Source organism: Cupressus sempervirens, chromosome 7, assembly GCF_028749045.1.
Source record: "Cupressus sempervirens isolate cs-2001-9-10 chromosome 7, ASM2874904v1, whole genome shotgun sequence".
NCBI lineage: Eukaryota > Viridiplantae > Streptophyta > Pinopsida > Cupressales > Cupressaceae > Cupressus > Cupressus sempervirens.
This window is the reverse complement of record NC_143124.1, coordinates 914,144,080-914,288,258: the sequence shown is the minus strand read 5'-3', so window position 1 is coordinate 914,288,258 and position 144,179 is coordinate 914,144,080. Positions and strand designations below refer to the sequence as shown.

At 36.0% G+C, this 144,179-nt stretch overlaps 2 protein-coding genes across 3 annotated transcripts; one reads left to right on the top strand and one right to left on the bottom strand.

Moving 5' to 3' along the window:
- Positions 1-40,736: 40,736 nt before the first annotated feature.
- On the bottom strand, positions 40,737-87,693 carry LOC149550493 (putative phytol kinase 2, chloroplastic). The gene is made up of 6 exons (XM_089793496.1): positions 86,673-87,693; positions 42,085-42,152; positions 41,801-41,932; positions 41,473-41,588; positions 41,274-41,388; positions 40,737-41,182 (listed from the first exon to the last, which is right to left on the bottom strand). The coding sequence occupies exons 1-6, from the start codon at positions 87,105-87,107 to the stop codon at positions 41,005-41,007; spliced, it is 1,044 nt and encodes a 347-aa protein (XP_089649622.1). The 5' UTR covers positions 87,108-87,693; the 3' UTR covers positions 40,737-41,004.
- Positions 47,820-50,300, top strand: LOC149550494 (uncharacterized). 2 transcript variants are annotated; one of them, XM_089793497.1, is made up of 2 exons: positions 47,820-49,645; positions 49,757-50,300. In XM_089793497.1, the coding sequence occupies exons 1-2, from the start codon at positions 49,424-49,426 to the stop codon at positions 49,943-49,945; spliced, it is 411 nt and encodes a 136-aa protein (XP_089649623.1). In that variant the 5' UTR covers positions 47,820-49,423; the 3' UTR covers positions 49,946-50,300. Both variants share the same exon structure in this region; 1 of them encodes a protein (XP_089649623.1).
- Positions 87,694-144,179: the final 56,486 nt, after the last annotated feature.

Here is a 144,179-nt window from a genome sequence, read left to right as displayed (position 1 = left end):
GCTCTAGATGATGAAGGGGTGTGTTCAACTACCTCCTTCCCTTTATCACTCTTGTTCAAAATCTCTTACTATGAGGACTCTTCTTCTGTAGTCTCAGTCTGTGTAGATCCTATAGTTTGATCCTCAACATCCTGAGAAGGTTGTTGCACATATTCTACTATCAGTGCCTCTTTTGATGCCTCATCAGTAACCCTTGGTTCTAGTTGCTCTTGTAATGATGGTTCCTTTTGAACATGTTCCTCTTTTGAAATCAGAGGTGGAGGAGTGATTGAACCCTTATCTACCACCATAATTTGTGGTGGAGCTAGAGGAGTGAGATCAAGACCTTGTGTCTCTGGTGGCATCTACCTCTAGTCTTTTTGTTGGAGTTCACCTGTAGGGGTGTCCATAATCTTAGCTCCAACTAACTCTATACCCACGGGCATGAAATAAAAATTTGGGATGGAGAGAACATCTTCACTTTTCTCCCTTTGCTCATTCACCCACCACTACACTTCATCTTCTAAAGAAGAGAGTTCTATAGGTTCTACTTGGGTGCGTGGAAGGGTACTCATGACACTCTTTCTTCTTTCCAACTTTGTGGCTTTTTCTAACCGAGTTCTTCTTTGTAAAGGCACTTGTTCTTCCTCCTCATCTGATTCCATTTCTTCCTCATATGTTTGTTCCTCCGGAATGGTTTTGAGAACTGATAGATTAGGCACTAATCTCTTACTAAGTCTTTGCTTCTTGTTCATCCTAACCTTGATCCTCTTTTGTCTCTTCAAAATTGTGGGAGAATTAGGCTCTTCATGTACTGAAGGAACAGAGGTCTCTAGAATCTCACCCTCTTCTGGTTGGCTTGGCAAACTAGGAGACAACTGAAGTCCAACCTAGATTTGGGTAGCTCCACCATCTTAGCATTCTTATGGACTTGGCTCCTGTTGCTAGTAAGAGACCTATTCTACAACATGCTCTATCTAAATCCTTTGAGGAGAGGCTCTCTTCCTCTTTCTCTTTCTCTCTGAAGGGTGATAATATCCCACTGGGCGATCGAGCTAGTAGACTATTTCAGGCCTAATAGGAGATTTGAGTGCAAAGGTAGAAATAGTGACTTTCCTCCCTTTACCCTTTTCTAGGTGAGCATGTACATGGAAGATCACTATATCTAAAATTGGATCGAGTGGAAAAGGCTTCTTAAATCAACTCTTTGTCATTCAAATGACATGTCTTGCTCGATGATTGATATCATCTCCTTCCTCTCTATCAACTTCTGCATTCAAAATGGGTCTCTCACCAACTTTATCTACATTGAATAGGGGATCTAGAAGTTCCTTGGAGTCCTATAGCCTTATCTCATCAAGGATGGTCAAATGGAGAGCCTTTTCTGCTAGATACAAAGTCATCCTACAATAATCTCTTATATGAACATCGTATTTATTTGTAGAGTTCATCCAATGATCATCAATGGCATCCTCATGATAGAAATCCTTCCCTACTAGGTTTTCCACTTTGCCCACATTGTCAAAATATGGCCGAGGAGAGTTGTACTCTTTAAGAGGATAGTTCTCCCATTTCCACTCAAATGTTGAAATATTCTATTTTCTCTTCACTTGATATGTTCCTACGACCAATGGCCAATACCAACAAGGTCTCTGTTGATTTTTTATCCTCTCATAAGCTGAGTCAATCTACCAAGATATTTCCATTAGGACCAACTTGTCACTTGGGTACCTCAGGAGTTTCTTCGGATTGATAGATGCACCACCTACCTGAATATATGTAAATGTTCTAAACTGGATGAAATATGCTCTAAGAGCTATGATTTGTGCCTTGGCTTCCTCAGACAATCTCTTCCCAGAGTCCCCTTAGATGAATTGAATGATCGCAAAGATGAAAGCATCATTTACGATTCTATATTATTTTCTCTACGGTGAGAGCTTCTTCTTCACCAACTAAGGATAGACTATGTATGGCCAAGCATTGGGGTCCTGCATACTGCCTTTCTTGTATAACTTGAGATAATTTGTTTCCATTGCTACAAGTAGGCACACCACATAAGAAGTCATATAGAATTTCTTCTTGTCCTTTACCATTCTCAGCTACTCACACAAATTTTCACTAAGTGTGGTGGCCCAATCTAGTGGTATCTTTGCATGCCTAATGGTCTCAATGAAGTTGACCATGAATGGAATGAGATAACCTACTGCAGGTAAGCCCATGACTTTGCTCAAGAGAATGATAGAGTATCTAATGTCATCTTTCATGTATCCCCAAGTCATATCCACTTTGTTGATTGTCTTTCCCTGAGGTGGCTTCTTAATAAAGTACGAGGAATGTATAATATCAATGGCCTCTTGGTGATGATCTTTATACCATCTTTCAGTTTCTTCATAGGAGAGCCAGATGAACTGAATGACTCTAGGAAGATGGAAGACCCTCTTGATGTTATCAGGTCGTAGGTCTAAGACCACTTCTCTGGTGATGCTCTTAACCACCCTTTCATCAGGAATGAAGTGTCGAGACAAGGTCATGATCAATTTAGTTGACTATACAGTCCTTGGATGTGATGCTACATTCACTAATTTAGAATGAAATAGTGTGAACCTTAGGGTTGACCTTTCTATTAGACTGTTGCAAACTCTCGAGAATTCTCCCAATTCTATGTGCCTGATGTCAGTGTCTTTGATCTCAGCGTAATCATCATGTAACCTCGACTTTGGGGGTACACCTTGGAACTTGAAAATTACAAGTTTCACTACTGCTCCAATTGTGGATGCCATTTGATCATGTTACCTGCGCATCACGAGAAAGAAAACGTCATCAATCATTAGATAGCGAAAAAGAAAAAATGTAACAGGGGAAAAAAATGACCATCCCCCTTGGGGACTTGTTTATTTTTTGTGTTTTTTTTAAAATATATATATATTTAAAATTATTATTTAAAAAAAAAACATTATATATATTCAAAAAATTTAACAAATGAAAAAAAATTTAAAAATTAAGCTTTTTTTTTGAAAATGGGGGGTGGAGGCATCCCTGCGTTCATGCACCCGAGGGCGACGCAACACGGTGCACTCGCCCTAGGGTGGTGCTATGTACGCCCACCTAAGGGCAACATGGTTTGCTTGCCCACCTAGGGCAATGCGATGCGCCTGCCTGAGGGCGGCGTGGCACTGAATGACCAACACACGAGGGTGCGCAAAAAACTTACCCTCCCTCAAACACTTGCAAAAAAAAAAAAGGAGGAAGAGGGGGGGGGGGCAAGGGTTTTATAGCCCTCCCCCTCATTGCACATGAAACACAATGTGCATCCTACCTCGTTGCACGTGTGAGTAAGAGGAGGGGAGAGATTTTTTTAATTTTATTTTTATATGAAACTTGCATCTCAAATTTTATTTTATTTTGATATGAAACTTGCATCTCAATTTATTTATTTATTAGTATTACTATTATTTTAGACTTTTTCTATTTTTTGTGATTTTTTCAAATTTTCAATTTTTTTGTGTTTTTCAAATTTGACTCTATGACGCAAACTCCTAAACAAATTTTCTTCTCCCGACTCTCAAATTGTGAGTTCGGGAGTTGAAAAAAAGTAGGGGGTTCCCATTCCTAGCAAGGAATGGGGCGTGTGTTGTGGACACCACAAAAATATCCCTAATTCAAGAGGGAGTTTAACTTCATAGACATTGTTACAAAAGTTGTGTAGGATTTTCAGAGGTACTATCTTCTTCATTAGCAACTTGGTTGGATATCCCTTTGGTAGTCTCTCTTTTTTGAGATAAGTAAGAACCAAATCTCTCATTATGAACTACAAGTCTCTCATTGTTTTGTTTGCTCTTGTCTTGTAACTTTCCACTTGGTTTTGCAATGTCTTCCTAACTTGGTCATGAAACTCTTTCATCTATTCTGCAAATGACTCTCCTTGGGCACTCCTCTTGTCACATAGACTAAGATCCCTTATTTCCAAAATTCCCCTAGGGTGAGTCCCATACACAATTTCAAATGGGCTCTTTCTAGTGCTCCTGTTAATAGAGTCATTATAAGCATACTATGTCTACCCTATGATTTGATCCCATGATTGACCATGCTTCTTGGTCAAACATCTTAATAAATTGCCTAATGATCTATTCACTACCTCATTTTTCCCATCAGACTGAGGGTGATAAGATGAAGAAAAGGACATATTAGTTCCTAGCATCTTCCAAAGGGTCCTCCAAAAGTGCCCTATGAATTTAGTGTCCCTATCACTCATTATGTTGAGTGTAGAACCATGGATTCTCACTATATCTTTGAAGAACAGACCTACTATATGTGAAGCATCATTTTTTTTCTTGTATGGGATGAAGTGTGCCATCTTATCGAAATGTTTTACAACCACAAATGCACTATTATGCCCTCTAGGTGTCTTAGGAAGTCCTAAAAATATGTCCATACTCAAACACTCCCATGGCCTTTGTGGTATGGTGAGTGGTTGGTATAATCCAGCATTACTACTATGTTCTTAAGCCCTCTGACATACATGGCATTTCTCCACAAACTTTCTTACACCAATTTGCAATCTAGGCCAATGATAGTACCTAGAAATTTGTTCAAGTGTCTTGTCTACCCCAAAATGTACTCCCAAACTTACTTGATGCTTCTCTTTGATGATGTTCTCCCTCATGGAACATTGGGGAATGCACAATATGTGCTCTTTGAATAACTAGCCTTCCTACAAGATGTAATCAGTAAAGTCTACCTTAAAACCTTTCTAGAATTTTTCACATACCTCATAAGATTCTTTGAAGACCTTATCCTCATTGTAGAGGTCTCTTAGATCCTCCATTCCCACACTCCACAATTGGACTCTTGGATGGCTAAGACTCTCCTACTAAGAGCATCAACAACCTTTTTGCCCACACCTTTCTTGTGCTTGATCACAAAGGTGAATGCCTGAAAATACTCCACCCACTTGAAGTGTCTTTGACTCAATTTCTCTTGCTCATTCAAGAAGCTAAGTGCATGGTTGTCAGTATAAACCACAAATTATTTTGGAAGGAGCTAATGCCTCCACTTCTTCAAAGCTTGGACCATTGCATATAATTCAAGGTCATAGGTAGAGTACCTTTTTTTCTTCCTCATTTATCTTTTCAGAGAAAAATTCCATTGGCTTAACATTGCTCCAATGGCTAGCTTACTAGCATCACACTCTACCACAAAGAGTGGATCGAAGTCTATAAACCTTAGGGTAGGTAGGGCTTCAATCCTTCTTTTCAAAAGCTCAAACCCTTTGTTTGTTGCCTTCGTCCATTTGAATTGACATGTGATGCCTCATTTAATGGTGTTGATGATAGGTGCACATGCATGAGTGTGTCCTCTCACAAATTTCCTATAGTAAGATGCCAAACCATGAAAAATCCTAACATCTCCTATGCATTTAGGTGTTGGCTACTCCAATTTGGACTTGACCTTATTAGGAACCATTTTAATACACTCATTGGAAACAACAAACCTAAGGTATACTAAATTAGTTTTTAGAAACTCACACTTTTCTTGATTGATCATTAGCTTCCCCTGATGTAGCCTCCTCAAGACCATCTCCAAGTGCTTCATGTGCTCCTCTTTGGACCTGCTAAAGATTGTAAGTGTAGATGCTTAAAATCATCCCAAAAGACTATATTAATTTATTTAATATTGCCCGTGGCATTATAATTAATTATTAATTAATTAATTATATTTGGCATATTCTTCTACCTATTTAATTAAATTTATTTAATTATGTAGGTTCATTTTCTAACACAGGCAAAGGGGGTGAATAACTAGGGCCAAAGGCTCACCCAACTATCCAAACCACCTTGCAAGAGTTAACACAACGGAAGAAAATACAAATGGACAGCAACCAAAGGAGGAGAAGAGGGAAAATACTTCTATTGATTCATCAAAATATCTTCATACATGCCCAGCTGTGAGGCCTTCTAGGTTACGACCAATTACAATACATTCACATTCAAAGATCCAACAGCAAATTCACACTTTCCGTTCTGCTCCCTCAAAACTTTTCTTCTCTTCCAAAAACTTACCTATCTCTAAGCCTAAACTCTCTATTTATACTTGCCAAAATGGCTTACAGAACATTCTAGAACATTACATAAGAGGGGGGCCGACCCAACAATGGTCTGGACTCATCCCAAGAAAAGTTCTTAAATTAAATGCTGTAAATGAAATAATTCTCGCAAGTTGGCTCACAAAAATTACGTCCAAATACTGGCACTCAGCATACACTGGGTAACTCAGCACCTGAAGGAATGCTATAGTAACTCGGCACCTGAAGAGTGCTATAGTAACTCGGCACCTGAAGAGTGCGACAGGAACTCGGCACTTGAAGAGTGCGACAGGAGCTCGACACTTGAAGAGTGCGACAAGAACTCGACACCTGAAGGGTGTGACAAGAGCTCAGCACTTGAAGAGTGCAACAGGAACTCGGCACCTGAAGGGTGCGACAAGAACTTGGCACTTGAAGAGTGTGACAGGAACTCAGCACCTGAAGGGTGTGACAGGAGCTCGACACCTGAAGAGTGTGTTAGGAGCTAGACACTAACAACAAAAAGAACAAAAAAATGAGCAGGATAACAAGGCAACCCAGGATGCTCCTGCATCAGACAACTAGGGTTGGAAGAAATGATTCTCCTAAATCATTGAGATGTCCCAACCTAAGCTGAATCCAACTCAAATTGAGAAATCCATGAAGTATCTTCAATAGGTTTGTTCTTCCACTTCACCAAATATTCATAGTAATCTTTTCCTCTTGTACTCTTGCCAACTCTCTGATCCAATATCTGTTCAACTTCCTCAATCTATTTCTTAGGATAATCATCTGGTATAACAACTTCATCCTCTGACTCATGATACTTATACAAATCAGCAATGTTAAATATAGGAGATATATCCATGTCATCAGGTAACTCAACTTCATAAGCATTACCACTGTCAAACTTCTTCACGATCTTACAAGGTCCAAATTTCTTCATCTTTAGCTTGCTATATGTTCCAACTGGGAATATTCCTTTCTTTAGATGAACCGTCACCTCATCACCAACCTGGAAATCATGGTGTCTTCTAGACTGATCAGCATTCTCCTTATACTTCTAATTACTTTGTTCCAACCTCAAATTCACTTCTTTATGCAAGGACTCCATAAAATCAGCAAATTCTTCTCCTACAATGCTTTTCTTTTCTTCACCAACAACATCTCTCAAATCTGATATACCTCTAGGATGCATTCCAGTTTCAATCTCAAAAGGTGTCTTCCCTATACTCCTATTCACAAAATTATTATATGCAAATTCAGCTTGTGCCAATACCATCTCCCAATTACTTGGCTTATTCCCAACTAAACATCTCAACAAATTACCCAAGTTTCTATTCACAACCTCTGTCTGTCCATCTTTTTGTGGATGGAATGTAAAACTAAACTTCAATTCAGTACCCATCTTATTCCACAAAGTCTTCCAAAAATAACCAACGAACTTACTGGCTCTATCTGAAATAATGCTTCTTGGTAATTCATGCAATCTCACAATCTCTTTAAAAAAAAGTTCAGCAACATGCTCAGCATCTAATGTCTTCTTACATGGTATGAAATGAGCCATCTTCGAAAATTTATCCACTATAACAAATATGGAATCATACCCTTTCACTATTTTAGGCAATCCAAGAACAAAATCCATACTTATATCAATCCAAGGTTTCTCAAGAACAGTAATAGGTGTATACAAACCCATATTTTGACTCACTCCCTTTGCAACTTCACAAACTCCACAGCTCTTTACAAATTTTTGAACATCCTTATACATTTGTGGCCAATAATATTTCTCTTTTAGAAAACTCAATGTCTTATCAATTCCAAAATGTCCAGCTAATCCACCACTATGCTTTTCCTTAATCAAATTCAACCTCATAGGACTTCCAAGAATACACAACTGAATGCCTTTGAACAACATACCTTCTTGAATGAAATACTCATCATACTTACTTATGTGATCTATCAGATTTGGTGCTCTGCACTCTCTCCACGCCTCAGAAAAATTAGGATCAGCATCGTATAATTCTTTCATCTCATCAAAACCAAGAACTTCAACCTTCATTTCAGTCAACAAAGAATGTCTTCTACTCAATGCATCAACAACTTTGTTAGTAACTCCACTCTTATGCTTGATCACAAATGTAAAACTCTGCAAATACACAACCCACTTCATATGTCTTTGATTCAATTTATGTTGACTTCCCAAGTATTGTAAAACTTTATGATCAGTTTACAACACAAACTCCTTAGGCATCAAATAATGTCTCCATTTCTTCAATGCTTGAACAATGGCATAGAATTCTTGATCATACACAGAATATTTCCTTTTAGCATCATTTAAATTTTCACTAAAGAAAGCAATAGGCTTACCTTCTTGACTTTATACATCTCCCATTGCATTACCACTTGCATCACATTTAATTTGAAATACTTTGTTGAAATCAGGTAAAGCCAATACAGGTAATTCAACAACCTTTTGTTTCAAAGTCTCAAAACTCTTATCAGCTCCATGCGTCCACTTGAATTCCTTTTTATCTCCCCTCATTGTTTCAGTCATAGCATTACAAACAACACTAAAATTCTTTATAAACTTTCTATAAAAACTAACCAAACCATGAAATGATCTTACCTCACTCACATTCTCAGGTGTAGGCCATTCCAAAATTGCTTTAACCTTTTTAGGATCCATCTTCAAACCATCAACTGAAATCACAAATCCCAAATACACAATCTCTTCTTGCATAAAAGAACACTTTTTCAGATTAATCAATAACTTTTCCTCTTTCAACCTCTGCAATACTTGCCTAATATGCTCAAGATGTTCTTCCTTAGTCTTGTTGAATATCAAAATATCATCCAAATAAACAATCACAAACTTACCCAAGAATCTTTTCAGAGCTTCATTCATCAACCTCATGAAAGTACTAGGTGCATTAGTCAAACCAAAAGGCATAACCAACCATTCATACAAACCATCTTTTGTCTTGAAAGCAGTCTTCCATTCATCACCTTCTTTGATTCTGATCTGATGATAGCCACTCTTCAAATCAATCTTGGTAAAATACTTTGCTCCACTCAAAAAATCCATTATGTCATCCATTCTTGGCATAGCAAACCTATATTTTACTGTTATCTTATTAATGGCTCTAGAATTAGTACACATTCTCCATTCTCCATTCTTTTTAGGTGCTAATATAGTAGGTACAGCACATGGACTCAAGCTTTCTTTGATCAAACCTTTCTGCAACAGTTCATGCACTTGTCTGTTAAGTTCTTCATTCTCTGCAGGTGTCAATCTATATGGTGCTTTGTTTGGAAAACTAGCTCCAGGGATTAGGTCCATACAATGACTTATAATTCTTACTAGAGGTAAACCATTAGAAATATATTCAGCAATAATGCCTTTATACTCATTCAACAACTCTACAATTTCTCCTGGCACTTGGTCAATACTACCATCTATCACTCAGTCATCACTGATTGGCACTCGGTTAACATTATTTTCTGGCACTCGATCTCCATTGACAAAACTTGGTTTTCTTGGAATTATAGCAAAACAAACTTATTCTTTTTCACTTCTTTTTCAAATTGTTTCCTATTAACCATGCAAATTTTTATAGCAGTACAATTAACCTCATCTAGAACTTCAATCAAAGGCAACAATGTTTGTTTCTTTCCATTTACCCAAAGAGTATATTGATTCAATCTTCCATCATGTATAGCATATCTACCATATTGCCAAGGTCTACCCAACAAAATATGACAACAATCCATGGGCATAATATCACACAAAACTTCATCAACATAATGTCCAATTTTGAATTTTACAAGGCATTTCTCACTTACCAATATCTTATGCTCATCTTTGATCCATGAAACATGATAAGGTTTGGGACGTTTAAGCCTCTCCAACTGCAACTTTGTAACTAGCTCTTTTGATGCCAGATTTGTAGAACTTCCACTATCAATGATCACTTTACAGCATTTTCTAGCCATCTTACATCTTGTCTTGAAAAGACTTCTCCTTAGAACAGGTTCATCATTACCTCCCTTATTACATAAGGTTCTTCTCACCATCAAATTTTCTCCAGCCTTAGGTCCACTTGGTGAACCCTCATCATCTTCTTGAATCACAGCATTTCTATTATTCTTCCCACCTTCAAAAGATCTACATTCAAAGGATCTATGCCCTTCTTTGCCACATCTAAAACAATTACCATGAAATCCACCTCTAGAATAAGAATTACCTCTTCCACCGTAACAATTAGTGCCTCCTCGGTAAGAATTACCACTTTTCCATTCAATCTTGCCTTTGTCATCATTCTTCCATTCAAATCTACTTTTATCCTGCACAGAACTTTTAGATCTACCACTTTCTCCACAAGATCTACCTCTGCCTCTTTGGAATCTACCACCTCTACCTCTCTATCTTTGTTCATGCTTCTTTGTCAAGATCTCCTCAGCTTTCAAGGCATATTGATATGCTTCTTCTACACTTTCCAGCTTCACAAAACTTATTTCGTCTTGTATTCCAGATCTCAATCCATTAATGTACCTAGCAATTTTCTCAACATCATCATCCACATGTCCAGATCTGATGTCCAATCTATAGAATTCCTCAGTATACTCTTTCACAGTCATATCTTTTTGTTTCAAATTTTGCATCTTTCTCAACAAGCTAACTTGATAATCAGTAGGAAGGAATTTGTTCTTTACCTTATTTACCATCTTTGGCCAAGTTCTGATCTTCTCCTTTCCTCTCCTTTATCTATCAGTTTGTAAGTGTTCCCACCATAATGATGCATGACCTTTCAACCTAGTGACTACAATCTTCACCTTTTTATTATCAGGAGTGTTTTCATACTCAAAGAAGTTCTCCATATTAGAGATCCAATCCAGAACAGCATTGGTGTCCAATTTTCCATCATAAGGAACAACTTCTACAGTAGGCTTTGAATTCGCTCTAGATAATACTCTCAACAATCTTGCTTCATCTTGGTCTTCTTCAGGTTTTGGATTATGGTTTGGTGCTACTGCTTCATCATCACTTACATCATCAAGATGTGCTCCTCTCCTCTGGGTTGTCTCCACAACATCTAATCTGGCTGCAATTTGTCTCAATTGATCCAATATAGCATTATCAACATTATTTCCTCTACCACGAACCATCTTTACAAATCAGGTTCTTGCAAGATCGTAACCCTCTGCAAGTTATAGGTCAAATCCACAAATCTACCACCCTACAAGCAAATTCAAATCAGGGTTCTACACGATCCAATCTCCACAAGGATGAACCTCAAGCTCTGATACCAATTGACGCAAGCAAAGGGGGTGAATAACTAGGGCCAAAGGCTCACCCAACTATCCAAACCACCCTGCAAGAGTTAACACAATGGAAGCAAATACAAATGGACAGCAACCAAAGGAGGAGAAGAGGGAAAATACTTCTATTGATTCATCAAAATATCTTCATACATGCCCAGCTGTGAGGCCTTCTAGGTTACGGCCAATTACAATACATTCACATTCAAAGATCTAACAACAAATTCACACTTTCCATTCTGCTCCCTCAAAACTTTTCGTCTCTTCCAAAAACTTACCTAGGTCTAAGCCTAAACTCTCTATTTATACTTGCCAAAATAGCTTATAGAACATTCTAGAACATTACATAAGAGGGGGGCCGACCCAACAACGGTCTGGACTCATCCCAAGAAAAGATCTTAAATTAAATGTCGCAAATGAAATAATTCCCGCAAGTCAGCTCGCAAAAATCACATCCAAATACTACCACTCGGCATACACTGGGTAACTCGGCACCTGAAGGAATGCTACAGTAACTCGGCACCTGAAGAGTGCTACAGTAACTCGGCACCTGAAGAGTGCAACAAGAACTCGACACTTGAAGAGTGCGACAAGAGCTCGACACTTGAAGAGTGCAACAGGAACTCGGCACCTGAAGGGTGCCACAAGAGCTCGGTACTTGAAGAGTACGACAAGAACTCGGCACCTGAAGGGTGCGACAGGAGCTCGGCACTTGAAGAGTGCAATAGGAACTCAGCACCTGAAGGGTGTGACAGGAGCTCGACACTTGAAGAGTGCGACAAGAACTCGGCACCTGAAGGTTGCGATAGGAGCTCGACACCTGAAGAGTGTGACAGGAGCTCGACACTAACAACAAAAAGAACAAAAAAAAATGAGCAGGATAACAAGGCAACCCAGGATGCTCCTGCATCATTTTCTTAAAGTATTTAAATTTAATTTAAATACTTCTAGACTTAGTGTGTTAAATTTATTTAACACATGATTCTCCATAATCCCCTTTTTAAATAAATCTTATTTATTTAAACCTCCACAGCCCATTAATTCCTTTAAACCTATGATTAAATTAAATCCTATTTAATTTAATCTTAAGCCTAGCCTGCACCCATCATTTTCATCCTTCTAAGCCTATTCCTCATTTAATCCCACTTAATTACCTTAATCATCTTGCTAAACCCTTCTTAAGCCTAAGTGTGTGCTCACAAATGTGTGAGACAACTCCCTCTTGCAAGCTTTGTCCCCCACTCTTCTCTCTAAGTTTGCTCACACATGTGTGAGAAAACTTTGAAATGTTGACCACTTGCATGGCTTGCTTATGTGTCTCCTTGTGGCACTATATGATACCACATAGATACCACCTCACCCAGGGTCCCTCTCAAACCTATAAATAGGCCCCTTGTCTCAAGCATTTTCATCTCCCATAATTGCATTGTTATCATGTCATTTTGAGTTTTGAGTTTTCATGATAGAGCTTTCATAGTGATTTCTAGATTGCATACTTACTCGTGGTAGTTGGTTTTTAGATTGTAGTTGCATTATTAGTCTAGTTTTCTTATGCATTTGCATGTTAGTGTAGCTTGCATATTAGTGTAGTTTCTTTTGTTGCATTTCACATCTTTACCTTGAATGACTTTCAACATGGCTTTCTCCATAGCCATTGTTTGAGGTATTCTCCATTTCATATAGCTTAGGTTTCATAGTTTCATTATCACTCACATTTGCACTTCCACATTCAAGAGATTCAAACTTTAGTTTTGTTTGGGAGAGCACACCAAAAATACCTCCAATCTTAACACACCAATAAGGCCTCTCATTGGTGCCTTTGTTGAGCTATTTGAGGTTGCTTGAGGATTTGGTTTGTTGGCTACTATGAGTTGCAAAACTCAAGCAAGCATTGGTTAAGTTTCTTTCATTTTGATGAGTATTTGATACATATTTGATTTAAAAATAATGTTTGCTTGTTGATTCATGCTCCCTATAGGTTAATTCTTTTAGCATTCAATAAGTTCATCCAAATACACAATAACAAGCTTACCTATGAAATCTACTAGCACCTCATTTGTTAGTCTCATGAAGGTACTTGGGGCATTTTTCAAGCCAAGAGGCATTACTAGCCACCCATACAACCCTTCATTTGTCTTGAAGGTTTTCTTCCATTCATCACTAGGCCTCACTCTAATTTGATGGTACCCTAACTTCGAATCCAACTTGGAGAAGTAGTAAGAACCTTCCAAGTTGTCTAACAAATCCTCAATTCTTGGCATAGGGAACCTATATCTAACGGTGATCTTGTTGATTTCCTTGGAGTCAGTACACATCCTCCATTTTCCATATTTCTTAGGTGAGAGGATAGTTGGTATTTCACAAGGGCTCAAGCTCTTCCTTATTAGGCCTTTTTCCAACAAATCTTGTATTTTCTTGGTGATCTCAGCATTCTAATTTGGTGCAATCTTGTATTTTGCCTTGTTAGGTAGATTTTCCCCTCATATCAATTCTATTTTATGACTTACTTCCCTCATAGGTGGCAATGTATTTGGTAGCCCATTGTCCACTACTTCATGGTACCTTTCCAAGAACTATTGCACTTCTTGAGGCATTTCAACTTTCTCTTTGTTCTCTTCCCTAGGCCTTATCACTACTGCACAACATACTCCATTATTCTTCTTCATATCCTTTAGGAACTCCTTCCCACTCAATAAAATCACATTTTCTGCCACATGTTTCTCATCCTTAGGCTTAGTCAAAGGGTTCATCTAAAATTTCTTGCCTTGCTTGGTAACCACATAACTATTATGCTCCCCATCATGTATAGATTTCACATCATACTGCCATGGATACCCTAACAAGAGGTGATAAGAATCTGTGGGCATTATGTCACATAACACCTTGTCCTTGTATTCCCCTATCTCAAAGTTCACAAATGTATGCTCATCCAATGGTATTTGTTGGCCCTTGTTCAACCAAGACACCTGGTAGGAACTAGTGTGAGGTATTCTCTTAAGGTTTAACTTATCCACCATCTTAGTTGATACTATGTTCTCAATGGAGCTAGAGTCCACTATCATTCTAAAAATATTTCTATGTGACCTACAAGTTGTTTTGAATAGGCTTTTCCTCTGAGTTGGCTCTATCAGATTAGGTACTTTCAGCAAGGTCCTTCTTAACATCAAGTTTTCACCATCCAACACTAGTCCTTTTTTGGAATAGGTGATGTGACACTTTGAGTGTCATCTTCTTGCACTAATTGTGTTCTCCTTTCTCTCATGGATGATGAGCAAGCCTTCTTAAGACATCTACCCATAATATGGCCCACTTTGTTATAGTTGTAACATCTGCCTGTAAAAATAGTACTACCCCTACCTTGTGATTGGAACCCACCCCTAGGTGGTCCTCTTCCTCTATATCCCCCTCTTTGAAAAGTGTTCCTATTTTGGTTTCCTCCATAGCTATCATTGGCTAGGGTTTCTTCTGGCCTACTTGGTCCAGGTCCTCTACCCAAAGTTTGTAATAACCCCTCTTGGCTCAAGCTCAACAAATCTCCTTAAGAATTTACTTATTTGACATTTTGTCAAACAATTTGCAATCAAATTTAAGCAATACTGAAAATGGATCAAAAAAATTCTACCACCTAAGTTGATAGATAGAAAATACATATATTTCCCTCTTTTCTTGTACTAAATACTTGTGTTCAATTCCCTTGAATTATTTGGTAATAATGATTATTGGAAGAAGCAATGCATTGCTGAAGATTAAATTTTTTTATTGCTCAAATCTAAATTTGCACAAATGACAATACCAAATGCAATTTATATAAATTGAATAGAACCTTAATAGAGCATATCAAATGAACAATAGAATACCTAGTTGAACTACTAATAGAATATTGCAACTCCTTTCATCATCAGCGTTTAGTAGGTAGAATGCCACAATTAATGTTTGGACCAAATTGTAGCCACCAATCACTATTGTGTGAGCCTTATACAAAATTGTGGAGTTCTGAAATCAAATTGTAGGCCTCTAGAAATGATTTATAGGCCCTTGCTAAGAATTGCAGTTTGTAAATGATAACCAAACTCTATTGTAGATTGTCATCCCAGCATTCAAGAGGTTGCTGAAATAATTCTTCCAGCATAAATAGATACCAATGAAAGACTTCTCAATTCATAACTAAATTTCAAGTCACTCCCAACACAAATAGATTGAAACCCTATCAACTTCAAAATTCCAACCACCATAACAATGAACACCAACTTATCATATGCAGCATGCTAAAATAAAGAAGTAACAATCACAATACCTTAGCTACAATTGCATAGATAAGTCGAGGAGAATTAGTCTCAAGGCAAGATCACCAAACCCTTATACCACAACAAGGGAAAAGGAAAAACAAATCAAAATTTCTTCACATGCAACAAAAGCAAATAATTAATCAGATGCTTTACTCATCAAATAGGCTCATATTTGTAATCTCCAAATGGCACAAAGTTTCCCAAATGAACTTCCCTTAAGAAGCTTCCCACACACAACATTAAAATATAATAAAGTGACATTATTAACTAATTTATTAATTCCTTTTGGATCCAAAAATGACCTTTTCCATCATAACCTCAAATTTTGACATGTAAGGCCACTTTTTCTTATTCCCATGATTTGAAACTTTTCATCCTAGTTCCAATGAGCTATGATACTGAGGTGACCAACCAAAAACACCAACAAAAATAACAACCTTAGCATATTTAGATGAATAAAAATAATAATTCACCCATCTTGTGAAAACCACTGAAGAAGCATATGAATCAAAATCTGACAACACCAAAGTGATCCTGATGATGAAGGATGACGAATGAACCTAATGAGGTGACTTACTATAAATAGACATTCCCTCCAAGATTCTTGAAGCCCAAATTAGAAGCCTAAAATAAAAATAAAGAGCATCCTCCAACTCCTCTGACTCAACTGAGCTCATCGAAACCAATAGATTGACTTACTATAAATAGTAAGTCCCTCAAATGAAGCCAAAACACACCATGGGCTATTGGAAATCCTATAACCACACAACTAAGACCCTCAAATTCTATTGTTAGCTCACAAGGGTCACGATGGTGAACTAACTTGGCCAATTGTAGGAACCTGCTAAAAATTGGGACATTACAGTCTTCCCTCCCTAAGATCTCTTGTCCCCAAGTAATCCTCGAGCAAAATGGACATCACAATCTACCTGGATTCTAAAGATTGAACTATGTATTATCCCTGTTGTGTACAAGCAACTCGTGTAGCACCAACACCCAAATAATAGACATCAATATTAGAATCATCTAAAAACTTGTTTGAGGCAATGATGAAGGCAACAACTCATCAAAACTCAACCCAACTAAAATACCAACTCTGTCCACAGTTGAGTCCCATCAAATTGATACTCAATCCAACTGCATTATGGAGATGATAACAACCATAGTACCTGAAACACTACCACCAACTCCAACCTCATCCAAATTGTCCTAGGTGTGTAGATACCACAAGAGGTCTAATGTGTAGCTATCAATCCCATTTGCAAAAGATGGTGCTAACCCATCCCATAATGGATTGCATAAAATTGGAGACAACTAACATTGATGTGAAACCAAATTCTCTACTTGTGCGTCAAAATAAAAGTGTTGAGAACATAGAAACTGATCCTAGAACCCATCCAATACCTCCTCAGAGTCATCAATTAATACCTAGCATGGGATATCATACCTGGTGTATCTCATAGCATCATCAAATGGATAATCAGGTGTGTCTATACTATCTATATCCACATCTCCTAACTTCATTGTAATACCCATATCACCAACATCACAGTTGGGTGACTGCATACATGCATCGGTCCCATCTGAGGAAGCAGTTGCCTCCTACACCAGAGCAACACTATGAAAAATCACATATAAATGTCCAATAATAATCCCTTCCTCAAGGGAGTGTGAATTATCAGTAGTAACAACTGTATCAACTATCTATACACTAACTACAACAATAGCTCTAAGAGCCTTAACCTGTTGCAACCCAATGATGCTATCCTCTACTATTGACATAACCACATATCCCTGTGAAATAAGTCCATCATCGAAACTATTGATAGGACTAGTAGGTTTTGTACTAAATATAGGTCCATCTTCATCAAGGACACCTGTCAAGGAAAACTCAAGCCTTCTTCTTGTTGACCTTCTAAAGGTAGAAACCATGTATCTTGCAACTCTCTCAACCATCTCAAGATTTGAAAAGCTCTCTACCAACCTCTACTAATGAAGCTTAAGTTTCTCCATACTCTCCTTCAAGGCATTTAATATCTTGCTATCTTCCTCACTACTCTGCCAACTCCTAGAACTACTAGGCCACTGGTATCTATCCATAGCTGGAAAAGCTAGAGTGTTGGTCACTCTGCAAGCAACAATAGATCTCAAAATGAAATAACTTTCCTACCTACAACATGGTAGGAAACTACTATGATACCACTATAATAACCCTCTTGGCTCAAGCTTGACAAAGATACTAATCTCCTTAAGCATTTAGTTATTTAACATTTTGTCAAACAATTTGCAATCAAATTTAAGCAACACTGAAAATGGATCAAAAAAATTCTACCGCCTAAGTTGATAGATAGAAAATACATATATTTCCCTCTTTTCTTGTACTAAATACTTGTGTTCAATTCCCTTGAATTATTTGGTAATAATGATTATTGGAAGAAGCAATGCATTGCTGAAGATTAAATATTTTATTGCTTAAATCTAAATTTGCACAAATGACAATACCAAATGCAATTTATATAAATTGAAAAGAACCTTAATAGAGCATATCAAATGAACAATAGAATACCTAGTTGAGCTGCTAATAGAAGATTGCAACTCCTTTCATCATCACTTCAACCTTCCATTCCACTTGTACACTCAAGGTAGCTTACTAGGGCTTCGAGGAACACCACTTGTTAGCCCTAGCTTGATCATGGGTATGCTTTGTACCAATTTCCACAACCTATCTAGGCTCACATACTCCTAATAGTTAGCCTAGGGCATCACTCCAAGGCTTGGAAACCAATCATAATTTATTTATTTTTAAACAAAATACTATGTACACTATCTAACCTATCACCCCACCAGGTTTCATGTAATTTCCACTGTGGATGATTGGGTTAGAACCATTTTTGTGCAAACATCCCTGTGAAGGTAATATTCAGGCCAGTCGGCAAGAAAATGTTGTAACTTGCAAACCTAATGGCTTCAAGACAAGTATGAATATGAAAAAGAACTAAGAAATACTAAACTACAATATTCATAAACTTGACCTCCTGTGCCAATCCATACACAATTGTACTACACCATTAAGTAATGAGAAATCTTAGAAAATTGTCTGTATAGTAGTCCCACACATGCATAATTTGATGGGAAACCTTCCAACCTTCAAAATATGATCTTCCATTCTCATAGACTTGATCATGGGTAGGTACAACCTCCAAAATTGTCATTTTTAATTTCTTGCAAAAATTGCAAAAGTTGCTTTGAGAAATTTATGCTCCTTAGGACTTTTTGGCCAAATGGATCAACCTAGGACCATTCTATGACCCTACATAGCATACCTAGGGCCTATTTAGGTAATAAAATACCTTAATTGCCATCCCTAATTATATCTATCTTATTGAGCAACTTTTGGCTCAATGAGCAACTTCTTAGCAACCTAAGACCTAGTGAGCAACTTTGCTCTTACATTTGGATTAGTTGCATCCCAAGGACTCTTGGAAGTTATTAAACACACACACACACACACACACACACACACCTAAATAACCTCTAATCACTCCAAAAATAAAAATTAGGGATGTGCCCTGCACCATGACTACTACACCAGCTTCTTGCTAATGAGAGGATAAGACATAAGCTAAATGTAGCCCTTGAAATGATGAATCAAGTTGTAGAGGGTACAACTGTGGAACAACTTTGGGATAGAGATAATTTAAGTTATCTTAGGGTGATGGCGCACTGCCAATTTTACAAACTTCAGTAGCAACAAGCAGTAGTAACATATTCTCAACAGTAAGCCTCAGCTTCCATGGGTAGTGGGATTCACCTAAATAATTCTATGGGTGCACCTCAGTTGAGTTTGAAGGAAGTAATTAAAACATATGCACAAGAACATGACATCCAATTTTTCACTAAAGTGGGACACACACATGATGCTCTTTAGGTTTATTGTTTTGGAACTCTCAATATCTATCTAGATTCTATAAAATTACAAGTGCTTGTAAAATTTGGAGATAGATGGGTGATTGCATCATTGGAGCAGCTAGTTGAGATGCACCATATTCAAACTAGAGGAAATCATTGATAAACCAAACATATAATGAAGTGGAAACTTGAAAAGATGAAAGTTGAAATGCTAAAATGAAAGCTATCGAGGATCAAACACCTATGTTAGAGTTACAACGCAATGTGAATTTGATCTTAGATATGGTAGAGGCAGATATTCAGAAGTTTGATCAAAAGTTAAGGCATGGGAGAGAGTTTGTGGAAATATACCAAAAGGAGAAGGAGCGACTTTAGAAAGAGACCACACGATAGAACAAATAGCTAGACAACATAGAGGATATTATGGGAGCACTAGATAGAATCTAGGAATGTGTTGTGGTAGGTACTATGACATTGGAATCACTTGCAAGTTTGCAATTTGTCATGTATTACATCTATATTTTCTTTGCTATTGCTTATAAGAGTGTTTCAAGGTTGGAAACCACTTCAACATCCTTTGTGATGAGAGCCAATTATAGCCTATTTAATTCCATATTTTAATCTGTTTCATGTATTGTCCTACTCACTTTCCTATTCCCTTTATACTCCATTCCATCTCATTATTACCATTTTTACGTTGCATATGGTTTAAAATATATAAGTAGTATTTAATGAGGTTTTGGGATTAAAATATGGAAAATGCATTATTGATTTCTTTTACTAACTATTATAATTGCAGCATGTTCACTAATGGGTGCAGATGTTCCTATCACCTATTTCATACTTACTTCCTGTTGCCTGTCAGTTGGGATTGCATCTTCCTGTCACCCGCATATCTTCCTATTTCCTTCTATGCTAACTGGTGGTGATTAGAACATTATTGAAGAACGTTGAATGGAGGTTGGCTATTACAAAAGTTGCTTAATTTAAATGCCAAGTTAAAAGAAGATTTGTGGGCAAAGGAAATTGGTGATTAAATGCCACGTCATTGCTTGATCATCTTCAAGGAGATCCTGGATTTGAGGTGGAGGTTCACGTGCTGATCAATTTGCATAAAACGAAATTAGTTTTGACTGAACATACCATAGCTTGAAATAGTGGTGGTTTCAGTTTGCACACGATGACCTCCAGCCATGCAAGGGAAACAATAGCAAACACCAAGGTAGAAATTAACGATGTATGTACATCCATATTTCTTTGTTCTCAGCACAACAAATTCATTCTATTTTATACTATCTTTGTATTCGGTACATCAGAGGTGGTTTATATTAAAATAAGTGATTTTGTTGTAGCTATAAAGCAATACAATAATGTCCAACACATATAAATATATGTGATATGTAATATCAGAGAGATAGTTCTATATTCTTCCACTAAGAAATAAAGATTAACACTTCTGCTGATCAATCTCGTGTTCAAACGTTTTATACTTCACCACCTGACAGACTAAGGAGGGGGCCCACTTCTTAGAACGTCCGATGTGTTTTCTAGTTTTTATTTCAGTGTGGTATGTCTATATTTGATTAATATCAAGTTTTGTTTGAACAGGTAATTGATTTGATTATTGTTTTTGTATTAGTTAGTAATTTGATTCGTATTAATATGCTATGCATGTTGTTCTTGTAACAGTTTGTAATTTGATTTGCATTAAAATAATATGATTACTATTTTCTTATAATTACTAATGGTTTATCCTAGTTTTGATTTAGTGAATAGAAATAATTATGTTGTTATTGCTGGTAGAAAGATGTTTTTGTTTATGGTGTTTTATTCTCCAAATCATTTTAGTAGGTTTTAGTCAAGTTCTTGTCGCAGGAAGTGACAGTTCCTGTTGCAGTTTTGTTTCAGTTCTTTATAGGTTCATTTTTGTGTGTTTTAGCTGCATTCATAAGCCCTCATTTCACAACTACCATCCCTTGATAGCATATTGCTCAGATGTCTTTCGCAAGCTTATGCTCTCAGATTGACACATTTAGACTAGCCGAATTAGATCATAAATTGTTAATTATTTTGTTATTATTTGCCCCAGTGTTGGCCTATCACTTTGCATGGCTTAGAGATAATGTTATTGTGGTAGAGGCTTCTGCAAGGGAATGAGCCTTGTGATTATTGCATTTACATAGAAGAAGAACTTGATTCTTCAACTCCTTACACTTAACTCTTCACTAAAAAAAATTCTTCCAATAGTGACAATAGTTGTTACAAATTCTTGGGAGCCAAGGGACCCTGAACCTATGTAGTAGATACTTGGGATCCTTGCAGGGAGACTGTGCAAATACATGCATGGTTACATCCTTAGCTTCCATTTTTAGCCCATCATATGGATCCTTTAGATCCAACCATTCGTTATAAGCTGGGGAATGTGCTTTATGCCTGGCATGCAAGTGATGCATCTGCATATGCAATTTTATCACCTTGGAAAATAGAATTTGATCCTGCGAGTTGGGAACAACTGATTGATCATTTTATTGTACCTAATCTGATGACAGTTCTACAGGAATATGTAATCAACCCAGCTAATTAGCAACTAGACCAATTTAATTAGGTTATGGCTTTTTTCTTTCTAAAAATATCTCCTATGATATTTTTTTGTAAAATTTCTTACAAACTTTTCCCATTTCTCTTGGTTTACATTATTTTTGTGCAGGATCTTGAGGCAAGTCACTTAGCATAGGTTTAGTGAGTTTTATTGTTTTATTATTTGGATTATGAAATATATATGGAACTGGGTCAATTTTTTGTTGTGCTAAGATGTAATAAGCACCTTAAAAAAGATCTCACTCTATATATATCCATACACACACATATATGTGTGTCTATGTATGTATACACGAGTGCGCGCACGCGCACACACACATATATATCTACATACATACATACATACATACATACATTCATATATATATATATATATGTATGTATGTATGTATGTATGTATATATACATACATCTTACATATACATACATACATACATACACACACACACACACACACACACACACAGACAATATACATGTGTGTATGTATATGTATGTATGCATGCATGTATGTATTTATATTGAATTTAATTAAATTAAGTTTTAAATCATATTTCTAAAATCCCTTAACATTAATTAAAAATATAAAAGAAAAATGATATTCTACTTTCCTTCTAAAATTCAATCTTTATATGCATTAGTAAAAAAATCAATTCGACTTCAATTTACATAAGTTTATCCATTCCATTTTCTCCACAACTTAAGTAGAAAGAAGGGAAATCATGACATTCTTGAGAAGGCCTAATCAATTTTTGAATATGTTCAACCTCCATTCCACATTTTTAAAAAATGGCCTTCAAAACCTTGAGAAATAAAGTAAATGGTAGGTTGATCGTCTATGTAATGCAGGAGCATCCCAGCTTCCAAGTCATCAATCTTTTGGAGGGAAAAGCTCTAAAAATGTTGTTTGGGCATTTATGAGGAATCCTAATTTCTTGATGTAAATAATTGTGTTCTCTATGTTGAATAATTTCTAGAGAGGATGAGTCACAGGTCTAGATGGATAGAGTTAGTTGTAATGAATTTATCTTGTTATACACTTGTGAGATTCTAGGACTAAATCATAGTAAGATTTAAATAGTATTAGCTAGACAGATTTTAGTATCTGAAACAAATATTTATTTATTTTTCAAATTAGTTATATTTAGTCATTTTAAACCTAAGTAGGAGAGGCATAGAGAGGTGATGTAGAGAAAGTGACAAAAAATGGAAGGCAAAAAAAAGAGAGAAAAGGACCATTTCATTTACTAAGATGTTATATTGGAAGCTTTCCCATATTTTAAGAAGTTAGAGTTCTCTCATATTAGAGAATTTATAAGGATTTTCAAGAATTAATGTATGCTTTGTAAAATATTTTCTCTTCATTTTATGTCCATGTTATTATGTTTTTGGTTATGAGTTATGTTTCTATGTTTTAAGAGCTCCAAATTATTGTTATTGTTATGAATATTCTTTAAGATGAATCATGGGTTTCATATTAGAGAATTTATAAGGATTTTCAAGAATTAATGTATGCTTTGTAAAATATTTTCTCTTCATTTTATGTCCATGTTATTATGTTTTTGGTTATGAGTTATGTTTCTATGTTTTAAGAGCTCCAAATTATTGTTATTGTTATGAATATTCTTTAAGATGAATCATAGATGAAACCCTTTGAAGGAATAATAATCCAATATATTTAACTAACTACATAACTCATAAAGTATTTGAGTGAGTTGTATGTGGAGATATATTCTTTTGGGTGTGCTAGTGCAGGGGTAGAATATTCAAAGCATTGATATTTTGATGAGAATGAATCTGAGGCACTAGACTATTGAAGATGAGGTATATGGGTTTAGTTACAAGTTTTTGAATCATGTGGTTGTACCTTCATTGTGATGATATTGAGATGCTATTGGTTTTGGATTAATGAAGTTAGTTTTATTCATAAAATGATTTAGAATCCACCATAAGTTGTGTTAGTATAAGTAACAAATATAATTGTCACTTGTGTTTCAAATATGTAGTTAAGTGTTTTTTTCTAGAGGGTTGGATCTAATTAAATAAATGACTAAATGTTCTGGAGGTTATGTTTACAATAAATTTAAAATTATTTAACATGAAGTATAGATTTGGTAAAAATGATTGAATTCTAGTAGCAAGAACAACCCACCTACATTTTGACCCCATCTTTTGGTATTAAAATGGGTATTCACTTTAGACCAAAATTGTTAGTTGGGTGATTGTTTTACAAATTTTAACAATTTATAATCTTAAATATGGAAGGTAAAATGTTACTAATCTTGTTATGTCAAGATCTTTACGAAACTAGGTTGACTACCAATGTATTGTAAATTTGTTAAAGAGAATGATCTTATGCCAAATGAGTTTGGAAGAGCACCAGTACTCTGGAACTATGCATGAGGGGAGGTGTGTGGGGTAATGGAGGAAGCATTACTTATGTTCATAGCATTTTTTTAAACATCACAAATTTCCATTATGTGATAAAAAAGCCTGGTAGCTGAAAATGATTTACCCACCTGATTTCTAATTAGTGTGATGATTGAGCCTAGGTCAAACATTTTGATGACTATGCAAGTTGTCAATTTGATTTTCCAAAAGTAAATGATATGCATTACCTCAAGAATCGTTGAGAGGGTAAATCAACATGGAAGTTCGAAGTGTCATTAGAAATGTAAGATTTAAACTAAGAGATGATCACTTTCCATTGACAAATTTGTTTGCATTCATTTAAAGGAGACTCTTATCCGATTAACATTTGCATGAATATGGACACGTGGAACGTTAGTAATCAAAGTGATGGACAAAGTGCACATTTCAAGTTCAACAACAATCTCACCCACTAATGCCCACTAAAGATACTTACATCACGTGTATATTTAGCAAGGAACATCGATGTAGGAAATGCATAATTATACCATCTCACCATGTGGTCAAACATGGGACATATAGTGATCTAGTTGCAATCAAAGAAGCACCAATCATGCACACAAGCCACTCACTCTCGAAGAAGAGGAGATTGTGTGAATTGTTTGAGAAAATGCCGCCAGTGCATATGCGACTTATTGTTTGGTAGATCTTGAGAATGTACAAAAAGTTGGAATTTCCATCGATGCAAGTTGTGAAGAACGAAAGGAAAGTGTATGAAATCTCAATAATTCATGTATTGCTTAAAGTGAAATAGAGAGAGAACTCATGTAAATGGTGGTGCTTGTTGGTTAAACATAGGCCGGTGGTGATAGATATGGAATGCAATGATCTGATAAAGGCAACATTTTTAGTTCTATTGGTCGTAAGTTCTCATGAGGTGAGAAGAAATCTAAAGTCACTATAGTATATTATAAAGTAATGAAGGCTCAACCAAATATGTGATATTGTCTGAGAACATCTCCAAGGGAATGGTGGCTCTAGAACAAATCTTTGACTTAGGATCCCAAGTGAAATAAAGACTTCTCTAATCACCTGCTAGGAGAAATATTAAGAGATACATGTTTAGAAAGAAAAGAAAAGAATATTCATATAGTTACCTCTTCTCTTCTTGAAGAATATTGTAGAGCAAGGGCATGGAGATCACAAGGTCATGACATGGAAACGAAATTGCAGAGCAAGGACACAAAGATCACAAGGGCATGACAATAAAATGTAGAGATCACAAGGGCACAAAATTAAATGCAGAGATCACAAGGTCACGGAAACAAAATCCTAGATCTCCACTGATCTCTACCAAGATTCAGAGCTCTCCACCTTCATTTTAAGGCCTCCATACTCTTTCACGTGCAACTCTTCATAATTGATCAAATCAAATGGGGAATGATTAATGTCTTGTTTTCTTCTTCTCTTTTATAATCACACAAATGTCACAATTGCGATGCCAATGTTGATATAATGAAGGCATTGGGCACACTTGTAACAAAAACATAAAAATCACAAACAAATCATGTCGTCATCGTAAATTATAGTCACAATTTGACCCCAAATGTTGTAGGGTTCCCACTCTTCACAAAACTAACTCTCTTTTGTTTTCCATACACACAACTTTCATAGAAATTTATATTGACACATTTCAAACCTAGTAAAACTTTCTTTGAATGAAGTAATTTCATACCTTTCTCACTCATGTACCCAAGTCTATTGTGTTATAGCGTTGTATTAGAATCTACAACAACTATTTGTTCTCCCTGCTCAACTGTAACAACTATTTCTCAACATTCATTTTTCTCTAAAAAATTAAAGTAGAAGGAACAATATGACCTATACAAAGATATAAGGTACCTACTTTCACACCTTTTTCTGCCATAAGGGAACCTTTTGAAACCTTCCAATTTTTGTCATTAAAAGTAACCATGCAACCCTCATGATCCAGTTGCCCTTCTGAAATTGAATTCCTACTCAACCTTGGAACATGTCTTACCTCTTGTAGTAGTCAATGATTCCCATTTTATAACTTAACTTTTCCCTTTCCAAAAATATGATAGTGTTCATTATCCCCCAAATAAACAAGCCCAAAATCCCCTTGTACATAATCAAGGAAATAACCTCTATGGGGAGTAGCATAAAATGAAGCCCCATAATCTAAAACCCATGAATCATCAAAACTTTCTAAGGAAAGAAGAAAAACATCCTCTTCAGATTTATTACCTACCACATTTGCCTCCTTGTTTCCATCTTGTTTGTCTCCTTCATTATTCTTTCGGATCTAGCAATCTTTCTTCTTGTGCCCTGGTTTTCCATAGTACTAGCAATCTCTTGGTCCTCTGGATTGAGACATCTTCCCCTTTGATTTTTCTCTTGATTTTTGATGATTTCCAGAATTAGTTCCTCTCTCAATCATTCTACCTCTTCTTTGTGCATTCAAAGCACTTCTTGATGTAGATCCACCTAATGTTTTCCTATGCCTTTCCTCACTCATAATAACACCAATCCCATCATCAAATTTTAGGGTATTAGATCCAAAAACATAATTACTCATAGCCATTACCAAGTCATTCCAACTTTCAAGAAAAGAACACAAAATCAAGAGAGCCCTAATTTATTCATCAAAATTAACATTCACAGAAGATAACTAACTAGTAACTATATTAAATTCATTTAAATGATCCATAATAGATCCACCTTCTACTATCTTCATATTAAATAAACACTTCATGAGAAATACCTTATTTAAAGCAGAGAGTTTTTCATACAACCTTGTTAGGGTTTGCATCAACTCTTCAGTCATCTTCACTTTTATAATAATATATGCTACCAATTGTGTCAGGCATAAATCAATACTTCCAAGTGCCTTTTTGTCTAAAATTTTAGTCCTCATTTTTCACAGTTCCCTAGATCTTGGCTTTTCCTTCCAATGATCATGATAAATCCTTCTGATAAAGATAGTCCTCCATTTGTATTTTCTATAACTAAAATTTCTACCCATTAAATTTCTCAACCTTCAGCTTACCCTCATTTGTCATTACTCTCACTCAATTGTGAGACTTTCCTATAGAGGATAGCTTTAAAAAATGACAACCTCAGCTAAAAAAATGACAACAATCTCGCTATGATACCACTTGTTAGGATCAATCGAGGACAGAAATAACAATTATATGCAAATATAACCAATATCAAAAAATAATAAATCTCACAGAGGAGAACACAAGACACACAGATTTGACGTGGTTCATCCAATCCCTGGGCCACATCCACCAACAAGAAGTCCAATATTATTATTGTCTAGTGATTATAATCTATAATTTCCTACAACTTAATACCATTACAAGAATCTACAATTTCATTATACATTATGAAATCCCTAACCCTAAGCCATTTCATACAATCATTTGTCACTTACAAAATTAGGGCTAGAAAAAGTCGTCCAATAGAAAATTAACAGTCAACAGTTTTTACAATAGTAGAGTCATTTTTGGCTTCGAGGACGTTGCCCTCAAAAAACCCCACAAGGGCATTGCCCCTTGACCCTAGCTTGTACTACAATAGGGAGTGCACTTAGGGTGCTACCCTGGAACCCCACAAGGGGCATTGCCCTTTGATCCCATCTTGGGTCACTATCCACAAACCCCCATAGAAATAACATGGGGGAAATCACACCTAATAAACCTCTAAGTTTGATTAGGCTCTACATCACAAGAAGTTGAGTATCATGTCTACCTCTAAAAAACAATTACGAAAATGATAGAGAGATTGAAAAGACCTTTTCAACACTTCTTCTAGATCAAAAAATGGAGCAAATTTGAGCAAGTTATGTCCTTGGCATTGCCCCTTGACCCCATCTTGGGTCACTATCCGCAAATCCCCATAGAAATAATCTAGGGGAAATCACATCTAATAAACCTCTGAGTTTGATTAGGCTTTACATTACAAGAAGTTGAGTATCATGTCTACCTTTAAAAAACAATTACAAAAATGATAGAGAGATCGAAAAGACCTTTTCAACACTTCTTCTTGATTGAAAAATGATGCAAAATTGAGCAATTTATGTCACCTGGAATGCAAAAAGGATTATCAGACTTACTAGTCAAAATAGGTATCATATTGGAGAAAAAAACCAGAAAAACCTACACTAATATGTCTGTCTCATAATTAGCTTTTTAAAAGTATCTCATTTTCTGAAAATGATGTTGTATGCCCCAATTATCACCAAAAAACTAACAAGTACTCTAAAGGGGAAAAAAAAAAAATGCTAAAAACACCCCTTAAGACAAAACATTAAGCCCCCTAGTCGCAATAGGACCACCCGTAGGGAAGGGAGGAGGTTGGTGGCCCATGAGTGGTAGGGCGGCAAAGGGTTCTGGCAGAGGTGGTCATGAAGTGACACACGAGTGATGATGGCCATGGATGGCACATGGTGGTCCGGCAAGGTACGGGCAAGCCACTGGTGATGCCTTTTTTTAAACTGGCTCACATTTTTTATTAAATATATTTTACAATTTTTTAGAATTTTGCACCTCAGAGGGTATGTAAAGGGTTGTACAACCCTAGAAGACAAAAAAAACTACATCAAAATTGCCCAAACTACAAAATTAAAGTGAATTATATGAAAATATGAGTTTTGACGTGCTTTGAATTTAACCGTGAGGTCAGTTTGGACACAAAGTGCTCCAAATTTTAGAGACCCCCCTATTCCACAAAATATGCTCGTAAAATACCATATACGATCCAACAAACCCGTGTTCCCTCTTTCTTCAGTAAACCCAAACAAGTTGCAAGAAACCTGGCTCTAATACCATGAAGGATTTGATGAGAACCTATCACAAAGAAGAAAAAGAAAAGAGAAGGCAAGGGTTTGGCTCTAAAATATGCAAGAATATATTATTAAATTGTTGGTATACATTAGGTTACCCTACTTTGAGCTTTTAAACAGAATGATAATTTAATGCAATATGTGTCAAGTTAGTTTAGTATGTCCTCTAGGATGGTTTTTTTCTCATCTACCCTCTCTCTATGCTCACCATGCGGGAAATTGAGTGATCAAATGCTATCTAGTCAACTAGGTGATTATAGGATGGGTGGGCATGTCTCAAAACATTCAAGATGAGAAGAAACCTATAAAAAGCACTAGTTATTGATGATCTAACCCATAAAGAATGCCAAGGTGAAGGTTCTACAATAGGTCACATTCAAACAAAGAGTTTCATGAAGACATCGAGCCATGGTGTTGAAGAACAAGTCATCTTAAGTGAAGAATTCATGCAGTCAGCTTGCAGATGGAGCCAAATGATTTCAGGTCGTCGATGCATTCAAATCAATGGTGATCGTGTAGTCTTATTAGCCACAATAAGGGTTAAAAAGTCAATTTATTGAAGAATAATTCCTAAATGTCAGATGGAGATTAGATCAACAACTCCGAATGAATTTTGGGCCGATTTTGGGCAACAATCGTCTTGTATTCACAAAGTCTCCGGAAGGAGGACACGTGGTATACTTGACATCACATCTATTATGGGAGGGGGTTGTTGATCTCATTTTTTCATAAAGGGTGGCCCACCCAAGTACAATTACACACCATTCAATCAACAAGGATCGAATGGCCCTAGTCATGTTTTGGGCCTAAATGGTGAAGAATAAATAGTTTTCAAGAAAGTCTCCAAAATAACACCACATGTCCATAGCCCCACTGAGCACCTAGCAAAGGAGTGTTAAGGAAAAGTAATATAAGGACCTGTTAAAAGATGTTGATCTAATCGTAACCATCTATTGCAAGATCAATGACTCGTATTTAAAGTCAAGGTTTAATCGAAGGCAAAAGAAGTTTTCAAAGGCAGAACCAATGTTTCATCGACGAGTTTGAATCTTTTCAGTTGTAGAGTGAACTGGAGTGTTGATTGGAGCGTTAATAGAGAATGAACACATGTGCAGAAGAATCCATCAATGTTAGAAGGAATAATCTTACGGTTTTTTGCATGCATCTCAGTGATAATGTAATAGTTGAACTTCTCTATTTGTATCCCTTCTATTGTATCTCTTCTTCTCCTCTGATATGTAATGGATAACTGTTGATATTCCAGTGTTGTGGTAATGCAATAATTGAATGTAACTAAAGACTATTAGTCTTGCATGTAATAATGACTATAAATGGCCAAGAACCTAAAGAAGGGGGACTATATATGTAATTTCATTTCAATCAAAAGAGGATCTGCAATTTTGTCCAACTTTTCCCCCTGCATTTCTAGATGTTGAGTGGGAATCAAAGAATTAGATGGAATGAAGGAATTGTATGATGTTTGTAGTTAGGTAATGTGATGTTTTGATGCCACTTAGGACTAGCATGCCTAGGTTCCTTTCATTGTCTCCTTCAGGTGAGCTAACCTTGCATTTCAGAGTAGTTTCTATGGGATTGTAGGACAAATGCATTTGGAGTTGTTAATTCCTTGCCAAATTCCATTTTAGTAAAGGGTTATCGATCAAGGTGGATTATATTTCATCTTTCATTTGCATCTCTTCCCTCTCCCTAGATTGTATTTCAGTAGGACTAATCTGTGTTTAGATTGGAGTAGGAATAGTATTAGGACTTTAAGGTAGCCTATGATATCCATTCCAATGGGTGTTATAGGTTGCCTAAATCTATCTTTGCCTGGGGTTTTTATAGTTATGAGCATCATGGTTTGCCTCTATTGCTCTCAGGTTAAGAGAATCCCCCTTTTTGTCTACTAAAAACACAATTCACTACACATCTTTGTAGAGGAGAGTTGTACCCTTAAAATTCAAGGATTAGTGACATAGTAGGTGCACTAATCCAATCCGTTGTAGACATATTGTTTCCTCATATTTTGGGCATTGAGAGTCAAGGTAAAGCTAAGTTAGGAAGAGGAACAATTTTTTTACCAACATAGACAAAAAGAATGAGAGAAATATACAATGGATCAATCCTTATAGAATGAGATTGTAAAACTTAAAAGGGAAACCCTAAGAGGTAAATGACATTTAATAATTAATATAATTATTAAATGAAAATACATGTGCATAAAGTGAAATCTTGAGTAGGGAGTAAAGGTAATTTAATAAATTAAATTAAATTAAATTAATCCTTTACTCTAACAGTTTGTATTGCTACTTGTGTATCAAAGCTTTTTTTGATATCAAGATCTCCTAATGAGGAATTGAAAACTTTGCAAAATCATTTACAAAATTTTCATTTCTTTCCTATGATTTTTTCGATAATACTAAAACTCATCATCTTAGATAAATCTATTATCATTTCTAAGAGTTTTTGTATGTTGCATAAAAGTTTTCCAAGAATTTTTTCAAGTCTCTTTCATTTATGGTACCAATTACGATTGATGCTTTGCTTCTTGTCATTCCAAATTCCAAAAATAATAAATGAAAAAACAATAGTAGAAGGAAGAAACAAGATTCATTTTTAGATTTACAATAATAATAAAATTATATTATAGAAATATATTTCAATTATATTAAAATGAAACTAATTTTAATTTTCTTTATTAAAATTGATAGTGACCCTAAAGAGACTTATTAATCCATGTTCATAGCACATTTTCCATCCAAACCTTCCTAATGCTTGGCTCCATTTTGTATTCAAATGGATCACTACAAATTCTAAAAGAAATTACTTTATAAAGTATAAAAATTAATTGGAAGATACAAAAAGAGGATTGTTTATTGCCATCATTCATCTCATAGGCATATCACCAAAGTTTGTGAAGGACAACCAAAAACACAAAAAATAATGAAAGAAAATGAAAAGAAATATGGCTGTTGGCATAGCTCTTAATAGACAATAAGGTCATGGATAACATAATTTTTCTTATGTATGCAAGGCATAATACCAACATATTTTCCCTAATATTGCTCTTCAAATTCTTTGTTGAAAATCCCCATTGCTATGATCAAGTCCTACAAGACATTTTCGCTTTGGTTTTTGCTCTTAATTTCTTTAGATGTTGATTCTCTCCCTATGCCTTCAGATACAGATGTTGATTCATTTTGGTGCACAAGTGCTTTTTGATGTTGCGTAGATGTGCCCAAGAAGGGCATTTTGGTGATAAGCATCCACAAGCCCAAAATGAGCTTCCTAGGTGAATCCAGGAAGCATTTGGGCACATCAGATAGCATCCATGGGCCCATATGCTTCTCCAGCATTGAGAATCACTTAAATTTTATTTTTAGCATGTGCTTTGTTTTTTCATTTTTTTTCTCCTTGTTGCTTCGAGACCTTACATATTTTATTTGTAGTTAGGCTCTCTTCTCATTTTGTCTACATTTTGGAATTTTGAAAGCAAGGTCATAATTTTTTGAGAGGATCATTCACAGGGTGTCAGATAGTTTCTACAGAGGACTTCTAAACATCTAAGGTAAGCATTTGATCCCATTCTTGAGTTCCTTTATTATTTCTAAGATAATAAATCTTTCCGATTTTGGAAGAACTTTTACATGTTTCTTTCTAAGCTTATCTTTTTTTCTTAAGAAATGAATGAACATGTTTAGCTATCTATTTTAATATTTTTTATATCATTTTTTGCATGTATGCTTGATGGTCATAGTTTATTTATAATTTAATTATTTTATTTTCTTGTTAGATTCATAGATTGTATTGTGCAAGAATGGTCAGTATCGGTAGTCAAAGTTTAGTGGCAGGGCAAGGTAAATGAAGTGATAAATTCAAAATTAACACAATATCTCCATTATGGAGACATACCACATGATTATCACAATTTTCAGGAGGTGGGTCATACATTTGGAAATTTAATTTATGTCATAGTAAAGCATTCAATAGTTCATATTCTTGGGTCAAAGCTCATTTTATAGGCTCTAGTGGTAAAGGAATAGGATTGTGCAAAGGAAGCAAAGATGGAAAGGGGATGATCGATGCACAAATAGCAGAATTTATAAAAGAACAAGAAGTTGTTGATCATTTTGTTCATTGATGACGTGATCCTTATGGCCTCCTCTTCGTAGAGTCTTTAGAGGCTTCTCGATGGCTTGGTCTCCTTTTGTAACCTTTGTCAGCTTTACTAGACCTGAGCAAGACTCGGGTTATGGTCTTCAACTGCCTAAAGCTCTCATTTGCACTTCTACTTCCAGGGTCATGAGATCGAGATCACCACATCATATGTGTACCTTGGGGTTAAGTTCTCTGGACCTCATTTCAGTTTGAGACCCGCCATCCAGCCTAGAATTAGTAAGGGTATAGGCTCCATTTCCATTCTCGAGAGACAATGCTTCAAACATCACTTCCAAGACACTTCATCCAAGTTGTCCCTCCTAGACTCTTTGGTTAGATCGACGATTCTTTATGGCTTATTTGGGAGCCCTCTCTCCTTGTTTCTGACTGGGCTTCCATCAAGCACCTCCAAACCCTATTTCTTCGGTGTATTATCAAATGTTATTGGCTCACCCCCCACAACATTGTTCTGGTCAAATTTAGGGCCCATCCCTTTAGGTTAGCTGCCATTTTCGACTTGATTTGGTTTCTTCATCATCTTTGTGGTTTTGTAGACTCTGCGAGTGACCAGTATAGATACTCTTACTTGGTTTATTGCTCCTTTTTCATTGTGGTAGATTTGGATCCAACCTCCCAAGCCCGTTTCTAGTTCGCAAAGGCTTCATCTTTGCTGAGCTCAATTGGGATTGATATTGGCCACCTCCCTCCCTTCCATTTTTCACTCGATGCTCCCGCCCACCTCCTCCCCTCATAGTAGGAGTTGAACAGGCATGTTAGACTTGACATGTGTAGACAATACATCACTACGACTTGGTGTAACCTCGCAGGTGGGTTACACCGAAGATGGCCTTTTACATCGACTACTTTATGGGTATCAGTGACAGTATTATTGTGCCCCCTAGATGCATGTCTTGGCATTAGTGTCATGCCTTATGCATCTCTTTGGGCTCCTTAAGGGTTGGCTCCCACTAGCTTTGGATTCAAACTAATCAGCACTTGGACAGTGAGGACTGAACTTGTCGCTTGTGTACCTTGGGTACAACCGAGATGGAGATCCATTTCATTTTTCACTATCCTACCTACTACAAGATTCAAGGGAGATTATGTTGCTTATTTAGGGACTGTAGCTCCCTCACAGCCTTCTTCAACTGCACTAACCAAAGATGTCTTGCACTATACCTCAGAGAGACCATGCAGCTTTGCAATCACACCTTATAGCTCTTATTCCCCCAGAGAGTCACCCTAGTTTAGATACTCACCGCTTTCTTCTCTCTCTCTTCTCCTGCATGTGGGACAAAGTGGCCATCTACTGCCACCACCATTGCTAGTCACCCTAGATCTGTGAGACCTCATTGTAGTTATACTAGTCAGCGACACCCTCCCAACATTTCTCGTCAATGGTTTAGGGTACTTGCTTGCCCTAGTTTGTACCCTTCAATGCTTGGCTTCTTCTTATCAAGGAAGGACCCTTAGCCCTTGCCTCATTCTTGTACTTTTTGTGATCCTTGCTTCTTCTTCTATTTTTTGTCTTTCATGTTTAATTGTTTTCTTTCCTTGGCACTATTTGGTGTTCTTGCAAGTCGCAATATTTTATCTTGTACGCTTTTTAGTCCCATAGACCCTTGTGGTCTGTTGTTGGACATTGATAAATTTATCTTATCTTATCTTATCTTGTTCACAAATCAAAAATAGGTTTTTATCAACCTTCATCTAAAATGAGCAAAATGAAATTGCCCACTAATCATGTTATATCCTCCACGCATCCATTCTTGCAAGTACTTGTACTAGGAGGGAAGAGGTAGAAGTTACTCCCTACAAAAGAGGTCCATTGAATTCCACATTTACAATGGAGGCAAGAGAGCTTGTTGATCAAGCAATTGTGTTCAATGGTCTTCCTTTCAACTTGGTAAGATCACCATATTAGAAAGAAATGGTCGCAACCATTAATAAAGCACTAGTTGATTACACTAGTCCTGGATATGAATTGATGTGTACTACTCTTTGCAAAAATAAAAAATGTCAATAGAGAAAGCTATTCAACCAATTAAAACATATGGTAGAACTATTGTGTCTGGTGGATGGAAAGATAAAAGAAATAGGCCATTGATTAAGTGATTGCAATATCCCCCAAAAGAGCAATGATTTTGAGGGCGGGTGATTGTGAATGAGATGTTAAGGATTCAAAATTCATTTCTAGACTTCTCATTGAGGCTATAGAGATGGTGGTTGTGAGACTATGGTCCAGGTGGTCACAGATAATGCCAAAAATTGTAGCGGTGCAAGTGCAAGTGCTTTGGTTGAGAATCAGTGTGCAACCATATTATGTTGAATACCATGCATCATACACTCTCTCAACTCGATCATGCAACAAATTGGAACCTAAATAGCTTGGGTGAAGAAAATGTACCAAGAGAGAAAGGAGATACAAATGTTTATGACAAACCACCACATGTCACAATCCATATTCAGATCATTCTCCAAGTTGGAGTTGTTAAAGGTAAATTCAAATTTGTAATTAGTTAATTTCATTTATTTATTTATTTTGAATAAGTTTTATGCTTGTGTTACATTATCAAATTGTATATAACTTTACTTAATGTTTATTGACATAGTGTTAACTTGCTTAGGTTGTTGAGACCCGATTCACATCTCAAACTATTCTTATGAGACAACTACTCAAGGTGTAAGGGGCATTGAGCCAAATGATTATTTCTAGCCAATGGGGTATATGGAAGGCTTTGTGTTCAAAGAGAGCCCAAAAGGTCAAGGCTTTGGTCTTGGATGATAATTGGTGGGCTCATATGCAATTTGTATTGGATTTCACTGAGTCTGTCATGACTATGCTCCACTTTACTATACAGATTCACCTTACGTGGGGGATGTTTACAATGGTGTGGACACCATGGTATAAAAGGAAAATCTTTCCATACAAACACATGAGAATGACCCCACAAAATGTGAAACATTATACAATAAGGTGTAAGCAACCATTCATCATCATTGGGAGAAGATGATTACCCCATTGCACCTCCTTGCATATGCCTTATCTCCAATGCACTATAGCTAAAAAATACTTAATGTGCCAGATAAATTTGCACCATATGCAGATGACAAAGCTTTTGATTAAAGGAAAACAAGAAATTAAGGGATCCTACAACTCAAAACAGAGCAGGTTTTAAATAGAAGGACCTAAAACCTAGCTAGAAAAGGCATGCAATAAGCTCTTCAAAAATAAACGAGATAGAAAAAAGATGAGAAAGGGAGCCAAGAAACATACTTTCTCCACCAAAACATAAAAAGACAGTCTAGAAAAGATGATACAAACATCTATTGAGTGCCCAAAACAAGGAACCAACAAAACCTAAGATGAGAAAGGGAGCCAAGAAACATACTTTCTCCACCAAAACATAAAAGGCAGTCTAGAAAAGATGATACAAACATCTATAGAGTGCCCAAAACAAGGAACAAACAAAACCTAAGATTTCCCCTTTGATCTCTTCTTATGGGATCTAAGGGTCATTTCAAAAGGAGAGGATTTCTCTAAGTGTTTTCCTTCGACCATAATCCATCCTTCTTCAACCTTGGCAACCTCAGCTTGCCAAGAGATTGGGTCCATTGAACCATCAAACCTCGCCAAGACATGGGCAGTGGGCTTTAGAGAAGTAGGGACAACAGAAAGGCCAAAACTAGGCAAAATAACACTTCCCCCAACAACAGAGACAACAAACACATTTAGCACAGCAACAACAACATGTGAAACATCTACAACACCAACATTAGTAGAGATCAACCTCAATCACTAATGAAACAACAACAAAAGTCGAACAACTAGGACAGAGACAACCTTCCCATCTACTACACTTGTAACAATAGAAACATCAGTGACCTTCATAGAAGAAAAACCTAGAGTAGGTTCTAGGGTAGAAACCTTGCATCATGCCCTATCATGAAACATTTTCTACATCTAAAAAAGATTCCCTCATAGTCCAAAGATAGGATTTGAGAATTGATCATCCCATAGAATAATGGGTGCTATAATGCATTTGCAAGACTCTTTCTAGATAATGAAATGCACAAAAAGTGGAGGCTAGATATTGGCTTATTTGCTTTGGGATCAAATTTACTTCATATGCACTAAAGGACGAAAATGACATGGGAGCTATCACATGGTAGTACATGTATGGTCAACCATATAAGCTGATCATATAAGCATCTACAACCTCTTGCAATCAAGGTCCTCTCACAAGTAAGTTTTATTTTATTTTTTGTTTACCAATTGTATTCTACAATTTAGTGTTTCGTTATTTAAATTGTTTTTCATTTGTATGTTTAATTTTATGAAAACTATCCAAGTTGCAAGTTCTTTTGTTGTTGAACAGAATTGGAGTGCATACTCTTATATCCATTCAATGAAGCATAACTAGTTGGGCTCAAAGAAAGTTGAGGACTTGGTTTATATTCATAATCATTTGCGTATTTTTTCACATAAGGAGGATGGATACCAAGCTTTGGGATATAGCCCCTAGATGTGCAAACTTGGATGCAACGTATCAATATCTTTCTATGATCATAGATGATGATGTTGATAGCATCATGGCACGTGGTGCATCTAGCACAAGTTAAACCATTTTTTAATTCAAATGATCTTGAACTTGGAAGTCTTACAATAGTTGGAGATGATGAAAATGTGTATTTGTTTTAGAATCCTTATGAATTTGAATAATGAATTTGATTAGAGAATCTTGAGTCTTGACAATTGATTGATCAACATTGAATCAAGAACTAAATTTTGAGTTTGTAATTCAATTTGCATTGGAACTTTGAACTTGAGTATTTGCTAATTAGTTATTTCAATTTGTATATTTGTCACTTCGTGTTTGTGAAGTTTGAAGTTGAACTATCAATAGTGAAGTATCATACTATGGAATGATTTATTTTTGTTTAGCCCTTGTATTTCTTTGAATACACACACATACATGGATCCAATTCTCACATCTGCATCCACATTGGCAAGCTTAATTAATTTATGAACACATACTAATCTCTTCCATTCTAAGCCTTTTTAGATTCTATGGTTCAAAATTGGATAGAATTTTGTTGATATCTGCTACCAAGCAAGAAAAATAACACTAGAAAACAACAGAAAATAAAATTATATATATATATATATATCAAGGAAAAAAATAAAAAATGGCAAGCCATCTTTTGAAAGCTGGCTAGGATCATGTGGAGATAGGTTTAACAGCAAGAACGACATTTGTAACCTAGCATCTTATCTCTAGAAAGGGGAAACCTAAACCTTACCCCATGCAATACTTGGGTTTTTACTTACACTCGTTATGGAGAAATAAATAGTATAGATTTGACTGTCTAGTTCTAGCCACATTAGAGCATCCAACACAGTAAGAATCATAGAATTGAGATCCATGCCATATAAAAATGAAAATTCCAGCTAACGAAGTGAACAAACAAAATCAAATTTTAGTTGGCAAAAGCGGCCACTTAGTGCTTCGTTGTCTTGTCAAAGGGTGTCATTCAGCCATTGACGAAGATTCAAGAAAATATTTAGTCATTTCCACTACTATTTGCACTAAATAGAAAAAAAGTGTCTAAAAGGGAGCATCCAAATGTTAGAGAAATGGAAAAACAAATTACACAGAGCACTACCTAAATGTTAAAATTTATAAAAGTAAAAATAAATTACACACAACAATAACTAAATGTTAGATAAGGAAAAAGAAATTACTCAGAGACATATCTAAATTCTAACCTGAAGGATTCTTGACCTTCACAGTAGGGATTTTTGTTGGTATAGTTGTCCCTGGATGTAAAAAATTGATGTACTTTTTTTAAGCATTCAGTCAATTTGCAAAGGAAGCTAGTTCCAATTTACTCTGACCTTCAAAGAATTTCTAAGCACAAGAAACTATCCAAAACAATGCTCTATGTCAGAAGGACAATTAACATAGTATGTCTGAGTCGAAAGCAATAACAAATTATTTCACTGGTAGTTTGTCTTTAGGTCCCTGAAAGGGAGAGTTCCCTGTCAATCTAAACCATCCATAGTGAAAGAGATAGATGACCAAAAAAAAATCCACTCAATGGCTTTTTGTTCCATGAGAATCATACTTACAATAATAGTTGGAATTAATACATACTTATCCCTCAACATTATTTTTGCTATTTTTTTAGTTTAAAAAAATTATAAACCCTAGTAAAATTAGTATTTACCAATAAGAAGAGAAATTTTGTTGTAAGTTTTGATTACCTTCCAAACCTTGTACTTTTTAGAATTTTTTCATTAAGCAAATTAATTTAAAGGGCCTAAACGAAAAAATAAGTCCCTACCTATCTAAGGCAGGGACTAATAAATATTTATCATTCCTAAGTTGTTGGTGAACATGTGTGACTCCTTCATTGAAGATAGTCGAGGGATGAACATGTGTGCCTCCTTCATTGAAGACAGTCGAGGGTCAGCTTTGTCTTGTTTTCATTAGTCAAAGGTGATCAGGTATCACCTCTACCTTATCATTTGCTGTTGACTTGTTGAGTTGCTTTAGTTCTATGAAGTTACTATGAGTACTCTATCCAAGAGGCTATAAAAAATGTACTTTTTTTAACTGTCAAGGAATGAAAATGTTGCTTTCAATTTGGTTGTGTTGTAAATTTTTGGTTTCAAATAGATAATTCAAGAGGTAGTTAGTTTGTTGGTCAAAGTTCTTGTTTTGAAGGTCAATTCCAAAATCCAACAAGGATGCATATTTGATAAATGGCAATCTAATATTATAGTGACAATAAATGTGAATAGGTCAACTATTACTGATTCTCATTACAAAAGCTGTAAACTTCTGATGGGAGTTTCCAACTGTCCCATTGTTAAATGCAAGGTTGTTCAACACTTAATTGCAGCTTTAAGAAAGCAAAACATAAGCTGTAAAGAATGCTAGGTTTACCAACCCCGTTATTTGGTTATACTTTGGTAGGAATATAGTTTTTATGGGGTAGTTCATAGTTTATCCAGGTTTGTCATTGCAAGTTTTGATTTGTTTCTCAATTTCTTGCTGAAAGTTTTGCTCTGGCCTTCTTTTGCACAATTTTTTTAATGTAGTTACAAAGTGTTTGTTGTTCTGAAGAAACTTGTAGGTTGACATTATTTGAAAGTGGATAGCATTAGCCTAAGTAATTCTTCAAGTTATCCTTTACATTCAATGGCTGTGAAATCAGTAAGTGATGAACATAACCAACAAGTACTACAAATAGCCATTCAAATTACAGGCTTATATTGCAAGGGACCCTTAAGTTTTGGATTCTCAAATCCACAACTGTGTATGGAATGTGACATAGGACAACTTAAGTGTTCTCAGTGTTTGTCCTGGGCATGCATAATGGCGCATGCTTCAACTTCTCACTGGCCACTACTTTCATTTTTTTTTACTTTTGAACCAACAGGATTAAAAAATAAAAAATCCAACTAAAACAGAAATTAATGAAACGGTAAGATTATCATCGATGTCAGTACTGATGGGTAAAGACTCTATTATAGTTGCTGCGATGGAAACAAAGAGAGCTGAAAAGAGCATCCTTAGGTTAACATCATAATACCCAAAAGATGCAAAGTAATACATATACCTGCAACAAAGCCACAACCACCGTGAGGTTTTAAGTAATAAAATAATGACTCAATTTTTCTATGTAAATTATTTGTCAAAAAAATACCCACCCAACAGAAACAGTAAATCCCATAATAAGCATTGCAAGGCTACCAGCAAATGATTTGTTCCTATTGTAAGGAAGTTTTATGGTGCCTAGCCTTCTTCCAGCTATATCTGCAAAGCCTGTGTGCAAAGCAACTCAATCCTCTCGTCTATTCTCAGACAAGTAAAAACAAGAGAAAAAACTGCAACAGACATAATGCATACCATCTCCGGCACATAAGTTGGCTATTGCTACAGGTGCAATTGGAGATGTTCGCCAGAAGAGAATAGGAATTAATGTTAGAGTGCATGCATAATACATCGGTCCTTTTAGAAGCTCCCTGCGAGATGAACCAATTTAGCTGTTGAGAAAGCAAGCCTGCCAATTTTATCCTTGTATAGTGCACCCAACAATTTTTATGCTGCTATATACAAACCTAGTAATACTGCCACTAGTTGAGCGTCAATACAGAAAGAGTACTACTATGTTTCTTTTGTTACATGAATCAGTAGCTGATAAAGCTCACAATACAAATATTTTCATGAATCTAACCTGGCATCTCCACTTCTGCTCATGGATTTAACCATTGCTTCATTTTTCAACATTCCAGATCCCAATGCAATCATTCGAAGTATATTAACTCCAGGAGCTAATGCTGCTAAGTACGGTGCCTGAGGACCAGTACTGGAAAACAGTAATTAAAGTTTGTTTAAACAATGTACAACAAGATGAAACAGTAGTTTCTTTAATAAAAAAAGGGATATCACAACTAGAGTAACAGTAGCTTCATATTCAAGTAACAGTGCATGTGATAATGTCTAAAGAAAATGGCATACCTGAAAAGAGGCCAAAAGAGCATGAACACAAGTCCTATGCTTATATGCACAAACTTGCGGTTCAATTTCTATAAAGAGAGAACAAGTTAGGAAACTCGAGTGTTGTCTTCAAAAAAACTAAAATGATTTTCCCACAAAAAAAATTCAATATGAAAATGTGTTTCTGGATTGACGTGTGTACTCATGAAATTATAAGAAGCAGAAGTAACTGACATGAATTGAATCTATATTTGTATTCATAATTTTATTGAAAACAGTACAACCAACAAGATAACAAAGCTCCAACTCAACAACCTGATGTAAGCAGTACAACAGAAAAATTAACCATTCAAGGAGATAATCTCTAAATTGTTATCTTAAAGATTCTGGGGAAAGATTTTGATCATATAAATTACAAACTCTACTTTCAGATCATTCGTTATCCATTAGTGTGTCATTTTTCCACCAACTAGTTTATAGTACAGGAATATTCTTTACTCAAGATTGGCATAGATACAGTGGTAGGAACATGGACTGAGATTCTTGTGGTATAAAGTGGTGAAAAAAGAACTATTTTATTCATAAGTATTATTGAATTGGAAATTTAATACTTAAATGCTGAGAATTAAAAAGGGAAGTCGATTAGTCTTAAGCACTGATAGCAACACAGACTCTCATGGCCTGAGGAGACAGAACAGAAAATTATTGTTTGCCGAAGATTTTCTGGATCGCCTGCATAGAAGCTTTTTCTGAGGAGCAATGGAAATGTCATCCTGCTAAAACACATATTCCAGAGTATTGTTGTTACTGACCTGTTATGTGGTTTAATCATACATTAACTGGGTAAATATGGTGGAATGAAAATAAAATTTTGATCACACCGAAATGTTGGTGTTAATAAGGGTGGGGTCTCATGGGAGTGCATGGGCTTCTACATTTTAGGAAGAGCAGGTCCAATGAATTTTTTTTCCCTGCTACAGGATTATTTGGAATCCTCTCCTTCAAAATAAGAGCCCCTACTTTTTAGCTTTGCATGCTTAAGCAGCTGGAAAAGGGGTGGGACTAGAAATTGTCCCACCAGCTTAAGTATGTTTTTTTGTTATTTGTCAAACATTTAATTTCAGATTTTTCTTAAAAAATAATTTTGGAGGAAAAATGACTTCTCTTTTTTTCTCTAAGCACGAAGTATGGAAGGCAAAGGTATTGTATTCATGAGACCACCCGCTTTCTTAATTGTTGGAATTTAGACTTTTAAGCTGAATCGCACTATATAATTCATGAGACTGCCAGCTTTAAAAAACTTCTAAAATATCTCAGCAACTTCAGTTCTATTTCTTAAGAAGCTCTTGTCCATGGGACCCTAGCCTAATATTTTACCCAACTAGTATGTCCAATTCACATTTAGAGTTTACTTAGGTCCTAGGTAATCTTTCTAGAAGTCCTTTTTGTCATGATCTTTCTTGACATTTACTTCTACTTTTAGGCCATTTAATATTAGCAAACAAGTTGTCTCATTGTATAGGATCAATACACATGTCATAACCTTTGTCTAATTCTATCTCTCAACCTTGTCTTTATAAGCACAGCATGCTATGTACATTTCATATTCAATCAATTCAATCTTGTATCCACAACCAAGCAGGCTATGTTGGCAGTTGGTCAACATCCCTTGCACGATTTGCGACATGGCTTAACTGCCTCCTATGGTTTTATAAGACCATTGGTTGTATCGGGCATTGACAAGTTCATCTTTTGGTGCAATGGCAATCTTGGCCTTTCTAACAATTGGTATCAGAGCTTGGTCACAAGTTTGAATCTCGCAGGCCACAGCAAGTGACGCTGGAAGGGGGATTGTTGGCAATGGACCAGGATTCCTTATAGGATTCATGACATGGCTTAACCGCCTCCTATGGTTCTATAAGACTATTGATTGTATTGGGCATTGTCAAGTTGATCTTTTTGGTGCAACGGCAACCCTGACCTTTCTAACAAGCTATTATTGCCCTTGTCTCATGCGGAAGGTTTTATTTGTTTTGTAGGTGATCCTGCGCTGTGAGAATTCACAATCAACTCCTACATAATATTAGAACTCCAGTCCTGAGAACTCCTTCCCAGATCTGAGGAACATAATTAGGCTTGAAGAATTTTTTGGCTGCATTTTGAACTTCTAAAGACCTAATGCTTGAATCCAAGATGTTAGAGAATCAATTTTGGCTTTTGTTTCAACAAAATCTGATATTGTGGGATAGAACTATAAGGGTTTCAAATCAGGTAAAGGTTCGCAAACCCACAAAGTAGCTTAATCTTTGGAGCACTTTGGGCAATCACAGACACTGCCATGAGATCTGGAAGACTCAAAAGCCCTCAAATCTCCTTCAAATCATCAAGATCTGAATTTTTCATCTAAGGCCAACAGAAAAACCTTATTTCATGTCACCATTTGTACATTTGTATGGGTTTACGAACCCATTATATGTCTTACCCATAGTTTACAAACTCTGCGAGTGCTCTCCGAGTTGCCAAGTACTCTCTGGTTTTTTTGCTGAGCGAGTTTTCACTAGTTTAACTCATGTTTTATAGACCAAAAAAATAAGTAAAAATGTCAATGCAGGTAAAATGCTGGTTAAAATGTGCCTTTCATATGTTGTTTTTGCTATAAAACCACGCCTTTCCTCTAACAAGATGTCAATTTTTAATTTAATACGTATTTAATTAAATTTTAAAAAATAAATGCATTTCTCTAAGAGATTTTCATTTTTAGTACTTCCTAAGTTGAAAAGTTTTGCTGATGTTTTGTCAATTTTTTGCAGAGTTGAAAATTTTGGGTTTGCCGAGCACTCTTTGGGTCTGATTCTGCAAACTATGGTCCTGCTATTGGCATCATTCGTCAACAGAATTTGCAGGTCTATAGTTCAGTGAATATTCCCAACATATACTCGGGATATTACTCTGAGGTATTCTACATACACTCTATAGTATTTGTGTTGGCCGAGCATCACTCTGTCAGTTGGATGTACAAATTTTTATTTTTATTATTTTTTTCGCCATTTGAAATTTGATTTTAGCAACTAGTCTGAAGGGTTAAACATTAGCATCACATGATAGATCTTTTTTCGTAGGAAGCTAAGCCTTGAGCAGCGCATCTTCAACCCAACACACCAAAGCCACAAGATCGCCTCCCATCCATTACTCCATGACCGGCAAGATAGTGCTACAAATGTTTTTAACTCAGAATGCTTGTTCATGATCACACAGGCACTTAAGGACCAATCGCCCAAGGGCCCAAAATTGTCCTCTCATACCTGATTTGGGCAAAAAAAATTCCAATTATTCAGTAACTCTTTACCATTGTGTTCATTTTCAGAAGCAAGCAATCATCATAAAGCTAGCCCAATGTACTTTCCAATGGCAGATTATTTTTTCAGATTCTATTGTTTGGTGCTAGTAATTGGCAATCATGGTTTGAAGCTAAATCTACATTTTTGGACCCAAGCTCATAACCTTTTGCCGCAATCTCCAAATCCTCTGATTCTCACAACATTGGAAAGGTACTGAGGAGCTCTTCCAAGTCATCCATGCACTTTTTTCCAAATTCAGTCCCAAGTATATTTTATTTCTATTCTTGCCTTGGGGATATGCTGAAGGATCACTTTGACAAGCTGACATTTTGGGAAGGTGCTATTTTAATCAAATCATTTCATTTCAACTCCATTTCATACATCAATCACCTGTTGCTTCAATTAGACTCCAGGTTGCTCCCTCAAGAGTTTTCCAATGTTCCTTGGCAGTAGGATAGTCGATTCACTTTTGTTTCTGTATTAAGATTCCAGGTTCGCTCCATTAATCAGAAGTTTCCAGCGTTTCCTAACATCAGAATTATCTTGTCTTTATTACTTCAGCCTTCAATTAAGCTTCCAAAGTTTACTCCAAAATGAGCTTCCAATGTTGCTTTGCAGAAGTTATCACCATGATTGGGGGTGGGGGCATATATTCTCTCTTCTTTCCTTCCTATGGAGCAATGATAGTATTTGTGATGGATCTATTACTCAGAAGGTATCATTGGGACCTTCATCTTTCATCACTCGGTTGTATCCTTTCTCTCTTTTGGAGAAGAGTTTAGTCCCAATGGATTTTCTCCTTTTCTCCATTTGTGAGAGATCACATTTGTAAATGGGTATTTAACATGGCCTAGTACCTAGGATCCATAACCATAATCATAGTAAGGTATTTAACTAACTCGTTCACTAGTAGGTCCTATTCACATCTTAAGTCTAGTTAGGTCCACTGTCCCAGGGAATCTTTGTAGAAGTCTTAGTTGTCGTGTGATCTTAGCTTGACATTTATTCCTTGTCTTGGGTCATTAAATACTTATCAAGATAGTTATCTCATTGTATAAAATTAAGAAACATTGTAAGCTTGTCTAATCCTATCTCTCAACATTGTCTATATAAGCATGGCATCTTATATACATTCCGTATTCAATCATTCAACCTTGTATCCATAATTAAGCTAGTTATTCTTCGCATTCTCTCTTGTGGGTGATTTTTTTCGGTTTTGGCAAGTGATTTTGGGATGGAGTTCACGATCCAATCCCACATAAACTATAACATGAAATGTTTAAACTTGAAATAAAAAAGAGTAAAATACGACATCCAAGCAAAATAATTAGAAAATGAAACCATCCAGCATAAAATGTCTGCTTAGTACTCAAGTGAAGTGTAGTAGAAGACCTTGCGTACAAAATGTGAAAAGGCAACATAGGGTGTCCTTGGGAAAACTGTTGTTTGCATTTAGTAGTACTGAAGATACCATAAAAGATTAGAGCTGTGATATGTCCTCTTCTATTAATCTTCTCCCTTTCATAATCAAAAGGGATCTGATAAAGGATTTACAGAAGTTGTGTTACCCAAAGATATAGTTACATAATAACCAGGCACTAGAAGTAATATATAACCTACAATGCATGATTAGCACAGCACAGCAATAGTTCGCTCATCGTTTCTTCTCTGCTTACAAGGAATTGTGTGCACTTTTTGCTGTACGTGTAGAAGTTACTTCTCAAAGATGTCATGGTAGATCAATTTATCTTACAAAAGAAAGCTACTTGTTCTGCTACATTCATGTTGCAGACTGTTGCATATGACCCTCGTATAGGTATCATCTTGTGTGTCTTCTAAAAGGGGAGGTTGGACATGTAAAATAACTGCCAATTCAAGCTAGAAGTTTTTAAGCACAATTTGTTTGGACAGATGGCCGGTAGCTTTTAAATGGGTCATAACTTATAGGCTTTAGTTTATGTGTACCTTAAAATCTCAGTTGATACAAGCATAACAAGACTCACTAGAAGCACCATTGGATTCCATTACCCTAGTGTAATTTTTGTCCAAGTCTAACCTGCAATATCCTCAACTTTGGCATGCACCTGTACCAAGAGCTCTACAAGAGCAGTAACTTTATCCTGCTCCTTTTTCTTATATGGTATTAAAGGGCAACAATAATTCATATGGATTAAGGTTTTGAAATCTTTGACAGACCTCAAAAGGTGACCCATGAAGCTTATGAAGCCCTGTTATAGCTGTGTTTGAGGATGTGGAGAGATCCATCCCTTAGTTACCGGATTCGTCCATATACCCACGGATCCGGATTCGGGTCCGATTCGGATCCAGATCCGCGTATGGATTTGTGAGGATCCACGCGTGGATCCACGGCAGGGCCCAAATAAAGAAGCAAAAAAGTGGGCCCAACTTCATTTTTTAATGTTTTTTTTTTCCTAAAGGCCCTAAACCCTAAAAACGACCCTCTAAATCACAATGCAAGTTCATTTGCTCTCTATTTTGCTCTCTCATACTTGCTAGTTTGAAGTAAAGTGCTTGGATTCGAAGGAGATCGGTTGTGGAGCTTCAAATACCTTGCAAGAAGTGTTTAAGGTATGCATTTCAACCATATTCTTGAGTTCTTTCATAGATTATTGATTTATTTTTAGTTTTCCAAATGTTCAAGTTTTTGTGTAAGTGTGAAGCATGGTTTTCTTTCATTTTTTTTTTCTAAATTGCAAGAATAGAACAATGAGTAGTCAAGGCTCAGTGGGTGGGGGTGGAGCTACATCACCAAGCTTCAAAATTGATAAGGGGTCTCCTTTATGGAGACACACAACAAGAGTTGCACAATGTCCTGGAGGTGGGGCATACATATGGAAATGTAATTATTATTGCAACATACAACATAGAAGCTCCTATTCCCGAGTGAAACTACATTTTTTGGGCCCTGCGGGGGAAGGAATTCACGTGTGAGGGTAGTGATAAGAAGGGATTACCAGCTGCACAAATAGCAGTGTTAGCAAAAGAGCAAGATGATGCTGATAGAGCAGTTGCAAAAGCAAAACGTGGTGCATCCAAAAAAACAAATACACCAACACCATCATCCGATCAAACAAACACAAGAACACATCCTTTTTTGCCTATGCCAACTACAAATGATGAAGATGAAGACCCATCTCCACTCACCCGCAAGAGAGGCCCACTAGATAGGGCATTCCAAAATGAAAAGAGAGACATTGCTGATCACAAAATTGGACGTTGTTTAATTGCAAATGGTGTTTCATTTAATTTTGCTAGATCACCTTATTTTAGGGAGATGGTGGAAGCAATAAATGATGCACCCCATGGTTACAAACCGCCTGGTTATGAGAAGTTGCGCACTACCATATTATATGATGAGAGGAAAAATGTAGAGGCTCAACTTCAACCAATAAGAGATTTTTGGGTTCAATCGGGTGTGTCTATTATTTCGGATGGGTGGAAAGATTGTAGAAACTGTCTATTGATCAATGCTATTGTTGTATGCCCTAAGGGGGCAATGTTCTTGAAGGCAGTTGATTGTGAAGGGCAAGTGAAAGATGCAAAATTTATTTCACGCATTCTCATTGATGCCATAGAGTCAGTGGGTCCTGATAATGTTGTTCAAGGGGTCACGGACAATGCAAAAGTTTGCAGGGCTGCAGGGATAATTGTAGAGTCTAGATATGATCATATCTTTTGGACACCGTGCACCGTCCACTCTCTCAATTTAGTGATGAAAGCAATTGGCATTGAAATAGATTGGGTGAAAAGGATATATGAGGAAGCTGAAGAGATTCAAATGTTTGTGACAAATCACCACATGTCACAAGCAATTTTTAGGAGTTTCTCGAACTTGGAGTTATTGAAGGTAAATTTGTATATTTAATATATAATTGAATATTATTGGATTCCACAATTATTACTAACTCAAGTTTAACATGTTCTTAGGTTGCTAAAACCTGCTTTGCCTCTCACACAATCGTCTTGAGACGACTTGTGAAGGTAAAAGAGCATTGAAGCATATGGTCATTAGCCCCCAATGGGGCGTTTGGAAGAATTCCAATACAACAAGGGCCTTAAATGTGAGAAGAATGATATTAGATGAGGATCGGTGGGGTCTTGTGAGTTATGTGTTGGAAATCACCAATCCAATAATGGCAATGCTTCGCTTCGCAGATAGTGATGAGCCATGCCTTGGGGATATTTATGATTCCATGGATAGTATGCTGGAAAAAATTAAAATGGTAAGTTTTACGCTCTTTTACAACAATTTTTTATTTGAGAGATATCTAGATTCCAAAGTTTAAATTGACATATTCAATAATTATAATTATTATTCATATTTCATATCCTAGGTCATACAGAGGAGGGAGAATGATCCTGAGGACACCCTTTACAAGAAGGTGGAAAAAATTGTTCATCATCGATGGAACAAGATGACCACACCTTTGCACCTCCTTGCATATGCTCTATCCCCGAGGTACTGTAGTTCTTATCAAATGTTTGTGCTTATTTTCTCCAATGTTTGTGCTATTGATATTTGATAGTGTTCAATTGTCTTTTGTTATCCCCAGGTACTATAGTGCAGATGTACTTCGCCTTCCAGGTAGAATGCCACCATTTAGAGTTGTAGAGGTTGCAGATGGGTATAAGAGGGCACTAGCTAAGATATTCCAAGATCCAGAGATTGGGGCAATTGTGAGGAGTGAATTTGCTGCTTTCAACACAGGTGAGGATTTCCACCCTATTGCCATAGCAGACCAAAGCAGGATGGGTGCCATCAAATGGTGGTACCTTCATGGGCAAGCCTTCATGTACTTCCAACCTCTTGCCATAAAGGTCCTATCCCAAGTAAGTTTGTAAAATTAAGCTTAAGGTTAACATTCTCAATTCCTTGAATTTATTATTTAATTTATTTATCTTGATTGTTGTATTGATAATTTTTAATTTCCCTTTAGGTTGCCAGCTCTTCTACAACTGAGCAGAATTGGAGTACTTACTCCTTTATCCACTCAGTCAAACGCAACCGGTTGGCTCCAAAAAAATCAGAAGACATTGTGTTCAGTCACAACAATTTGCGCTTGTTGTCACGGAAGGATCCTAAGTACAAGAAGGGGCCTGAAAAGCTTTGGGATGTAGCACCCGAGACTCCTGATTTAGATATGACCATCCGGGATCTTGCTAGATCCACTTTGATTGATGTGGATGAGGAGGAGGAGGATTATGAGTTAACAATCCCCTCTACTACTAGTGGTTTGGGTTCCTCTAGTGATACAGATGCAGCACTTGCAGCTCATCAGTACCCCTCTGATGCCGATTTTCTTGAAAATCCATTTGATGATTAAATCAAAAACTTTAGTCTTGACTCTTGACTCTTTTATGAGTAAATCATGTTACAAACTTTAAGTTTAATGATCTATATTTTGAATGTTACAAACTTTCACTTTCAATAATTCAATGTGAATCTGTTGATTTTTTTTATAATCGTGAAAATAGATTAATTATCAATGTCATTGATCAAGTATACTAGAATCATAGATTCATACTATGAAATGATTTAGTTTTAGAATTATGTATATTTCTCTTATTTTTTAGTATATATAATGCATATATATATATATATATATATATATATATATATATATATATATATATATATATATATGCACGAATCCTCCACGAATCATTATTGGAGAAAAAAAAATCCTGAATCCATGGATCCGATTCATGTGCCCGAATCGGATTCGTGTCACGAATCGGCAACTAAGAATTCCATCCTACTGCAACTGGGATGATGATACAGGTCAGACAGGCGAATGTCTACTATCAATGACTTCAGAATTGATTTTAGTCACAGGTGAAAAGTTGTAGTATGCCTATATGACAGCCGAATAATTCCCACCACAGCCAAATGTATCTGCAGAATTGTTAAACTAGATGATAGAATGATGGGTTAACTATGTAGTACGGACTCTCTAATCTACCTTGTGTACCGAATCTTGAATGGCAAAGTGGTGGAATTATATGTAAATTATATGGATATTAGGAGTTAAAAAAAAGACAGAACTCCAAATTAATGAGACTTCAATGTGTAATAATTGGAAGCAAATCATCATAAAAATTGGAGTAGAAAGGTGACTGAAAAAATGGCCACTCAATGAATCAAGGGTGTATTTGTGAGTGCATGTCATAGTAACAAATGGAGTAGCAAGGTGTAATTGTGAGTGTATATTAACATATAGGCTATATATGGGATGAGTACAATATTACAGTTTGTGAAAATGATTGTCTGACGCCAAGATGTCCATTGGATCAATATGAAACATAAAAGTCTAAGTGCATTAAGGGATGTGCATGGGTCCCATGTATTTCAAATTTCCAATACATAGGTGTACCTCAAAGAAATGTGCATCAACTACCTATATGCAAGAAATGTGCATCGACTACCTTTGTGCATCGACTACCTATATGCAAGAGTGAGATGCATTAATACACAAGAGTGAGAGGCATACAGAAAGGAAATGGTACCAAGCAGTCAGCTGAAATTCTGCCTTGCCCTTCCATAAGAAGAATCTTGTGGGAAAAGCTGGATACAACGTAAATACTTGGACACTGTAATGCAGCCAAGATTTTAATGGTACAAAAATCGCAAGCCATGGGAAGAGCCCTCTAAGAAAAGATAAGCCAACTTGTTTCAAGAACCCAACGAGCAATCAAACGATTGTTTCATTCAAAAGTGACAAGCATATATCATGATGTTGTAGTGTTGTGGCACAACATAGAAGAAAGTTGTTGGCAAATGATCAGCACTCCCCTTGAGATTCATGACAAAGGACTAACAGTTAACTGCCTCCTATGAATTCTATACATCTAGTGGTTGTATCGAACATTGACAGGTCAATCTTTTGGTGCAACGACAACCCCACTTCTAACAAGTGGTATTAGAGCTTGGTCACAGGTTTAAATCCCCTCGGATAATGCTAAGGGGGAGATTGTTGACAAATGGTCAGCGCTCCCCTCGGGATTTCTGACAAGGGACTAACTGCCTCCTATAGATTCTATAAGTCTAGTAATTGTATCGAGCATTGATAGGTCGATCTTTTAGTGCAACAACAACCACACTTGTAACAAAGGCATGGCTGAGGTCAACTGTGAAGAGAAGGTTTCCATGTTGAGCTGCCACTTTGTGCAAATTTATTACCACATGGACAAGGTTCCAAAGGTAATGTTACTGAGACAACATGACATTGGTGACAACAGAAGAGAAGGCAGAAAGTTTAAAAGGCTATATAACTTATTCCATAAGGACGTCTCTGCTTTTTGATATTAGTAAAGAGATCTCAAATGCCTCTACATCTCTAATGCTTCACTAGATGTCTATTTATGACAATCTTATAAGTTATGATTGCTCTTGCTCTTGTGCTTTGTGAGAAGTGTGAGAATGAACAATCCCCTTGTAAAGTTTTAATGATCATTGTTGGTGGAGACTTACAGTATAGTATTTCTTATGCATATCCTTTAAGTGATCAGAAAATAATTCTTAAGTGTATATTTACAGATCTTTGCAATGTTGATTCAGATTTAATTGATTCTGTATGTGCACTTACTGTTCAGATTTCAGACTGAGATATATTGCCATTTTTATTGATATCTCCCAGCAGATCTAAATGCATGTTATATATGCATTGAGACATGATTACGTAGGGTCATGACCCTACATACTCATGCCCCAATACATAACTAACATACATTAGCAATGCACCGATTCATATACTTACCAATTGAATAAGATAACAAACTTATTAACCTCAATGCAAACCTGATACATGTACATTGTTATCGGAAGGCTTTAGCAAGCCCAATACAAGGGTTATAATAGGAATGCTAGACAAGCTGATACAAGTCAGACTTGAAGTGGACCAATACAAGAGATCGGGATTTGGTCATATTATAATATTGATTATGATGACTGACATATACATACATACATACATATACATACATACATACATACATATATATATATATATATATATATAATTTACTTTTAATATACAGTTTTAGAATAAGTCATACAAGATCACAAATATTATATATATAAATATGCTTCAATTTCCATGAAGCTAATATTCTTAACACCCCTAACAACCCCCAAACCTACGTTGCAGATGTCATAAATATTCCATATACTATAACTAAATGTCTCCTATGAATTTGAAACCCAAACATACCAGGAATTACTCAAATTTTAATAGGAGTCAAGTAAAAATTATGCCCCAGCCTGATAAAGGGCGTGAAACTGATAAGAGCAGCTAACACTAATCAGACTCACGTTAGCTTTCTGAAGAATTGTGCGTGTTGGAGGAGGATTAAATTTTAATGATGAGTATTCCGAGTGGTATTATTGGTCATAGATTGTAAAGCCTTAGCATTTATGATTATAACCTAAGATTCCGGTTTGGGTATGGGTGCAGGTATGGGAACCATAACTGGGTACAGTGGTACGGCAAGAAAATTCCCCTTGGCTATGTACTTTGTCCAAAATATAAATTATAAGAACAGTAATACTCATATTTGCCAAAAATAGAATATTTAAATACCTTGTATTTATAATTTGCGAAAATGAAAATACTCGATCCCCAAAATATTATTATACAATGAAAATTCAAATAGAAGCATCAAAGTCAATGCCAACATTTGGTCCGCTTCCACTTGAAACACCATCAAGTGGATTGCCACTCCCAGTAGCTGTGCCAAGTGCAGAAACTGGTTCAATTTTGTTCAAACATTTGACAAAATGCCAAATCATTAACAATACAACGAAAGTGATGTCACAAAACAAATACAAACAGCTACTGCATATACATAATGTAAATCAACTGAAATCAATCTCATTAATGCTGATAGTAACCTCATGTTCACAGGTACAACTCATAAATGGAGCTGAAACGATATTTTATTGTTTGCTTGCCTGCATGTTATCATATAAAATGTTGTTACGAAGTTATGATATAGCTGGGCCTGGATGGAAAAAGGAAATGGTATACCCCAAATGACGGTGAGTGAAACTGAGGTTTTCATGTATCAAACTATGCCAAGTGACAGTCCTTGGTAAAGCCTGGACACCCAAGTTTGTTGTAGGTCCCTCTGTACAACACTACCTTGGCCATACCCAGGGACGTAACCAGACCGTACAGGTACAAGGACACCGTGTTTACCAATAGTACCTGATTATAAGGTGTGGGATTTAGTCAAGGAAACTAGCATTTACACACATGATGGCTGCACACTTGCAGTGTAAAAGACAAAAGAAGATACGGAATCACATGACTAAAATAAATCAGAAGACAAATGAATTATGATTCCCAAAAGGGGACATTACAAGTGGAAATTAATGGTATTACATCAAAATTATATATATATATATATATATATATATATATCAATAGCCAGTCTATTACTATTTGGCTAAGAAGGTTGTAATGTTACCAAGGAGGGGCTTCAATAAATTCCAATCAATGGATCTTATCCCAAGATAGGGTGGGGATCAGCGACCCTAAACATGTGCAGGCATCGAACCAAGAAAGGCTTAAGGGCTTGGTATCTGTAGACTTTGATTGAGTCCATTGATAGTGGTGTCTGGGCAACTTGGATAACATCAACTCCTTTTATCTTGAGCTAGATAAATAATAAGGTTGGCTATGAGTGTTAAAGATGAACAACTAATCCTAGTAGGGAATATTTCAATTGGTATTAAGTCTAAGAAGAGAGAACGGAGGTGTATTCAGGGAGAGGCACAAGTAAATTTCAACCAATCGGTTGTTCCCAAAATAGGGTGGGGATCACTGACCCCAAGCTCCTTGAGGTATTGTACCAAGAAAGGCTTACGCGCTTTGATCTGTAAACTTTGAGAGAACACCTATTGTTGATTGGTGTCTAAGCAACCTAATTACATCTAAAGCCTCTTTCTTATAACCCAAAGGTGATTATAATAGGCATAGCTCAAACTTAATAATCATAGATGATGGGAACTCATTTTTGGTGAATGAATACAAAAATAGTTTTCTTACTCATAAACATATTCTACTACACTTAAATAAACCTTTATCTATTTGGCTTGTTTGCTTAACACCTGCCACCAAGGCCAAGGAGGCCAAAGTTTCGCTCTAGGGCTTAGTATGGGATTGGCTTGGAATAATTTATCATGACTTACATTTTATTTGAAAACTGATATACACACATATGTACTAATAATCGCTCATCATTGCCAAGTTCTATTGAAGAAATACATTTTGTAAATCATTTTTTCTTGACCCTAGCTTATTGTAAATTGCAAGAATGTGTCTACATCGTGCATGCTTGAAATCTTCATGCATTCACATGTCTACTTCGTGTCTTCGTGCATTCATGTGTCTACTTTGTGTTTTCATGAACTCGCATTTTTACTTCATAGATGTTTCGTATTTTCATCAAGATGTATGCTCCATGAATCCCTCGTGTTTTCTTGCATCCAATTATATTCTTAGTATGTTGGCTCCACAAGAAAGGTCATGTATAAATGATTGTTGCTTGAGGACAAGCAAAGTCAAGAGGGGAGGATAATGATATCCCCCATCTTGAGATAGGATTTAATAATAAATAACCGTTACATATAGGTTAATAATACTAAAAGTATAAAGAATATATATGCAAATAAATAATATAATATATTTTAATATAAAAAAATATAAATCATAATATGTTATATATTCTAATAATATAAATATCATCATATCACTATAGATATGTGCATCTTAATTAGATATTGAAATAATAATAATAGAAGTTGATATATTAACTATTAACACTATAATATGTTATTAATAAAATAAATAAACAATAATTATATTAAAAATATTAATGATACTATTGTCTCATTGATCAATAATAGTTATTAGTAATAAATACTAATAGTATAATTATAATAATATTGATTATAATACTAATACTACTATATTTTAATATACAATAATATATAGTAATTGATATATAAACTATATCTATAAAATATTATTAAATAACATATAAGGTATTATACATTATTAAATGAATGTCACGACTATGAAGAGTCATGACATGTGGAAGGTCTCTTCCATCACATTTATAAAAAGAAGGATATTAAGAAATGAAAAAGGGGGTTATGGGAAAGAAGATATGGAATCATGTGACTAAAATGAATCAGAAGAAATTAATTAAGATCCCAGAAGGGGACATTGCATAGTGGCTCTCCTAATGTATCTTAGCATGTGCCTGCACATTGGAAGAAAGTAATTAACTTAAATAAGAAATATCTAGTCCCATGGAGTTTCTGTAGTCGGACTATTGGGGCTGCTTCTTTTGAATGGTGCTCACAAATAGTGTAGGCAATCTTCTATGATATTGACCTTTGGCTTGGGGAAAGGCAAGAGGAGGTGGTGCCTAGAGTGTGGGGTTTTAATCATCAAAGCCAACAATCTGAAAAATGGCAAATGAATCGATACAACCAAAGTTGCAAGGAATTTCACAACCTTTTTTGGATAAAGAGATCTTGTAATGTCCTCGATGTGAAATATTAAGATGTATGATAAAAATAAGCTTAAATTAAAGATTTAAACTTGTTATTAAAAGAACGTAAAAGGTTGATAATATTAACTATGATTCGTAAAGATGATATTGTTGTCAGTAATTTAAAGAAGCCATTATGACAAGATTGTCGACCAATACCATTGGAAAATATCAATTAATATCTGAGACTATGATTTGGCTCACACTACTTTAGAATGGTAATTACATCAGCAAGTTGATAAGCATGGTGTCTTAATCTTTATAGAAGTAGCGTTCAAACAATGGAGGAGGGTCTTCATAGTCAAACACACCATAGCCAAACTTGGAGATCATGTGAGCAAACGACATCCACATTGGTATGAAAGGAGTCAATTGATGGAAGCACTAAGTGTGTATATAGAATTGTCCTGCCAAAGATATGTGTGGTTGCTGCTTCGAACCGTACCTACACATAACCAAGATGAATTGTGATCACATATATTAACATTTATAAGTCAATACTGAGGCAAGGAAGAGAGCAAAGAATATCAATATGAAGAAGCAACCATTGTCAGTGGCAGGGAGCATGCGCGTCTCTATCAACTTCATAAGTCCTCAACCAACTACCAATAGGAGTCAAAGATTATAGGAAGGCTACCAACTCTATATGGTGAACACCTTCCATCATTTGTATGGCTCATACAGAGATTATTGAAAAAGACCAAGGCACTCACGTATTGATAATTTGATTATTAGAAGTAACAGAATATAGTTCTATTTTATTTTCTTACAAAACCAAAGTGGTGTAGTTAATAGTGAATTACCTAAATGGAAAGAGAAGACTCATCTCAACCTCGTGGCTCTTCATATAGCTATAAAGAGACATTTGACTTCTCTTCTCAAATTATGGAATTGGAGAATATAATATAAATCATATCCCTTTGTTGACTGCTCTGTTTTGAGCATTGTAGAGCCCTTAGCAATCATCGGTACAAGTGCCATAAAGATAAGTCAGAGATGGCAAAATACTTGAAGCATATTAACATAAAGATATATCAAAGACAGAATCCAGTGTTCATAGCATAATTGTACCGACATATTGGATACAACCAGTTACAATATACAGTCCACATTGTTATTGTTATTGTACTCAGACAGCCAGCATATTCACAAGTTATACATAGTACCTCAGAGACAACATTACAAGCCTATTCTCAGTTGAGCATATATTTATCTGCATATCAGACATATCCATCATATCGTATTGATATATTGTTATACAGTCATTATTATTCTAGAGCAGCATATGCATTTGGAATTAAGCATCATATAAGTGAATTATTTTATGAGCAATTGTTATGTATATTCCTTGAATTGTGCATTTACAAGTAGTGTCTAAATTATAGAAAAAGGCGCATTACAAATTGCTATCAGAGCACAGAAATTCTGCAAGCCTATGGAGATGGAAATGATTGAAGAACTGGCCTAAACAAAAGGTTTGAAAATGGGAGAAAATGAAAGACTCGATAATTGCTTGGATCAATTCATTAAAGGATAAAGAAATATTCAAGAAAAATTGGTTCAATTAGCAGGATTACTAACCAATGATCATCATAACAATTAGGAGGAAAAAGGAAGAAATGATGAATGTTCAAGAAATCATAGACCAACGTTTCCTACTTTTCTTCCAGAGAAAGAACGAAAAAAGTAATAAACTTACTTTAACTGATCTACAAGTTCAATGGCAATAGGATCAAATAAGGTACTTACCTAGGAAGCAAAAAAGTTTATCACTTGGACTTAAAAAGGAAAAGCAGAAGGGATGAGCACTCTAAGGAACATGAGACAAATGATTGCAACACAACAACTGCACTACGAATCTCTCACATCCATGCATCATTGGAGGATGGAAGTGGCTATGTCAAAGGGAGAAAAGTAGAATTGAAAACCGAAGGGAGGATAATGCAAGAAATGCCATCAAGTGCCACAAGGATAAAGAAGCCACAAATACATGAACAAGAAAAAGAAGTTATTGACTCCTCATGTACAATCAATAAGGCAAACACATGGATCCATGAGCATGAGGAGGATGACCTCACATCCTCACAAATATATAGGAAAGCACAACATAGAGGTTGAACCTTGGAAGCATTATTCAAGTTTTGTGGCATTGATTGTTAACCAAAACTACCTTTCATCTTCCAAAGGAGACTTATCATCCATATTTGAGAGGATTAATGCATCTAGTACAAGAAAATACAAAATCACCACATGTATCGCATCTAGTCTTCTTGAAATGGACGAACAATAATGTATAACATCAAAGGTATGGGGAGATAAAATACAAAAGCAAGTGGACAAGGTTTATAACAACCCACTCTTTGAGATGTATGAAGAGACTAATCATGCAAAGGTTAAGATGAAAACAGACTATGGGACCCCGATGCATCTTCCATCGAAGAAGCATTAAAAATTGTTTGGAATAATATGACTAATAGTGCTATCACCAATAGCCCTGCATTCAAATTACTAATATACCAATCCAAAAAAGGATTCTTTCTTTGAATCGAAGATCAAGAACCAGTTGTTCCAGCTTGATAGCATAAGGGAGTCATATTTCCATCACATAACTCACGTAAAACAAGTATTACCAATAGAAGATCTATTGAGTTCATGGAGATTAACTACTCACATCATTACTTCCATTACAATGAACCATCAATCCTATCAATGCAGGTATATTATGCAAAGATGGTACTTCTGAATTTGGGATCCAAGAATCATCAGAAGAATGCTTATTGGCAAGCATTTCCTAGGGGAGATAGTAATGTCCTAAGTCCGATGTTGATTGGTAGTGACTAATTAGACAAGTACTATACACTTTTCATAAGGCGTGGTCATTTCCCAAAGTTGACTCGTCAAGTATGTTTAGGGCTAACTTGTTAAGCTAACATAAGTCATGTAATATTGGCTTAGGGTCAGGGTTTTCTAAAGAGAATATATAGCTTCTTGCAATGGTATTGAGCTATAAGAGAGATTGAAGATAGTAACAAGTTGAAGTTACTAGATAATAATATTGGACTCTTTATTTGGTGGATGTAGCCCAAGATTGGGTGAACCACATTAAATCTTTGTGTCTTATGTTTAATTTATGTGTGCTTTATTCTTTTGTGGTATTGGTTATATTTGCAAATAACTATTATTTTTCTGTCTAAATAATCCTAAAAAGAGGTATCAAAGCCAGGTTGTTTCAAGTATCCTCCGTAGGAAGGTCTCAAGATTGAGTGGGAATCTCACAGTCGAGTGGAAGTAATGGCAAACAAGGAGAAGTTGAAGGTTGTCAAGTTTAATGGGCAGAACTTTTAGTTATAGAAAATGTAAATGGAGCATTGTCTTTATCAAAAGGATTAATGGTAGCCTTTGGGAGAAAAATCCAAGAAAGACCCAAATATGTCCAATGAGGACTGGGATATTTTGGTTAGAAAGGCACTTGGAAGTACTCATTTATGCATAGTACAATCGATGGCATTTAATATTACAAAAGCGAAGACAACTGAAGAGTTACTAGAAAAACCCTAGCAAAATTGTATGAAAAGCCTTTCATTTTGAATAAGGTATTTCTCAAGAAGCGTTTATTTAATAATAAGATGGTAGAAGTTGGGTCCATTGTTGATCATTTAAATGAGTTTAATACAGTTACTAGTGAACTGTCTTCTGTAAATGTCAATTTTGATGGAGAAATCAGAACTTTAAAATTTTTATGTTTTTTGTCTGAAAGCTGGAATGGCTTGGTAATGGCTATAAGTAACTTTGTTTCTCGTTCAAATGCCCTAAATTTTGATGTCGGTGTTATTCTAAGTGAGGAAATTCATAGGAAAAACTTAGGTGGATCTACATCAAGTAGTGTTTTGAATGCAAAAAGTAGGGGCAGAACAACAGAGAAGAAATAATTTTGGAAATTGTGAGAAATCAAGAGGAGAATCAAAGGGAAAGAGATCTTGATCCAAAGGAACAAGAGATTGTCGGTACTATGGGAAGCCAAGTCATACAAAGAAAGATTGTTGGTCTTGGAAGAATAATGAAGGAGATAAACACGAAAGAAATAAGGAAGCAAATGTGGTAAGTAATAAATATGAAGAGGATGCTTACTTCTTTCCCTAGAAAATATAGATGATTCATGGATTTTAAATTTAGGGGCTTCATTTCATGCTACACCACATAGAAGAAGTTTTATTGATTATGTCCAATGGGATTTTGGTCTAGACTATTTCAGAGATAAAAAAACCCTGTCAAATTATTGGAAAATGAAGAATTAAAATAAGTTGCAGAATGGGAATCATTGACTACTACAATAGGTAAGGCATGTTCCAAGGTTGAGTAGGAATCTAATCTCAGCAAGGAAACTATGTGATGAAGGTTGCACAGTTACTTTTAATGATAAAACTTGGAAGGTCTCGAAAGGTTCCTTAGTAGCAAAAGGTGTGAAAGTAGGCACCTTATATCTTTTTATAAGTCATACTATTCCTTCCACTTTAATTATTTCAAAGAAAAAACAATGTTCGGGAACAGTTGCATTTGAGCAAGAAGAACATCACACAATTGTTGTATATTTTGAAATAGTACTATGGCACAACACACTTGGGCACATGAGTGAAAAAGGTATGAAATTATTTCATTCAAAGAAACCTGGTCTAAAATGTGTTGATATAGATTTTTATGAAAGTTGAGTGTATGGGAAAAAAAAAGATAGTTTTATGAAGAGTGGGAAGGAAAAGAAAAATGAGAAATAAGAGCTTGTGCATACAGATGTATGAGGACCAGTTCAGGCATCTTCGCTTGGTGGCTCTTTGTATTATGTTACATTCATTGATGATGCAACTAGAAAAGAATGGATTTACTTCCTTAGATAGAAATCTGATGTATTTGAAACTTTAAAAAAATAGAAAAGCTTAGTTGAGAATGAGACTAGTAAAAAACTAAAATGTCTCAGATCTAATAATAGTGATGAGTATTGCAGCAAAGATTTTGAAGATTATTGTTCCACTAATGGTATTTGCAAGCAGAAAATTGTTCCAAGGACGCCACAAGAAAATGGAGTGATTGAAACCATGAACAGGACAATAATGGAGCGCGCAAAAAGTATGTGGTTGCATGTTGGGATGCTTTTAAACATGTGGCGAGAGGCTGTGAACATTGTTGTTTATTTAATTAATAGAGTTCCCTTTACTCCTTTGGGTTGTGGTATTCTAGAGGAAGCATGGACAAGCAAGAAGGTGAGTTATTCTTTTCTCAAAACCTTCGATTGTGAAGCTCTTGCACATGTAGATTCTAAATATAGGACCAAGCTAAAATCTAAGACAAAGAAATATATATTTGTTGCATATAACATTGATGAATTCAAATATAGACTTTTGGGATTTTGAAAATATTAAATTATAAGAAGGAAGGATGTCATATTCAATAAGAAAATGTTGAGCAAAGCTCTGTTGCAGCAACATGAAAAGGAAAGAAAATGATTATCTAGTGTTGAATGATACTTCAAAAGATGATGTTCCAATAGTCGCTCATGCTCTGTAGCAAGAGAAACAACAAATACCACAAACTCCAGTGAATGTTAAACGATTAGCAAGGCTAAGTAGACCTCCTCAAAGATTCACTCATTTGTACTCTATTTTATTAACAGTTATTGGTGAATCAGAAGGATATGATGAAGCTATGCAGGTGGATACAAACACTCAGTGGGAATCTGCAATAACTAGAGAAATGGACTGCTTGCTAAAAAAATTAGACTTGGGCATTATGTAAGTTACCTGTAGGTAAAACGGTTTTACAAATAAATGGGTTTATAGGTTGAAAGAGGAGAATAGAGATAAGAAAATATTTAAAGCTAGATTAGTTCTAAAAGAATTTGCACAAAAAAATAGCATTGATTTTGATGAGAAATTTCTCCAGTTGTTAAAATGACTTCTATTTGTACTATTTTAAGTATTGTAGCTACTAAAGATTTGCATATGGAACAACCTGATGTTAAAACAACTTTTCTCCATAATGTTTTGGAAGAAGAAATATATATGGAACAGCCACAAGGATTTGAGGTCAAAGGTAAAGAGAATATAGCGCATACATTGAAGAAATGTTTATATGGATTAAAGCAAGCACATCAGCAGTGGTATATTAAACTTGATAGTTTTGTGACTGAGCATGGATACAAACGGTGTTATTTAGACCATTGTGTTTATTTTAAGAGGTTGGATGATGATAGCTACATTATTTTATGTTTATATGTTAGTAATATGCTTATCATGCGGTCTAACATGAATCACATTAAGGGGTTGAAATAATAGCTAGCAAATCCTTTTGCAATGAAGGATTTGGGGACAAGAAAACAAATCTTTGGTATGAAAATTTGCAGAGATGAGAAAAACATAAAATTTACTCTATCTTAGGCTGATTATATTGAAAAGGTATTGCAGAGATTTTATATGGCAAATGCAAAAGCTGTCAATAGACCTCTGCTTGGTCACTTGAAATTGACTAAGGAGATGTGTCCAAAGACATAGGAAGAAGAGAATAAAATGTCCAACGTACCTTAATTTAGCAATAGGTAGTTTAATGTATGCCATGGTATGCACTAGACTAGATATTGTACATGTTGTGGGAGTCGTTAGTAGGTATATGAGTCATCTTGGAATTGAGCATTCGAATGCAGTCAAATGGAATCTTAGATACTTGAGAGGTACATCCAGAAAATGTTTAAATTTTGGGGCTCTATTACTAATTTGCAATGGTAAGTTGACTCAGATTTGGCGAGGGTTTTAGATACCAACTGACTACTACAGGTTATGCATTCACTGTTGGTGGGACAGCAATGAGTTGGATTTCTCCATAATGAAAGGTGAATGCTTTATGCACAACAGACACAGAGTATGTTGTTGCTATAGAAGCAATCAAGGAGATGATATGGCTACAATCTTTCATGGAAGAGTTGGGACACTCACAAACTAGAAATTATATATATACAAATAGTCAAAGTGTCATTCATCTTGCCAATAATTTTGCTTTAAATTCAACAACAAAACACATATAGTTGCAGTACCATTTCATTTGGTTAGTTTTGCACAATGGTCAGTTAAAGATGGAAAAGATATATACAAATGATAATCTGACAAATATGTTTACAAAGATAGTACCAAAAAAGACGTTGAACTCCTCTTTAGCTTTGGTTGGTCTTCTAGACTGAAAAAACAAATTTAAAAATGAATTGCAGAGTCCGAGGAGTGTCAATCCAACGGGAGCTTCAAGGGTAGTGGTGTGGCTACAAGATCGGTCTCCAACTGGGAGGTGGTTTAGCGTGGAACTTGAACAGTCCCAACACGTGTAACAAATAGATTTTCATAACAAAATAAAAACAATATATTGAGAGTTTTCCTCAACTATTTATTGAACAAATATGTTGAATCCTTTTCATGAGACATTAACTGCTTTTAACTACCAACGACTAACTGAGATAACAAAGCTTAACTGAAATAACTATAACAATGATCAAGAAATAATTGTAACAATGATCAACTGTAATAACTAAAATAACTATGATAACATTCAACAGAAATAACTGTAACAATGATCAACTGTAATAATTGAAATAACAATTAACGAAAATAACTATGATAACGTTCAACTGAAATAATTGTAATAGTGATCAACTGAAATAATGATTTACTATCTTTCCACGCATGTAAGTAAAGTAAATGCATAACATGACAAAGAAAGAACATACAAGATGTATCCGGTGAGTCTTTAATTGGTTGTGCAAGCCTTGGCTTTTCGTAAGAGGAGAAGCATTGACTTAGGCTTAACCTCCTAACGTTGGACCATATTTATCCCCACGCAATCTATTTAATAGAAAGGCCCTCCCTACCCTAGAATCAGGCTTAGGATAGTTTTAGTCCAACCACCTGAGCATTCTGGTGTTTAGAATGTCCGCACAGTTATAGATAACTGGCTCTACTGACATCAAGTGATCATAGATGGAAAACACGCCTTTAACGACCTTGGCCAAGGTTTTTCTAATGGATTCAATGACCTGATCACCACCGCTCAACTTGACAATAGGGGAACAATAGTATAAACAAGCATGAGCTATTAAATGAATTTAATTTAAAATTGTTTTGTCATGTCTAACTTTTATTTACTTTAATATTGCAGATTCTCATCTCACCTCTTCACCTTTTCCATGGCTATACAACCGGTGAGTTCCAGATGTTCGAGTCTCAGAGCAATCGGCTCTATCCTATTGATCCTCATAAGAATATGATATGTATCCAACTTATCACATTCTATGATCAGAGAAAAGTGGTTATAAGCATTGTAGAATAATATCATTTAATTCTAACTTTCAACGGCATAAATAAAATATGAAATCATGTCATGGATAGTTGGCTTTTATTCATCTTAATCGATGATATTATAAACAAGGATGATTTGCTTCATAATCTGGATTTGTATCTAACTGTTATAATAATCAGATTGCAATAATAACTGTTATAAAACATATTGCAATACTTGGAGTTTGGACATTCACATAACCTAATAGAAATCTAGAATAAGATGGAGTCTTGTTGGGCGCTAATAATCAGCGTCTCCAAGGAATGAATCTTTAGTTGCAATTTTCAATGTAAATAACAATCACGTCTTCAGCGAAAATCAATGAAAAAGGCATTTGTTGCAAGGAAAATGCATTAGAAATCGGAAAGTATATAGCAGGGATATCGTGTAAAAAAATGCATAAGTATTCAGTTGATATGTCAAGAAGGAATCGGGTGATATAGTGTGTTCATGGTCTCTCTTGACTTCATAATATAATAAGTATTTGAAGTCTCTTTGGCTTCCAAGAAGCCGTAACAAAAAAAGAAGAGACTTGGCTCTTGATCGCCAATAAAATATGCCAAGTGTGCATTTTGGTTTTTAGCAAGAAATTGAATAAATATGGAAAAAGATTTGAAGGTTATAAATCAAGGATAATTATAATTTATATCCATCTATTTGTACGTAAATATACTTATGAGGTGGCATCATATTATTTATAAAAATAATATTATGGTGTCACTTTATTCCTATATCTATGTGCACGTACATGGGTATATATTATAATGATGAGGTGGAAAAAATCAATTACAAACCATTTGAGGTACATATTATTTTTAATTAAATTAATTTATGTTTTAAATGTTTATTCAATTGCTCATGCAAGTCCATCTATTGTATCCTGATGTTCAAGTTGTTAGGTTCTTACCAAGGCAATTAAAGGTCATACTTGTCAACCTGATAATTGGATTATGCTAGTATCCCATTTTGTTGATTCCGTTTAGCAATGCTTCCCACCTTCATCTTCTCCTGCAATCACTCGTGCAATATTTCCACGATAATAACAAGTTCCATAATAATTTCATAATAACATTTACTATAGATAAAGAATTTAATTATTGATCATAATTCCAAAATCAAGCAACTGCTAAACATCACATGAAAAATAATGGATAGCGACCATCTTCATTAAACAGTTAACATAATGAATACAACGGATATAAATAACTACCTTCTTCACATGATTATGAAAGAAAAATCTATTAAATCTAACGGCTATAAATAAATTTAAAATTAGTTCAAAATTTGGGATGTAACAATGGGAGAGATTGTTGATCAATGGTTATTGATCAGGCAAGTATTGTACACTTTTCATAAGGCGTGGGATTCAAGGCAATGACCCAGAAAAAAAATTGGTTAACTCGTCAAGCTTTTTCGAGTTGACTCGTCAACCATTTCCCAAGGTTGACTCATCAAGTACATTTAGATAACTTGTTAAGCTAACATAAGTCATGCAATATTGCCTTAGGGTTAGGGTTTTCTAAAGGGAAGATATAGCTTCTTGCAGCAGTATTGAGATGTAAGGGAGATTGAAGATTGTAACAAGTTGAAGTTATTAGATAATAATATTGGACTCTATTTGGTGGACATTGCCCAAGATTGGGTGGGATGTTAAATCTTTGTGTCGTGTTCCATTTATGTGAGCTTTATTCTTTTGTGCTATTGGTTTTATTTGCATGTAACTGCTAATTTTCTGTCTAAATAACCCTAACATGTGGGATATTAAGATGTACGAAAAATAAGTTTAAATTTAAGAAAAAAACACAAAAGGTTTGATAATATTAACTATGATTCATAAAGATGATATTGTCGTCAATAATTAAAAGAAGCTATTACGACAAGATTATCGACCAAGACAATAGGAAAATATTGATTGCTATCAACTTTGGAATAGCAAATACATTGACACATTAATAAGCAAGCTATCTTAATCCTTATAGAAGCAATGTTTGAACATTGCATGAGGGTCTTTATGGTCAAACACACTGTGGCCAAACATGGAGACCGTGCATGAAGATGACATCCACATAACCAAGACGAATTGTGATTACAGTTATTAACATTCATATATTGACACTTCAATAAGCAAGGTATCCGACAATCAATGGCATAATGACACGGCAAGGAAGAGAGCAATGAACATTGATATGAAGAAGAAATCATTTCTAGCAACATGGAGAATAGGCATCTCTATCGACTTCAAAAGTAGACTCAAACCAAACTACTAATAAGAGCCAAAGATTATACAAAGGTTGTCAACTCTATATGGAAAATACCTTTCGTCATTCGTATGAACCATACAGAGACTATCAAATAAGACTAGGCCACTCACATATTGTTAGTTTAATTGTTAGAAGTAATTGAATATCATTTTATTCTATTTGATTATACAACCAAAGTGGTGTAATTAATACTGAATTAACTAATTGGAAACAGAAGACGCATCTCAACATCATAGCTCTTCATACAGCTATAAGGAGACATATGACTTGTCTTCTCAAGTTTAATTCTCAAATGTCTATAAGAATGAGTTTTTCTTCTTTGACTGCAAATGCTTGATTTTTGGTAAACTTTCACATTTTTCTTTCTATTGTAAATAGTTTTGAATCTTTTTTTTGCCTTATGATAATAGCCCTCCAAATCGTACTCATTTCGAGCTAACTTAGGCCTCAAATGAAGTTGTCTAGCTCAAGGTATAAAGGAAAATGTGGGTTTTTCCACGATGGCAACACGTCTGGTTTAAAAATCCTTCAAAAGTGGGTTTTTTATTGGCAAGTGCACAAAATAAAATTATTTTAATATCCAAAATATATTTTGACTTCCATTTTAAAATTCTGAGTTGATTTGACCATAGTTTTTTTTTGTTTTATGAAAATTAGCCTTTTAAATCTATTTTCATGTTACTTTGTTGCAAACTATACTTATTTATTAAATTTAATTAAGTGGGGTTTTTATCACTCATTGCATATCATCAATGTGCAAAACACTTATTAAAAACCCGCTACCAATAAAATATAAGTCCTAAATACATATAGGTGGACTTTTTATATGCAATAACACAATTTTATATTAAAATGCTTATAAGTGGGGAATTCGAACCCAAAAGCACATGTTATTGCACTTGAAAAGTCCATTAATGTGCTTTTTTTACTTGAGTTATGATTTAAATGCATAATGGAGGGGAATTTGAACCCAAGAACATGTGTGTCTTAAATTACATATGTTCTTACATTTTAAAAACCCATCATTATTTCTACAGAGGCATTTGGACATGTTAATGCATACGTTGGAGTTTTCAAAGTGAAAAGCACATGCTTATCCTTCCTACAAACACGTCATTACTTTTCCCATAGTTTAAAATCATGCAAGGATAGCATCGGCTTCTCGCAAGAAGCTAGACATCGTACGAAAACACATAGTTTTAGTGCGTGGAATCAGGAACGAGATGTAGCAAACTTCTTGGCGTGAAAACTATCACTTTCGGTGATAACAAGTTATCGCAGGCTTTACCAATAAAACTGGGACACCCAACAGAATGCCAAAATATAATTTATTTGCAGCGTTGAACGTCTTAGAGAGTGGAGAAAGATTTAGGAGGAGAAAAGAAGTGTTTGGCAGCGATCTAGAGTAGTTGCAAACAAATTTAGAGTGGATTCAAAGCTCTTGTCAAGCAAATCAGGATTCACAAGTACATTTCCTAAATTCTTGTTCTTTTGAGTTAAAAACATTTTTGTCTTGCCTTAGTTTCATCTAACTTTATTGAGACTCTAGAATACCGTTTGCGATGTTCTCTAACACGTTTTGGAGTGTACTAACTAAAGATCTAACACCATGTTTTAGCAATTTTTCCCAAAAAAAGCATAGTTTTCAATTTTTCTCAATAATTTCATAACTTAATACATTTTTTGTTTTATTCTTTCAAGTTTCAGCTTGTGTTTAAAATTATTTTAAGTTTTAATCTAATATAGTTTGTTCCTAATAATGTTTATTAAATTTCTAAATTTGTGGCTTTAATATGTATTTTGTATGTGTAGGTTGATTTTACATTAAATGGCAAATATGGATTCCTCTAAAATTGGGTTAGTTCCAGCATCTGGTAGTGGGAACATAGATGCATGTCCATTTGGATTCCTAGGCACATGCCCTAAAGTGGCTAGAGACTTTGCATGAAAATATGGCTTGGAAGGAACGGAATATAATAGTATGATATGCATAAAATGCGAAAAACAAATTCGTAGAGGCATATCTCGTTTGAAGTACCACCTTACAGGAATAAACATGCGTGACACAGGGATTTGTGATGCAGCTATAGAGGAAATTAAAAAAGAGATGATTGCTTTGCTCAGTGCCTAAGAAGAGAAGTTGACAAGGTAAAGGACAAAATTAGCCATGTGAGCATCCATTTTTGAATCGCAAGGTATGTTTCCTTTTAAGAATCATTTATTATTTTGTACCATTATTAGTTTGATTGTGCTAAAACAATGATCATGATTCATAATGAAATGGTGTGGGTTGTGACCAAGTATCCTAGTCACCCTTGAAGAAGAAGAAGAAGCACTAGAGGGGATAGTGGGCTCTCTTCGTGGCCCACGGATCTGTGCGCCGACCAATACCATGCACTCAGGCTCAGCTTCCACATCCGTTGGTTTTAGTAGACCACAGAAATCTTCTATTGATGGTTATTTTGTGCATAGAAACATGCTTGGAGCACAACCATCACTAGAGGGTATTGGATGGAATAGTGATGTGCATCGGCAAGTTGAGATTCAATGTGCTGATTTTTTGTTTTTTTAACAACCTCTCTTTCAATGTTTCCAAATATTCTGGATTCTGTAACTAATTGTACGGTAGCGAGAAAGGGCTACAAGCCACCTACTCCTGCAAACTTGAGTGGGAGGTTACTTTACTTCTTTCAAACTTAAATACTTTTATAGTTTTACAATTTACTTATTTTTGTTGAATGTAATTTTTTTTAATCAGAGTTGTGTACTTAATGACGTTTTTTATTTTGTGCTTGTAGATTGCTGAAAGATGTTGTTTCTAGGGCTAAAGATGTGGTTGAAGAGCAAAAATTACAATGGAAATAGTATAGTTGCATCCTACTTTCAAATGGATGGACGGTGTTACATCACAATTTTTGACCCAATTTAAAATGTTCATATAGCCGTTGAGATTCACATGAAGTCGGTTAATAGTTAAATTTGTTATAATCTTGTGAAATGGTAAGATGGTTAGTCGTTATAATTTCATATGAAGATAACATGCTAGTTGATTATTTATCATGAATTCGTGGAATTGAAAAGGTGGTTGGCTGTTATAATTATTTATAATTAATAACTTGTTATGGTAATATGATTTAACTGCGGAGAATTTCCTTGTGGGGAGCACGTCAAAAGGGTGGAAGCATTGCTAGAAAAGAATTGGGCACAAAAGCATCACCATCACTAGGCAAATGAGTATGAATCGTGAGTCACCATGGTTGAGCACCTAGCGACTGCATAACAAAATACACACATTAGACATGCATGAGCTATTAAATAAACATTTAAAATATTAATCATTTTAACTTAATTAATGCATACCTCAAATGGCTTTTGGTTGGCTTTTCCACCATATCATTATAATACATATTTATGTACGTACACATAGATATAAATTAAAGGTGACATCATAATATTATTTTTATACAAGATTTTATCTATTTAATAAGTACATTTAAATGCATGTACAAGAAAAAATAAATCTTCCAAAATGAAACATGTATTTAGATATACATACTTAAAAGGTACGACCTTGGATAAACATTTACTATGTGCCATCTTAATAAGATATATTTACATGCAAGTAAATAAATATGTTTATAATATTCTTTTGATTTATAACCTTCATGTTATTTTCCAAATTTATTTATTTTCATTATGAAAGGCTGAAATGTACAATTGTCATTTGATATCAATGAATCAAGAAGATAAATCTTTTAATTCTTTAAGAGTTACGGCTTCTTGGAAGCCATTGAGATATCAAATGCCTCTTTATGTTTGAGAGTGGCAAGAAACCCGAGGGAGATGAATTGATTTCTCTTTCCACACGATTTACAATTTATCTCTGCAGTTCTTGCCACGTTATTTTCTTCTCATTTTACCTTTGTTGAAAGTCATGATTGATATTCACTCTGAGTTTTGCGTCCGGAATTACTCCAGAGAAGGAATTGGTTGTTAGCGTCCAGCCAAGGTTCATTCCTTCTTCAAACAACCAGGTTATGTGGATGGCTTCCCATATCTGATTTATATATATATATATATATTTATCGAATTACTACTGCATTTGTGTTTACAGCAGTAAGGCATACTTCCATGAAATGCAGTACTTCATCTTTGTATGGTATCTCTGAGTAGGTTCTCAGTGAGTCAAATCTTTCCATGCTAAGTCAAGACCAATTGTTCATGATAAGTCTATACATCTTTATTTTACTGTTGTAAGTCAAAATTGAATTGTACTTTTGCAAGTCATTAGATTATTTTTTCAAGACATAAAAAGTTGTGATATACTGAAACATGTAATATTCATACACTAGCTAATGATCAACAACATGAGTTGGTTTACTCTGAGATTTAAACACCTGGGATTCACCCGACTGTATGACCAAGGAAGAGGTGAAGAGGTGATAAAGGGATCTGCATTAGCATGAAAACAGAATCAGATGTGACATAACAATTATTTATTATTTTAAAAGGAATCATTTGATAGCTCATGCATGTCCAAATTCATTCTCTATTGTCAAGTCGAGTGGTGTGATTAAGTACAGGATGCTCAATGGCTGACAAGGTGTTCCATGTCTATTTCGGGTAAAGAGGTTCTTTCTAGTTAGAGAAAGTGTGGGGATAAGTTTGAGGTCCGTGGTTGGGAGGTTAAGCCTCTGACAATATTTCCCCTCTCTATAAGATGTCAGGACGTGCATCAGATAAAGATAAGTTGAGCATTCAAACATTTATTGGTAACAGGTATTTTTACTTTTATGACATTTATACAAGTAGAAGATGTGATGGATTAATTTATATCGTTAAATTCAATTATTTCTTTAAATGAAAGCAACTCTCTTATCGTCAATGTAATTGACAACCAGTTAGATCAGTTGATCTTCCAACTGAACATGGAATATATTTATTCACAAGAGATAGGTTTATCTGATAAAATTGTTATTTTAGTCTTTCATTTATAAGAATATTGGTTATAGTATATCTTCTAATCTTATGTTATTGCCATAGCTAACAATAGAAAGAAAAGGAAAGATACAATGGTAATTGTTGCCCTAATTGATACAGTGGTATGTGATGCCCTAAGTAATCCAATGGTAATTGATGCCCTAATTGATATAGCAGTATTTGATGGTAATCATCATTTGATCCAAGTGGTATTTGTGGACTAACCTGGGTTTTGTAGAAGCATCCCTAGACTGATTTCGGTTTCGAATTCCACGGTATGTAGATCTTAAATTCTTGAGTAAATTCACTGATGGTATTTTCAATTATTAGTTATGAGTTTTCCGTTGAAGTGATTGTAACTATTAGTCTCATTCACATGAACATAACTGATATAACTGTCTTCCTATGAATATGAAGTAGTAATTGTCTATCTTTGATATGATAGTTGTTAGATAACACCCAGGAAAAGTGGTTGTTACATAGTTGTTAGTTAAGACCCGCGAAAAGTGGTTGTTACAAACAGATGGAAGAAACTGTACCATCATCAATTTTTTCGTTTCTTGCAAAGATCAAGTAGTCTTTCTTATATCATTTGGATGCCTCAGACAAAGAAAGACGACTGAGACTTTGGCTCTAATGTTAGAGAATGTTGCAATAGAGTTTGGGGCTGAAAATGTGGTGCAAATCATAACCGACAATGCAGTGGCATATGTAGCAGCAGGTAGGATCTTACAAAAAAAATATAGCACACTATTTTGATCTCCTTGTGCAGCACATGTTATTGACCTTTTGGAGGATCTAAGGAAATTGGATTGGGTGAAACCGGTTGTAGAGGATGCAAAGAAGATAACAAAATATATTTAAATCACCCTTGGGTCCTTTGCTTGACGAGAGACTTCACCCATGAGAAGGATTTGATTAGACCCGCGGTCACAAGATTTGCGACAATTTTTTTAATGTTACAAAGTGTTCTTCATATGAATCCTTTGACGCAGATGTTTGTGAGTCCACCATGACTAGAGTCAAGTTATTCAACGAAGCCCGATGGACACAGTGTTGCATGCATTCTCTTTGGCAGCCTCTTTTTCTATCTAGCTATAGAATTGCGGAGGTAACTTGGAAACTTCAAAAGTTGAATATTTAAATTTTTTGTATTTATTAATCAAGACTTGTTATTAATTTATAACCCTACTCTCTACCTAATAATTGTTTTCTAAGTTTCAATTGTAGATGGTGAAGCCCTCGATTAGAGTTCTCCGCTTGGTAGATGGGGAACAAACTCTAATGGGGTCCCTTTATGAGGCCATGGATAGGGCCAAAGAGGTTGTAAGAAATAAATACAAGTGGGACAGCCTAAAATTTGAGCCCATATGGGAAATTAATGATAGGTGGAGCAATCAGCTCCGCCAACTTATTCATGCAACAAGGTATTTACTCAACCCTTGTTATCGCTTCTCTCCATCATATGGGGATCCCAATGGAGAGGTCGTGGAGGGCTTCAGTGAATGCATGCAAAAGATGGTACCTAACATTGCAGTGAGAGACCTTATTGTGGCCGAGATTGAAGTGTATCAAAATGCAAGGGCAAGCTATTCTTCTCAGTTGTGGCAAAGAGAGGCAAACACACTCAAACCCCAAGTACAATATTTGGAATTTGGAGTCTTTCACATGCATGATAAGTAGATAAATACTAAGCTACTAAAGCTTGTCCTCACCTTTCTTTCTAACTCTTTAATATTTATCTTGCAGATATTTGGTGGTGAAATTGGGGTGGAAATGTCCCAAATCTGCAAAAACTTGCTCTTCGTATCTTATGTCAGCCATGTAGCTCATCCACTTGTGAGTGTAACTGGAGCTTATTCAAATCCACTCCCACAAAGAAGAGGAACAACTTGGCACAGAAACACCTAAATGACCTTGTCTTTGTGCAATATAACCTTAAGTTGCACATAAGAAAGGTAGTCATCACTAGTTGAGCCACTTGAAATAGATGACATAGATCCTTTTGGTGATTGGACAGCACAAGAGCAACCTCCATTGTTCACAGAGGATGATATATATGATTTGGAAAGGAAAGCTATGGAAGAGGAGGGTTTTGCACCAGGACACGACATTTAGAAGGAGAGAAGTGAAAGTGAGACCACTGACAGTGAGTGTAGTGACAATGAGGATTCAAAGGATGAGGAATCATTCCCAAGGCTAGCACTAGCACCAACACCAGCACAAACAACTACTAGGGCTAGAGCCGTTAGACCCACTCCCTCTCCCATAGGTTTTACTAGAAGTACTGAGAGGGGGAAAAGGAAGATGTAGACTAGTTTCATATTGTACTTGAAATTTGCACTTGCTTATCTTTACACAAAGACAATTCAATATTTGTAGTTTGCTTCAAAGTTCAAAGTCTCTGAGTACATCGGCATTCCACATGAGGATGCAATTTTGTTACTTATTGCATTTATATATATCTAGATTAGCTTGTTTGGTTTGTTTACTCATTTACTCACTCATTAGATTCATCTACGTATTGAATTTTGTAAAAAAAAATGCATTTATAATTAAATTTAAGTCATTTTGAAAATTCCTGATATTTCCCAAGAAGTTACCGATTTCTATCCAATATTTACTAAGAAAACCTTTTTTTGCCTCTCTGATAAGTGACAAAGAACGAGATTTTGAACTATGACTTTTCCTATCCAAGTGTTCACTTACAAAAGCACAAAGAGTAAGTTTTTTCAACTTGAAAAATATGTGCTATGGCTTTGGAAAAGCCCGTTTTTGCCTTTCTAAGTTAATGTTAATGCATGCAAGCATGTAGGCGGCAATTCTAGAGGCAAAAGCACATGTTTTGGCATCAAAAAGTGTGTTCTTTATAACTTTGTAATTGTTTGACTTCTTGGTGGTGATTCTAGGAACAAAAGCACATGTGCTTTTGTATATCAAAAACATGTCTTTACTTGCTTATGCATGTGTTTGGCTTCTAAGTGGCGATTTGAAGTAGAAAAGCATGTTTTTTGACTTGTAAAAGCTCATCTTTACTCTCACATGCATTTTGATCAAACTAGCTTGGATGGCAACTTCAACTTGAAAAGCATGTGCTTTTTAGTTGTAAAAATGCACTTATTTTGGGTAATTTCAGCAAAAACAGATTTTTGGAGCAAAGAAGCACAAGATTCATCACCAACACTCAATGATTTTTGCTTCCAATAGGGTCATTTTTACACATCAAAAGTGCAGAAGCATTTTATTCACATTACAGCCCGTTTAGAGCATGTTTTTGCTCAAAAACACCTCATGATCATTTTTCTCTATCGAATCTTCAAAGGGTTGCCTCAAGCTAAGTTCTCACGCATTGCATTTCATTTCCATGCTTGAATACCATTCTTCTCAGGTTGTATTTGATGCCTTGGACGCCATTTTTTATATGCATTGCATATTGCATATTTGCTTGGTCAAAACGGTTGCTATTATTGTGCATTTTTTATCTCCAACTTCTTACACTTCGCAAGCTATGAATTTTGATTCAAGAATATATTCATTTTGCAAGGATTGAGTCAAAATTCAAAGACTATTTAACTCTCATTCATGCAATCTTTCTAAATCTGAAAATCTCATTGGATTCATTTTCAGATTTTGCATAAGGGATTAAAGAGACTTCTTCCTTTGCTTCTTGAGAAAAAAAGGTAAGATTCTTTGTCAATTCTATAAGGTTTTGTTGTTTATATTTGTTGTTTTATTAATGCAAGTTATTTCATTGCAATTTTCAGATTTGCATAATGTATATGATATGCTCCTTCTATCCTCCATCTAAATTCTCCAAGTTCCACATGAAAGTACTTCACCTTACTTGGATGTGCAGTTAGGATTAAAAACCTCGTTCTTGAAAGAAAATATCATGAAATGTGAGCTCATTTACCACAAGCTTTTGCATCCAAAAAACCCACTTCCATGCTTGCATACTCTTCATTCATACCATACGTACCGCTGCCACATGATTTAAAAACTTGTGATGGTGGTTGTTTGTATGTACTCGCATGTTTACTTATAACAAAAATACAAAATCTCATCATAAGTAGACATCTTTCCATTCTTTTCCACACATCTAGGGCCTCTTTCTCTCCATCTGTCACTACCCACCTGAAGAGACTCCACAAGACCACCAAGGCTACCTGCACTAGGGAGTCACAACTCCCCCTGAATTTGTACTTCCTATTGATTCAAGAAGAGGGAGCAACCACTCCCAACTTCTGCCAAAGATGTTCCAAAGTCTCCTTTGAAGAGGTTTTGTGAAAATATCTACAATTTTCTCCTTCGTCTCAACATACTCTAGCTTTTCTTATTTGCAACTTTTTCTCATGAAAAATGATACTCAATCGCAATAGGTTTTGTACTTGAATGCATCACCAGATTCTTAAAAACATAAATAACACTAGTATTATCAAAAAGAATGGAAATCATATCAAACTTTACTTCCATCTCTTTAAATGTTACTTCATCCACAAAACCCGAGTGCAAAAAGGAAATTGATGCTATGCATTCAGCTTCTGCTATAGATAGGGATAATAAGTCTTGCTTTTTCTCAACGAAGACACAAGACTGTCACCAAGAGACAAATCTCAACCACTTATACTCTTCCAGCCATCCATACTTCTGACCCAATCAACACCTATCTATGCAGTCATATTGAAGTTTTCACTCTTTGGATACCATAGACTAAAATCCAATGTTGCCTCACGTATCTAAATATCCTCTTCATTGCCTTGATGTGAGTTTCCTTCGGTGCTGCTTGAAATCTAGCAAACATACCAACTCCCTGCATGATATCCAATCTAGAAGCAGTAACATACAATAAACTACCAATCCTATAGTTGATGCTACATTGTACAGGTGATTGGTTGACAATCTTTTGTACCTAACACATTCCCATCCTAATATTTCTATTGCAGTTAGGATTGATTCCCATTTCTTTCAAGATCTGCATGAAAAACATTAGAAGGATACCAAACATATTTTGACATATATTTAGGGCACCTCACATTTTAAAATTAACAATTTATCAATAGAGTTGAGAACATCACTAACTCAAATTGGACTGATGATGTTAAAAAAAGGAAGTTTGTTTTTGGTTTTGTCTTCTGCTCTTACATTATCACCTACAAATGTAAAGTATCATGTAGAAGTTTTGGCTGGCCAAGAGGGTCTTTGGCTTTAACAATTGTTGGCTGCGTTGGATCTCCTCCTGATAGTCGCATCATCTTTTGGTTTGACAATCAATGAGCCATGCATATTTCTTGCAAGCAGGTGGAGCATCAATGAACTGAGCATATTGTGATCCACATGCACTACATATGGAAGCTCATTTACAATGATTTTCTCAGCTAGGGGTATATGCCAGATGCTTGGAGTGAAGGAACTGGTAGATCTCCTTAAGGAGACCTTAACATTTTCTCATTTACTTTTTATGTTTGTTTCTCTTCTTTGGAGGGGAGTTTTTTTTTACAAGGTTTTCTCCTGCTCATCTACAATGATTTTCTCAGCTTGGAGTATATGCCAGATGCTTGGAGTGAAGGAAGTTGTGCTGGCAGGTCTCCTTTCTTATTTTCTTTTTATGTTTGTTTCTCTTATTTAGAGAAGAGTGTTTTTCTACAAGGATTTTTGTACAGACGTCATCATCAAGTCTAGTTGACCCAAGAACTGTCTTTATTTTTCATCCATTGTTTTGAAGCTCCCAAAGTTGCAGGTAAGGGGGGAAAGCATTTTTAGTGACGAGGTGCTTTACACAGCATGTTACAGTTAAGAACCCCACACCTTGTTTCTTGAGTGTAACTAGATCTTATTTATTTCTCACATTTCATAGGATTTAAACATGTGGCATGATCTTAGTATGAATAAGGATTTTATCTTTGCCTAATAGTAAGCTCACCTCATTATATTGAAATATATTGTATTCATTTGTTTTTGTAGCAATATAGCAATTCTTCATTGGGTCTTACTCCAAAAGAAGGACTTTTGACTTTGTCAATAGATAGGTATACTTGTGAATTCTTCCATAACTCCAACAAAGAACACATTTCCACTAATTTTAGGTCTTTTGTATCAAACTAACACTGCAACCATTGCAAGTGAGCGAAGGTGAATATTCATAAGAACCAAAACTAATGATCTTAGTATGAATAAGGATTTTATCTTTGCCTACATAGTAAGCTCGCCTCATTATATTGAAATATATTGTATTCATTTGTTTTTGTAGCAATATAGCAATTCTTCATTGGGTCTTACTCCCAAAGAAGGACTTTTGACTTTGTCAGTAGATAGGTATACTTGTGAATTCTTCCATTACTCCAACAAAGAACATATTTCCACTAATTTTAGGTCTTTTGTATCAAACTAACACTGCAACCATTGCAAGTGAGCGAAGGTGAATATTTATAAGAACCAATATAATATATTAACAAATTAACAATCAATTGCACTTTACATACTTTACAATTCACGCGTCAAATAAAAAAACTGATCACAAATCTGATTTTCCATGGGCAGGGCTTCTTATACAAGCTGCAAGCATGAAGTGAAAATTTTTACAAAATGTTCTCTTCCCATGATATGACTATAATAAGATATCTTAAGGTCCTTTACAAAGCAATTTATCCAGACCAATATTACACATTTTAGATTTAAAAAGTTTGACTCCAACCTTGACTCTATCTAGTTAAAAATTAAATAAAATCCCAGACTAAGTTGGAGATTACTTCAGTATATCTGTCACAAAGTAAATTTCAGATTTTCAAATTTAATCCCCATTTAAGCTCTTTGCTCGTTACCAATAGTACTTGAATCTCAAAACTAGTTGCAGAATAGTCAGATATTTGTATCTCAAACTTAGTTAAAGACTAGTCACATAGGCATGTAAATGAAAATGAGTTCGAACAAAAGTTGCTAAGAACTTAAATGCATAAATCATTATTGAGTTTTGTTAACTTCTAGGTATTTAGTTGGTATAATTTTAAGGAATGTAAATCAACCAGCTATGATGTCACATGTTAAATTTGCAAACTCTACAAGAGAGGAAGTAAATAGCTCTTGACGAAGAAAATATGGGTGGTCACAAGGTGCTAGCTTTGATTAAAGTTTTATGAAAAAACAAGGCAGCAATCAGCAGGTCGGTGATGATCATTATGTTCATTCTACTGTTAGGACTTGTGAAGGGAAACATATATAATAGCTATTACGGGATCTATCGGTGTAAGCTGAAATACTAGGGTTTCGTACATGATGTTCTTTACAAACCTTTACCACATTCCCAACCTCTACTAGTCTGAACAATCAAGCACGGTACCCATGATCTACCATTGTATAAATTAATAAAGAAGAGTTTTTCATACAGTATACCATGTCAAACAAATTCAGCAAACATATGGTCGATATCAATCAAGTTGTGATATAGTGGTGAGGCAGAGCAACTATCACCACAATGATCCTGGTCTAAAACTGGAAGATTTGTTTAGATTTCTAGCTAAGGAGTGTGTAATGTCCCCATTTTAGCAGGCTCCTGCAGCTAACCTTAATCAGTTCATGGCAGCCCTCATGAGCTGACAGTATGTTTTGAGGGTCTTTGTGGCAGACTTGTTATTTTTAGTAAATCTATTTTGTGGTGGTTTCTAATTTTAGCACTGGAGTAGAGCATTGACGATTGATCTTCATCAGCAGTGGATTGAGTATATTTAGGGAGTTTATATAATAAGTTATTTATTAGGCTTTTAATTATTAAGCGACTTTATCTTGTTTCATGTTATAAATTGAAATTGTAACTGAGAAGCCTCTTAAGTGAAAAGTGTCTTCATGAAGCCATGTGCTTGGAAGTTATTTATTTAAAAAAATTGGAAGGTGTGTTGATGAAGCAATTTTAATGAAAGGTGTATTAGAGAAGCCAAGTGCTTTATAAAAGAGGTTTCATGAAGCAATTAGAATCATCTCTTGTCTATTGCTTTGATAATTTTCTTGTGAGGGTTTTGAGTTGTAGTTTTCTCTTGAGGATTGATTCCTCTTGAACTGTAATACAATTTGTTGCTGATGTATAACAAATCAAATTAAATATTCTAAGTTTGGGAATGCTTTCATTTCAGTGCTTAAGTATACTGAATTGAGTGGGTTTACAGCATCTGTGGCTTGAAGAGTTGTCAGTGAATTATATCTCTGATTTGAGCGATTTTTATCTCTGCATTTTGGATGCCTTGAACTCACTGTTTCTGGCATTGTTATTATATGCACAAGGCATTTAATATCTCTGTATTGGAGCGGCCATTGGACTGCATTCTTGGCATTTGCAATTCTGATTCTGGACGTTTTATTCTTTGCGAATTGAACACCAATATCTTTGTCATTGGACACCATTTGTCTTTGATTTCAGACACAAAATAGCCCTGTTGTGGCATGCACATTCTCTGTTTTAGGTGCCACTATATGTCTGCATTGGGAAGAAGTAAATTTCTGTGTTGAAGTGCCAGGGGTCGCTGTTATTAATTCTCCTGTTGGGTATCATTTTTATTGGCATATACAGCAGCCGCAATCATGGTTTGAACTTTGAAGGTTGCGATCAGAATTTGTGGGACTACAGCTGCGAAATTGACCTGCTAATTGGCATCATTCTTTTACATCTGGCGTTGGAAAATTTTTGTCTCAGCAATTGCATAATTAGTGGCGACCTGCACATTATATCTTGGATGCCAGTATTGGTGGCTCACTGTGCATTCATATCAGGCCTGTGATTTCAAATTGTGAGGTTGAATTTCATGTTCTAAGTTGCTAATAATCAAACTTCATCACAAAATTACCAGGTTCTTTATTAATAATTGTAATTCTCAGTATTGTTGAAGCTATAGCTTGGTGAATCAATAATTGCAAGAACAATCAGAATTTAATAAATTAGCCTTACATCAAACATTTCAGCTTCTTCTTATATTCAAATGTAAATTCACTTTGTAAAGCAATAATTTTGCAAACCTCTAATTGCAAGTTCAATTAGAATTTAGCAGCTGCCGTTATTAGCTATGAGTTATTTACTTGCATATTTCAGTATTTGAATTTGATATTGTAAAGAATGTAGGAGTTGCAAAACTATAAAATTCTCAAAACACATATGTCTTCAGCATTGTGGGTGTGAGCCATTTAGGTTCATTACACTAGTATCAGAGCGGTTTCCTGCCTGCGTGCAGAGAATTGGGTCACATTATGGCTCAGAGATTTATTCCGGGTCCAAGTACACATTACACCCACAAAGGTCGCACTTCTCCACCTAGGATGGAGAACCTGAGATTCAGTTTGGCAATATGGATGAAGGTGGTGCTGGTGGTTTAGGAGGTTCAGCTGGTACAGGATATAGAGATGCTGGTATAGGTTCTAACGTTGATAAAGAGGCCAAGAAGACACTGAGAGACCTCGCACATGGTCAGCACCATGCTGCTGACATGCTGCAGCAGCTCTCTGATACGTTGTAGTGTATTGTACTCCCCAGAGGTCGAAGTAGGGAGAGAGGTACCAAAGATGGTTATGTCAGTTCACACAGGTCACAAGTTGACGACAAGTCTAGAGCTGGAGATAGGATTAGAGTAGAGGATCGGGTCAGGACTAATCACAGAATTAACAGGACAGGGTATATTAGTGCATATGATAGGCCACAAAGGCCTGCTTTACTGAGACCAGAAGTTGATGCGGTCAGTACTAAGACTGAGGCTATGCCTTTCTTAGATGATGTTGTGACACAATTTACTGATTGGGATGTTCTTCCACAAGCCATGCAGGACCTTAATTTTGATAGATTCCTGACACAGAAGTGGGAGCATATTGGAGGTCGGCCTGCACCTGATAGACACAGGCCTAGGCAATCAGATTTGCAAGAGGTAGCCAATACAATGACCTTAGCCCACATTGATGGCAGTGTCAAGTGATAGCTCAAGCTTGGGTCCATAAGCTCGATACATATTTGGCATTGCATCCTATGACTGAGGAGGACATCATTAAATTTGTTGTGCTAAATCTGGATGGAGTAGGCCATGACTAGTGGTACCATGGGTTGGTCTCATTACATCATGATCAGATTGTTTCCTATCAGGAGTTCACAGTCAAATTGATGGAGTGATTTGATAGGAAGGATCCCATGGTATACTTCCGGGTGTTAGCTCAGCTAAGGCAGACAAGTGACTTAGAGGCTTTCATCAGTGAGTTTCAAAGGCTTCCAGTGATGTTATATGACATCTCTGAGCAAAGGAGAGTTATGCTTGTTATGAAGGGATTGGTTGAGCCACTTTGAGGGTGGGTTAAGTCCTTGGCAATGAAAAAGCCAAGAGATCTTTGAGTCATCCACATCTCGAGGCAAGTTCGCTTCAAAGCCTTCTACCTCTCCACCTATAGATGAGGAACACCCACCAGTGACTGATGAAAAAGGGAAATCAGCTAAGAAGAGTGATGAGGCATCACGAGAGGATTTGAGTAGGAGACAACTTTGCTTTTGGTGCAAAGGATCTTATGCACAATGACACACCTGTGAATTGAGGCCTAAAGGAGCTGCAAACTGTACTATGTGGATATACTATTACGAGATTGAGGTTGAATCCTCACAGCAGTTTGTTGGCTTAGATGGTGATGATAAGGATTTCAGCGAGGTATATACAGTGAGGAGTGCATACAGCTTCAAATTTGATCCCCATGTGTAGGATATTTACCACGTGCTAAGTTTGTCCGTGCCTAAGTCTGATGTTTGGCATGGTGGCTCAGTTGGTGCAGAGGAAGGGGACAAATCGAGACATCCTATTGAGTTGCTTCTTTGTGATGTTTGGTCTCCACATCATCAGCACTAGTGTTGAGTAGATTTCTACTAACTAGGTTGTTTACTTTGATGGTGTTGTATTTATGGGGATTATTCAGTGATGATAGGGACATCAAGCACATTTTTCTATGGGATCTTGGTGGAGGTTGGAGTTCAATATGCTACTGGATTGCTTGAGGACAAGCAATCTTGGGGAGGGAGGATTGTAATGTCTCCATTTTACAGGCTCCTACAGCTAGGCTAAGTCAGTTCATCATGGCGACTCTCATGCGCTGGCACTATGTTTTGAGGATCTCTGTGGCAAACTTGCTATTTTTAGTAAGTCTATTTTGTAGTGGTTTCTAATTTTAGCAGTGCAGTGGAGGCACTAGCAATTGATCTTCATCAGCAATGGATTGAGCATGCTGAGGGAGTTTATATAGTAAGTTATTTATGCGGCTTTCAATTATTAAGAGACTTTATCTTATTTCATGTTATAAATTGAAAGTGTAATTAAGAAGCCTCTTAAGTGAAAAGTGTCTTCATGAAGTCATGTACTTGGAAGTTATTTATTTAAAACAACTAGTTGGAAGCTTCTAATTGAAAGGTTTGTTGATGAAGCAATTTTAATGAAAGGTGTATCGGAGAAGCCAAGTGCTTTATAAAAGAGGCTTCATGAAGCAATTAGAATCATCTCTTGTCGATTGCTTTGATAATTTTCTTGTGAGGGTTTGGAGTTGTGGTTTTGTCTTGAGGACTGATTCCTCTCGAACTATAATTCAATTGTTGCTGCTGTATAACAAATTTAATTAAATATTTTGAGTTTGGGAATGTTTTCATTTCAGAGCTGACATATACCGAATTGAGTGGGTTTACAACATCTGATTTGGATGTCTCTATACTGTTTTCTCTGTGGCTTGAAGGGCTGTCGGTGAATTTTATCTCTGATTTGAGCATTTTTTATCTCGGCATTTTCTACGCCTTGAAATCCCTGTTTCTGACGTCATTATTATCTGTACAAGGCATTTAATAGATTGGTTTCTATCTCTGTATTGGAGCGGCCATTGGACTGCATTCTTGGCATTTGCAATTCTGATTCTGTGTGTTTTATTCTTTGCAATTGAACACCAATATTTCTGTCATTGGGCGTGATTTGTCTTTGATTTCGGACACCAAGTATCCCTGCTATGGCGTGCATATTATTTGTTTTAGGTGCCACTATATGTCTGCATTGGGAACCCGTATATTTCTGTGTTGAAGCGTCAGGGATCTCTCTTATTAATTCTCCTGCTAGACGACATTTTTATTGGCATATACAGTAGCTGCGATCCTGGTTTGGAGGCTGTGATCAGAATTTGTGGGACAGCAGGTGGGAGATTGACCTGCTTATTGGTGTCATTGTTTTTACATCTGGCGTTGGAAATTCTTGGCTGGGCGGTTACATAATTAGTGGCAACCTGCACATTATATCTTGGATGCCAGCATTGGCAGCTCACTGTGCATTCATATCAGGCCTGCGATTTCACATTGTGAAGCTGTGTTCCATGTTCTAAGTTGCTACTAATCGAACTTCATCACAGAGTAACCAGATTCTTTATTTATAATTGTAAACCTCAGTATTGTTGGAGGTACAGATTGGTGAATCACTAATTGCAGGAAGAATCAGAATTTAGTAAATTGACCTTACATCAAACATTTCAGCTTCTTATATTTAATTCTAATCACTTAGTGAAGCAATAATTTTGCAAATCTCTAATTGCAAGTTCAATCAGAATTTGGTAGCTGGCATTATTAGCTATGAGTTGTTTACTTGCACATTTCAGTATTTAAATTTGGTATTGCAATGAATGTAGGAGTTGCAAAACTATGAAATTCCTGAAAAACATATTTATTCAGCATTGTGGGTGTGAGCGATTTAAATTAAGGAAATGGGAGGACAATCCAAAATACAGTTCAGAAAACTCATAAAAGAATTGTATGGCTTTGCAAAACTTTTTTATTATCTTCCAATTTGAGTGTTTATACAGTTGTAAAGTATATAAAAGGTCACCACATCCTTCAAATTCAAAATTGACAGTTGAATGGGGACAAATGAATACCACCCAAGTGCTCTAAGATTGATATGGGATCATATTTAACCACTGGAAATAAGATTACTTATTGACAATTAATGTAACCATATACCACATCTTAAAAACCTACAGAGTTCCATAAATGCCCATCCCTGACACGGAACACTCAAGCCTCATCAATGCACTCAAATCTCAAATCCAATTGACCAAAGGAAGGAGCTCCCCTAAATAACTGATGGTTTCATTAATTTGTAGCTTCAAAATCTGTGGACTTACTACAGCAACCCTCAATAGCACAAGCCCATTCAATCCTGACCATGTACTAAGATTTCAAGCCAAATCCGAGAAGGCAGCTGTCGGTGCGGTCATTTATTTACCCACCTTGTTGTATAAACTAAGGTAGTAATGCCATTTAGGTATATTAGTCGTCTTCTGATTTCGAGCAATTACAAAAATAGTGCATATAAGCTAACGAGACGAACTCGTTAGAAAAACTTTTAAGATAGCTAATCAGAATCATGTGTAACTGAATATGGCCAAAAGAAACATTTCTATGTTTGATTGAGAATAGTATAAATTAGGGATGCTTTCGTTTACAAAAAAATATATAGCGGAATAGTGTGAAACATGAAAGATGAAAGGGAAAAAATGAGTTTTCAATTTATTTTATGTTTAAAATATGCATTATATGAATTAGAAGAAAAAGAATGTATAAGGGAAACCAACAATCTGGTGGAGGACTTCCCAGCTAAAAGACCTGATAGTAAATTATGCCGTTTTTGGTACAGATTTACGACATCTAATTTGTATTTATAGTGGTTCATGCACTGATATAGTTCCGAGCCTTTCCTAAGCAGGTTGAGTACTTTCAAGCATAACATAACAGTCATGCTGCTTCTCAACAGATGTAACGAAAGGCTCACATTTGAAGGATAGTTCGTTTTATGTCTTTCATGATTCGATGTGAAGGATCAATTCCTTGATTCATTTTCCCTATGGACACCAAAAAATTGTTCCTTGTTTTACTCAGTAAAATAGGAAAAAGGCAATCCCCATTGCCATTCTGTTCTAAATGGTGTTCAGATCTGACCAGTGCAGAGTTTATAAGATGGAATTCTCTGAAAGAAAGTGGAAAATGTGATTTTCATGAAGCCACAAATACAAAGGCAAAGACAGCAAAAAAACTACAATTATTTGAAAGGGTTCCGCATACCTGTTCAAAAACATCTCGTTTGGCCATTTCATCCCAGAACCTGAGGCAAAGCAGAGCTACAGAAGCAGTAAGAGCTGAAACTATCGTATCATGTACAATCTCGTCCTGTTTGTAGAACATGGGAATGGACAGTCCAGCAAAACTCATAAAATCCTGAGGTTTTGCAGAGCATGTCAACCGTCCTCCGCCGCTTTGAGAGCAACCCCCTTGAGAGGTGCCCATTAAAAGACTGAATGGCCTACGTGTAGTTTTCAGAAGTGACCCACTAAAATTTGTGGAATTCCCACTAAATCTCCTGATTATATAGCAATGTATATTACAATTTGTGGCATGAGAGACCTTAAGCCGGGTACTAGTAGAGTAGTTAATTGTATTGTACGTACTGTAAGCTGAAGAGCTGGAAATGAAAAAGGTTATTCCCAGCTGGGGAGACATGATAAATGTGCCAATATAAAATTTGAGAATCTACTTATGTGACAACTCTCCCATAGCGGAGCTTTTTGTCAACATACGTTAAACATCACTATCTTCATAAACCTTGTCTGATAATTTGATAATCCTTTGGACATCTGTAAGTTGAAATGGCGTCGGGTGGGGTTTGTTTTGAGTTCTCAGAGATCATCTACCCAGATTTCCTTTTCAAACTTAAAAAACTTTTACAAAGGTTGTTCTTTCCTCAGGAAAATGTCCATTTTCCTTTTTTAATTTGACGACCTCAGTTCTGTTAAAACCAATAGAATCTCATTTTGTTCTGTTGATATATGTACTGCAATCTAACTTCATATGTACTGCAATCTAACTTCGTAAGGAAAACGGGAAAATCTCGTTTTGAAGGTAGATGCCTTTTGTCCTCTATAAGATGGGGGAAACCACGTCAGTTCTGTTAAAACCAATAGAATCTCATTTTGTTCTGTTTATATATGTACTAAAATCTAACTTCATAAGGAAAACGGGAAAATCTCGTTTTGAAGGTAGATGCCTTTTGTCCTCTATATGATGGGGAAACCAACAGACACAAAATGCATTAAATGAAAACCTCACTTGTGGTTTCTTTATGTACATAAATCAAACTATGCTTGCATAGCTTGAGCGATGATGCTGTCTTGTCTCATATGGAATTGGATAGACTTAAAAACTAGTTGTTGTATTGGACGGCGGGGATGCAATCCAAGCTTCTTGGAAGGAATCCATGACTTACACTACTCGCTAGTGTGGACCCCATTACTCAATGTTGATGGGAAAAATCTAGATATCTTAATAACAAGTTAATGACTTACATTGTTTGTTTGTGTGGATCCGTTTAATAATGTTAATGGAACAATCGTAAATATATTAAAATAATTGAATTTTAAAATTGATATGCAATTGAATGTTTTGCTTTATGCTAGAGTTTTGATTTCTTTAGTTTGTTATCTAACGATCATGTTTGACTATCATCATATCATATTTATTGCAGAAATCTATTTTTTTATAGTGTTCTTGGTATGTCGCAATACAATATTCATTATTGATGTTGAAGCTTTGGCATCTGGTAATCATAGACCTCTAAACAAATGCCTTAGGAAATTTATTCTCAAGGTCTCCCATAAGGTACTTCTTCTATTACTCTTGATTTTGTCTTACCACTTCAAGATTTTGATAGTGCATGTAAGTGGCTATAGTAGTTAACTTTGATAGGTTATTTTGTGGGGAGCATTCCACCAAAAAGCATGCTTTGAGACTAGACCACCAAGACTTCGGCCCCTTATAGAGTCTATTTTGATGGCATCCAAAACCTAACTAAAAGTCTTTTTTTTCTTTCAGTTTACTAAGTCTAACCATGTTCAAGTCATTCTCCAACAAGGGTATGTTCGATTTTTTTTCTTGTGTTCGAACAATTATTGCAAGATTTCTATGTCTTTGATGACAAGAACCTCCAAATGTAGACAATAAATATGCCACTAGTAATTAAATAATATTGTGTTAATTAAAAGTATGATAAAATATTATTTTGAAAGGGTGTCGGTTATTGATAGTTAGTAGACTTAACTAACCAATGAGCCCTATTTCAATTGGGATTGGATCAAATTATGTTGTGGTTGATTGTACATATATACAATACAATGAAAAGATCTATTTGTTTGCAATGTTTTATTTGTGAGTTATTCAAATTGTGTTACTTGTGAGTTATAATCTATTTATGCTCATTTAAGTTGTGACGCCCCACTAGGGAACCCAAAAGAACTTAACCCAAAGTTTCACTAAGTTTGCCAAACTTTTTTTTTTAAGATAACAACAATAAGAGATAAAATAGCGGAAGCAATAACTCACATGCATACAACAATCATAAACACCCATGACATTAAATCACATATATAAATAAGTTTATTAATACTAAATCTGAGACACAACAAGTCCACATAAAGAATTATTTCCAATTAAATAATATACATTTACATAATATGCCACTTGGCATAACCAGAATGCATAATCATCCACTATACAAGCCACAAGGTATGAAAAACCCAAAGAAAATACATGAAGGATAAAATACATCATCTAGTAGTAATTCCAAAAATCAAATATAATACAACACAATTAAACCATGCATCATAAACACAAGATCGAAATGAAAGGAATAACTGCATAAGGACATCCAATAATGACATCTAGCTACTAGATCTCAATGGTATAAGAAAAATGCACTACCACTCAACCTCATGGAACCTAAATGGCCCACTCACACTGTGTTGAGGACATAGTATCAAGTCTCATACAATTATCAATCCCAAAGTTGAAGCAGCATATAGGTTAAGGAAAACCTAATAGCAATCTATCTCAAAGGTACCAAGACACAAATGACATCTAAACCCGGAGATGCGTAGAAAATCTACTATGTAAGTGGGCAAGTGTCATCGCATTGAGTCAACTCTAAGGTTACCCTAGCAACCACTCTAGACTCTGGCCCCCTAGTGAATTTATGTGACATCAACATCCTTTCATATAGACAAGGCATACTCACGAGGCAAGGTCACAACCAAGCATCCTCTCTACTCCCATCCTAGTCTATACTAGTGTAGAACAAGAATTAGTATGCAAAGAACATTTACAAATAAAGTAAACATTCACAAACCAAAAACTAAATTCACATATATGCTTAGACAAAGAAAGCAAACAAGAAGTGCAAACCTCACAAGAGAAAACACTCCATGCTTTCTTGATTCTGTAGATGTGTCCTTTTGCTGTGGATGTATGCTCAAGATGCTCAAAAGTTGCTTCAATGGAGATGGGTAATGGCAAATTGGTAGCTTTGTGAGCTCTCAATTTGGCATTATAAGGGTATGGGTATGTCTTTTGGCTCTCAAAAGGGCATGGTAACTTTAGCTCAAAGATTGTTGATGAAATGGCTTGGGATGGGATTCAATTTATAGGCTAAGGGGTAGAGAGATGGAGGGCTTAGATGCAAGGATGGATGAAGGCTTAAGGAGGGCTAAGATGCACTCAAAGGGGAGCACATGGATTGTGCTTGTTTAGCACCAATGGGAAGGTGACACTTGTCACAAGGAGGATGAGTGTGAGAGGGTAGGGTAAAGGGTTGGTTAAAGGCATGATGAGTGGGGTTGAGTATGTAAGAGGGATGTAAGAGGAATGAGTGTGGAAGAGGGAAGAGTGTGGAAGATGGGTGTAAGAGTCATGAGTGGGCTTGTAAGAGTCTTTATGTTTTGTAAGAGCACTCATGACTTAGTGGTTGGGTTTTTTGAGGGGAGACTTTGGTTTGGATTAGGAAAGTCTTAAACTTGTTTAAGGAATGTGACAACATTAGGGGGTGGATTAGGCTTGGGTTTAGGATTAGATTAGGGATGTTAGAGATGTGCAAGTGGATGGCATTAATGAGGGTGGGTGAGTTAGTGGCTAAGCTTGGTTAGTATGGGTGGATGGGGTGGATTAGGCTAAATGGAGGATTAGAGATAGGTTAGGAGTTTTTGAATTTGAGGATTTCATTTATCAAATAGATTTATTTAATAAATGGGGATTTTTGGAATTAGATAGGAGAAAAGGATTTAATTGATAAATAATAGATTATTTGATTTATCAATTAGGACTATAGATGATTAATTAAATTAATCAACTAGGGATGGCAAAGGATTAATTAAATAAGAATTTAATTAATGATGCCTTTAGAGATGGCTAAATTCGATTACCAAAGCAGTGTAATCAAATTTAGGTGTCTACATTTTGCCCCTCTTTGACATAGTGTTGAAACAACACTATTTCAAAGAAGTTCGAATGAAGATGACATGAGGAAGATGTTTTAGCAACAAGGTTGCCCCAGTCTCGGATAAGAAGAGGAGAGACTAGACTTAGATGATGCCCCCTCAAGAAGGCAGCGGGGAGAGAAATGAGGCTCGACGACTTCTTGAAAAGTACAAGAAATTGAGATGAGTTGAGATGTAGGTTGGCGAAGAGAAGGGGCTGAATTAGCTCAAACTCTCACTACGGGAGAATGATAAAGGGAAATCAGAGGCACAATAGTAAAGCAAGCTTAAGACTTTCCAGGATTGGGGGGGGGAGATGGAGGAGTGGAGCGCTATAAAAGGAATCCATGGTAGGGAGATGGATGATAGAATGATAAAGCTGATGCAACAGGATTTCAAAGAGTCAGACTGGCGGAAGATGGGTTTCGGAGATCCCTAGGACTAGGATTGTGGATACCTAAAGCTAAGCGTGAGGAGTGATTCAAAGAGATATTGATGCATAAGCTAGGGTAGGAGCGACAGATGTAGGATATGGATGGGGGATAATGGAGATGAAGGGAATCCATTGAAGCTTTTTGAGCGGGGGGATACTTCAAAGAGAAGTACCACCATGTAGTTGAGCACTAGATTTGCTATAGGACTGTTGGTTAATTGCCAAGGTTACCAAGAACATCAAGGCCTTTTCACCAACCGTCCAGAGGACTGACGAACTGACTCGAAACAAACACGCAAGGATTGCCCCAGTATCACACATGAATCCCAGAGGAAGCAGCGTGGAAATGACACTAGGTAACCCACAAGCAGAAAAAGAAAACAAGCAAAAGACCTAATCAAGACCTTACGCTCTAATTGCCCCATTCGCAGCATACCATGATATGGAAGATCATGGCAACCTTGTGGAGGGAACAAGGAGATTGCTTGGAAAAGATATTTCAAGACCCAAAAGGGAAGATCCCAAATCAAAAGAAAGAGAAAATCCAAAAGAGAACTGTTTGCCAACGAGATGGGTAGGACGAGGTACCAACGGACCAAGATCAGACATGAGGAAAGCTATATCCTACAAGGATCTATCAGAGAGCACTTAAGCTGATGGATCTGGATGAGTGATGCGTCTGGCAAGCTGAACTAAGAAGGATAACACTTTGGTGACAGGAGATCTAGCTAAAGGATGCATTGGAATATCTAACCAAGGTGTGCGATGTGTGCAAGATGTTGACCAAGGATGAACTAACACGAAAGCCGGATAGATACAATGATACTAAGCTAAAGAGGATATACAAGCTGACAGACCAAGATATGTTACAAATGTACAAGTTTGTTCATGTTTTGTTTTTTTTTTGTGAGATGAAAATGTTTGTGAAGGATGGGATGTCTATAATAGTTGATAGGTGGATAGGTAGATGGTTTGTGAAAAGCTTAAGGAAAATGGGATTCTGTGTGTGCATGTGATAGGATACAGGCTAGGATACAAGATTATTTACAAGCTGGAATATGGTACAAGCTTTGGACAAGATTCGGATATATACAAGGTATGGTACAAGATTTACAAGGTATAATACAAGCTTTGGTACAAGATTTACAAGCTGTATAGGAGGTATTGACAAGCTCCATCAGATTTTGGATATTTGATTGGAACACCAAGGGAACGAGCAGGTGTTTTATGGGATGGTGGGTGGATGGATGAGGGATAGGATAGTGATAGATAATGGATTAGTCTTTAGCACACAAGGTGCCTGAATTACCAGGTTTTCACCAAGGTACCTATCCAAGGCGCTTGAATTGCCAAGTTTTCACCATTGGACGCTGATTTCTCCTTACTATTTTTTTCTTGTATTTTTCAAAAGCTGGGTATACCAAGGATCTTCAAGCATAGAACTTCTTGAGATGAATGATGTTAGTGGGATCATTCAAGAGTTCTCCTTCTGGTGTAGATAATTGATAGGCTCTAGAGCCAAAGGAGGCAGTAACCACATAGGGACCAAGCCATGTAGGTTCAAACTTGCCTTTCTTTTCTCGATCTGCTTGGACTTTCATATTTTCTTTGAGGACCATGTCACCTGGCTGAAAGTGTCATGGGAGCACCTTCTTGTTGAAATTCTTTTTGAGACGAGTTTGATAGACTGTGAGATGGTCATAGGCTTGTTGTCTCTTCTCGTCTAAGAGATCTAGCTGGGTGAGTCGAGCTACTCTGTATTCTTCATCTGAGATTTGCCCTCGCAAAGATATGCGTAGTGAGGGAAGTTCAACTTCTATAGGTAATACCGCTTCGGCACCATAGACTAGGGAGTATGGAGTTGTGCCTGTGGATGTATGGAAGGAAGTTCGATAGGCCCATAGAGCTGGATTTATTTGAAGGTGCCAATCACGGCCGGAATCATTGACAACTTTCTTTAGGATTTTGAGGAGGGTTTTATTAGTTGCCTCTGCCTGGCCGTTACCTTGTGGGAAATATGGGCTAGAAAAGCGGTGATGGATGCGGAGGGAAGTGCATAATTCTTCCATGTTGAGATTTTCAAAGTTACCTCCGTGGTCAGTGAAGATGGTGGATGGGATGCCGAAGCGGCAAACAATGTGGTACAAGATGAACTTGGAGACTTGAACTCCTGTAGCTGAGACTAGGGGGACTGCTTCCACCCACTTAGTGAAATAGTCAGTAGTTGTTATTATCCATTTATGTCCATCAGATGAGAGAGGTGTGATAGTTCCAACTAGATCAAGGCCCCAACAAGCAAAAGGCCAAGGTGGTGCAATAGGCTGTAGATCCTGTGCTGGAGCGTGCACAAGATTTGCATGCTGCTGACATGGGAGACACTTTCTGACAAAGTCACAAGAGTCTTCTTCAATGGTAGGCCAATAGTAGCCTGCTCTAAGGATTTGTCGTGCTAGGACAATACCACTCGTGTGGGCACCGCAAAGTCCAGAATGTACTTCTTTTAATGCCATCGCGGCCTCATTTTCATCTAAACATCGAGAGAGAGTATCATGATAACCCCGATGATATAGGGTATTGGCTATGATAACATAGCGAGATGATTTTCGGATGAGGTTCTGGCGTTGGGTACGTGTGAGGTGAGGGGATATGATACCATCGTTAAGGTAAGCATGAATTTCATGGTACCAAGGGGATTGGGGACCAACCAAGATACAAACACGGTTTGAATCCTCATTCGCATAGGCAGGTGTGAGGAGCTGCTCAACTAAAAACTCATACTGCGTAGCTTCTTGGGGAATTTCCAAGAGTGAGCCGATAGTGGCCATGGCATCTGCTGCCTTATTCTGCATTCGAGGCACTTGTGTAAACTGAAGCTTTGTAAAATGCTGGGTCAGTTGATCAACTAGCTCTTTGTAGGGTAATAGCTTTTCATCTTTGGTTTGATATTCATTTAAGACTTGTTTGATGATGAGCTGGAAATCGCCAAAGATTTCTAACTCAGTGACATTCCATTCTGCAGCTATCTTTAATCCTGCTACAAGAGCTTCATATTCTGCTATATTGTTGGTGCTAGGGAATTGTAGCTTGAAGGCTTTTGGAATGTAATCTCCTTGAGGTGTAACTAATAATATTCCTGCCCTTGATCCATGAGAGGTGTATGAGCCATCAAAATAAAGCTTCCATGGGGGTTGTTCTTCAATTAGGCAGATATGCTCATCTAGAAATTCTGTGAGCAAAGGATATGCATCTACTAGAGGTGCATCAGCTAGGTGATCTACTATAGCTTGCCCTTTGATTGCCTGTCTGTCCACATACTGGATGTCAAACTCACTTAGTAGCATAACCCATTTGGCCAAACGGCCTGTAAGTGTTGTTCTGGAGAGCATATACTTGAGAGGGTCAATCTTGGAGACTAGTTGGATGGTATGACTTAGCATGTAGTGGCGAAGCTTTTGAGTTGAGAAAACAACTGCCAAACAAGATTTTTCCATAGGAGTGTAATTGAGTTCATAACCAACTAGGGTTCTACTGATATAGTAGATGGCTCTCTCTCTGCTATAATCATCATGTTGTGCTAGAAGTGCCCCTAGAGCAGTAGGTGTTGCTGATATATACAAGATCAAGGGACGACCAGGAACTGGTGGAACCAAGATGGGGGGATTGGTGAGGTACTGCTTGAGCTGATCAAAGCTGCGCTGACATAAAAGATCCCACTTGAAGTTCTCATTCTTCTTTAGCAAGTGTGAAAACGGTGTACACTTATCTGCAAGTTGGGAGATGAAGCGTCGGACAGATTGAAGTTTTCCCTGAAGAGAGTGAAGCTATCGCAGTGTCTGGGGAGGGGGCATGTTTAAGATAGCCTTGACCTTTTTGGGGTCGATCTCTATACCTCGTTTAGAAACTATGAAGCCTAGAAGCTTGCCAGATGTGACCCCAAAGACACACTTCTTGGGATTTAGCATGAGATGATATTGGGCCAACCTATCAAAGACTTTCTCCAGGTCAGCAAGATGATCCATGAAGGTGTGAGATTTGACTAGGATATCGTCCACATAATCCTCCAAAATGCTATGGATAAGATCATGGAAAATGGCTGTCATAGCTCTTTGATAGGTAGCCCCAGCATTCTTTAGGCCAAAAGGCATCATGGTGTAGCAAAAGGTTCCCCAAGGGGTAGTGAATGTTGTATTATGCTGGTCCTCTTCTGCAATCTTGATCTGATTATACCCAGAAAATCCATCCATAAGGGACAGAATTTCATGTCCAGCTGTAAGATCTACAATCATATCTATGTTGGGCAAGGGAAAATCATCCTTTGGACAAGCTTTGTTAAGATCTCTAAAATCAGTGCAGATTCTGATGTCACCGGAAGGCTTAGTGACAGGGACCATGTTGGAGATCCATTCTGAGTAGTCGATAGGTCGGATAACCTTAGCAGCTAACATTCTTTCTAGTTCAGCTTTGACTAGTAATGCCACCTTGGGGTGCATTTTTCTAAGCTTTTGTCTGATGGGCTTGATCTTTGGATCGACTGCAAGATCATGAACTACAAGCTTTGGATCAAGTCCTGGCATGTCCTGATATGACCATGCAAATCGGCCAATGTTCTCTCATAAAACCTCAAAGAGGAGGTCAGCTTGGTCTTGTAATAGGGATGCAGCAATGTGAACAATTCTAGGGATCTCTGAAGAACCAATGTTGACTTCTCTAGTATCCTCTATCAGAATAGAAGACACCTCTGGTCGATTATCTTGAGGAGGCAATACTAAATCCTCATGTTCTGCTTGTGGCTCTGGATTTTCTTGCTGAGGGGTTCTCTTTGCTGCCTTAGCTAGTCCCAGTTTTACCTTAGTTCCAGTTTTGGGTGTATCGAAACTAGGTTGGGGATTTTCCCCAAAATACCCCTTGGGATCTAGCTTGTAGATGGAGGCAGAATCTGGCTTTGTCTTCTTATGAGGAGTTTCAGCTCCCATGAATCTTAGAAGCGCTTCCTTTGATGCGAACTCATCAATATGTATGACACTTGGTTGGTCCCAATCTATGAGTTGTGGATGAGCAAGTGGTAGGTCAGTGAGATGGATGGATAGTTCTCGGAGAACAGAGTCTCCTAGGAAGATTTGGTCTGGGATATCGTCGTAGGCTCTCTTTTCAACTTCCTCAGGAATGTCTTTGATTTCGACAAGGTCGCGGTGGATGTTCGAAAAAGCGTGACCGTTCTCGTTGGTGCCCCCAATTGTGGGTATGCCAAAGCCAAGACCTGACTTTATTTCCCAATTATGTGCTTCGATGGGACATTGCATGCCCCTTTCTTCTGGTCCTAGTCCACCTCCTTGATAGTTCCATTTTTTAGTGATGAGCTTATGTTGTTGGGGATACTTCTGGCTGAAGTGATCAAGGCGTGCTTGATTTCTTGGAGGTGCATCCTTATGTAGCCAATTGTTGATATCTGGAGTGAGCTCCTCATGAAGCGGGGTTTTTGAGGACACAAAGGTGGTTGGGCCAAACTGTTTGTATCGAGGAGGTGGAATCTCCTTAGCTTTGTGATATTTTGGCCGTCCATGGGTATGTGGATCAAGTGGGATTGCTCCGACAGCAAATGCATCTGATAGACTATATTCTCCACAACCTTTGTTGTTGATCTTTACAGTAGATAGGGTGGAGGCAAGGATGGTTTCTGCGTCATTACAAGTGTGGGATGAGCTGGCGATGGCTGTGCCGATGTCTATTCCAGGGCAATGGTTTGTATATGAAGCTTCAACCGCATTGCAGTAAGCAAAGGGTTCTGGATCAGCATGGATGGTTACCTCAGTACCCTAATGCAGAAATTTGATGCACTGATGGTAGGTGGATGGAACGGTGAAATGTCCCCTTTTCTGATTTGATATGGTATTTCACACCTCTAATCAGATTTTCAAAATCAAACAACTGATATCACAAAGATCCATCAATTTCTCAAGGAAACCCCAAATCGGGTATGCTGAAAATAGTGCTAAAAGCTTCACAACTTCACAAATTATTAATAAATCTAAAAATGGAAATTTTTACAGAACTTTCAGCAGCATAACAGCCTACAAATTGACATTTCTAGATCCGTATAGCCTTTACACAACAGCTCAAAAATGTAGGACAAAAACTATGCTCATCGGGCTCTCGAAATTAACACAAAAATGCCCGGAAACACCACAAAAACACTAATAAACTATCTCAGAAGTTTAATCACATCCCAATACATATATTCAGCTCTATTTTAACAACTTAAAGTCTAAAATACAGCAGCAACCAAAACTGATATGAAATGCTCAACTGAAAACACCAAACTCATGCAAAAAACACACCCAAAAACCCCCAAATCTACACTGTTCAGCACAAAGGCAAACTCTGTATGAGCATGCACATGGAATGGCTTCAAACTCCCATCCTTAGCCTTCCTGGAAACCTACAAACTCCCATTCTTGGGTCTCCCTAGAAATCTGCGAACTCCCGTTCTTGGGTCTCCTTCTCCACAGGTTTGGCAGCCTCTGAAGAATAACAAAGAATGAGCGAAAATCAAGTTCTGGCATGTGCCCAAAATGCCTCCAAACCCCCTTAAAAGAGGGAATAAATGTAACTCACGTCCAAGAGAGGTTAATGAAACATATTTTAATAATAATTTTCATTTATTAGTCCAACGGTTTCCAAAGATTAACCCCCTTTTTCTGAAACTTCACTTTCTTGGGCCTGGCTTGCCTTAGCAAAGATTATTATTTTTTAATTATTATTTGAAAAGGGGACATGACAAGTCCTCCCCTCCCCAAACATTTCTTTTCCTCAAGCAATGGCTGAACAATAAACCAATCAATCCACCTGGATCCCAAATGTAGTCATGAACTATACTACTACCAATTAACACAGGCTCCTGCAATATCCTCTGCAATATGACCAAGAGGAATCCATAATCAAACTGACAATTATAGCTTTCACCACCACCATAGTCAAAAACCCAAGTAAAGTGGACAAATCAAACTGCCAACACAATAAATACCATCAACACATCCCACTGGCCTATACGAAATGTACAATCCAACTCTGCAACAATGGTGAATGCTCTCATATGAAACTATACCAAGTATGGAGAATCCACACACTGTACAACTCCTGCAATCAACACAACTCTGTAGATCATCAGCCACTGTCTCATAACCATAACTCCCATGCACCCTTGATGGTGAAAAGCCATCACAAGATGAACAACAAGAAATGGAACCCAAACCAAATTTTCCTACCATCAACTCCTCAACACAAGGATCAATTGCTAACTGATGTACATACCCTGCTGAAGCATCACTCCAAAACTCCTGCTCTAAGTCATGTATTATCAAGCTATCAACTGCAAGACCTATCACCATGTCGTGCCCATCACAACTCTCATCTCGAGGCATCAAACTATTCCATAACTGATGATAAGCACTAGGAACCAAAGTACATCTCTGTATCATAATCTCATTAACATGGTCATCAAAGGTAAATTGATGAGCGTACCTCACAGTGTAATGTCGATAGAATGTGCCAATCTCAGTCAGTGGCTCAGACTGTAATCTAGATGAAACTAACTACAATTGATCATTAACCATGTTGGAATTGACTACTATCTCTAAAGATATCACCAAGGGAGTAGTATTACTAGTAGGAACCATGCCAATTGTCGACTCACCAACATCACACATGCTCTTTGATACATCTCTAGTCTCTATGCCATCAGTACTAGAGGCCACCACCATGTCAGGCATACAACAATCTGCTACAAAACCCAACTCAACTGAACCTGACTCTAGTGGGAATGAACCTGATATGTCAATGTTAGTATCAAGGATGGATGCATCCCCATCTCCACTGTCTCTGAAAATCTCGGCCATGGACATCCTCGGATCACCAAACACCATAGCTTGTGACTGTATAGAATCAGGTAAAGACTGTAGCCACTCTAACTCCATGGTCGCCTTAGCCAAATGAAACTGTGACTCCTTGAAAGCCAACTGTGTACTCTCAAGAATCTCAGAAGTCACCTCAAGTTGCTCAGTAAGCTCACTCACCTCATCTTCCTTGGCCAACAATGCATCATATGTTGTATTGCCCCACTCCATAAGATAATCTCTGTTAGCTACCAACTGCATATAATTTTGTCTCAAAATCTGAATAGCCTCCCATAAAGAGTGGATCTCTGTCAAGGAAAGATAACTGCCTTCCTGCTCATCACTAGTAGGAGAACCCCATCCATAAACTGCTAACAACTGACGAGAAGCATCAAAATGTTGGCAAACGATAGCAATGTCTCGGTCACTAACTCTTAACTGATTAGGCACATGATGGCACTGGCTTGACTGTCTCCTACAAACCTCCTCTGATGCACTGTCCAAAGGAGTATCCTCAAAGTCACTAGTCTCTAGAGTATTACAATCCATACCCTGTGAATTAAATCTAAAGCTCATATCAACATACGGAGTATCAAAAACATTAGCATTGCTGTCCAACTCCTCTGTACCCAAGGAAACTAAGTCTTCAAAACTGCCCACTACATCCTCTTGGACGTCATCAATGCCAATATGATCCTGGGACTCATCTGTACACACTGCCAAATATGAAATATCATCAACACATTCCAGCAAGTATGGTTGACTAGATATATGAACAAAGCCCAACACCGGTGTATAAAAACTAATACAAACATCGGATAAGCTCCTGGCACAAGAAAAGACAACACCGTGCAATCTGCTAATCAAATCCATGGTAGCACCCAAACAATCACTGCTACCAAAAAGTGTTAATGATTTACAGTCAATTGAACCCCAAATGCCAATATAAGAATCTCGAGTCCATATCTGTAAACTAGAATTAGCTGGTAACTCAAGAAAAATCCTGACTTGAGTAATATGACCAATACCAACTAACTCCACATACCTGTCATGATGAGATAATGTAGTGACAATACTGTCTTCACACACGTTCAACTGGCAGGATAAATCATGTGAAGTACTACTAGCCTCAACCTCATGTGACAAAGCATCTAACTGTGCCTGGTACTCTCTCTCAGAAAAGTCATGAATACTTAATGTTTTCTCATCTCCACCAGGTATCTCACCATCATGCACAACAACATCCTCATAATCATCATCCTTGAGGTCAAATCTATCTATCACTCTTTGACTAAATCATCAAATGTAGTTACCTGATCATGACCTTGAGTAGTCATTCCATGATACCACCAATCATAGGCTACATCTTCCAAGTGTAGACTTGCAATTTGAACAACATCACTCTCCTTCATGGGGTTAAGTGTGAAGAAGGTCTGTAATTTTTGTAGCCATGCTCTAGCTGAATTTTATTTGTTCCATCAAAAGTAGGTGCTATAAACTTGTTTATTTTATTTTTGAGCTCTCTTCCACTTCTGTCATGCTCCCTTCTGTACTCTTTCTTGGGCATCAAAGTGTTCATCATATCCACATATTCTCTAAAAGGAACAGAACTACGAAAATCATCATCTAAGCCATTATAAGTAGCTCTTAATGTAATCAAGTTACCTGTAACCTCTTCCATAGGATTAATGGTTGGATTTGGTACTGGTGGCTCATCTGCAGGCAAGAAAATAGTTTTGGTTGATTTTGATGGTGTGGATTTCAGATTTCTTGGCTCCTCTGAAGTGCTCCCTTTCTCATTAATAGATGCAAATCCTTGTAGTTTTTCTGTCAATATTCGCAAAGCCTCTCTAGTTTCTGCCAAACTATCCACTGTTTGCTTCTGAGTATTTTGGATGTCTTGGAAGAATTTCTTTGCCATCTCATCTGGATCAGCCATACTTTTCCCTTCCTTGGATTTGTACTTTTACTTTCAACTAGAGGTTTGATCATAATTTCTTTATTCCTTTTTCGCTGCAAATATCTTTTTTCTCTCTCACTTAGTTGCATGCAACCATAAATTTTGACATGCAGCTGATTAGAAGCAACATGCAACCACCAAATTCATCAAGAACTAACATGCATATGATTAGAAGTAGAATGCAACCATAAATTTTGACATGCAAAATTTGGGTAGTTATCAAAACTGACATGCAAGATCTGGGTAGTTGTCAAAACTAACATGCAAGATTTGGGTAGTTGTCAAAACTGACATGCAAGATCTGGGTAGTTGTCAAAACTGACATGCAAACTTCTACAACCACCAAATTCACCAAGAACTAACATGAAAATGATTAGAAGTAGAATGTAACCATAAATTTTAACATACATCTGATTAGAAGCAACATGCAACCATAAATTATGACATGCAAAATCTGGGTAGTTGTCAAAACTGACATGCAAGATCTGGGTAGTTGTCAAAACTGACCTGCAACTTCTACAAACCCTCAGGCTGGAAAGATCATGGCTTTGATACCACTGAAATGTCCCCTTTTCTGATTTGATATGGTATTTCACACCTCTAATCAGATTTTCAAAATCAAACAACTGATATCACAAAGATCCACCAATTTCTCAAGGAAACCCCAAATCGGGTATGCTGAAAATAGTGCTAAAAGCTTCACAACTTCACAAATTATTAATAAATCTAAAAATGGAAATTTTTACAGAACTTTCAGCAGCATAACAGCCTACAAATTGACATTTCCAGATCCATATAGCCTTTACACAACAGCTAAAAAATGTAGGACAAAAACTATGCTCATCGGGCTCTCGAAATTAACACAAAAATGCCTGGAAACACCACAAAAACACTAATAAACTATCTTAGAATTTTAATCACATCCCAATACATATATTCAGCTCTATTTTAACAGCTTAAAGTCTGAAATACAGCAGCAACCAAAACTGATATGAAATGCTCAACTAAAAACACCAAACTCATGCAAAAAACACACCCAAAAACCCCCAAATCTACACTGTTCAGCACAAAGGCAAACTCTGTATGAGCATGCACATGGAATGGCTTCAAACTCCCATCCTTAGCCTTCCTGGAAACCTGCAAACTCCCGTTCTTGGGTCTCCCTGAAAACCTGCGAACTCCCGTTCTTGGGTCTCCTTCTCCACAGGTTTGGCAACCTCTGAAGAATAACAAAGAATGAGCGAAAATCAAGTTCTGGCATGTGCCCAAAATGCCTCCAAACCCCCTTAAAAGAGGGCATAAATGTAACTCAGGTCCAAGAGAGGTTAATGAAACATATTTTAATAATAATTTTCATTTATTAGTCCAACGGTTTCCAAAGATTAACCCCCTTTTTCCGAAACTTCACTTTCTTGGGCCTGGCCTGCCTTAGCAAAGATTATTATTTTTTAATTATTATTTCAAAAGGGGACATGAAAAATGGCCTTCATAGCATGAATCCATGGGAGACCGAGGAGGATGTTAAATGGTAGGTTTAGATCAACAACATGGCAAACTATCTCTTGAATGACTGGCCCAACCTTGATTGGTAGCAAAATAGTCCCTTCTGTGGTCCTTTCCAAGTTGTCATAAGCTTTGATGGTGATAACCTCACTGATCATATCTGCCTCAATATACCCAGCTTGTTTTATGAATTTTAGGGTGCAAATGTTCAAGGCTGATCCATTATCTATCATTACTCTTTTCATGGCAAAATTGGATACCATGCTGGCTATGCAAAGCGGAAGAGTGTGATCTGGCTCAATCGCGGGTATGTCGGTGGGTTTGAAAGATAGGGCACATGAGGATGAAAGGTGTCCAACAAGATTACGAAAATCAGTAGCATTGATATCAGAAGGGACACAGGATTCTATGAGAGCACTGTCAAGGATGTCTTTGTACACAGGACTAGTGCGGAGAAGGTCTAAAATGGATATTTGGGCTGGCATGTTCCCAAGGTGTTCCAAGATATTGTACCAGCTTTTTGATGGAGCTGATGGTGTTGATGAAACTAGTGGGCCTGCGATGTTAAATCGTGCTCTTCGAGTGGTGAGCGCACACTCATTGTCTAGTCCTCAGATATTGATAACATTGACAGAAGGCTCTTTCTCATATATACAACCTATAAGGCTACCATAGTCTATATAGGATGAAGTGTGGTCATTGTTCTTCCCATGCTGTTGGTTTGGCTGGCGGTTGTTGGTGTTGTTTTGGATAGGTGCTTTTCCAGGATTTTGGTTGTTGTGTGGAGGAAAAGCATTTTGATAAATCTGTAAGCTTGCATTGGGAGAGGTTTGGACACCAACAGTGATTTCCTTCCGATCAATGAGGTCTTGCACATAGTCTTTCAGTTTCATGCATCTGAGGGTGGTGTGACCGCTTACCCTATGGAACTTGCAATACTCATTGTCCTTGTACCATGCAGCTTTGGATTGGCTTGGATCAATTTGCTGGGTAGGAGGAAATTTGATGAGGTTTTCCTTAGCCAATTTCTCAAAAATAACATCCAATGGCTCACCAAGGGGTGTATAGTTTCTAGGTGCAGGTTGGAATATGGGCTTTTGCCCTGCAGCTACATTGATGGCATTAGCTTGATTGTTAGACCCTTGAAAGTTGGGTCTTGTATTGTGGTTTTGATAGCTTTGGTTATTTCGTTGTTGGTAATTGATAGCTTGTTGGTTGTTTGTTTGATATGGTGGGTTAGATTGGTTTTGAGAAGGACCAACGATATTCACATGTCTGGTGTCAGTAACCCCATCTGTTGCAACATGCTTGTTTTTGTTCCAATACCTAGACTTGTCATTGGAATGTGATTGATTTTGGTTGGCCTCTTTGTAAATATTTACCACACCATCTTTGATGAGTCCTTGCTCAAGGATCATTCATTTCTCTTTGATATCCTTATAGGTCTGTAAACAATTCATGGTCATGTGGTGAGCCAAGCTGGGATGTGCATTATCAATAAACATTTTCACCACATGGCGTTCTGGCAAGGTGCAGGATATGCGGGTGGTAAGGGTTTGCCATCTTTGCAGGTATTCGGCAAGGCTTTCTCCACCTTTTTGCTTGGTGTGGACAAGATCAACTATTGATAGCTCTGTTTCAACAAGATGGGCATATTGGGCTACAAATGCCTCAGATAATTCAGCAAAGTTTTTAATTGTACCATAGGGGATTCTATAAAACCATTCAAGAGCTGGTCCAGCCAAGCTTTTGGGAAAAAGGCGCAAGAGGAAGACATCATTGTATGCCACGTCCTGGCAATGCATGTAAAATTCTTTGATATGTGTGACAGGGTCTCCTTTTCCTCTGAATTTGTCAAATTTAGGTACCTCAAAGTGTTTGGGAAATGGTGTCGTGGTAATGGCTCTGTCAAATGGGTAAGGACACACATTCTCAAACTTGAATGTCTTTGGATCATTCCCTTCTTGGATGGCTTTCAGAGCTGTCTTCATTTGCTCCCACTCTGAATTGATAGGTGATGGTTGGGGTGCCCCCAATGTAGGAGTGCCTTGAGGTAGGTATGTGCTGGATGGGGCCACTGAATATGGATGGCTGTGAGGGATTTGCTGATAGGGATTGTACATTGTTTGGGCAGCTGCATGGTGGATGATGGGTTGTTGAGGGGGAGGTGGTGCATATTGCTGCATGTGCTACGAGGCTTGTTGTTGATATGGGATTTGAGGTTGGGATTGAGGAACATAAGCTGGCTGTGGGATAAATGGATTGCTTTGTGGAGGTAAGGTATAAGATGGTTGTGAGGCTTGGGGAAAGGATCAGAGGGCTTGTGGGGTTTGACCAATATATGTGGGTTGTGCCCCCATTTGGGATGGTATCTGCAAATAATTGGTGGTTGGCTGGGGTGGTGGATTACCTCCTAGAAGTGGCATTGAAAAGTAGTTGGTAATTGGAGGTAATGGATTAGTTGGTGGTGGAGGTGGTGGGAATTGAAAGCTTGGGAATGGAACTAATGGGGTTTGATAGCTTTGTGGTTGGATTTGGAAGCTTGGTAGAGTGGTGGTGGGAGCTGGGGTCACTTGGGAGCTTGGTAGAAGATTGGCAGTAGCTTGTGGGTTTTGATAGCTTTGTGGAGTGAAGGTAGTAGCTTGTGGATTTGTGGCTGGTGGTATTGAGCTCCCAAGACTTAATGGAAATGATGGGATTGTACTTTGGGCTGTGGTGAACAAGCTGGGGGCGATGAAAGGTTGATTACTTGGCCCCATGGGTGGCATCCCTGTTGTATATTGTTGAGGTTGGCCAAAGATGCTAGCACTAATTTGGGAGATGGGTGGATTTGGAAGGCTAGGTGTGGGAGCAGCAGCAATAGTGAAGGGGGTGAACGGTGAGGTGTTTTGAGTAAAGGGGGTTTGGAGCGGAGAGGTATGAACCAAGGATGGAGTGTTAGTGGCTGGGTTGGCTTGCGGCATGGAGATTTCAACTTGGGTGGATGATGGTATGTTTGGGTCTGTTGGGTCATATGGATTGGCTAGAGGCTCTTCTTTTGGAATATATTGAGGATAATTTGGATCATAAGAGCCTATGGGTGGTGGAAGCTGCCCAAACAATGGGTGAGATGGATCTGATAATGGAGGGGGTCTTCCAAAGTCAAAGGTTCCTACATTGTCCCTTCGAAAATTAGCCATGATTGTCTCTTTGTTTTTGTCTATAATGGCGTTTACCAATACTGCATTTCCTGGTTGGTTCATGAAAGCTTCAATGTCAGTAGGTGATGGCATAGCTTGCTCTGGACTGAAGGATGGCTGAGTGCTCAAGGGGGGTGAGGCTGTTCGATCCAAATGATAGGGCTCCATTGTTTCTTTCTTCTTGGCTAAGCGAGTGACGGGTGGCATGAAAAATGCTCCTAGGGATGAGATGCAATAATGCTGATGGATGCAAAAGGGGGAAGGCTTTTCTATGCAAATGATTTCCTAGGTTGAGGCAATGCTATATGACAAAACCTAAGGAGGATTGGGTTGGGGATTCTAACTTCAAAGATATGTTGTCAAAGCACAAAAGGTCTGCTTTCCTATGTGCAAGCTTGGTGGTGATTGTGTCAACTTAAGGATAGACTGATGATCCTTTAGGAAGAACACGAGATTGACCACTTGTGAATCCCAACCTTTAGCTCAAGGTGATGAGGGATAACAAGTGACAAAGCTAGATTACCCTAGACAAAGCTCTGTCAAAGGGATAACCTTGGTGAGATTGGTGGATTTGGAAGATTTTAGGAATGGCAAACTTTTAGCAAGGTGACAACAATTTTGAAAGCTTAGATGTGCAGATTTTCGATTACTAGCTAGATGGTATGATTCTAAATGAGATGGATGAGCTAATAATGCTTAAGGGGATAACCTAAGATGGCTGGCTTTTCTACAAAGATGACTCTAGAGTGAAGCTTATCCAAGAAGATGTGGAGAAACAAGGGTGTCTAATCATAGAAATCATGCCTAGTTGGTAAGGCATAAGCAGGATTAACTCCTAGATGTTGGCTAAATTTGATGGTGCGCTCTAACCAGGCCTCTTGAAGTGCTTCGTCGGTAGCTTTGTCCTCTGCTTTGTGGAGTTTGGAAATTCGTGGGCTTGGTGTTATTTCTTTTCTCTTGGCTGAAAGTTCTTGGTATGCTAGAGATGGCTTGAGTTTGACCTTGTGAAACTTTTGTTTGGGTTTGGGTTGTTCCGACATAAATTCCTGAATTTGCTTGGCTTTGGGAAAAATCTCAGTTGTTTTGCTTCAACTTGTTCAACTTCCAAAATAGGCAGTGACTACACTAAGTGTGCCCTAAGCTAGGATTGACCAAGTTTGGCAAACATTCATTCAACAAGTAAAATAAAAACAAGCAATAGATAGGAACACCCAGATAGAAGTTTGTGGTTCTCAGAATGTGATACTTGCGCCAAGGAGTGTGTATGTTCTACAAATGTTTCGATCAGTCACTCCAAACACATTAACATCCTAGATGATTTTCTGCAAGGTTGACAATTGGTTTAGCTAGGGAGTCCTTGATATACGCAAGGTACGTGAGGCCCAAATCCATAGATGAGACCTAAAAGGATGTCACACAGCCGAGAGGAGCGGTAACCCACTTCTCCTCTTTCACTTTTCAAGGGTATAAAGTTCCTTGAGGCTTAGCCTGAATGACAAAATCTTGATCCCAAGAGAGGTGTCTTTCGATTCACCTCCCGATTCTTATACTCCGCCGGAGCGCTGGAGTTGAGGTCGTCCAAGGGGTGATGAAATCCCCAAGCAAGCCTCCTAAAAAGAAACAAGGTTTTGGATCCTAATCTTATGCACCCAAGATGGCCTCGAAAGACGACAAGGGGAGAGAAGACTTGGATGACCTTGGGCTAAAAAAAAACGCTTGTTCTTTTACCAACAGACTCTTATGTGTGCTAATCTAGACTTTGCAAGCACTCATGTTTAAGAGACAATGTTCAATTCCAACTTGAAGCACCAACAAAAGTAAATCGATTGAAGGATGCAAACAATAAGAAGAGTTAGGGTCAACAAAAGCAAACTCGCGCGCCCGGAGGCCCTCCACGTCAAGTATCGATTAATTTTCTTTAAGGCATTCAAGATTGAGTGTGAGTTTGTTTTAAGCCCAAAACAAAAGTGTGTGAGATTTGATTTCAAGCACGCGCCCGGAGGCTCTCCACGTCAGTTGTTGTTCAATTTTAGTGCCCAAACTTGAAGTGTGATCGATTTAATCTAGAGTTTTGGCCATTTAAGAATTTTGATAAAGTTAAAGCAAACGTTCAAAGACCAAGTGAGTGAGTTAGATTGTGGAACATTTAACACCTTTTTCAAGTAGACCCATCCCCATAAATGGCGCTGAGATTGCAACCAATGGTTAATATTTGATGGGTGATTAGAAAAGAGGTGAGTCCAAGGAACTACTCAAATTGATTTTTGTAAATTTGTATTTTAACTTAACAAAGTTTCTTAAATGTCCAAAAATCAAACTTTACCTAGATTGCATGTGAAAAAGAGATTTGTTTTGTTCAATTTTAGAAGCTCCAAATGAAGTGTTTGATATTATAATGGTTAATTGATCCTTGGCATTCAAGATTGGATTTTTTGTTTTAAGCATGCATTCCAAGGAAAGTTGATTTTAATTCATGACATTCAAGAGTGTGTTTTGAGCAACATTCATTCAATGGAAAATGTGTTTAACCATTCAAGTTCATTTTTTTAGCAACATGCATTCAAAGACAAATGGTTAGACATTCAAGTTCATTTTTTAGCAACATGAAAACTTGCAAGAAACATGGTTAGTGGTTCCATATGTGCTCCAACCTGCAATGAGACAAAAAAAAAAAAGCAATTTAGTTAGTTAGCCAAAATCTTCAAAAATGAGAGCTTAACTATGGGAATTTTTTTTAAAACTTTTTTTGTTATTTTTTCTACGCGTAAAAATGCTTAAAATGGTCTAAATCCTACGGAACCACTAAAAGTCAAATTTTGATTTATACTCTTTTTTTAAGCTACAAAGTGGAGAAATAAAGATTTTCAAATAGAAATGCAACATAAGCAGGCAGAGACGATAGTCTATCAAGCAGAGACGCCACAATACGAAGACGCTGAAATACAGAGATGCTAGTATTCGAAGACGACAGAACAGATTTGCGGCATAGAAAACAAGTGACAAGCAGAGACGCCGATTTGCGCGGATGCGGATTTTCACAGACGACGATTTTTGCAGACGAGAATTTTCGCAGATGTCGATTTGCGCAGACGCGGATTTTCACAGACGTCAATTTTTGCAGACGCGAATTTTCGCAGATGTCGATTTGCGCAGACGCGGATTTTCGCAGACGTCGATTTTCGCAGATGCGGATTTTCGTAGACAGAACAGGTTGCAGACGCCAAAACTGTGCCAAAAAAGCTAAAAAATGCGAATTTTTTTTTTAGATGATATTTCTTCTTCCTAAGTGCGTTCTTTAACCTGCAAAAACAAGCAAAACACCCTCACAACACACTCAAACAACAACAAAAATTAGATGGTTAGAAAAATGACATATAGATGAAAATAAATGATTAAATGACCCATAGTGGGGTCCCACCGGGCGTGCCAAAATGTAGAACAAGAATTAGTATGCAAAGAACATTTACAAATAAAGTAAACATTCACAAACCAAAAACTAAATTCACATAAATGCTTAGACAAAGAAAGCAAACAAGAAGTGCAAACCTCACAAGAGAAAACAATCCATGCTTTCTTGATTCTGTAGATGTGTCCTTTTGCTATGGATGTATGCTCAAGATGCTCAAAAGCTGCTTCAATGGAGATGGGTAATGGCAAATTGGTAGCTTTGTGAGCTCTCAATTTGGCATTATAAGGGTATGGGTATGTCTTTTGGCTCTCAAAAGGGCATGGTAACTTTAGCTCAAAGATTGTTGATGAAATGGCTTGGGATGGGATTCAATTTATAGGCTAAGGGGTAGAGAGATGGAGGGCTTAGATGCAAGGATGGATGAAGGATTAAGGAGGGCTAAGATGCACTCAAAGGGGAGCACATGGATTGTGCTTGTTTAGCACCAATGGGAAGGTGACACTTGTCACAAGGAGGATGAGTGTGAGAGGGTAGGGTAAAGGGTTGGTTAAAGGCATGATGAGTGGGGTTGAGTATGTAAGAGGGATGTAAGAGGAATGAGTGTGGAAGAGGGAAGAGTGTGGAAGATGGGTGTAAGAGTCATGAGCGGGCTTGTAAGAGTCTTTATGTTTTGTAAGAGCACTCATGACTTAGTGGTTGGGTTTTTTGAGGGGAGACTTTGGTTTGGATTAGGAAAGTCTTAAACTTGTTTAAGGAATGTGACAACATTAGGGGGTGGATTAGGCTTGGGTTTAGGATTAGATTAGGGATGTTAGAGATGTGCAAGTGGATGGCATTAATGAGGGTGGGTGAGTTAGTGGCTAAGCTTGGTTAGTATGGGTGGATGGGGTGGATTAGGCTAAATGGAGGATTAGAGATAGGTTAGGGGTTTTTGAATTTGAGGATTTCATTTATCAAATAGATTTATTTAATAAATGGGGATTTTTGGAATTAGATAGGAGAAAAGGATTTAATTGATAAATAATAGATTATTTGATTTATCAATTAGGACTATAGATGATTAATTAAATTAATCAACTAGGGATGGCAAAGGATTAATTAAATAAGAATTTAATTAATGATGCCTTTAGAGATGGCTAAATTCGATTACCAAAGCAGTGTAATCAAATTTAGGTGTCTACAACTAGCACTTGAGGTATGGGTGAGGAGAAACAATAACTCTTATTAATTCAGTTTAAACCCATTTAATGAAATGTTATCACTTATTAAAATAACCTACAATGGGTTACCTAAGCAGTCTCTTTAGGGCTCCGACCTCCATTGCAAGCCACTTCCCAACAAGACATAAAGATAACCTACCCTAAGTTCAAAATAGCCAGAGATTACTTTAGTGGAAAATATTTGCTTTTTGGTGATCCCTCTCATGGGTCGATCGTCATTTGGCAAATAGCACATGCAACGTAGGCCAACCGCGTCGTTGGATATTTATTAGATTTGGGTTCAGCGCCTGTGGTAGTCGCCCATTAGTTATCACATGATTGGTCAAAAATATCAGTTCAATTGCCAATGCAATATAAATTTTGGATACATTTATTTTAAACATTTTGCCAGCTTTTACATGTTTGTTTCTTATTGGCCCACATTATTTTTCCATTACTACAACCAAATAATTTTCCCTTAGGTTGGGCATCGCCTACCATTTTTCCAACATGTGTCGACCACCTACCCCGTTCAGCCAACTGTTCATACTGTGGGCTTGCATAGGAAGGTGCGCTTCGCCTACGTTTGATATTCTCGCTTATTAATCCCACGTAATTCACCAACCTAGATTGGACTATAAGGTATTATTATTCTACACAATTCACTATTTTTTGGTCTGGAGACTGGCATTTCTTATTGTTGTTGAAGTTTCAAAGTGTTAAGTGCATTGCCATTGACTCGTGGACCCTAGTTTTCATAAAAGGCAAGTGATTTTTTAATTTTTTTATGTCAATAGTGGTACTACCATACTGGTACAGTGGTACTAGTTATTTTTTAGTTTTACTATCCAGTGTCCACTGGTAACTGGACATCTCACATGCTAAGATAGCCTATAGGTCTATGAATTATATTGGGTATTACCATAAACTATAGTACTGTAGCAGTAGTATCATTTTTTGGAGAATGAATCATATTATTGTTATTATATGTAGTCTAAGTAGTCTACTGTCACTATTCACAGTCTTTGAGCCATCACTATTTGAGTCTTTTGTTCAATAACTAAGTTGATTTATTTTTTGCAGCCTTTATCAATTTGCAATGTCAAACAAGTTGGGTAACAAGGGTTCCAGTAGGATCCCTGAAAGCCATGAGAGGTCGTTGTTACCAAAACGCAGAAGCATAGCGGCATATTTTGGTGGTGGAAATGTTGGCAACCTACAAGATTCACAAGTTAGATCTCCAATGCTTATTGAAAAAGGAGATTCATCACAAGTTGGAGACTCAGACTGTATTGAAGTTCAAGTTGGTAAACCTGATATCTTAGTCGAGAACAAACTTGAACATGATTTGAAGGCATTTCTCTTGAGTAGGGAGTTAAAAACTGATATTGTAGAGTTGGATTCGGTCCCCCACCAGTCGGGTGAGAAGACCCAAAAGTGATTCCATAAATCATATTCATGCACAAAAGGGGAAAAGAAAATTGGAATCAAAGAAAGATTGATCAAGGAATTTTTAGTTAGAATGGGTGAAAAGTATTAGTTCATTGAACCAGGGGCCAATCCAATTGATGGTAAGCCTCCTATAGAATGTAGATGTAATATTTGTAGAGAGATAACAAAGAAGGAGAAGAGGTTGCAGCTTAACTTGATACCATAGAAAAGCATGTCAGTAAAGTTTACAAAAAGGAAACTATAGATGGAGTTGAAAAATCCATGCTAACTTGGAAAACAAAGGACAGTTGTATGCATATTAGGAATGTCAAAATATACGAGTTACACCAACAAATACAGGAGAAGCATCTACAGTAAAAGGTTCCATCGAAGATTTCATTGGGAAAGCAATGGAAGTGCAAAATATGCAAAAAGTAGTTCAATTAAGTGTGGTCTTTTATATTTTGAGTAGAGGATGTCCTATGACAGACTACCTTTCAATTACTACCTTATTGCACTTTTTCAAACTTCGAAATTATCCGAACAGTCACTGGTCAGTAAACAGTGGGTGAGAATAGGCTAGATGTCTTGCACATGTTGAAAAAGAAGATATGAAAGAAAAAATAAAACACTCAAATTTCATTGCACTCTCTCTAGATGAAGTTACAGCGATTGATAATATTTCCTGGGTGTGCATGCATGTTTATACTGTAAACAATCTTTGTCGTCAACACTTTCTACTATTTGTTGCTAAATTGAATTGTAGTGTGACAGTTGAAAATTTATATGATTTATTAAAGAGTACTCTAATTGAATGCGGAGGTTTGGATAAAATGGAGAGTGCCAAAAAGTTGGTGTGTGTTGGAGCAGATGGAGCTTCGATTATGCAAGGTCATAAAGGTGGTCTTTGCAAAAAGATCAAGAATGATTTGGCACCTTATGCTATTCTCATTCATTGCATGGCCCATCGAACGAATCTAGCTTTTGGAATTGTCAGCAATTTTGGTTGTGTAAGTAAAGTGGAATCTCTATTCAAAGAGATTTACCAATACTTTTGTTGAAGTCCAAAATAAGTTTGAGAATTTCAACACTTTGCTCAAGGACTTACTGATGGGAGGAAGCTTCTTAAAAATCATGATACCAGATGGATCTCTTTGGATGGACCAACACATCAAGTAATCTCTGAATATCCCTCATTACTTGGACTAATCCACTCTGTACGAGACAAATTCCCTTAGCTATATTCAAGTCTAACTAATATTAAGATATTCTTACTTTAGTAGTTATTCTCCTCATGCTACAGGACATGAGAAATATTATAAAAAAGCTTCAACAAAGAGCTATGTATATTGCAGAATATAATAAGTTGCATAAAATGACATGTAATAGCCTAGATACTCTATATCGATTACTACCATTAGATGAATCAAAGTTTGCAAAGTGGATAGAAATAACAGATTTGAACAATCCTCAGAACTTTTTACATATTGGTGCAAATGATGAGTTTTTTGCTAGGGTACATGGAGTTGACATACCAATGCAATACTATACCCTCATCAAACTCAACTCCAACCCTAATGAAGCAGGAAGTGAAGTTGAATCAAAACCAGAGAAGGTACTTTCACATGTTACAAGTGAAGACTTCAAGAAGATCAAAGACTCTTTATTTGCTACAATCTTTCGTTAGAAAATAGATTTGGATTCCCCTCAGAGGAATTGCTCGAAGCAATGTCAATTATTTTTCCATAATATTGGTCTCTAAACTATCCGACTAATTTTTGAAGAAGGATTATGACTTTGATTTAGCATTTTTGCAAACCTAAAGTAATTAATAGAGTAACTATAAATGGAATTTTAGATGAATCTCAACTAAGAGGTCAATCATATTCTTTTGCAAACATAATGAGGGAACAATATGATCTTATGGAGAACCCAAATAAAGAGGGAGCAGTAACAAAGCTTTGGAAAAACCTTGGTGAGAAAAATCAATTAAGAGAGTCAATACCATAATATTTCAAGCTTACTGATTTATGTTTGACAATGATATTGGGTTCAGTGGAGGATGAGAGATTTTTCAGTACTTTGGGCTTCCTAAAGTCAAAGGTTAGAAACAAATTAGAATTTTTTTTGGATAATTGTTTGAGGCTCTATAATTCTAGGTACGAGGTAGATAGTTTCCCTTATGATAGGGCTCTCAGCATTTGGAAAAACCAATGTCAAAGAAGAGAGATTTCCAACATTTCAAACCCAAGTGGCAGTGGCAGTGGCGATGGCGGTGGCAATGGTTCATGTCCTGATATTGGAAGCAATGAAGATGATATTGACTTTGATATGCATATTGATGCTGATAGTGAATCTAAAGAATACACAACAAACAATGAAATGTTATATGCAATAAATGAGGAGGATTGTGATGATAATAATGCTAGGCCGGTCTAGGTAGATTGGCAACTATAGCAGCTTCTCAACCTCAAGTTCTAACTTTTGCATAAGTCAAGTAGTAGGCTAGTAGTAGTAGCTCTAATCTAAGACTCTATATACTAATTAATTATGTTTGTAGAAGTCAATTTATAGCCTTCATTCACTGTCCTTTTATAGATGCTTAATTTTTTTTGAACATGTTGATGTTACAAACTTACATGTTGAGATTTTCATTGATTGTATTTTTTTAACATGTTGAGATTTTCATTGATTCTAGTTTCTTTAAGAAATTGTAACATAATGCATTTAATAGAATAAGCTCTATTTTTTAAAAAAATTATTACAATTTATAATTATAAATCAGCCTATAATATAATACATTTAACAATTACAACCCTTTGCAAATGACTCGATGTCAAATTGAAATGACCATTGACTTTGAATTCTCTTTTGCAGATACAAGGGAGCAACAATGGCTATAGGTCAGTTTGTAATTGTATAAATAATCAGATTATTACTACATAATACATTATGTGTATACAACATAGTTCCAATACTCACAAAAATTCATGCAATTCACATGATTTGACGATTCGATTTGAGCTTGTCGATTCTGATTTGATTTTGATTCTTGTTACTTTGGTATACAATCACATTGCCAATTGTACACTTTTTTCAAGTAGTAGGAAAAAAATTTCCATCTGCTCTGTGTAGTAATGTATGCCAGTGCTTAGCAGCCCAACTATCTTGATATGCTGGCTCTTGATTCCTATAACAATTAACATTAAACAAAGTTGAAATTAAATCCAAAATTTGAAATTAAAGAGCAGCAAGTAACAAAACTATTATAGTACTATCACTTACTAAGTTGTTACTTCTTAATGCTATCAGCTATGACTGCCACTGACAGCAATAGTAACAGTTTGAAAAGGTGACCTAACTTCAATGAATTTCTTTAGGCCACTCCATTGTGCATCTTTTAGAAGCTCCATTTGTTTGAGGTTGTAAGTAAATAGTTGTAACCTCATCAACAATGAATACTTCTGAGAGATAGTTTTATATGAATTGAAGAATTTATCTATAACTTCATCATTGTTGATAGTGGTTTGATGCAACTTGCAATTCTTTCAAGAGTGGTTTCCTCAGGCAAGTTGCCTAAATCAAAATTCATGTTGTCCTATAACTTTTTCATGTAATTTTCTTTTCCAATAAATCTATCGTCTGAGTTAGTTGGATTTGGTAATCCAACATTTAGCAAGTTCAATATGATGTGATTCATCTCCATCAAGTCTTTGGAAGTAGATTTGAGAACTTAAGCTATTTCCATTACTTGTTCACAATTGTGATAGACATCAATGGTCATTATAGAGGCATCTAAGCGGTTGTTTATTTCATGGTTTGCCAAATCCTTGTCACTGGATCTCTGTACTTTATTCAAAATTTGGTTAGCAAGATTTTTAAGGAATTGGTGAAGATTTTTCTTTTACCCTAAACATCATTTTTTACATTTTCAAAGGCAAGTCTAAGATTTCTATTTAAATCAAGCCATTCAAACAAACTATCACTGTTCTTCATTATTTTCTCCCAATTTTCTTGTTTGATAAGCTTAACCATGTTTATTATAGTATCATTTACATAATGGTCTTTGGAAAAGGTCGTTTTATTTTGTGCAATTACATTCTCTGTCTTATTCTTCATTTTAGACATCTCTTTTTCACTCATTGTATGTATTTCCTCTAGTTTCCCTTGCCAATTAGTTGCTCTCTTCCTTTCATCCTCCAATTTCTTCTCCAAATCTTGGATTGTATTTGCAGTAGTTGCCTTTTTTTTTTTCTCATCCTCGAGTTCCCTTTTCAAATCATGGATTTTCTTTGCAGTAGACTCCTCCTTTTTCTTCACATTGTCCAATTCCTTCTTCAAATCATGGAGTCTTTGAGTAGATTCCTCTTTCTTCACATTCTCCAATTCCTTTCTCAAATCAAAAATTTTCTTTGTAGCTCTTTGTAGTAGACTCCTCCTTTTTCTTCGCATTGTCCATTTCCTTCTTCAAATCATGGAGTCTTTGAGTAGACTCCTCTTTTTTCTTTGTATTCTCCAATTCCCTCCTCATATGGTGGATTGTATTAGTGCTTGCAGTAGCACTAGACTCTATTTTCTTCACATTCTCCAATTCCTTCTTCAAATAAAGGATTGTTTTTGTAGTTGACTCCTTTTTTTTTTTTTTCATATTCTCCAATTGCTTATTCAAATTGTGGATTTTATTTGTACTAGACTCCTCTTTTTTCTTCTCATTCCCCAATTCCTTTTGTAAATTATAAATCTTCCTTGCCCTAGACTCCTCTTTTTTCTTTTCATTCTCCAATTCAATCTTCAAATTATTATTTTCCTTGATAACAAAGTCCAGGTTAGTTTTTAATTTATTATTGACCTATGCACTACTCTCTATAGACTTGAACAACTATTTAGTAGAGGATTTTTTTATGTTGAAGTCTTTTTTGGCACTCATCCATTTCTTTAGTCAAAATTTGCACTTGTTCATTTATCTTTTGTTGTTGGACAATTGCTTCTATAGGAGAAGAATTATTTATCTTGTTTTGCAATTCTTTAAACCTATTGTCTGTTGCTTTCTCCTTGGCCTTCACATTATCAAGGTCTGCCTGTAACTTTTCTATTTGCTTTGTAAGTCTTTTGTTTTCCCTCTCTGCTTTTAGAAGTGTAGAGTAGACCATTTTGTTGCTCTATTTTGATATAATGATTTTATCAATATTTTTCACTTTTGACAAATCCATTTGAAGACTAGTAACTTGTATATTGCTACGATTTATTACATTTTTTTGTGAATTATTATCTCTACCTAGGGGCATAATAGCCACAAAGTTTATCATTTTATTATTTGGATCATATGTTGGAAATATTCTGTTAGTAGATCCCTAACATTCAACAACTGCATCACTTTTCAAAGTCTTCATAATTTGCCTATTTCTTTCGCTTGTTTGTTCAAACTTTGATGTAAACTCGTTCAAACTAAAATCTAGGTTTGCTGACACAATTGAGTGTTTGAAATGTGAATTCTCAGTTGTATCGTTGTATGCTCCTCCAACTCTAGTTAAACTTACTCCACCTACAATTGTATTTTGAGGATTGCCAACAGATTGAAGATGGCTCATTCCAAATCTTGGTGTTTTAGGACTATTTTCTAGGTTTTGTACAGAAGTTACTAGTGCATACATTGGTGAAGTAATCGTTGACATTTCTGGCAGTGTAATTGTCATAACTTTTTACTTTTTTGCACAAGGTTCATCTGGATGCTAGTGCTAGTGCCAGTGCCAATGGGATCAACTACAACTAGATTTGAAGATTTAACAAATAATGTGTTGGGATGACCTTCAAAAGTAGAAGTATAATATTTTTTTCCATTTTTAGATGAATTGTTTTCAATCTCAGAGAGTCCAATGATTGGATTACATCCTCTTTTGGGTGGGTCTAGTACTAGAACTGGATTCCAAATCCCTTCACCACTTGCACCAATGGGCCCTATACCTACATAACCCATTTTTTGTATCATAGTTTCCCTTTTACTATACATTTGTTTAACATAATCACTCATTTGAAGTTTAACAATATCTCTACCCTTGCTTGACTTGGAATACTTTGAATGTCAACATCAGGCTTGAGGTCCTTATGTCTTTTATTATCACTATCATTGCCAAAATTATATAGTACAATTGGATACTCTTTATTCCAATAATTGCTAAAAAGTTCATCCTCCTCAATTTCATCAAAATTAGTTGATGTCCTTGGTTCAACCAAATTTTGCCTCATTTTTCAAAAATTAGTCATCTTGGTTTGACACCACAAAGCAGATATGCATGCCTCTTTAATTTCCTTTGGCATAGACCTCTTAGAAGGTTTAGATGCTTTCTCGTAGAAATTTAAGTATGTCAGAGGCTCTTATTTTTGTAATGTCATAATTTAGGATGATGATTCTTGATTGAAATATTATTCTCTGTTGCATGTTTCTCCATCTCTTTCTTAACCCCATCCCATGAATCCTTGTTTTTAAACTTTTTTATCAATGGCATCTCCTGATGTTGATATCTGCTTGCAGAGTTTCCATTGGCAATAAGTCTCATTTTTATTATATTTAGTGGATCACAATTCCAATGACTAACAAAATCAAAGCCAAAAAGGTTACCAATTCATTTGCCACTTTGAAAGACTTTGAAAGCCTTTCTAACAAAATCAAAGCCAAAAAGGTTACCAATTCATAACCAGTCTTAGGTTCTTACCAGAGGCTCGGGGGTTATGTGAATGTGATGTTATGATGATTTGTTCTCGATCTTTTCAAACCAACCAAGGTAATGTGATAGTAAGCTCTATGATGGATGTATTTACTGTTTGTTATTGCTTTCCAATTTCCTTGTGTGAAGCTGAGGTGTATGTATTTGAGATACTTGACTTAACCATTTTTGAGTCTCGATCAGTTATATTTGATAACCATTTTTGAGTCTCGATCAGTTATACTTGGTTTGCTTTTTGGTCGCTTGAGAGGACTGAAGTGTTTGTTATGTTCTTGATGATGTCATGTTTTGACTTGACCATTTTGGAGTCTTCGATCAGTATTGTAATTTACTATTGGGATACTTTCTGGTTGCTCATTGGAGAACCATTGGATTTTGTGATTTATCATTGATGCCTTCAGTTGCTGATAGAGAACTGTCGTGATCATATGATTATTATTGGATGCTTATCTGTTGCTCATGAAGAACTGATGTAATTTTATGGCTTATCTTTTATGATGTTTTTCAGTTGCTTGTATAGGATTGAGGTGATTTTATTATGATTCTTGATTTGTGATTTCATGAGCCTAGGGTAGGTTATCTATGTGTAGAGTCGGGAAGTGGCTTGCAATGGGGATCGGGGCCCTAAGAGGCTGCCTGGAGTAACCCATTGTAAGTTGTTTTAATAAGTGAAAACATTTACACTAAATAAGGGAAAATGAACCTAATAAGATAATTGTATGTTCTCTCCCATGCCTTGAGTGCTAGTACAGACTAGGATGGGGTAGAGAGAACGCTTGGTTACGACCTTGCATTTCATAGTATGCCTCGTCAGTACGAGAGGATACTAATGGCCGCAGGGATCAGTAGGGACCCGAGATTCCTAAGGGATTGCTCGGGTAACTTCTACGTGACTTTTGTGATGACACTTTCCCGCTTGCATAGTAGATTCCTACATGTCTCTGTTGTGCCTTTGGGTCTAGATGTTGATCTATGTGTTGGAACCTTTGAGTTAGTATACTTTTAGGATTTCCTGGACTTAGAGAGTACTTGTGATTATGTGATTTGATATCCTGTTTGGGACTTGAGACTATCTCCTCAGCGCGGTGGGAGTGGACCATTTAGGTTCCACACGGTCGGGTGGTAGTGCTTTTCACTCTTACCATTTGAGATCCGTCTGTTGCTATCGTGGCTGGAGCTTCTTGGTATGATTGTTTATCATGTTGTAGATGATGTTGTTTACTATGTTTTATTCTAGTATGTAGATTTCTTTATGCATATGTTGTAGCATGTTTCAGGTGTGATATCCCTATTACTATAGTATCGAAGATCTTATCGGTGACTTGGGATGTTACGTGTGGGGGATGGCTAGGATCCATGATGGTCTAATGATGCTATTGACGGTTGGGAGGAACCACACACTTATATTAGTCATGTTTTATGATTGATGGATAGTTGTATTTCATGTTGGATGTTTATATCTTTATGGTGGATAGATGTATCATGTATGTTATTAGATTCATTTACCTTATTGTGCTTGTATCATGGATTCGATGAGGATGAAGTATCTTTATTATTTCTACATATGTATATTCTTTTAGCCTTTCATACCTTGTGACATGTACAGTGGATGATTGAGCATTCCGAATTAATTTGCCAAGAGGCATTCGGAACAAATGTATATTAAATGGACATTGGACTTTTTTATTATTCTTTCATGTGGATGTGGTAGTTGTTAGACTTAGAATTAATTAAATTTAAATGTGACTCAACGTCTTGGGATCCTTAAGGAATGTAACTTGTCATGTATGTTTGTTGATGATTACATGTTATTGCTTCCGCTACTATGTGTTTGATGTGTACGTTATACTTCTTGTTTAAAAAAAAAAAAAAAATGTTTAGAAAACTTAGTAAAACTTTAGGTTAATTCTTTTGGATCCCTTGGCGGGGTGTTACAGAATTCACACTACCTATTGCTCCATATCTCAAAGCTACGAGATACGATCCTCTAAACTATCCCAACAAGATACGATCCTCTAAACTATCCCAACTCAATGGTGTATGACAATGGTGACCATACAAAGCTCAGAAATGTGTCATCACAATAGAACTGTGATACCCATTATTATATGCAAACTCTACTAGGTATAAATAATCCTCCCAAAGAGTTTGTATGTCCATAAAATACATCCTCAACATATCCTCTAGAACCTAATTCACTCTCTTGGTCTGACCATCTGTCTTTAGGTGATAAGTTGAGATGAAGTTCAATTGTGCTCCAAGATCATGCTGCAAGGATGTCCAAAATGCAGATGTGAATATAAGATCCCTATTTGAAATGATCTTCTAGGGAATACCATGCAATCTCATGATATCATGAATGAAGACATTAGCTACTAAAGTTGCTATGTAGGATGACCTCATTGGTGAAAAGTATGCTACTTTAGTCAATCGGTCAATGGTGACCATGATAGCATCATATCAACGAGCAGTCATAGGTAATCCTACAATGAAATCCATAGAAATAATGTCCTACTTCCATGAAGGAATTAGATTAATTTGTAAGAGCCCTATCAAATGTTGGTGCTCTACCTTGACTCTCTTGTACTCAAGACGCCTAGCCATAAAATCAGCGATATCATGCTTTATCTCTGTCCAAAACTATAGATGTCTCAAATTTGCATGCATCTTCTTGGCACTTCGATGTGCCAAGTAAGGTGTATGACAAACCTCTAATAGGATCAATGTACGAAGCTCATCCAATAGTGGTACATAAATCCTCCCTAAATAGCATAAAAGGGCATTTGACTCTAGGACATAACCTAAAAATTTGGCCTCTAATGGTCTACTTGAATCTATCTCCAACCATCATAAACAGATACACAACAAGGATAAAATATATTTATAAAAAAAATAATTAACAAAATTTATATTTATAAAAAAAAGAGAGTGGGTGAGGCCATCAACCCCCACCCATCCACGACTGCCTTCAATTGTCGCATGATAGTTGTTGCTACCATAGCAGTAGGGTATTGTGACAATATGCTACTACTATTGCAATAACAACATTATCACGGTAGCACTTCATATACTTATGTGTGAATTTGTTTCTTATTTTAATAAATTGACACAAAGAATCCTAGAGGTTGTTGAACCTACATCTGCAAATTTGGCGGACCTTAAACATTTATTTAATATATATATATAAATTTAATTTAATAAAATTTTTAAGTTTAGTTTGTTTTATTAATAATTATAATTAATATTAATATTAAATAATTTTTTAATTATAAAATTAATGTTAATAATTTAGATTATTAATAAATTACTTAATAAATAAATAGTTATTATAATTATTATTTAGTAATAAATATTTGATACTAATAATATTTATTTAAATGATTATTATGAGCTTTTAGGGATACATTTTTAAATGAAGTATGAAAACTTGAACCATGTTGTTTAATCAAAATCATATGTTTTCAAAACCAAACAAAATCTATAAAACTATACTGCTATGATGTATGTTTTCTTTTGTGTTGGGTTTGGGGTTGACTTAGAGTGTTGACCACTTTTGGATGTTTATTAAAGGCCTGGGAGTTACTATTTTTTAGTGATGCCATGCGATGTCATGGTTTTGTAATGTTATCTTTGAGTTATGGATCAATTTTTATATGGTGATTGTATTGGTGAAATCTGTGAGTTTTGATCAATTATCTTTTGGTGCTTTCTAGTTGCTTGTTTAAGAACTGATTTGTGTTATTACGATCTTATGAGACTTTCTACTATTTTGAGCTTAGGGCAGGTTATCTTTATGTCTTTTTGGGAAGAGGCTTGCAATGGAGGTCAAAGCCCTAAAAAGGTTGCCTATGTAACATATTGTAGGTTATTTTAATAAGTGATAACATTTCATAAAATGGGTTTAAAATGAATTAAAAATATTTAGTGTTTTCCTCACTCATACCTTGAGTGTTAGTACAGGCTAGGATGGGAGTAGAAAGAATGCTTGGTTGTGACCTTGCCTCATTAGTATGTCATTTTTGTATAAAAGGACATTGATATCACATAGATTCACTAGGGGGCTAGAGTCTAGAGTGGTTGTCAAGGTAATCTTAGAGTTGAATCATGCGATGAAACTTTCCCACTTACATAGTAGATTTACTACATGTCATTGTTGCCTCTAATTTAGATGTCATTTGTGTCTTGGTACTTTTGAGATTGATTGCTATCAGGTTTTCCTTGACCTAGATGTTGTTTCAACTTTGGGATTGATACTTGTATGGGAATTGAGACTATCTCCTCAACACGATGGGAGTGGGCCATTTAAGTTCCACGAGGTTAGGTGATAGTACATTTTTCTTATACCATTGAGATCCAACAACTGGATGTTGTTGTTGGATGTCCTTGTGCAATTATTCCTTTTATTTTGATCTAGTGTTTCTGATGTATGGTTAATTATGTTGTATTGTATTTGATTTTCAAAGTTACTATGAGATTATGTATTTTATCCTTGATGTATATTCTTTGAGCTTTTCATACCCTTTGACTTGTACAATGGATCATTATGCATTCTAGTTATGCTAAGTGGAATATTATGTAATTGTATATTATTTAATTTGAATTGTAGTTGTAATAATTCTTTGATGTGGATTTTTTGTGTATTGGATTTAGTATTAATAAAACTTATTTATATATGTGATTCAATGTCATGGGACCCTTAAGAGATGCAATCTTTTTATGATGGTTGTATGTATGTGACTTATTACTTCCACTATTTTATCTCTTTTTGTTATGTTTTTTTATTAAAAAATTGTTTGGCAAACTTAGTGAAACTTTAGGTTAATTTCTTTTGGGTTCCTTGGTGAGGTGTTACATGAATGATCATCTTTTCCCTACACGGAAAATAGACCTATAGGTAAAAAATATTTTAGATTTTTTTCCTATTCAAACTTAGAGATCAGAGAAATTAAAGGCATGATGGTGGAATAATAGGTTGACCATTGAAATGACAAGTCCTTGTAAGTAATAGTGACATTGAAGAAGAGGAAGTAACCATGTAAGACCAATTGATGCAAGACCCGATTCATGTGGGGGAAGTGTCAGTTGACCAATACATGGAGAGGGAAGCTTGGAAGAGAGTGGCCCCTAAAGGCATTGTACACGATATACTCTTTATATGACCAACAATCTATTATCATCTTGGTAGCATCCCAAAGTTGTTGGGATAGGACTTGGAAAAAATGGAATAAGAACATGTAATAAGGCAAGGGGAATAATGTTGCAAAAAAATATTACAATATATAAAGAGAGGGATTGAGGGGAGGAAGAACTACATGAAAGAAGTAGATGACATACCTCTCAAAACTTCAATAGTTAATGTTTTTGTGTCAAACAAGTATAGAAGGTGATGTATCAAGGAAGAGAGAAGAATGGAAAAGAAAGTAGAAATTGGCATAAGGAGGTCATTGTAGATTAAAGAATAGAGTGAGAGGTGACAATGAATACAAAGGAAATGGGAAGATCTATGATTCCCGCACAACTGATGCAGGAGCATCCTGGGTTGCCTTGTTATCTTGCTCATTTTTGCTCATTTTGCAGTTGGTGCCGAGTTACTGTAGCACTCTTTAGGTTCCGAGCTCATGTCACACTCTTTAGGTGCCGAGATACTGTAGCACTCTTCAGGTTTCGAGCTCCTGTCGCACTCTTCAGGTGCTGAGCTCCTGTCGCACTCTTCAGGTGCTGAGTTACTGTTGCACTCTTCAGGTGCCAAGCTCTTGTCACACTCTTCAGGTGCTGAGTTACTATAGCACTCTTCAGGTGTCGAGTTCCTGTCGCACTCTTCAGGTGTCGAGTTACTGTAGCACTCTTCAAGTGCCGAGTTCCTGTCACTGTAGCACTCTTCAGGTGCCAAGTTACTGTAGCATTCTTTCAAGTGCCGAGTTACCCAGCATATGCCGAGTGCCAGTATTTGGACGTGATTTTTGCGAGCTAACTTGCGGGAATTATTTCATTTGCGACATTTAATTTAAGATCTTTTCTTAGGATGAGTCCATACAGTTGTTGGGTCAGCCTTCCTCCTATGTAATGTTTTAGAAAGTTTTGTAAGCCATTTTGGCAAGTATAAATAGAGAGTTTAGGCTTAGAGCTAAGTAAGTTTTAGAAGAAGAAAAAGTTTTGAGGGAGCAGAACTGAAAGTGCGAATTTGCTATTGGATCTTTGTAACTGAATGTATTAAATTGGCCATAACCCAGAAGGCCTCACAGCTGGGCATGTATGAAGATATTTTGATGAATCAATAGAAGTATTTCCCTCTTCTCCTCCTTTGGTTGTTGTCCACTTGTGTTTTCTTCCGTTGTGTTAACTCTTGCAGGGTGGTTTGGATAGCTGGGTGAGCCTTTGGTCCTAGTTATTCATCCCTCCTTGCCTGTGTTAGTTGGTATCAAAGCTTGAGGTTTGTCTTTATGGAGATTGGATCGTGTAGAACCCTGATTTGGATTTGGTTGTAGGGTGGTAGATCTATGGATTTGACCTATAACTTGCAGAGGGTTACGATCTTGCAGGAACCTAATTTGTAAAGATGGTTCGTGGTAGAGGAAATAATATTGATAATGCTATATTGGATTAGTTGAGACAAATTGTAGCCAGATTAGATGCTGTGGAGATAGCCCAGAGGAGAGGAGCACATCTTGATGATGTAAGTGATGATGAAGCAGTAGCACCAAACCATAATCCAGAACTTGAAGAAGACCAAGATGAAGCAAGATTGTTGAGAGTATTGTCTAGAGAAAATTCAAAGCCTAATGTAGAAGTTGTTCCTTATGATGGAAAATTGGACACCAATGTTGTGCTGGATTGGATCTCTAATATGGAGAATTATTTGAGTATGAAAACACCCCTGATAATAGAAAGGTGAAGATTGCAGTCACTAGGTTGAAAGGTCATGCATCATTATGGTGGGAACACTTGCAAACTGATAGACAAAGGAGAGGAAAGGAGAAGATTAGAACTTGGCCAAAGATGGTGAACAAGGTAAAGAACAAATTCCTTCTTGCTGATTAACAAGTTAGCTTGTTGAGAAAGATGCAAAATCTAAAACAAAAAGACATGACTGTGAAAGAGTATACTGAGGAATTCTATAAACTAGACATCAGATCTGGACATGTGGATGATGATGTTGAGAAAATTGCAAGGTACATTAATGGATTGAGATCTAGAATACAAGATGAAATAAGTTTTGTGAAGCTGGAAAGTGTAGAAGAAGCATATCAATATGCCTTAAAAGCTGAGGAGATCTTGAAAAAGAAGCATGAAAAAAGATAGAGAAGTAGAGGTGGTAGATTCTAGAGAGGCAGAGGTAGATCTTAAGGAGAAAGTGGTAGATCTGACAGTTCTGTGCAGGATAAAGGTAGATCTGAATGGAAGAATAATGACAAAGGGGTAATTCTTACCGAGGAGGCACTAATTCTTATCGAGGAAGAGGTAATTCTTATTCTAGAGTTGGATTTCATGGTAATTTTTTAGATGTGGCAAAGAAGGGCATAGATCCTTTGAATGTAGATCTTCTGAAGGTGGGCAGAATAATAGAAATACTGTAATTCAAGAAGATGATGAGGGTTCACCAAGTGGACCTGAGGCTGGAGAAAATTTGATGGTGAGAAGAACCTTATGCAATAAGGGAAGTGATGAGGAACCTATTTTAAGGAGAAGTCTTTTCAAGACAAGATGTAAGATGGCTGGAAAATGTTGTAATGTGATCATTGATAGTGGAATTTCTACAAATCTGGCATTAGAAGAGCTAGTTACAAAGTTGTAGTTGCAGAGGCTGAAACACCCCAAACTGTATCATGTTTCATGGATCAAAGATGAGAATAAGATATTGGTAAGTGAGCAATGCCTTGTGAAGTTCAAAATTGGATATTACTTTGATGAAGTTTTGTGTGATATTATGCCCATGGATTGTTGTCATATTTTGTTGGGTAGACCTTGGCAATATGATAGATATGCTGTACATGATGGAAGATTGAATCAATATACTCTTTGGGTAAATGGGAAGAAACAAACATTGTTGCCTTTGATTGAATTTCCAGATGAGGTTAATTGTACTGCTATAAAAATTTGCATGGTTAATGGGAAACAATTTGAAAAAGAAGTGAAAAAAAATCAAGTTTGTTTTGCTATAATTCCAAGAAAACCGAGTTTTGTCAATGGAGACCGAGTGCCAGAAATAACCGACTGCCATTCAGTGGTGACCGAGTGACAGATGGTAGTATTGACCAAGTGCCAGGAGAAATTGCAGAGTTGCTGAATGAGTATAAAGGCATTATTGCTGAAGATATTCCTGATGGTTTACCTCTAGTAAGAAGTATAAGTCATTGTATGGACTTGATCCCTGGAGCTAGTTTTCCAAACAAAGCACCATATAGATTGACACCTACAGAGAATGAGGAACTTAACAGACAAGTGCATGAACTATTGCAGAAAGGTTTGATCAGAGAAAGCTTGAGTCCATGTGCTATACCTACTGTATTAGCACTTAAAAAGAATGGAGAATGTGTACTAATTCGAGAGCCATTAACAAGATAACAGTGAAATATAGGTTTCCTATGCCAAGAATGGATGACATAATGGATTGTTTAAGTGGAGCAAAGTATTTTACCAAGATTTATTTGAAGAGTGGCTATCATCATATTAGAATCAGAGAAGATGATGAATGGAAGACTGCTTTCAAGACAAAAGATGGTTTGTATGAATGGTTGGTTATGCCTTTTGGTCTGACTAATGCACCTAGTACTTTCATGAGGTTGATGAATGAAGTTCTGAAAAGATTCTTGGGTAAGTTTGTGATTGTTTATTTGGATGATATTCTGATATTCAGTAAGACTAAGGAAGAACATCTTGAGCATATTAGGCAAGTATTGCTGAGGTTGAAAGAGGAAAAGTTATTGATTAATCGGAAAAAGTGTTCTTTTATGCAAGAAGAGATTGTGTATTTGGGATTTGTGATTTCAGCTGATGGTTTGAAGATGGATCCTGAAAAGGTTAAAGCAATTTTGGAATGGCCTACACCTAAGAATGTGAGTGAGGTAAGATTATTTCATGGTTTGGCTAGTTTTTACAGAAAGTTTATAAAGAATTTCAGTGCTATTTGTAATGCTATGACTGAACAATGAGGGGAGATAAAAAGGAATTCAAGTGGACGCATGGAGCTGATAAGAGTTTTGAGACTTTGAAACAAAAGGTTGCTGAGTTACCTGTATTGGCTTTACCTGATTTCAACAAAGTATTTCAAGTTGAATGTGATGCAAGTGGTAATGCAATAGGAGCTGTACTAAGTCAAGAAGGTAAGCCTATTGCTTTCTTTAGTGAAAAGTTGAATGATGCTAAAAGGAAATATTCTATGTATGATCAAGAATTCTATGCCATTGTTCAAGCATTGAAGAAATGGAGACATTATTTGATGCCTAAGGAGTTTGTGTTGTATACTGATCATAAAGCTTTACAATACTTGGGAAGTCAACATAAATTGAATCAAAGACATATGAAGTGGGTTGAGTATTTGTAGAGTTTTACATTTGTGATCAAGCATAAGAGCGTAGTTACTAACAAAGTTGCTAATGCATTGAGTAGAAGACATTCTTTGTTGACGGAAATGAAGGTTGAAGTTCTTGATTTTGATGAGATGAAAGAATTATATGATGCTGATCTTGATTTTTTTGAGGCATGGAGAGAGTGCAGAGTACCAAATCTGACAGATCACATAAGTAAGTATGATGAGTATTTCATTCAAGAAGGTATGTTGTTCAAAGGCATTCAGTTGTGTATTCCTAGAAGTCCTATGAGGTTGAATTTGATTAAGGAAAAACATAGTGGTGGATTAGCTGGACATTTTGGAATTGATAAGACATTGAGTTTGCTAAAAGAGAAATATTATTGGCCACAAATGTATAAGGATGTTCAGAAATTTGTAAAGAGCTATGGAGTTTGTCAAGTTGCAAAGGGAGTGAGTCAAAATACTGGTTTGTATACACCTATTATTGTTCCTGAGAAACCATGGACTGATATTAGTATGGATTTTGTTCTTGGATTGCCTAAAATGGTGAAGGGGTATGATTCCATATTTGTTGTAGTGGATAGATTTTCTAAGATGGCTCATTTCATACCATGTAAGAAGACATCAGATGTAGAGCATGTTGCTAAACTTTTCTTTAAAGAGATTGTGAGATTGCATGGATTACCAAGAAGCATTATTTCAGATAGAGACAGTAAGTTTGTTGGCTATTTTTGGAAGACTTTGTGGAAGAAGATGGGTACTGAATTGAAGTTTAGTTCTACATTCCATCCACAAACAGATGGACAGATAGAGGTTGTGAACAGAAGCTTGGGTAATTTGCTGAGATGTTTAGTTGGGAATAAGCCAAGTAATTGGGAGATGGTATTTGCACAAGCTGAATTTGCATACAATAATTCTGTAAATAGGAGTACAAGGAAGACACCTTTTGAGATATTTACTAGAATGCATCCTAGAGGTATATCAAATTTGAGAGATGTTGTTGGTGAAGAAAAGAAAAGCGTTGCAGGAGAAGAATTTGCTGATTTTATGGAGTCCTTGAATAAAGAAGTGAAGTTGAGGTTGGAACAAAGTAATTAGAAGTATAAGGAGAATGCTGATCAGTCTAGAAGACACCATGATTTTCAGGTTGGTGATGAGGTGATGGTTCATCTAAAGAAAGGAATATTCCCAGTTGGAACATATAAAAAGTTGAAGATGAAGAAATTTGGACCTTGTAAGATCTTGAAGAAGTTTGACAGTGGTAATGCTTATGAAGTTGAGTTACCCGATGACATGGATATATCTCCTATATTTAACATTGTTGATTTGTATAAGTATCATGAGTCAGAGGATGAAGTTGTTATACCAGATGATTATCCTAAGAAATAGATTGAGGAAGTTGAACAGATATTGGATCAGAGAGTTGGCAAGAGTACAAGAGGAAAAGATTGCTATGAATATTTGGTGAAGTGGAAGAATAGACCTATTGAAGATGCTTCATGGATCTCTCAATTTGAGTTGGATTTAGCTCAGGTTGGGACATCTCAATGATTCAAGAGAATCATTTCTTCCAACCCCGGTTGTCTGATGCAAGAGCATCCTGGGTTGCCTTGTTATCCTGCTCATTTTCGCTCATTTTCCAGTTGGTGCCGAGTTACTATAGCACTCTTTAGGTACCGAGCTCATGTCGCACTCTTTAAGTGCCGAGTTACTGTAGCACTCTTCAGGTGTTGAGCTCCTGTAGCACTCTTCAGGTGCCGAGCTCCTGTCGCACTCTTCAGTTGTTGAGTTACTGTAGCACTCTTTAGGTGCCGAGCTCCTGTCACACTCTTCAGGTGCCGAGCTCCTATTGCACTCTTCAGGTGTCGAGTTACTATAGCACTCTTCAGGTGTCGAGTTCCTATCGCACTCTTTAGGTGTCGAGTTACTATAGCACTCTTCAAGTGTCGAGTTCCTGTCATTGTAGCACTCTTCAGGTGCCAAGATATTGTAGCATTCTTTCAGGTGCCAAGTCACCCAGTGTATGTCGAGTGCTAGTATTTGGATGTGATTTTTTCAAGCCAACTTGCGGGAATTATTTCATTTGCGACATTTAATTTAAGATCTTTTCTTGGGATGAGTCCAGAGAGTTATTGGGTCAGCCTTCCTCTTCTGTAATGTTCTAGAATGTTTTGTAAGCCGTTTTGGAAAGTATAAATAGAGAGTTTAGGCTTAGAGCTAAGTTAGTTTTAAAAGAAGAAAAAGTTTTGAGGGAGCAGATCTGAAAGTGCGAATTTGTTGTTGGATCTTTGTAACTAAATGTATTAAATTGGCCATAACCCAAAAGGCCTCACAATTGGGCATTTATGAAGATATTTTGATGAATCAATAGAAGTATTTCCCTCTTCTCCTCCTTTGGTTGCTGTCCACTTGTGTTTGCTTCCATTGTGTTAACTCTTGCAGGGTGGTTTGGATAGCTGGGTGAGCCTTTGGCCCTAGTTATTCATCCCCTTGCCTGCGTCAACAATGCAGTTAGAGTGGCGCATAAAGGTGTACAAATATTGAAGACATAGGGAATTCATGAGACACAAGTGACATGAGATCACAAAAAAAACTACAACTTTGAATGAATTTGAGGAGGATCTTGTTGACCAAACAAGCATCCCCTCAATATGGGAGGTGATAACCAGGGATAATTTAGAAGGTGAATCTTTACCATCTAACCCATTAGTGTACTCCAATGACAAAAGCAATAAAAAAAGAAAGCTTAAAGGGGAGGTAGCATGATGACTTGAAAGTACCCTATGAGGCATTGGAAATTTAGATATATTGGAGAATCCCATCATAGGGGGACAAGAACTAGATGCTCTAAGGAGAAAGGAGCATTGATATTATGGGGAAGGTGACCAAGGCATGAATAATAGAGGCAAAGGGTAGAGGAATCATGTGTGGCCAAAGGTGCAAGTGAAGCACAAGGATGTAGAGGAAGAACTAACCGACTTGAGGTTAATAACACACACATTATCAACCATTTGATAAAAATGGTAAACATTATGGAGATGGATGAACTTCCTCAATTTAATGGGGATGGATTGGAGGACTTGGCCCATCATTATAAAAAATGCATAACTATATGGTAAGCTAATGACCATGATGACCATGATAATTGATTGAAGTCCTTGTCAGCCACCTTACAAGGAGTCATCATTGATTAGTATACTAACATGTTGACATGTTAGAGCTATGCAAATTTTTTTGGATGATTTGAGAAGGACTTTCCAAGAAAAGTTCAAGTTCCTCTATGACAATGATGAAGTGGTCACAAAGACCTACAATATAGGACAAGGAAAGAATCAAACGGTGTGTGCCTACTGTCATAGGTTGAAGGAACTTATTGGTAGATTGGAGAACCAACCAATAAATGAGCTGAAGAAAATGTGGTTCATTGAGGGATTGAATCTCTCATTATGCATAAAGATAAAAATAATATTGTCATCTTCTTACTTATACACTTATAACCTTGTCATGGACATTGAAAGTGAAAATAAGACATCCCATGAAAAGAAAAATAAGAGTGATGATGACAACATGGATGATGGAAGTGAAGGAGAATTCAAGACCATATAGGGTCTTTTGAAGGATATGAGAAATGAGAAGAAAGTTATGAAGGACAACAATGAACTATAGTGTACAGACTCTAAAGTGAAAGGACATATGAAGACCAATTGTTCAAAGAAAACATTTAATGACATATGTCCAGAACTAAGACACTCTATCAAGGATTTTCTACACAACCTAACTTTACCCAAGGTGACTAGGAAAATCCACCTACCACACCCCTATGACCTACAAACTTTAATGCCTCATAGGTGAGTAATGTAACAACCAATGGGGAAACAATAAATAAGAGCAATAATAAAAGACCAAGAAGTTACATTGGTATACCATAAAGAGGTGGCCCATGATACAATATCATAGATGCAATGAATGGGACCATTTTTTATGGGACTATTAGAGAAAATAAAAGGAGGCAAAAACATGTTGTACATTAAGTATTGTGGACTAGGAAACCATAAGGACATTGAATATCCCAAAAAAGGGGATTAAACATAATAGACATCACACACCCTTAAGAGGTAGCCTTGGCAATCACAAGGTTGTAGGAAAAAAAAAACCACATATCCCAATACAAAGAAATAAAGAACAAATATTGAATGGGAAAAGTAGGAGGAATGAAAATTGTCACATAGTACTACTCATACTCCTCTATGGTCAATAACTGAAGTAGGCATCATAGAGAAAATATCACAACCTACTAGAGACATTACTAGAATTGAAGGTAGGAATCACCAATGTGGGTGATAACAACAATAACAGTCAAGATAATGCAAGACCATCAAAATTGGTCAAATAGTTGAGGCATAAAAAAGGACAACTCCCCCAATGCCACCACATACATAATTTTTTAAGTTAGTATTAGAAGGAACCCAATAATTATTGACATGGAAATTATGGGGACACAAACTGACAAACACTATTTTAGATGGTGGATTGGTCTAGATATATTGCCAAAGGAAACATGGAATTTACTTGGTAAGCCAACACTTTGGCTACCAACTTTTCACTTGGTAGGTGTTGACCAATACAGCATCAAACTAATTCAAACACCCATGACTTAGAAGTTGTCATTGGGACCCAACATCTTTACTTGAAATTTATTGTCATCTCACTGAAAAAGAAGGGGTGTGATGCTCTCCTCATAAGAGTTTCGATAATCCTAGAGAAACCCAATTTTAAGTAGAAGAAGAACACCTTGTACATGGAGAGCATTGGAAAAAGTTCATTGTCAACATGCAAAACCAGAGAGCAACTTAGGAGTTGGAATTAGACTCTAGGTCTAAAGGAGGGGAATTCAACATGGAAGGAGGAATAGAACTTGATGACAAAGGGTAATTAAGATTAGGGAATTGTTTAGAGGACTAAACTAGTTCCCCCAATGGATTATTCCACTGGAAGATGAAGGAATATAAATTTTTCCATCCAAATTGTAACATGTTGGAGGTTGAAGCGGAATAGGACACATATCCTCTAAGATATAAGGAATATAAGGAAGGTCTAGAATGAATGGATAATACCCATACCCACCAATAAAAGGATAAGGTATTGAATATATGAGGAATCAAGCATAGAAAAGATAAACTTGGGGAGGAGGATGATATGAAGGTAATCCTCATCGAGGACAAATGGGACCCCATACTAAAATAATAACATTTATTATGTTCTTGGACTACAAGGATATGATTTCTTAGACATAAGGACCTAAAGGGTGTACTATCATAGTTATGCATACACCAAATTTCCTTAGTATTGAGTGTATTCCTTGTATAAAAGAGACCATACCACATGAGCAAAAACTATGTTGAAAAAGTACAAGAAGAAATTAAGAACATTTTGGATGAAAAATTCATGTTCAAGGTATAGACAAGTGAATGTGTATCACTCATTTTTATCCTCCTAAATAAAGAAGCCAACCATATCTAAATTTGTATAGATTTTAGATGTCTTAATGTCACCGTAGTCAAGGTCCCTTTCCCATTTTGTTCACTAACAATGTACTAGAAGAGATGACAATGCACAAAATGTACTTACTCATGGATTTGTCCTCGAGCTATAACTAGATTAGTATTTTTGAGGAAAATAAATTAAAAACCATATTTATCATGGAAGATGGGTTTTATGCATACAACATGATTCATTCCTGACTTTGCAATGTCCTTGCTAGAGAATTATACTCCACATTTTTTTATAAGATGTCAATGGGAAACTTTAAGACTTTCATTTATGGTTGGTTTTTATATAATGGAAAGGAAACCCATTTAATTACACTATGGGAGGGCATGTAATGATTTCAATATGAATAATTGGTACTCAACCCAACAAGATATTGATTCATAGTACCACAAGTGTAATGACCCTTTTTAGGTCATTCATTTATTTACGGCTTTTTCTTTACATGTGCTGATGAGATGCATTCATAGTAACCATTGTAGCAATTTATCCGAACTAATATGTTAAATAATTACTCCAATAATTGCTCTAGGAAAATATGTTTTTGATTCAAAGCTCAAAAGCTATTGAAATATGTTAGAATCTACTAATTGATGAATAAACCAAGATTGATAACATAAATCATCACTATTTGATTAAATAAACAATTTGTAGAGATTTTCATAATCATCACCTAGGCAATGCAAGTTAGAGGGCTTCCTTCAAGAACATTGATCCTATGAGTTGAAATACCAAAAGTAATACTTATGATTCTAATGAAAATGGATGCTGCACATATTTCAAAACCCACGTCCCATTCCTCGTTGTTCATCCTGTGTAGCTGCATTACTTACACCGCTCTTCATTCTTATTCCCTCCATGAAAGTTTCATGCCCCTTTCACTTTCACACGACCCCTCTCTAAGCGGTTAACAGATTCTTTTTCCATCATCACACAAATATATGTTTGGGTCTACAATCATCCAATATAGTTGTGAAGAGTATGAGCAATTCAAAGGCAACAGTTATAAGCTTGTGTATCAACCACAAGTTTCTTCTTCAATATGTAGACAACTACAAATAAATAATCTCTAGCATTGATTGTTGTTTGACTATAAGTAATTCTGTGTGTGTCTACCAGCTTCTCCCTAATTCTTCATAGTTGCTACTTCCCTTCTTTGCTCCTTAGTCATTGCATATTATTCTCTGACCTAGTTTACTATCGTTCCCATAAAATATATTTATGGTGGAAACCTTCATACATATATACATATATCCAATGACTTCCAATGATTTTTCCTCTGTCCTTTGATAACTCCATCTTATATATGTTGATTGGTGGGTGGTCAATAGTCACATCTCTTAATTAGTTCAGTATAGTTATGTTATAATATATATTATCCTGATTATTATTATTACATAATATTAGATTATTTACTTTTATATTTATATATTTATATTGTACTATCATTTTATATTAATGGTTGTACCATATTTATTAATAGATATAATATTATATTGATTAATTAATCAATTCATTACCTTTAGTTATCAATAGTATTTATATTCAAATGTGATAATAGTTAGATATATTATCATCTTATTGATTTATAATGTAATTATAACATATCATATATTATATTAATAATAATATTAGTAATATCATTATTCTTAATACTATTACATAGTATATTTTCCTTATATATTATTTATAATAATATTTAATTCTCAATTATATTATAATATTATCCCATGTGGGTACGTTATAAAATTATTATTAGTATTTGATATCATTTATAATCAAATTATTTATCTGTTATTTAATTTATTTAACTCATTAATATTATAATTATAATATAATATTTTACATTACAATTATGCTATGATCTTATATATTGTTTTATTTTATATTGTCAAATATATCACTATTATAATAGATTATAATATTATTATTCTTAATTATTATCATTGTATAATATGTTATTTTAATATTCATGTATCCTTTTAATTTGGGCTCATGACAACAAGGTAAACTTCTTGGCCAAATAGTGTATGAGGAAGGACCAAAGATTGACTCCAACAAGATAATGGTTATCATTCAGTTGGAAATCCTAAAGGATGTGATGGTAGTGAAATATATCTTATGAAATGTTGGATACTACCAACAATTTATCATTGTATAATATGTTATTTTAATATTCATGTATCCTTTTAATTTGGGCTCATGACAACAAGGTAAACTTCTTGGCCAAATAGTGTATGAGGAAGGACCAAAGATTGACTCCAACAAGATAATGGTTATCATTCAGTTGGAAATCCTAAAGGATGTGATGGTAGTGAAATATATCTTATGAAATGTTGGATTATTATTCTTAATTATTATCATTGTATAATATGTTATTTTAATATTCATGTATCCTTTTAATTTGGGCTCATGACAACAAGGTAAACTTCTTGGCCAAATAGTGTATGAGGAAGGACCAAAGATTGACTCCAACAAGATAATGGTTATCATTCAGTTGGAAATCCTAAAGGATGTGATGGTAGTGAAATATATCTTATGAAATGTTGGATACTACCAACAATTTATCAAATGGTTCAAAGATATTTTATATCCACTCAACAAGATGACCAAGAGAGATGAACCATTCCTCTAGGGGACAAAATAATAAGATGCATTCAAGGGGCTAAAGTCCAAATTGATAAGTGTATTTATTATAACATATCCAATCTGGGATAATAAATTCCATGTACATGTGAATTCCTCAAATTACGTCATCGGTGCCACACTAGCATAAGTCAATATAGAAGGATAAGACTATCTAATTTTTTTTTATGAGTTCATTGTTTTTAAGGGCTAAAAACATTATAATACAATGGAAAGGGAGGCATTGGGTATGGTGTATGTTGTACAAAATATTTGACGCTACCTCCTCACCATGCCATCTGCATTCTATGTGGATTGCCAAGAATTGATGTCTGTGGTAAACAAGTCAATCATATAAGGACATGTAATTTTGTGACCACTCCTACTTCAAGAACTTACACTCACAATTATAGTATATCCTAGAAAAATTCATATTATTAGAGATCAACTATCAATAATAAAAATGGGAGATATTGCCAAAGGAGTGAATGAGGACTTCCTAGATGCTCATTATTCCATATAGCAATCATACCTTGTTGTTATGAGAACATTGGTCAATATCTATGCACTTGCACATTCTCCTAAGAGATATCAACAAGTGAAAGGAGGAAGTTGGTGTTGAAATGTAAAACATTCCAACTCATCAACCTTTTTTTGGACAATATGGGACTTGGCAAGGTGTTGCACATGTGCATCATGGAGGAAGAAGTTCTAAGTGTATTGAACGATTCACACCAAGGGCTCACACAGGGTCACATAGGGATCAATTTTTCCATATAGATGGTATTTTTGGAAAGGCTATGGTGGCTAACCCTATATATACTAATGTCCAATAATGAGTGGTTAGAAGTGACACTTGCCAAAAGATGAGTACACTCTTATAGAGATACTTCATGTTTTTGCTTATCTTTCAGTCGTAACAAATGTTCAAAATATGGGGTCTCAAATTTATTGGACTACTAAAGGTGAGGGTTTCATGTGATACAATTTTATAGTGGTATATATAAAGTATTTGACTAAGTCATTGGAAGAAAGGGAACTCTATGATAACACCATACTTAGAACAACTCAATTACTTTATGAGAAAATTGTGACACAATTTAGTATTCCCATATTCATCATAGGTGATTGAGGGGTACATTTTGTGAACCACATAACTTAGAGCATGACACTATCTTTTTAAATATTTAATAACTTATCAAGATTTTACTACCCTCAGGCCAATGGGTAGGTTGAATCTACTAATAACGTGTTGGTGTCAATCTTGTATAACACTTGTGGAATGGAACAATAGGATTGGGAAGAAATACTTTATGTGGTACTTTGGGCATACCAAACCACCTATTAGTGATAAAAATTCCCACACCCTTATAACTCATTTATGAAAAGGAGGTCATGGTACTTGAAAAATACATCATACCAAGCATGAGAGTAGTAATAGAGAATAGGATGAGGGACACTAAAAGTGTGAAGGAGTGACTATTTTAATCTCTAAAAGTTGGATAAATGGTACATGTTAGCACAATGGTAAAAGGAGGTGGATTAATGATGTCTAGCACACCAAAAATCTTCACTAGAAGAACTTCTATCTAGGTCAGTTAGTTTTGTAATACAATAGTCGGGGAGGTGGGAAAAAATGGAGCAATAAAACTTACAACCCTAATAGACAAGTCCATCAAAGAACTAATAAATGGATCTAGGTCAAAGGTCTACCAAGAGAGGAAAATCACATTATAGCAATCAACATGCTCAGCTATGAGACTAAAGAACACTGGATGATTGGTTGGGACATATGAAAAATTGTATTGGAATGTACTCAAGCATATCTCAAGTCTTTTAAAAAATCAATACAACAATAAAGTTATTGAATGATCATTTTCAGTTGGAAATTTGGCTCTTGATGATAATCAACATAATATTAATTCACTACACAAGGAAAAGGGAAAATTTAGTCCTACTTGTCTTGCACCTTTAAACATTACTGAAGTATATGGATCTAGTGCATATAAGATAGAAAATAAGGATGGTATACCCCTTAAAGACCCTTATATACATGCCATGTATTTGGATAGATGTTATGCCTAATTTCTAATATTTTACATTTTTCTATCTTCCCATTTCTCTCTCTTTTTTTTGCCCTTATTTTGTATCTCTAAATTAAGTTGTGTGGTTGTATCTCTCCATTAAAGCATATGTGTTAGATAATTAAGTGATTGTTTTTCTATTTTATGTATTGCTTCATTCATGATAAAAAACCACATGCACACATTTAGTCATAAGTTTTACTTTTTGTAATGTCTTTCTCATTTGATTAGGATATTACTCAATAATATTTGTCTAATTTTTAAATATTCCATGTATGATGTTTGATATATTTGTGTTTAGTTAATACTTTAGCACATGTTCATTTATCTACAAAAGTGCACTACATCATTAATAATTACATTTAATCAAGCAATGTTTAATTAGATCAACTCTATGACATTTTAATCCTTATACCATTGATTCCTATATCAATCGTTGTGTCATTAAAATCAAATAAATAAATTCATCAGCATTTTGCATTATTTTGACCATAGAAAGAAATTTAAAATCATGATACTATAATAACTACAACCATGCTTTTATATATATATATATATATATATATCTCTCTCTCTCTCTCTCTCTCTCTATATATATATATATATATATATATATATATATACAAAGTATAATTTATAAATCACATACTCAAATATAAATTTAAATATATCAAATTAATTTTCATCCATGGGATGGTGGCTTGTTAAGACCTCTGGGTTGTGACCATATTTCGGTCAAACCAATTTTGACTAGAAGCCAAGAACGGCTTGTAGCAACTCATTGCACTATAGTGTTTCTAGAAACCATGGAACATGGAGGAGATGACTTAATATTCAATCAAAGATTTTTTTTTTTTAAAAATTTTCTTTTCTATGTTTTATGTATTTTAAATAGTGTTCTATGTTTTTTTATTATAATTTAGCTACTTTATATTGTAGTTCCTATTGTAGTTTTTAAAGTAATTAATTTTTAGCTAATTTATATTGTTGTTTAATCTATTTTCTTGTCAAAAAATTAGGAAAACTAAAAACATTAGGGTTTTTTTGGAAAATATTATTAAAGTAGTAGAAAAACCTAAACAATATATACAAAACATTCATACTTTAACCCTAATTAGAGTGATACATAAAAAATAAACTAGTTGAAATTTTTTGATGCTCATTATACTTAAACTATTTAACAAGGGGCCATTTTGTCCATTTCCTAAACATGATAGAGGACAATCTTTTAAATCAAGCCAAAATTTAAACTATAAAAACATTTCTTATAACTACAACATCAATAATTAGTGAAGGAAAATACCATGTGTAAAATATCACTATTAAAAAAAAGGGCCTAAATGCAATGTTCCTACACACTTGAGAAATGGTACACTTAAATTAACTACAACAAAGCCTCCTAATTGTAACCCTGAGCCTAACAATACTTGAAAGCTACTTAATATGTCCAACCACAAACTATGAATCTTAACTCAACCCTAATCCAACCTAGCCATGATTAGGAAGAAATTATAATTGAGTTAGAACCCTAAAGATAACTTATTTAAATTTAAGTTGTAATATTAAAATAAATTAAAGTATACTCATTTCATTAAGGTAGTACTTGAGGCCCACTTCTAAAATTACAATGCCTTAAGGGGGACTACACAAATTAATCTACAAGTTTGATTCATCAAGGAATGCACTTGAGGCTCACATCTAAAGTTACAATGTCTTAAGGCTATTTCTTAATGGGACGTAAATAAATAACAATTTATCAAAACCATTTTAGAAAAATAACTATCTATAAAAACCATTAAACCATCACAATAAATAACTATAAATAACTTCAATCAAACCTTAATTCTAATTGTGTATGGTTTACTATTGTAGATGATGCATTTTTTATGTCATTCGATTTGTTTAAAATTGAAATGATTAAAATTCAAAACTTTCCATTTTTATGTATAATTATTGCCTTTAGGTTCATTGAATCTTCTTCTTTTTCATTAGGACCTACACATATGATTAGAGCATTTTTCTACCAAACATGTAATTTTTTCATTCAATTAAAAATATATTATTTAACTTATGAGAATATAAATAAATTGAAGGATGTACTCACTAGTACAACCATCAAACCAAATCTAGTATTGTGAAGCATCTATCTTTGATGTGTAATATCTTTGAAAAAACTTTGCAAAAAAATGAGTTGCATAGCTCATATCATGAGCCTTACCATTGTTGATATAGAAATGAACCTCCTTGATGACAATTGTTCATTTAGATTACTACTTTCTACACCATCAGAAGGAAATCTTGGGTGTCTATAACTCACTTGTACAAATATTGTACCTTGATCAAAATGATAATATTGAGCTTGAATTTTTCACTGAGGGGAAAATGTATTATTCTGCTAGAAATGTACAATTGAAAGAGTATAACTAGGTGGAAAGCAATTTTTTGAATCATGAAACTATTTAAGTTGTCATAGTGCACCATGAAAATGATGGATATGTCGATAAATGATACTGTAGAACATGGACATAAACTCAATGTAGGGCAATTTTCTCTCTTTGAATTTGTATAGAGAGAAATTGGAAGCGATGACTTTTTTAATGTAAACTAGATGAGATGAGCTCATTAATTAAACATCTTCACCCTAAGTCATTCAATACAAGAGAAAGAAGTGCTTCCAAACATAACTAACAATATAAACTATGTTAGATTATCACAACCCAAATAAGGTGAAGGGATACCAATACTAAACCCAAATTATATAAAGGAAGTATGCAAGAAATTGCTTTTTTCATGCAATATTCATTAACCTTAGATTTCCAATGTGACCGTGTTGAATTGATTAATTAAATGCTAGATTGATCAACTTGATTAGGATTGATTGATTTGAATGCAAGAAACACATGTATAACCATACGAAAGAAAGAAAACAAATTTAATAAACAAGTAGATTGAGAGATGAAGTGACTAACCTTGAAGAGTGGTAGTACAAGACACCTTTTTGCTAAAAAAATGCTAAAATTATAAAATAGAAACTAATAATAGATCTAGACCCAAGACAAAAAATTCAAAAATCTCTAAAAGTGCATATCTCTAGGTATAGGTTGACCTAGTAAACCTATATTGGTATATTATCCACCAAGTTGAAGTATTCCAAGAAGGCATAATCATAGTCAACCTCAAATCTCCTAGAATCTTCCATCTATAGGTTTTAATTTCCAAATTCAAAATTTTGATATATTGTTCATACACACATAAAAAATGAATATATTTTGGGGGCGAGGGGCTTGCTTTGTTTCAGTCCTCATTTAGGAATTAACCTTGATATAAAAAATTATGTAAAAGCATGTAAAGAAGTAAGACAAATGAAATGATTCACCTTACTTGATGAAACCCTTGTTAGGAAGAGGTTTGTTATGCTAGATTTTGTTGATGCTAGATGTTGCTAATGTTAAGTGTTCGATAGGAATTTAAGAAATCTCCACAAATGAAATGGATCTAATAAATACCAAATCATGGATCCATGGATATAGATGTGCACAAAAGAAGAAGAGGATAAATTCCATAGTGTAGATCTCCTCCCTTCATGGTCAACAAAATGTTAGACCTTGAAGAGGAAATGTTCACAATGGATTCTTGTATCTTATGAAGAGCTTGAGAATGCCTTGAAAATTTGATGAGTGTCTTGAATATGCTTGATAGGATATCTTTCATGTATGTGTAGATATTTCTATGATATAATTTTGTGTTCTTGGGTGTGAAAATTAACTCCCCAAGCTTCCTTATATACTAGTTTTTTGGATTAAAAAAAAAGCAAGTTGACCAGGTCACAACATTTAACAATTTAAACACCTAAGGAAAAAATAGCCTTGAGACTAAAATAGAAGAGGGTACAATATGACCTATAGTAATATATGTTGACTAGGTTAACCTATACACTGCCTATCCCTAGGATAAATAATCTCGGGGTCTCAGGGATGGTGCAAACATAATTGGAAAAAATGATAGAGAGTGGGAAAAAGAGCCATTTGAGCATAAATGCATCCATAGACCAATAAATCACTAAAGGGTGGGATCTAAAAGGTCTTAAATGATGGGTTCTTCCATTTTAAGGTGATAGAAAATGCATTCTTTTTGGATTCATCTCATGTACTAGTTTGATATGTCTCATATTTAAATCACTTTTGTAATACCTCTCATGTTTGTAGTCTGTACCTTATCTACTTTTTATTCAAGAGATACTTGATACTCTTATTATATGTACCTTGAGATGACTTGAGGGTCAAATGCTATATTTTGAGTTAGTACCTTAGATGCTATACTATTATGTTGTTTAGTTTATCATATTTGCATGTTGATGCCATTTTGAGATGACAGTAGGTCTATGATGATATCTGATTTTCTAGTATTTGGACTTGTTCTCTAATTTTGTTATGTGATGGATTTTATGCTATGGTTATTTACTTTATTCTTGTATCTTTATGATTTATGCAAAAGTGAGTGATGTAAATGGATTATTTAGTTATAATTGAATAAATGGTTAAATTAATTATTTAATGCATTTATTGCTTTGGCTATGTTATTATATGTAATTGCACTTGATTATGTGTTTTAGTGTGCAAGAATTATATCCTTAGCAATGGCACATGGAGTCAGTGATTTAGCTATTCATATTTTACCAATGTCATCCCTCTATGGTTGACATATCCTTATTTTAATTATTTTAATTAAAACCTTTTAGTGATTATTAAATCCAAAATCATCTGCATTATGTGATTAGACTAGTAAGTGTGTCTGTGCATTTAGAGGTTCACATTGTTGCAAAAGTTGTTAAGGGATTTTTTGTGATTTGGGCTTTTCAGGCTTTAAATCTTCTCAAATTTAATTTTTGACAACTTTGTCTTAGATGAATTCCCATTATGAGGAATAATTTATTTTTATTTGGGTCATTTCAAAGTCTAGCTAGTCTAACTCGCTATTTTCCCTAATTGACTATTCACTCAAAAAGTGAAAAAGTATTGAAAAAGGGATTCATTTCTTCACTTCTCACTTTTTTAAAATACAAATTTGAGAGCTTTTTTGAGAATCCTCTTTTGGAGGACCATGTTTCTATTTGTTCTAAGAGTTGTGAGTGTGGGATCTTCACAAGGTTGGTCTCGTTGGATCTAACTCAGGTAGAGCTTTCTTTGTCATGATTTCTAACAGTTTTAGTGAGTGTTTTATTTTATTGTGCGGGTTTCAATTTCTACCCCTTTTGCTATCAAGTAGCGCTTTCCAATTTTCTTGTTTTAGTACCATTTTAGGTTCTATTTTTGCTAGCAATTTATTAGGAGGTTGAGAACTAGTGTTCCCCTCCATTTCTATTTATTAGTTCTACCCAATTGGTTGGGTATGAACATTTTCCTAGTTCTTGGGATGGGGGTTTGGGGTTTCATGCCATTATGCTGGTCATTTTTGTATAGTATCCAAACCCAAATACTTTTGGATTTTTGAGGGTTTTGTGCCCAAAGACCAAATGGGTTTTAATTTTAAATTTTTCTAGTTTTTGGGGTTTTTTACTTGTTTTGCGTACCACCCTATTTTCTCAAGCTTTTTTGGTATGAGTATGGTTGTGGACCTAGATCATCCATTTGGGTGTCAGTTGGACCTTAGTTGCACTTTTATATTGCATTGGGATGCATATCACATCTGTCCTCTCGAGTTGTTGTTCAGTTGAGTGTTATTTCTACTTGTGTTTTTATCTAGCCCTTGCGTTTGATCTTCAT

Coding starts and splice junctions, on each gene's coding strand:
- LOC149550494 (XM_089793497.1), top strand. CDS start 49,424: ATGGTCATTAGCCCCCAATGGGGCGTTTGGAAGAATTCCAATACAACA. Junction 49,646..49,756: donor TGCTGGAAAAAATTAAAATG/GTAAGTTTTACG, acceptor TTCATATCCTAG/GTCATACAGAGGAGGGAGAA.
- LOC149550493 (XM_089793496.1), bottom strand. CDS start 87,107: ATGTCTCCCCAGCTGGGAATAACCTTTTTCATTTCCAGCTCTTCAGCT. Junction 42,153..86,672: donor AACGAGATGTTTTTGAACAG/GTATGCGGAACC, acceptor CTCTCTTTATAG/AAATTGAACCGCAAGTTTGT. Junction 41,933..42,084: donor CTCTTTTGGCCTCTTTTCAG/GTATGCCATTTT, acceptor ACTGTTTTCCAG/TACTGGTCCTCAGGCACCGT.